This window comes from Rhinolophus sinicus, linkage group LG02, assembly GCF_036562045.2.
Source record: "Rhinolophus sinicus isolate RSC01 linkage group LG02, ASM3656204v1, whole genome shotgun sequence".
Lineage (NCBI taxonomy): Eukaryota > Metazoa > Chordata > Mammalia > Chiroptera > Rhinolophidae > Rhinolophus > Rhinolophus sinicus.
The window spans coordinates 136,696,728-136,840,906 of record NC_133752.1 but is presented as its reverse complement, the minus strand read 5'-3'; the positions used below and the strand labels follow the sequence as shown (position 1 = coordinate 136,840,906).

At 39.1% G+C, this 144,179-nt stretch overlaps 1 long non-coding RNA gene and 1 pseudogene across 1 annotated transcript in view; both read left to right on the top strand.

The window, feature by feature from the left end:
* Positions 1-317, top strand: part of LOC141568584 (uncharacterized) — a 5,324-nt gene extending 5,007 nt beyond the window's left edge. Inside the window, exon 3 of the long non-coding RNA XR_012491742.1 lies at positions 1-317. This exon is cut by the window's left edge and continues 1,490 nt beyond it. This is a non-coding gene — a long non-coding RNA (uncharacterized LOC141568584).
* Positions 318-24,560: 24,243 nt separating this feature from the next.
* Positions 24,561-113,807, top strand: LOC109456555 (transmembrane protein 126A; annotated as a pseudogene).
* Positions 113,808-144,179: the final 30,372 nt, after the last annotated feature.

The window sequence follows — 144,179 nt, the reverse complement described above, 5'->3', positions numbered from 1 at the left end:
TAGCGACAGACAACAAACTGATGGTTGCCAAATGGGAGGGAGGTTGGGGAGCTGGGTGAAAAAGGTGAAGGGATTGGAAAGTGCAAATTGATAATTACAAAATAGCCACAGGGATGTAAATTGTAGCACAGGGAATAGTCAATAATATCGTAATAACTATGTATAGTGACAGGTGGGTACTAGACTAATTAGGAGGGATCACTTCATAAATTATATAAATGTCTAACCACTATGCTGTACACCTGAAACTAATATAAAATAATAGTGAATGTCAACTGTAATTGAAAAATAAAAAATAAATTAAAAAAATAAAATAAAATAAATCAAAAAAAGAAGCTGGGTGATCTTGTGTCAAGGCAAAGGTATATTAGGTCATTATAACCTATCCTAACTCTCTCCAAACTTTAAAGTTATTTTCTACTTCCAATAGCAAAGGTTTATTGATGAGTTACATCTCTTCTACAGGCTCAGTGGCATTAGTTGTCTCTGCAGTGAATGATATTTCTATACAGATATTATTGTGAATACTACATTTTAGTTTTCAGTTTAAAAAATGAATTTATAGACAGTGCATGAAAAAGTAATTGTAGTTACAGAATAAATGTAAAAACAATAGCATACTGGAATGGAGGTTTGGAGAGAGACGTAGAGGTGGAGGCAACAACTGTTCTGCTTTCTGTGAGAATAATTTGCACTTAGAATTTTATAAAGTCTTAGATGAAATTTTACAGTATGTACTTGTTTGTCTGACTTCTTTCATAAGCATAATTAGACTGAGATTCATCCACATTATAGTTTGGATCAATAGTTTATTTCCTGTGTGGATAAACAACAGTGAACAAACTCACCTGTTGATGGAAATTTGTTGATTTCCCCCCCACACCCGGTTTTTGACATTTGCAAATAGAGCTATGTAAACATTTTTGTACAAGTCTTTGTATGGACGTGAGATTACATTTCTCTTGGATAAATGTGTAGAAGTAGAGTGGCTGGATTATATGATAGGCATATGTTTTAATTTTTAAGAAACTGCCAAACTGTTTTCCAAGGGGTTCTACTTCCCACCCGCAGTGTAGTATGAGAGTTCCAGCTGCACCACATTTTGGTCTTAGCAGAATCAGTCTTTCTAAAGACATTCTAATAGGTTTGTAGTGATATCTTATTGTGGTTTGAATTTGCATTTAACCTGGCGACTATTGATATTGAGCATCTTCTCACTTTTTATTTGTTGTCTGCAAATCTTCATTGGAAACGTGCCTGTTCCAATATTTTGGATATACATATTTTTTAATTGGGTTGTTTTCTTATTGAAATTTGAGAATTCTTTATATATTTTGGATACAAAGCCTTTATCAAATATATGATTTACAAATATTTTCTCCCAATCTGTGGCTTCTCTTTTTATTCTCTTCACAGTGTCTTCTGAAGAACAGGCATTTTTAATTTTGATGAAGCTCAATCTTTATGTTTTTTCCTTTTATATGTCATGCTTTTGGTGTTGTGTTTACAAAATCTTTGTATAACCTATAGGATGAAGATTTTCTCGTGTTTTTCAGTTTTATGTTTTATATTTAGGTCTATGATCAATTTTGAGTTTATCCTTATGGTGATATGATGAGATGTGTGGAAGAAAATTATTTTTTTTCATGTGTATATTTAATTTTTCAGCACAATTAGTTGAAAAAAACAACAACCATTCATTCTTCACTGAATTACCTGCCAAATATCAGATGTTGAAATATATGTAGGTATATTTATGGACTCTTTGTTCTGTTCCACTGATCTATTTATTTTATTCTAATAACACACTATCTTGATTAGTCTTACGAGTATAATAAGTCTCGATGTGTTAATCTGCTTGGGCTGCCATAACAAAATGCCATAGTCTGGAAGGCTTACACAACAGAAATTTATTTTCTCACTGTTCTGGAGGCTGAACATTTGAGATCAAGGTGCCAGCATGTTCAGGTTCTGCTCAGAGCTCTCTTCCTGGTTTGTACCCTCACAACATCATCTCAACCTAATTACCTCCCAAAGGCCTCGTCTCCAAATACCATCACATTGGGGGTTAGGGTTTCAACATATAAATTTTGGGGGGATAAAATACAGTCCATAGCACTTGATAACAGTAGGGTTAGTTCTCCAATTTTGTTCTTCTTTTTAAAGTTTTTTTGGGCTATTATAGATCCTATGCATTTCCATGTAAATTTAAGCTTGTCAATTTCTACCCCAAACTCTCTTGGGATTTTGGTTTGGATTGCACTGAATCTGTAGATGAACTGAGAAAGAATTGACATCTTAAAAATATGGAGTCTTCTGACCCATCAACAAGGTACATCTCTCCCATTTATTTAGGTCTTCTTTAATTTTTCTCAGTAGTATGTTATTTTCAGTGAATAAGTCTTATATATATATATTTGCTAGATTTATTCCAAAGTGTTTCATATTTCGATCCTATTGTAAATGTTATTACATTTCTAAATATTTGTCGATAACATATAATAAATAAAATTGATTTGTGAATATTGCTCATGGATTCTGTAACCTTGCTAAACTCATTTATTAGTTCTAGTTTTTTAATAGGTGCCATCAGTTTTTCTAAATAGACAATCATATTGTTGGCATGTAAAGACAATTTTACTTCTTCATTTTGTTTTGTTGTCTGATTGCACTGTCTGGAACCTCTACTATAGTGTTGAATATAAGTGGTTAGAATGGACCTCCCTGTCTTGTTCCTGATTTTAGAAGGAAAGCATTCAGTCTTTCACCATTACACATGGTATTAGCTACAGTTTTTGTTTTGTTTTGTTTTGTTTTTTGTATATACCCTTTATCAGATTGAGGGAGTTCCCGTCTATTCATTTGGTGAGAGTTTTCATAAGGAATGGCTGTTAGATTGTGTCAAATGCTTTTTCCAAATCTACTGATATCATCAGACGGTTTTTCTTTTTACTTTGTTAATATGATGAATTACATTGATTTTTGAACGTTAAGCCAATCTTGCATTCTTCAGATAAACCCTCTTAGTCACTGTGTATTACCCTTTCTATGTATTGTTGGGTTTGATTTCTTAAAACATTGTCTTGAAGTTTTGCATCTATGTTTATATTGATCTGTAGTTTTCTTTTCTTTTCATCTCTTTGTCTAGTTTTGATATGAGCGTAATGTTGGCCACATAGAAGGAGATGGGAAGTATTCCCTTCTCTTCAGTTATCTTGGGAGAGTTTGTGTAAGTTTGATAGAATTCTCCACTGAAGCATCTGAGCCTGGAGTTTTCTTTGAAGAAAGATTTTCATTTAATAATCTAATTTCTTTAATAGATATAGGTCTATTCAGGTCATATCATTTTTTCCCTTTCTTTTCTCAAATTATTATGGTAAGAACACATGACATCTTCCCTTTTAACAAAAGTTTTAAGCGAACAATACAGTATTATTAACTGGGCACAATGTTGTATAGCAAATCTCTAGAACTTATTTGTCTTACATAACTGAAACTTTATACCATTGAGCAGCAACTCCCCATTTTCCATCCCCCAAAGCCCCTGGCAACCACCATCTACTCTGTGTCTGTGAGTCTGACTATCATAGGTACTTTATATATGTAGAATCATGCAGCATTTGTTCTCTTGTGACTGGCTCATTTCATTTAGCATAATGTCTTCCAGGTTCATCCATGTCATTGCATATAGGAGGATTTTCTTTTTCAAGGTTGAATAACATTCCATAGTATGTCTATACATTTTCTTTATCCATTCATTTGTCAATGGACTTTAGATTGTTTCCATATCTTGGCTAATGTGAATAATACTGCAATGAACATAGAAATGAAGCTACCTCTTCTAAATTCTGGTTTCAATTAACTTGAATATGTGCCCAAAAGTGGGATTGCTGAATCATATGGTAGTTCAATTTTCAATTTTTTGAGAAAACTCCATACTGTTTTCCATAGTGGCTGTATCATTTTACACTCCTACCAACAATGTACAAAGGTCTCAATTTCTCCACATCCTCACCAACACGTGTTGTCTTATTTTTTTTTTATAATAGCCTTTCTGACAGGTGTGAAGTAATATTTCACTGTGGATTTGATTTGCATTTCCCTGATGATTGATGATGTTGAGCATCTTTTCATATACCTGTTGACCATTTGTATGCCTTCTTTGGAGAAATGTCTATTCAAGTCCTTTGCCCATTTCCAAATTAGATTGTTTGTGTTTTGCTACTAGATGATAGGATTTCCTTATATACAGAGGGTGCCAAAAAAAAGTGTATACACATTTTAAGAAAGGAAAAAACTCTATTAAAACTGTAATACTCAATATGTACCAATAACAAAAGATGAATACAGTCACGTTTGACTTCTGCAATTACAAGAGGTGCTCAAAGTGGTTACCATCAGCATCCAGACACTTCTGATTACGGCAAACTACTGCTTGAGCATAGCTAACATCTCTTAAAATATGTATACATTTTTTTCCGCACTGCCGGTGTATCTATGATTTACAGTATACATCTTTAACTTATCACACTCTACCCTGCAGAGACATTATTCTACTCTCCATGTAATATTTTTATGTATTTCATTTTGGATAGCTTCTATTGCAATGTTTTCATGTTCACTGATCTTTTCTTCCATGTACTTTTCATCTCAAACATTACTTTTTCATTTCTAGAAGTTTGATTTGTGTTTTTTCATATCTTTCATGTCTTAACTTTTTAAATACAAAAAATATAGCTATAATAGTGGTTTTAATATCCTTGTCTGTTAATTATTGTGCTTTGCTTTGGGATGCAGCTAGGTTACTTGGAAACAGTTTGATTCTTTCAGGACATTTGTTAAGCAGGACCAGAGTAGTATTTAGGGCTAACTTTGCCCTAGTACTGAGGCCAGACCCGTCTGAGCACTCTATCCAATGATCCATGAATTAGGAAATTTTCCAATCTGGCTGGTGGGAATAGGCACTGTGCTCAGCCATGTGTGAGCACTTGCCACTGTTCTCTCCAGTCCTTTAAGATGGTTCTTTCACTGGCCTTGGGTTTTTCTCTTACTTCCATGTTCTTATCAGTAGTTTGATGAATACTTGAGATAAAACCTTTGCAGATCTTGCCACCTTATCTCTGCAGGTACTTGAAGGGAATATTTTAGATTAGCTGAGTGAAAGCTTTTTTCCTTGATTGGAACTTGGCAATCTTGTTTCCTACCTTTCCTTTGTATGGACCATCACCACCAACTTTCAGGGCAGTGTAGGGGTGGGTTGGCAATTCCTGCAGAAAACTTTGAATAACTAATTAGAAAAGTCAGTGGCCCTTTCTTTCTCGGAAATATCACTACTCGGGTGATGATTTTTCTTTTCTCATTGATTTGATCATCTGTCTTTCCTTATTTTTCTGGAATGAATATATTTAATTTACGTGCTAAGAATATTTTTTAAATAATCAGAACAAAATTCCCTCCCTTACCCCAATAATCATTTACATTACTTATTCCATTTTTTCTGGCTGTCTGCCTATGGGTCATGGAAGGGCATGGCCAGAGGTATCATCAGCGGGGCTTCCAAAGGCTTGTACTTTAATGGGCAGTACGAGCTCAGAACCAAGCTCAGACTTATTTTTCTACAGCATCATTATATGCTTCTCTTCCTGAGCTGTGACTGTACCATGTGTCTCCCTTTCTCTCCGATCAATACAAAGCGTCCAACCCCAGTCCTTTGGAACAAGGCGTCCTGATGTTCAGTCTTGTGTCTTGTGTCTCAACTCATATCCAGATTTTCTTCTCAGAATCTCACAGATTTAGCCCTTCCGAGTTTTTTTTTTCCATCTTGTTATTTGTACTGCCTGTTCCTACTTTATGCTGTGCTTTACCCGTATTTGTTGTTACTTTAATTAGTCCTGTAAGACTTCATTTGAACAGCCCCCCTCCACCTGTCTCGGGCTCTATTAGTTTCCCCTCCAGCCTGTCTCGTTTTGTGTCTGGAGTCTGTTATAACTGAATGTTATTCTCATTTTCTTCTCTTTTTACTTTGTTTTCTTTTCTTTTCCTTCTGTGGATGTTTCAAGATGCTCCTGCTCTTTATTTCCCATGCTTACTGACATCAGGCAAAGCTAAAGAATCTGAGACAAGACAGCCTGGTCTTTCCTCTACCAAAGCAATCTTCTGCTGGAATCTCTCCTTCATTTCCAATTCCTTTATTTACTCTCTTTTTGTCTTTTTCACACCCAAACTATAATCCACATTTCCCTTTTTGTATTCTATATCTTAGAATTCCTAGAACAGAGCCTTATATGTAATACATATTTACTAAATATTTGTTGAATAAAATAATAAATAAGTGAATTAATAAATGTTTGGTTATTACCACCTCAGCTGTTGATTCTTAGCTTTTATTTTAGTTCCTGGTAGTGGGTCCAGTAGGTTCGTCATTGTTTACGATGAATATTTTTATGTAGTTGTCTTATCTCAGGCCCAATAAAGGCCTCATGTTTCTCATTCTCTACAGGAAGTGCTGTTGTATCTTGGGCTTTCGCATCCATAATGATTTCCCTTATCATGTATGTTGATGTATTTTTTCAATGTTTGGAAAGCGAGGGTTTTGTGTACAGATTTGAATATAGAAATAATATTTAATTAACTTAAACTACAAATTAAAAACTACAAATTTTCTTAGGTCTTTAAATTCACTTTGCAATTCTGATTTTACTTATAAACCAACTATTTTTTATTAAATTTAAAACCACCCTTCCACTTACTTGATTAATTCAATTTTAGCAGATTAAAATCCTCTATACGATTATTCATATTAATAAACCATCAATTAAGTTTCCCAAAGTGTTTAAAAACATTTATAATTGAATATATCAAGCAACTCAGATGCCTGACGAGGCTGACTTAACCCTCAGCAAGCAAAATCAAATTACTTGTGAATCTAAAAATTCACCCTTAAAAACATAATGAATCAAAACATCCAAAGACTGTTTATAAACATTATGACATTATCAGAACTTTGAAACTTAAGATGAGAATAAAATTAAGTACAAATTTCAAGTTGAAATTATGAAGCTAAACTTTTTGATTTTGTAATACTATGCCAGATTTTCTTAAACGTTGCTCACACTTTAAACACACAAATTGTAACTTTTATGCCTAAACCTATTAATAAACAGTGTTAATACTATGGGTCCAATTTACTTCATGACCATTGTCAGTTGTGCTGAGGTTACTGGGTTGACAGACATGGGGCTGTGATATAGATACTCATTTATCAGATGTTGGAGACCAGGATTTGTAATCATTGGACTACGAACTTCTAGAATGAGTCTATCCATGCCACAGATGAAGACACTGAATATTGTTCCATCTGCCATGTCCATAGGGGAGCCAAGCTCCTGTCCTTTAGTTGAGATTGATTTAGCAGACTGTGTCCCCTGGTCATTTGAATCCCAAATTACACCTCTACTCAAATCTCTTGTAACATCTTCAAACATTTCTTACCTTTTTTGGGGTAAACTGAATTACGTACTTCCATTTAGTTTGCCACAAATTACCTTTACCATTTGGTTAGATTCTTCATTTCTTTTAAACTTTTCTTAATTGACTCTTTTGGTTGTAAATGGGAAAAAAAAAATCCAGTTCAGACTGAAAATAGCAAAAGTAGCAAAAAAGTAACCTATCGGTTCACATCATTGAAAAGTCCTAAGAAGTGGCAGGTTTAGGCATGACTGAATCAAGAGGTGCAAGCAATCAAACAATATCACCAGGAACATCTCTCTCTGTCTCCGTGCCTCTTTCCCTTTCTCCTTCCTCTCTTTTGACTCTTCTTGTATAAGTTTGGGCCTAATTCTTCATCTCATTCCTTATGGTAACAACAAGGCTCCAGGCAGCTACAGGCTTATATGGTGCTGACAAGCCAGCAATCACCAAAGAAGAGACTAACTTTCAGCATCTGTATCAATCCCCTCTGAAAACCTGATTGGCCAGGCTTGAGTCATGTGTCTTCCTCTGGATCAATCACTGTGGCCTAGGAAATACTCACAGAACATTCTGATTGATCACCCTGGAACACATGTCCACCCCTGTGGTAAGGAGCTCAGGGTCCCTGGATTCACAGGCTCAAGAGAATCCCATGGAATTGGGGAGGGGGAGTTCTCTGCAATAAATGATGCCGAACACAAAAAGTGGTAGATGCCCGCTGCAGTGCAGAATATATGCCGATCATTTTATGAGATTTATGTATATCAAATCTTTGGTTGTTCCTGCTGCCTGCTATAAACCTTGTCTGTCCCAAATGAAAAAGCACTTGGCAGCTGATTAACTCAAAACTTTCTTCTTTGGCATAACATTATTTCATTTTTGTATTTCTCAGTTACAAATCTGTCTTCTGCTTTTCCTGGAACTGCTAATACATTACAGGCTTTATCCAAGTCACACAAGGTCTCCTATATTTGTTTTTAATGTAGAAGCATCACCAAGTTTTTCCAGAATTCTAGCTTCTTTCCTATAGATGTATATTCTCCAGGATAAATCCTGTTTCACAGTTGAACCAAATTCCTAGGGACGTGAATTACTGAAAAGATGTCTCTTTAGGCTCATCCCAATTCATGTAAATAAATTGGATCCCCGTGTATAATCATAACACCAGCTGCTTTTAAAATGAATCCTTATGATGAGTTTTCCATACAAAAAGTCTTTCTTGCTTTTATCTTCTAAATTGTCAGAAGATGCAGTTTCTGGTTTCCTGTCCTTCTGGAATGATGATGATGATGATGATGATGATGACAATTATAATAGCAAAGTGACTAATAGTTGTTGAGTAAATTGGTGCTGCCATTGCGCTAGGTATTTAAGTGTAATATCTCTTCTATTCCTGACATCATGCCAGGAGGCAGATATCCATTTTACATAGAGACAATCTCTAAGTGGTGATTTATCCAAAGTCACAGCCACTAAGTGACATAGCTAAGATTTGAAACAAGGTCAGTCCAGCCCCAAAGGCCATGCTCTGTATCTCTATGGGTAGACACGTGGAACAGTTACCTTTACAGCTGTTCCCCCCTTGTCCAAGGTTTCCCTTTCCTCAGTTTTAGTTGCCCACAGTCAACCATGGCAGTCCAAAATATTAAATGGAAAATTCCAGAAATAAACAATTCATAAGTTTTAAATTGTGTGCGGTTCTGAGTAGCATTCTGATGAAATCTCCTGCCATCCTGGTCTGTCCTGCCCAGGACATGAATTACCCCTTTGTCCAGTGTCTGTCTCCACGCTGTATCCACTCCCCTCCTGTTAGTCACTTAATAGCTGTCTCCGGTATCAGATCGACTGTCACGGTATTGCAGTGCTTGTGTTCAAGTCACCTTTATTTTACTTAATAATGGTCCCAAAGTGTAAGAGTGGTGATGCTGGCAATTCAGATATGCCAAAGAGAAGCTGTAAAGCGCATGTATGTATAGGAAAAAACATAGTATATGTAAGGTTTGGTACTATTCGTGAGTTCAGGCATTCACTGGGAGTCTTGTAATATATTCCTTGTGGATAAGAGGGGACCACTATAATGTTTTGTTAAAACACAACCACATCTATTTATTTATACATTGTCTACTGTCTATAGCTGCTTCTCCTGGAATGGCAGAGGTGAGTAGTCAAGATAGAGACAGTACAGCTTGCAAAGCTTAAGATATCAGCTATCTAGTTATTTACAAAAAAAGAAAAAAAAAAAGTTTTTGGACTCCCAATGTAGTAGATGCAAATTTCTGATATAAAGTCTGTATAGTTAGTTGACCCTAAAATAACATGGGTTTGAATGGCACAAGTCCAATTGTAGGCGGATTTTTTTTCAATAAATATTGTAAAGGTATTTTCTCTTATGATTTTCTTAAAAACATTTTCTTTTCTGGGGTTTACTTTACTGTAAGAATATAGTATATCAATGATTTATGTCATTGGTAACATTTCCAGTGAATAGTATGCTATTAGTTAAGTTTTGGGGGAGTCAAAAGTTACCCATGGATTTTCAACTGTGCAGGGGGTCATCACCCCTGACCCCCATGTTGTTTGAGGGCCAACTGTAAAGTTTACTTAAACCAGCCCATTCTCCTAGGATAGCCTGTACATAATAAATTGTTCAAACAGGGCGACATGGTTTTGTGATTATACATTCTAATTTGTACCATTTTCCCAATTATGCTAACTTCTATTCGATTCAAATATTATTCAGTAAATAGAATTATGAAACAGCTTAGACAGCACAGTGTGAGAGCCAATGGCAAGTCAATGCCCACAATGAAACCCAGGAAAAGTGAGGAAGCTAATAACATTGAGGGGAGGGGTTAGAACTGCCTGAATCTCAAGTGCATATATTTCACAGCTGTGGTGCTACGAGACAGATTGCTTGGAATGCCACGGGTTGGCTAAGCCAGACAAAAATGAGAGCATGAGGAAATTTTTCCAGTGAAAAAATATTTTTCCTTACAAATTTGAAATATTTTCCCTTTGATGTTATATTCATTTCTTTCCCTTTAGAAATACGATAATGTCTTCATCCTCTGCCGAATGTGTTTTCCCCCTTTTGATGTCTGCAACAAGTGAAAATTAATTCTTTTACCTGGTGCACACGGACAGTTCCATAGGCTTATAGTGCATGTGAAATTGAAATATATACATTTTTTTCAGTTGGTGAAAATGGTAAAATTGCCAAACTGAAATTTGAAAAAACAAGTTTTGTTTTTGTTGTTGTTGTTGTATTTTCTGGGCAATTGAAAGTGAAGGCACCACTAAACAAAGTAGTTTTAAGGTAATACTAAAGATCTCAGTCCATGGACTGTTTCTTCCCCCCTTCGCAGGAGGTAGGACCCACACTTGGCTATTTAGTAGTTCTGAGACCTGGGACAAGTCACTTCTACTCACGGAGGGGGGCTCATTCACTCCAAATGTCAGACAGGAGTAGTAGTTGCTGTTGACAGGCCTCTTGAGAGGACTGAAGGGGACTAACTTGGAAAGGTTTTGTAAACTGCTGGAAAGCCTGTGTAAGTGGAAGGTGTTGCTATTGTTTCTTTGTCAGTAAAACCTCTTGAGAACCTCCACCAGTGGCTGGAGATGGGGAAGGAAGTGAAAGTAAAATCAAGCATTTTTGTTGCTATTTAAAAGCCTCCCTAGTAACAAGCCTTGCAGGGTAAAGCGTTGAAACTAAATGAAGCTTTCAGTTTTCTGTGGGTTTCAGCAATTCAAATTAGCTCGAGGGTTCCCCTTTTGTCTCTCCCCATGTAGCGGTAGTTACACTCGGGGTTGGCATGAGATAAAATGCTGCTGTGCACACAGAAATCTCTTGTACATTCTCCAGGGTCTCTCTGAAGTCCAATTGCCTGAGTTACTTCCATTTCTTTTCTTTTTTTAATATTCCTGGCATGTTCAGAAGTGAAATGCCAAAACAGAGTTATAAACACTGTGCTACATTTTTTAACATTTATGTCTCAAATCTAGTAATTTTAACACATGCATTGAAATAAGAGCAGTATAATTATCTTGCTTTTCAAAAGATTACAACATGTATAAGCAATGTTTGTGTAAGATGTGCTATAGAGAGTGGGACCCAAATTTAAGGTCCTGTAATGAATGACTCCTTGCAGCCATATGAGTGACTGTTACTGCATGTATAGGCTTATTTAGGAATGATGTCAAAAGTCTTTAGTTGAGATCCTTTCTAAACTAGAAGGCTGAGCTGAAAGGCTCTCCTGCGCTCCGTCCCCCAGCTCCTCAGCCCCCACCCCCCCCACACTGAGACCCCACTATTAGTATATAATTATGACTATGAAGCAGAGGGGAGAAAAATAAGGGATGATGGAGAGATCATTACGGATTCCTTCCACCAGTATTTTTCAAGTGCCTAATGTGCACAGGTAATGACACAGTGTTGTGATCAAGCTCATTCGGGGTTTGAATCCTGGCAGTCCTATTCCCTGCTTGTGTTATTGATCCTCTCCAAACCTGTTTTCTCATCAGTTACCTCATTTGTGAGGTGCGTCATTGGTTGTTGTGAGGGTTGAATGACTTGGGCATGTGAAGTTATCAGAACAGTGTCAGGTACAGTGAATGAGCAGTACAAAAGCTCTGGCCCTCTGGGAGCTTAAATTCCAGCTCCCTCGTTACATTTTGCTCCTCGTTTCCTCCTCTGCAAGCTGGTCTCCCTGAAACAGCTGCCTTGCAATATTTAAAGACATTTGGTAAAACACAGTAACTTACTCCACTAATGAAGGGAGATTTTTAAAAAGCATCAATTGTATTAAGGAAACGCTCTTAAAAATTCCTTAGTCAGCTACTCAATAAGCAGCACTGTGTTAGGCATTGTCTAGGAGCTGCTGATATGGTAGTGAACAAACCAGGTATGGATCCATGCTTGTGAGTAGGAAAGATGTTAGATACCTAAAGTGGTTTGCATAACGTAGATTTTTAAAGTATAAAATGCATACAGAAAGTGCACAAGTAATCAAGGGTGCAACTCAATTTTTACAAAATGAACACACATATATAATTCGTACACAGATCAAGAATTGGAATCTGACCAACACCCCAGATGCCTCTCTGTGCTCCCTTCCACTCACAATTACCCCCACCCAGGTTAAATATTGTTCTCCCTTCTAAAGCCACAGACTACTTTGGCTTGTTTTTAAACTTTATAAAAAAGGAATCACAGCATGTACTCTTTTGGTTTTTTTTTTTGACTGGCTTTTTTTTTTTTAACACAATGTTAGGTTTATGTGAAATTCATCCATTTTTGTGTGCGTAGTTATAGTTTATTTTCATTCCTGCATATTATTTCCTTGTATGAATATACCATGATTTTTGTATCCACTCTACTGTTGATGGACATGTGGGTTGCTTCCAGTTTGGGAATGTTAAAAATGATACTGTGGTTGATGCTCTTATATATACCATTGGTTGGATATATGTGTGCATTTCTATTGAGTATATATTTGGGAATGGAATTGCTGAGTATAAGGTATGGGTATGTTCAATTTTAATAGATATTGTCAAACAGATTTCCAAAGTAGTTGCAACAATTGACACACTAGTCAATTTAGTATGAGTTCTGCTTTGCTCTAAATTGTCTGTCCTTTCTATGTTAGCCATTTTGGAGGGTATCTGTGCTATCTGCATTATGACATTAATCTGCATTTTTCCAAAAACTAATAAAGTTGAATGCCTTTTCATATGTTTATTTTCTGTTTGGATATCGTTTGTTGCAAAGTATCTCTCCTGACATTTGCCCATTTTTCTACTGAGCTCTCTTCCTTTTTCCTTTCAATTGGAAAGAGTGCTTTATATATTCCGGATAAGAGTAGTTTGTCAGCTATCTGTATATGTATTAAAACTTATTCCTATCTGTGGCTTACCTTTTTACTCTCTTAATGGTTTTGAAGAGCTGAAGTTCTTAATTTTAATGTAGTCCAATTGATCAATATTTTTTCCCTTCTTATTATTGCTTCTTGTGTCTTAAGAAATCTTTGCCTGAGGTGGGTCTTGTGGAGATACCTAGGGCAAGACTGGGAAATTGTTATGCGCTGTGTTACGTGGACTAGCAAACAAAACAGTCAGGATAGCTAAAGGTGACCCCAAGAAACCAAAAGGCTAGATGCCTTCTTTGTGAAGACATGTTGGAAGGGACATACAAAGAAATCCAGTGACTCCTGTGAACTCTGCATTTTCCAAGTGCTCTGAGAGGTGAAATACAATGTGTGGGAAAGAGAAATACAAATTTCATGAAATTGCAAAGTGCACTGTGATCACAAATGAAGGATTGGAGACCCGCTAAGGGAAGCCAGAAGATAGATCACACTGCCCCTAAACACCTTCATACCCCATCTGACTCTTTTCTCTTCTGCTTAGAGCTCTGCCCAAGATTGAATCCACAAAGCTAGGCATTTCTATTGTAGATGTAGCCAAAAAGCTGGTGACATGTTATAGTTTGCAGAATTCCTAAAATGCTCCTAAAAAGATAACCCACCCTAATTCCTGGAACCTATAAATATGATTAGTCATCACTCACTCACGTGATTTCATAACATTCTGTGGCAGCGTTGGCCTTAAACTAGGAAATTATCCAGGTGAATACGATTTAATCCATGAAACCTTTCCTAGCAGAGTGCTTTCTCCAGCTGGTGGTAGAAGAGGAAGTCAGAGATTTGAAGAATGAAAGGAATTTGACGTGAAGATGCAGAAGGTCATGTGAGAAGCAATTCAGACAACCTTGTAAAGAACTGAGAGAGGGCCCTGGCCAATGGCCATCAAGGAACTGGGTCCTCAGTCCTACAACCGCAAGGAACTGAATCCTGTCTACAACTTCAATGAGCCTGGAAGTGATGTCTACTTGCAGATGAGGACTCAGCGGCTAATAACTTGATTTCAGCCTTGTGATCCCCTGAGCAGAGAACCCATTCACACTGAGCTGGGTTCTGACCTACAGAACTCTGAGCTAATAAATGGGTGCTGCTTTAAGCTGCTACTGTCATGCAGGGACTCTGGTCCCACTCCCCACACAAGAACACAGGATACGGTGAGGCCAAAAAGGAACAACAACGGAGCCATAGATAGGGGAGTCATGCCACCATATTCTCGATGGCGGCTGGTTGAGACACAAAAGCAAACATCCTCCAATACCCCAATGAGGAGTATTCCTGCATGCCCCTCTCACTGGTGGCTGGACGAGACACAGGAAGTAGGATCAACATGATCTGTAATCTGCAATCCACTTGCTAACCGCACTTGCTAGCCACAATCCACCATCCACTTCTCTGCCAACCAACCCACAACCCCCTTTGCCAGCGTAGCCACAGCAGTTATATTAGTCGCTAATGGCTAACCGGTAACAACTGATGGCCAACCAGCCACAGCTGATGGCCATCTAATAACCAAGCCAGCCCCTTGCCACATGAGGCCGAGAGCCTGGAAACTGCTCTCCTGCCTCTGTCCCCACAGCTACACTTGTAATAATTTGTTACACAGTGATAGAAAAATAAAACACATGGCATAATTTGAGTGATATTAAAAAGCCACCTCATAATAAGGCAATGATTTAAGGAGAGGAATGAGAAGGATATTGCCAACTATACTCTAAAGAAAAGTGATGGGATAAAGGGCCATCTAACCTTCCCAAGGAAAAAAAAGGTGGAGGAGGAAGATGAAGAGTACGAGAAAGGGATAAAGAGGATGAGGAAGAGAATAATTAATAAAAGCGTGTTTTATCTGCCTTCATGTGAATACATGTAGGACAAACGCAGTAACTGATCCACCTCCCATGTGAAAAGTTGTCTGTTGCTTTCACTGAGTTGAATTCCACAACTGGAAAATGATCCCGTTGCAGTTTTGGAAGTGCTCTAGGAATTGCAAGTGGTTTCCATCATGTGTTTGTGAGTGTCACAAGCACCTGGAAATTCTTTCAAAGTCGTTCATATTTCTAAATATTAAAAAAAAATGCTCATTTGTTGTCCTCATTCCATGAACTTAAGGGATTCAATTGAGAGGGCAATCAAAAAACTCATAGACACAGACAATAGTTTAGTGGTTACCAGAGGGTAAGGAGGGAGTGGGGTAGGAGATGAGGGTAAAGGGGATCAAACATATGGTGATGGAAGGAGAACTGACTCTGGGTGGTGAACACACAATGGGATTTATAGATGATGTAATACAGAATTGTACACCTGAAATCTATGTAGAAAATAAATTAAAGAAAAAAGAATCAATTAAAATGTTTATGAAATTTTAAAACTTTATAATTTATTTGTAAAGTAGTGTTATCGATGAGAAATCCTGAGTTATCAACTGTATATATCTATAGTTTGTAAAAAGAACAAAACAAACTAGGCAACCTCTTGTGGTCCATGCTTGGTATTGTAACGTGGAAGGTGGCACCTTTTTAGGGCCCCCAAGGGTGAGGCAAAACCTATAAACTGTACTTCAGGTCGCCTTGTTTTTCCATAGAGGGGCATAACATTCTTAGCTATGGAAAAGGGACATCAGCTGGCATAAGAAGTGTTCTGATTGGTTTTAGTTCAATCTGGTAGTTTTAAAACAAACTAAAACTTTTCATTGTCAGAAAAGTGAATAGCCACCGCTGAGATGAAAGCACCTAAGCCTTTGGACCTGAAACACACAAACTGCAGCTTTCTGTTATCTATTTATTGTTTTGTATGTTTTGAAGCTAAAACTTTCTTTTTGTTGAAGCATCATATAATATAGAAGAGTGCATATATAGCCAGCATGGAGTTCGATGAGGTTACACAAAGTGAACACACCTGGGTGACAACCACTCAGCATGAGAAGCCCCCAGTTCACCGTCTCTTTCCAGTTGAAGCTGCCCTTCTCCCCAAAGATAACCTCCACCCTCATTACTAATGTAAAGGTTTGATTACTTTCAGAATGCCAAAATATTTTGGAAGAAATGTGGATTTATTATATCTTTTTAAAAACGGGAAAAAAGAAATTTTACCTCAAGGTCATGAAGGTCTTTTCCTGCTTTCTTTTAGAAGTGTTATGGTTTTGCCTTTTGGAGGTCTTGATCCATCTCCATTCAGTTTTTGCGTGAGGCCTGGTAAAGATCCATCCTTGGCGCAACTGACAGCCTGGTGTTTGCACCTGGCCCCTCCCCTCACCAGGTCCTGAATTCAGATTTTCCCCTCGCGAGACTGCTGAAAACAGATTTTCAGTGTTTCTGCATCTTTTTTTTTTAACCTCCACTCCTCATACATTTCCCAATTCAGGAAGTGACATGAAGAGAAATCTAGCTATGTGTTTGAGCCCTCCTCTCCGTGTCTCTTTTAGAAATTATCTTGTTTCTCTGTACCCAGGTTCTCAGTTTCTGCCAGGACCCGGAATGGGCTAACATCCTGTGGGGGGTATGGAAGGGAGGTGGGAGCAGCTGCTAGAGTCTGCTGCCTGCTCTGAGGGTCTGCACACTCCAATCTCAGCCACCCCACCCCCCATTCTCGCTGCCTCAATAGCTCTCCACTGCCTTCCAACAGACGATCTCTGCATTTAATTGGACCTTCCTTGCTTTGCTTCACAGACGTGCTGGTCTACTGCAAGTTACTCCTTATCACCTACAACAACAATTACAATTAAATATCACAAATTCAATTGTAATTGTGATAATGTTATGAAGGGAAAAAAGCATAGGGTGCTATTATAAGAGGGAATATTAGGAGTCTCTGGTTCACGAATTCCATTGTCTTCTCTAGAAGCCACTGTAATTTATCATTAGTGGACCCGAGCCTTGAGCACATGGACAGGGTGTTCGAGAAAGAACCAGCAGCTCAACATCTAATCCCGTTTTCCCCACCAGTCCTCCTTATGGAACAAGTTTTAGCCTCTGTAGGTCCCAATTTCTGTGATCCTGGCATTTCTGCTTCACCTTACATACAGGAGCCTATCTTTTAAGTACTTTAAACCCTCAGGACAAAAGGCAGCTATTAAAAAAAAAAAAAAAAGGTGGCACAGAAATTTCCTTATCCTATTTAAAATGCTGTGTGTATCCTTGAAAATCAAGACAATAGTGTTTTTTTGCTTTTTTTTTTTTTTTTTTTTTAAGGTAAGGAGGAAGCAGAATAAATTCCCATAAGGCCACAAACTACCAAAAGCTACTGAGATATAGTCCCTAGAGAAGGATATGTGAGGCAAATATCACTTTGGCTTCACACAATCTCTTCTATGGTCCACTGCAGCATCTTGGGTATGAACACGGGTTTATGGAAGAAGTCATTGGTAGGAAACGAAATTAAATGCCATCGGTTAATACTACCATAGGATTAAGGCTGAGCGTATCTTGATAATCCTTAGTGTCCTGGGATGGAATGGAGTTCAGGGTCATTTTTTCTCTCTCATGCTTGAATTTGCAACTGACGATGCCTAGTGATCAACGAAGGAGTTTTCAAAAACAGAGCCAGGGATGGATGGGGGCGGAGGCAGGCTGGTTAGTCAACACGAGGAGTGGGACAAGCCTTAGGTAAAGAGAAGAACGTGCTTGAGTGCTTTCTGGCAGCTGGCTTCCAGCTGACAAAACAGTGCAGGACAAGCCGGGACCTTAGCAAATCTGAGTGATCACCACTTTGGGAGAAGGAAAAAACCCATATAAAAAATTAATTGAAATTCTCTTAAAAGAGGGTCAGAAGAAAATGAACGTCTAGATGGGAGCCAGCACCCAGAGATAACCTCATCTAATCGAGGATGTGATGGCTCAGAAGGTAAACAAAATACAGTGTAGGAGAACCACAAGTAAAACAAATGAAAGGAAATAGGGAGGGAATAAAACACAGGATGATTTGGGAGGAAGCGACTACTTGGGGACAAGCCAGAGAAAAATATTGAAAAAAAAAGTAAGTTTACTGCTCTGGTGTGGGATGTTGATAGCAGGGGGAAGCTTAGCATAGGTGGGTACTGCAGGTCTGTGGGAAACCTCTATTCATACCTCTCAATTTTGCTGGGGAACTAACACTGCTTTGAAAAAAAATTGTCTTAAAAAAAACACAAAAAAAAACACAAAGAGCCTGGAAGAAGCCAACCAAACTCCTAACACTGTGAGATTGCTGGGGGAGGGGGAGGAGTGTTAGCATTCATTAGAAAAGCATCTTATTCAAAGGCTTGAGTCTTGACCTCTTCTTCGTTTGACATTAGGGACTATCCCTCCTGGGATTTTGGCGCAAGGAAAAAAGCAGAAACAGCCGCACAGAACAGAGAAGAGCCCCAAACAGGAATGGACAAACGACTGAAGGAAGTCTCTCAGGAGGGTCCCTCTCTTTCTTTCTCCATCCTTTGAGTTCTCATCCTCGTCCCTTCACATCCTCTCCTCTGTTTTTTGCCATGCTTCTCCATTCTTTCATGAAACTCTTCTACTGATAACTTCTGATGTTTCATACTCCTCATCCCATTGCCATAAGGAACAGACATAGAAAATAGGTTAAATAGTAATCAAAACAAAGGTTGATAATAATATATATTATTATATATTACATGTATGATTACGTATGATTTATTATACAATACATACCAATATGCATTACATATCCTAATGTATATTGATATTGGCTTAGCAATTGAAAATAAGCGTATGCCATTCTCAAAACTGTCCTTTTATCATAAGCCGTGAATGGACTTGGGATTTGAGCTTTATCTTGGCACTTGAAGGTTCACACTGTTTTTTAAAGACATTCTAACTCTCGCTGGATCTCAGAATACACATTCCTGAAACTGTGTAATTTCTGTGCTGCCATTACTTTGAAATACATATTTCCTATATTACAGCACAGTGAAACTATCAAGCAAGTTGTAATAATAAATATAATGATACTTTGTATTTTCAAAGTGTTGCACTCCTAGAGGCAGAATTTCCCAAGCATTCTTGCAAGCCAGGCAAGCACTATGTACTTAGGATTTTATAGCTGAGACAACTGAAATGTAGAGAAGAATGGGAGCCAGTGCTTACAGCAAGTCAGAAATAAAGAAGGAATTTAAGGGAAGTATCTTACACTCAACACTGGACTTCCTGTACTGAGAAATATGAAATAAGAAGGACAAATTATAAATTATGGTGGCAGAAGTACTTTAATCAAATTTGTATATTTACCAATTAAAAGCTAATAATTCTTAAGTACTGTCATGTAAGAGTAGTACTTATAAAGAACAATATTGTTTTTATTTGAGCAATTTGCTTCTTAATTTCTCGCGATAAAAATTTGTCATAAAATCATAAATTTTCATGGTTTTAGTGCACGAGTGGAGACAATAAAATGAGCTTAGGAACAATTATTAAATTTGATCTTTTTTCAAGTACAAATTTATGCTGGCAAATTCCATACTAGCTGCCATCTACCTTTTTGGAGGAGATGAGAGATCAGTGAAGATGATGTCTGTAATTTTTAAGAGTACTTTAAACTGCTATTAAAGGTAAAGCTGCATGATTTAGATTCAAAAAGACTTTGTGCGGCAAACATTTGCTTTAGATTCCTATGTCTTATAATAAGGTGAACCTGAGCTGTTGAGATCTGATGCTCTTGTTGGAGGGTGGGGAGGTCAGAGAGGGGTGGTGAGCAGCTATCAGGAATAGAGAATTTGGTCTGATGTTGGCTCTGAAGTTGTGTCAGACCCACAGATGCGAAAATAACCAGTCAACGCCTCCTGTCAGTGCCCCACCTGTCACCTTCCAGTTTTCAAGTGAATTGCTGGACTGCACATGTAAAATTTGGTGCCTCTTTGTAACACAGCTCCTAGCACCAGGCTGTGTTGATTTTGTGGAAAGACAATTAGATCTGAGGTCGGATGACCTGCACCTAGTTCCTGTACGGGCTGAGTGGCTTTCAAGGAATCACTTGACCACTTTGGACCTCAGTCTGTCTTCTATACCAAAGGGAAAACATTAATACTTGTATCTCACAGAATTGTTGCTTTGGTGCAGTGAGATACTGGATCTGGTGGAAGTGGTTTGTAAACTATAAAGTGCAGTAGAAATATTGGTTACTGTTTAACCAGCCAGTGATTCTCTGAGTCATTCTATAACCTGTATGTTGACGGCTTCTGGTCCAACCTACCTTTTGCTTCTGGCACTTAACGCTTTAACAAGCTACACAGAGTGTCCTGTCATGAGTGGGTGATGCGACCCATGCAGTCCCATTGACCCAGTCTGAGAAAGGCCTGTGCGTCATGTAACAGTCTGCTGTGGTCCTGAAATTCTTCCCTTTCAAACAAGGGGCTTTCGGGTTCCCTTTACACTGAGCCCGATAAATTATGTAGCCAGTGTTGCCTGTCATGTGTTTCTAACATAAAAAGCCTGACTTTAAAATCCCTTGGAATTTGCTTCATTCTAATCATCTGCTTTTGGTATCTCTATGTAGTTATAAATTAATATTTTTATTAAAATTGTTTATGTCCTATATGCATATATATATGCATATACAGAGGGTGCCAAAAATGTATACACATTTTAAGAAAGGAAAAAACGGTTAAAATTGTAATACTCAGTATATACAGATAACAAAAGGTGAATGCAAGTCATGTTTGTCTTCTGCTATTACAAGAGGTGCTCAAAGTGGTTACCATCAGCATCCAGACATTTCTGATTACGGTGAACGACTGCTTGAGCAACACTGACCAAACTGTTCACTTGTATACATTTTTTTGGCACCCTTGGTATATAAATATATACATTTATAGTGTCTGTGTGTGTTTGTGTGTGTTTTCTAGATAAAGCAGAACGTGAAATTGTGACCGAACAATTGATTCTTTCTAAACTACCTAGATTCTGAATTTCTGGAGGAAATACGTATGTTTTATATCCCTGTCCTTGTGCTGGCACATTGGGGATGGTCCTTAGAAGGTGGTGGATGGAGTGTGTGCTCATCAGGCACACCGTATCAGTCTATTGTGAGAGACACTCTTTTTGGATGACAAAAGTATCCTTGTAGGGTGATTTTACGGTTTTATTTTCTTTATTATGGCTGATAGTAGCTAAAGGTATTTGATTTTCAAAACACAAGTTGCTGCAGCTTTCTTCAAAATTTTTAAATGTATCCCATTATTTTAAATGTATCCCATTTTTTATATGTATCCCATTTTTTACATGTATCTTTGACTGTCTAGAGAAAAATAATGCAAATATATTTTGTTTTGTTCTCAATTAAAATATAGTCAAACTTGATATTCTTAAGGAAAGTTAGGTTGTCTGACTTTGTTGGGTATGTCATTTGGGAGTGAAATGGCAGTCAAATCATTTCAAAGTTCATATCATTTGTTTGATTGTAAGTAAAATTGGTTTACTTCAGATAGGGTTCAGCTCTACATTTGGGAGTAGTGGGCACTTCTGTGGGGGAGAGAGGTTGTGTTGCATATATATATATATATATATATATATATATATATATATATATATGTATCAAATAGGGATAGAGAGTTTATAGTAATTATCTATAGCTGCACAAAAATTTGCTCTAAAACATGTCAGTCTAAGACAACATTTATTTTTCACACAGTTTTGGAGCATTGGGAATCTGGGAGCAACTTAATTAAGTTGTTCTGGCTCAGGGTCTCCCAGGAAGCTGCATTCAAGATGTTGGCTGGGGCTGCAATCATCCAAAGGCTTGACTGGGGCTGAAGGATCTGTTTCCAAGAAGCCTCATTCTCCTGGCTATTGGCTGGAGGCCTCAGTTTCTCTCTATTGGGCCTCTCCACTGGACTGCTTGAGTGTCCTCAAGACACAGCCACTGGTTTTCACCAGAGAAAGTGATCAAAGAGAAAGCAAGACAGAGACCAGAGACCACAGCAACTTTTATAACCCAGCCCCCAGAGTGATACCCTATCACTCCTTTATTCTATTGGTTGCACAAACTGTCTTAGTCCATTTGGGCTGCTAGAAAAAAATTACCACAGGTTGCCTGGCTTATACACAATAGGAAGTTATTTCTCATAGTTCTAGAAGGTGGAAAGCCTAAGATCAAGGTGCCAGCATAGTCAGATCCTGGTGAGGGCTCTCTTCTGGGCTCCTAGATGGCACTTTCTCACTGTGTCCTCACATGGTAGAAGAGGTGAGGAATCTCTATGGGGTCTCTTTCACAAGAACACTAATTCCGTTCATGATGGCTGCATCTTCCTAACCTAAGCATCTTCCAACGACCCCACTCCTCATATTATCACCATGAGTTCTAGGTTTCAACATAGGTTTTTTTTTGGTGGGGGGAGGACACAAACATTCAACTCATAGCACCGACCCTGATACAATATGGGAGGGGATTATACAAGGGTGTGAATATCAGGATGTGGGATAGTTGAGGACTATATTGGATGTTGGCTACCACAGGGTTGGTGGGTGAGAATTAGTCTTTTCCCTGAGTTCCAACTGAATTCTGCTGCAAAATTGGGACACTTCCTAATGTTTGGCTTCCTAGAAGCCCTGCACAGCAGACTGAAGGCATGGGAAATCATATTCAGGTTAATTTTCAAGTCTAGTGAATACATTTTTATTAGCTAATGAATCAGAGTTGTTGTATTGTGTAACTGCAGAAGAAGAAGCATCAATGTAAGGGAAGCCATTTGAAGTTGCCCTCCTTGCTACATTCTTAGCACTGTGTTAAGTGCCGCCAGGTTGGGGGCACAGGTTGTCTTAGAGAAAGATAAGCTGAAAACAATATGATGTGATGTATAATCAAGCAGTAGAAAGTGCAATTCAGACTAACCACTATAAACATTTAGGGCTCCCTGCTGCCCTGCAAGAATGCAAAGCTTCCTGAAGATATAGGTTTGTTGAGAACTGAATAAAGAGATGGTATGGAGAGGTGAAAGGGCCTGAGGATAGGAAAGGTACCCTGAGCAGTGGCAGGAAGAGACAAAAGGCTGATTTAGAAGCCTCATAGGCTTGAGTGGAGCTGACTTCTACTCTTTACATCAGGAAGATGGAAGGAAGCAGAATTATCAATAGAGCAGAGGACAATGCCATGGATGTTTATCAGATACCCACCATATGCAATGTACTTTCCGCGTTATTTTATTTAAACTCCAAATGACTGGGAGAGGCGAGTGTAGTAGTCTCCTTTTTACAGAAGTGGGTTTTGAACTCAGAGTTGTTTGCACCCAAAACACATACTATTTTCACAAGATACTTGCCGTCACTGTAGGGATGGATGAGCTGGAACATGTGAAAAACAAATAGGACTCCCCAGTGACTTGTTGACTCAAGGGAAGGTAATTGGCACGTAGCCATTGAGTAAACGCCCTCCTTTCTGTCCACAATCCTAGAGGACAGACTTTGACTCTTCTAGATATTTCGTGAAAACACAGCTGTCCACAATTTCCACTTTGCCTCCCGTGGTCGGGCACACCCAGTGTGGACTGGACCAGGGGTGCCCTGCAGAGGAAGAGGGAAGAAGGGCTCATCTCACACCCATTTCAAAATGAGCTATTTGAGTTTAGCCACTTTAAGTTTAAATAAAACCAATGTCTCAGATGGAGACGAAAGTGGCCATTTAAAGACAAGAGATAACAATTATACTATCAAATCATAGTGTGGAAAATAAAACAGAAGAAGCGTTTGGTGCTTAGACACTTTGGTATAGAAGAGTCAGGAGGGCCAGTTTCGAATTCTGGCTCCACATCTAAGTGACTTAGAGTAAAGTATGCAAGCTCAAGATCTCACCTGTGAAATGTGGATGATGATGGCTACCTCATTAGAATATTGTTTTAAGGAAGGTTACTTTAAATACTGCAATAGGTAGCTATTGTAGGTGCTATACAAATTGAAGTTACTTCTATTAAAGTGAATTAAATTTTTCCAAAAAGATTTACCATTCCAACTATGATCAGCTTTGGCTAAAAAGATAACTTATCTGCATTCTTAGGTAAATGCCTGTTAATGGTGGGGTGTTTACCTAAGGATGTACAAGTAGACTGAATTCTTTGTCACGCTGCACATCATGGTGGGAGGGGGTGGGGAGCAGCTGTAGAGTAAACAGGCCTCATGAATATTCCCTGGAGTTCGGAACACATGCAGAGAGAACCAAGAGTGGGTACCATTATCTTCAGCATAAAGTGATAGCAAGATGGAGGAAAATGGGGACGACGACGGTATGTGTGGGGTGGTGTGGATGTGGCACAAACCAAAGCTAGGGCAGATGACTGAATGTACTGATGGATTTGAAGATAGTTTGTAAAGAATATGAGCCACGCCCATTATCATCAGGGGCCCACCTCAAGTTATCAGTGTGTTAATGGCAGAAAAAGGGAGAATGGAACACGGGTTTTCTAAAACCCAGCCAAATACTTTTCCCTGTACTGTGCCATCTTGGGAACGTGGACGCAATACCTCTCTTCTGCCATTTAATGGTTATTTAGAGTTTAGCTGTGGCACAGCCTGCATATGTCTAGTGCCTGGTGGGAGAAAGTGAATTAATTAAAGTCTCCTCAAGCTGTTCTTCATTAACTTCTCTACAGTTTTCATCGTAAGGCCAAGTTATCAAAGAGATACCAAGACTTTCCTCAGAGGAGTGCCAGCATGGGGGAAGGAGAGAGACTCAATCCTTAGGAGAAAAGTTCAAGAGGTTAGAGCTTTTGGGGACAGGTACAGCTCAGCCTGAGAGCTTTGAGAACCTTGCCTCTGTGGGACAGGACACGTGTGTGTGTGTGTGTGTGTGTAGGGGGGGATGTTCAGTCAACCAGAAGGAATCCTGAATAGCTTGGCTTTTGCTGTATATGTGGAATGGAATATATATTTTTTCTTCTTTGTTTTAGATAGACAGATGATAGATAGATGGTAGATAGATGATTGATAGATAGATAGATGATAGATAGATAGATAGATAGATAGATAGATAGATAGATAGATAGAGATGGTAAATAAAATTATAAGCTTCCAGAAGAAGAAAGATTGGAAATTAGTCTCAAAACTACTTTGCAGTTATGTCTGTGTACTTTAGATATTTTGGCTTAAACTAAAGGTAGTAAAAATCATAGTTTATACTATAAAGTAGGTTTAGTTTTTAATCAACAAAAAATTGTATACTACGTTACAGAAAGTGGGTTCAGCTATTAACTGTGCATGTATCAGACTTAAGAATATATGACGTAAAGGAACATTGTCAGATGATTAAGGCAAGTACCTAAATCAGTCACTAGTTGCAGTTGCTCTCTTAGTGTCAGACTATGTAGGCCAGGAAAAGATAATCTCCTGCAAAATTCTCCCAAGCTAACACTAAGCATTTTGCAGACATTTTAGAGGAGACGCAGCACAGAGAAAGATCGGTGCTCACCTAGTCTAGAAATATGCACTCGTTTTCTAGTCTACATCACTCGTAGGTTGCGCTCTCTGGGATTATAAATTGCTTAAATTAAAAAAAAAAAATAGGAATGGACGATGGGAAATTAACCCCTTTGTTCATTCACTGTAAATAAACCATCAGATAATTCAAATCACAATTTGTCTCACTAGCCATTTCATTTATCTGAGTAAATGAAATCTTCTCACCTCTTCACCTTACCTTGCCAGAGCAGTATGAATTTAATGGTATCCAAATGTCTTGGATGTATTTGCTGGCTTCACTGTGCCTTACTCTCGGAGTAAAGATAAGGCCTGATAGGTTTGTTTTGTTTTGTTTTTAACCCCAAAGTTGATTATTCTCTAAATGCAAAACACTTCCAAAATATATAGTAAGAAAATGAATGTGTGCTACATTTTGATTAAGCGGGAGACCCCACGGGAATTTTAGAAATATTTTAGAGCTTGGGGAAGTAGAGAAAAGAATGTATATTTATTCATAGGATTCAAGTAACTTACCTAGAAGAAATTTCAAATATTTCCTCCCAAAACAAGAACACATGCTTAATAAGTTCCATCATGATTTATAAATGTGAGGTTTGGGAGGTACAAAGTCACGTGAGTGAGACTCTTCCTGGGGTTCACGGGAGGAAGGTGTTAAACAACAGTCAAATCAGGTGAGAGTTCCCTAGGTCACTGACCTTTGCAAATCGTAGTTCTGGTGGCAATGGCTGCCTCTCCTTATAGCTGATAGTGTCTGGGGTGTACAGGGTTTCTCTTTTTTTCTGACTGAAGTACTTCCCTGAAGATGAGAAGTTCACGCAGCCCGAGAGCGGGAACCCCAGCCTGGTGGATCTCCCGTATTCCAAGCATAATAAAGGGTTGTCATCCCCCAGAAGGCATGATGGTTTCTAGCTTTCCAGTGGCTGGGTATGATCTTGTGATTAAATTCTAACCAACGAGATGTTAGGGGAAAAAAAATGTTTGGCAGCTTCTGATCACGTGCCCTGAGAGATAACTATTGTGCACCCTTGCGTTCTCTGCTCCTTTGTCCCATCCAATATTTGTAGACTGGAAGATGGACCCAGGAGAATGACCCTCACCCTTGTGACGATAGCAGAGAGAGAAACTAGAGGAGTCTGGACTCTTGAGGACCTTGTAAAGCTGCTCTGTCCCATCTTACATCCTCCTGATTTCACTCAGGCAGGAAGAGAATATATTTCTGTCTTGTTTAAACCACTGTCCTTTTGAGTTTTCTGTCACTTGCAGCTAAACTAGGTAAAGGGCAGGATTTAGTTGTTGGGTTTTTGTTGGTTTCTTTTGTTTTTGCCAAAATTTTGAATACCATGACAATACAGAGAGATTGACACCTGACAGGTACATGGAAGAGGACAGATTTTTGTTGCAGGCCAGTTCCTGGGATTCGGAACGAGTCTCCTCATCCATGTCAGTGGCTGACCTGAGATTACTCACACATCTTCTTCAGGGCCAGCCTACTCCTGGTAGCTCTTAAGAATTCATAATAAAGGGTAGCATGTCAGCAGCTCCTTAAATATCTTTCTTTTAAACCAATTAAGGAGAACTTGGTAGAATTCATAATGGGTTCTGCCCTTCAGGATAATTATTTCTGAGGGGAGAAGAGATGAGCTGAGAATTAAACAGATATTCCAAATGGTTACTCCTCAAATGGTGTCGGGCAATGCAGGCCAGAGTCCAATATTCTCTTATGATTAAAGAATTATTATCCTAAATTTATAGAGAGGGGACAGGAAGGGGATAGAACGAATTCAGATGAAATAAACTCAACAAAGATTGTTGCAATTATGGCATAACCCAGCTGATTGAAATTTTTTGCTGCTTCTTGTGCCCTAGAATTTCTTCTGTGCTCACGATTGTATGGAGTTTCAGTGGAAATGGTTCTGTCTCAGTTCTTCCTCTGAGAAGTTTACTTGTCATGGGAACTCTCAACCGTAGTTCACAGCATCTCGTCCTTAGTTAGGATGCTCCCTGACCCTTTGCTCCATCTAGCAAAACACAAGCGGTCAGCAAACCACAGCTCATAGGCCTAATCAATCCACAGGCTAAGAGTGGTTTTTATATTTTTATATAGTTAAAAAAATTAAAAGAAGAATAATGTTCTGTGAAAAGAAAATTATATGAAACCTACATCTCAGTTTCTATAAATAAAGATTTATTTGAATAAACAAATGCTGATTCATTTACACCTTCTTTATGGCTGTTTTTTCACTATAATGGCAGATAAGTAGGTGCAACATAACCCACATGGCCTGCAAAGCCTCAAACATTTAGTATCTGGCTCTTCACAGAGAAAACTTCTTGACCTCAGATCTAGCACAATGTGACACCTAGGTTTTGGATTTCAAAAGTACAATCATAGAGTTTGAGAGTTGAAAGGGTATTTAGAAATCTTCTTGCCAACATCCCTGACACATCCATGACCAAAATCAACAGTCTCATTTTTTGTGCAGTTATGTTATTCTTAGGCATAGCTATTTAAAAGGTGCTTCTCTGATGTGTTTTTTATTTGTCCTAGTTCTACTCTTTGAGCATGGTCAGGAATTGGCACATAATAGGTGCTTTAAAAGGTTTAATTATTTAATACTTACTTGGCACTTTTTATGTGACACGACTGCTCTAAATACTTTACAACTCATACAACACTATGAGATAAGTGCTGTCATTATCTTTACAGAGCAGGCTACTGAGGTCCAGGGAGGTTCATGACATTTCCCAAGGACACAAACTTGCAAGAGGCAAAGTTGGGATTAAAACAGTCTCGTTCAGGAGTCTGGGTTCTCTGCTGCTCCATTTACTGAAGAGCAAATGAATACACATTGGAGAGTTGCATTCTATGTGCCAGTCCTTCAAACAGGTAAACATGGCTACCAAATGCTTAAAAAAAAAATTAAAAAAAAAAAAAAAAATATATATATATATATATAGTGCCTCTAAAATCTCAAGCCATGTAATGCTGTAATATGAGAAGCAAGGGGGAATATACTCATATTCTTGTTGTATTTTCTGTTTTCTCTACCTAATTGATCTCATTTCTAGACACAACCAGGATAGTAAGGGTCTGGAAACCATTTAATATAAAGAGAGGTTGAAGAATCTAGGGACATTTAACCTGGAAGGGGGAAGACGCTTGGGAATTTGACTGGAGCAATTCTATGCTTTCCATGACATTCATGAAATCCAGAGGAAAAAAGCATTATTCCCAGTGCCTTAAAAAGGGCAAAGAGATTTATTTCCTAGAAGCCTCCAGCAAACCTGTGTTAGTCAGGGTTCTCTGAGAGCCAACATCAAGGTAAGGATTACGTGTGCTGAGCTTTTATTAGGGAAAAGGCATGTGTGAAAGGAAATAGACTGGCAGCTGGGCAGGCTGGAAGAGCAGTCAGATCCTCATGGAAGTCTCATGTGGAGTAAAAGAAAGAGGAAGAAATTGTCCTATACTGCTGTGCAGTCTAAGGCAAGCCTCAGGGAATCCTTTAGCCAGAATCAGCTGATAAAGGAATTCAGTGTCTCCTAGGAACCAGTCTGTTTCGGTACTTTTAGGATCCACAAATTTGAGGATGAATTTCAAAGTGCAGCACCTGGGGCCTTTGGTCTTAAACGCCTGTGGTAGGAGGTGTTTGACGTGTATTCCAATGGCTGCTACATTGTTCCTCACATCTCATTGAACCATTATTAAATCAGTCTCTGTGTCCAGGGATTAAATGACTTGATGGACTAAGGCCTGAATTCTTGAACCAATCACTTTGGCAATAGGGATGGGATTTCCCTAGGCCCGTTAATTCCACTGTCTGGGTCAGTTTCCTCTTCAGCATGTGGGTTGTGGGGAAAAGGGCTAATATCTAAATAAAAATACGGCTATGCTTAAGAAGGGAGAAGTAGAATAACATCTATGATTCTGTAATTCTAATCTTGATCTATCTGACACCAAAGCCTGTGCTTTCTTTCTCTGCAGCGCCACATCTCTTAAAATCTATGGTGACCACAAATTTTACAAATTGTAGTGTTTGGAATGGGAAAGTGGGAATCAAATTCTATGCCACTGAAAATCATCTTGTTATCTATGACATAGGTGTTGCCATGACTAGTTTTAGATCATTTCATAAATTATTGATAAGCTGATATTTTGTAATAAGAATACAATAATCATAATAGCTAATATATACAGAGCAATAACTATGTGTTCCACACTGTGCTTTTTATCCATTCTCACACTTCATGCCCTCACCACCCTTGTAGATCAGCATTCTTACTAGCTCCAGATTATGTAGGACACTAAGGGTTTACAGGGTTAAGAAACTATCCCGAGAACACAGCAGGTAGGTGACTGACTTTCTGACTGCAAAGTTAGTTATAACACCTCCTCTTCCACAATGTCTTACTATGACTATCTCTTCTCTAGCTTTCCTCAATAAAGCTTTCCAAAAGTAACTTTGCTTTTCAGGAACTATTCTCGTCTAGGTGTGAGTGGGGGAGCTTTGTGTTAGGCAAGATATGGCTGTTGAGGGCTCTTGAGGCTGGTGTGATGCCACTGGAAGGGCAGGTTGCCCTTACTGTCCAGTAATTGCAGGTAGCCATATACAGTGCAATGCTTTGACATTATAGCATTTGGCTGACTTTTTAAAAAGAAGTGTTTTATGTATCTATTTTGGTTGCTCAGCTATGCGCTGATATACACCAACATTAGGTGGAGTTGGTATTTTAGGGAACTAATCAAAAGACAGACAAAGACCGAAATAACAAGGGCTATAGGGAGAATTCCAGTGGTCATCTCAGTGACAACTCATTTGATTACGGTAAGCTTTACTGTGGCTACATCTTGCTTTAAAGAAAACAAATCTACAACGCAGATAAATGAAAAGGTGATTATCCACTTTGAAAAGGGATAATGAATTTACAGAAGCATTCACTATGTCCTCCTTAAATATCAATGAAATGCAATTTAAAAAGCAATTCATTATATACAATACTTAATTTTTTTTCCAAGAGTACACCACTGGGTTAAGGGCTGTTCACATACATATGTTTTGAAGAAATACATTTCAAATGGTTTCAGCAAGATCAAATTTCAATATGTTTTTATGTATCTATACATTTAAGAAATATTCATTAAGGCCGTACTACGTGCAAGGCACTGTACTGCATTTTGATATAGTGACTTGGTAAGTCTAGAAGGCCTAGACTCTACATTCCTAACAAGTTCCCAGATCACACTTTGGGTAGCAAGGGCTTCCCGAGAATCAGTCTGGAAAATCAGGAAGAAACTAGGAGAGATGTGAGCCATGGGGAGCACCGCAGGATGAGTCTGGGAGGATGCTTGCTGCTGCCAGCTAGTATGTGTGTGCGTGCGTGTGTGTGTGTGTGTGTGTGTGTGTGTGTGAAACGGGGGTGCCTGGTAACACTACTGCCACCGGAACTAGCCACTGCACACCCTCAGCTTCCCCTCCTGCTGCTGGATGCTGAGCATTGTAGTCTCTGTAGCTGAAATGAATTCTTATTTGCAGTAATTGCTCCGATCTCTGAGACCTGAATGAAAGCCCCGGATTGGCCAAGCTAGGGCTAGCACCCCTGTGCTCTACTCTTTGGATGGTGGGAAAAGCTGGTATCTGCTCTTTTCTGATTCTGTGGAGAAAGACAGGCCCTGCTTCCTGCCATGTCTCACAGGATAAGCAATTCCTCAAACTAGAAAAGAGATTCAGATGTTGGGAAGCCAAAAAAATGATAAATGTCCACCACGTGAGTTTATATGTAAAAAAAAAAAGCCTGGTTTAGTTATGTAGCTCGTCTTTACATGATCCGTGGCTCTGAGATGAAATTCCCAGGAGCCACATGGTTTTAGCCTTGGTCTTAGCACTGTGCTTCCAGCCTCAAATGGGAGAAACAGCTCTCCTGTGTCACGTGCCGTGCTCAGAGGGCACTTTTCTTCTTGGGAGTACAGAACGCTCCCAATTCCAAATCTAATTTGCTTTATTTCATCTCCTATTGGACTGAAAATTTTTCTTGTGTCAGTAAGTTTTTTCTGAATTTAGTGTGTGAGGATCGATGAACTCCCAAGGTGTTTAGTTCATCTTCCTGATGAGATTTACAGGGTAATTTCTCGAATATTAAAAAAAATAAAGGTAAATCTTATGCCGTGGCTAAGAAGAATGAGAAATGTCAAAGTGTATGCCTGTTTGTTCCCCTTTTAGGTTCACTACCCCCATCCACACTGTAAGCTGGTTTTCATTAAAATGTGACATTTATCTTCCCAAAGTGAGTTTGTCTTGCTATGATAAGAATAAAAAAAGTCACAATTTACTGCAAAAAAGAGTAAATACAGGAATAAGATAAATGATAATTTTAAATGAAAACCATAATTTTAAAATAATGCTTTCTTAAATATATAATGTTCTAATAGAGGCAAAAAATGGCATGAGAATTCAAGTAAAATAAATTCTAATGTCTGACGAAGAGAATGTATTGAACAAAGATGCCTATTGTCAAAACACTGCCATAGAAACTTTTATCGCCACATATGTTCTTCCATTACTAGTTACTAAAGGGCAGGAATCACAGATAGATCTTTCTTGCCTTGTTTGGTGAGACCGGGAAAAGGGTGCCTGTAACAATCAGCCACTCGATTGAGTTTTCCCACTTTTTAATCAGATGTAGACACAGCCATCAAGAAAAGGGGACATCTGCTGGAGTGGTTATGACCCATTGAGGCTGGGCAGACTGTCCCAGACCAGACATTGCAGCCCACAGGAAAAATAGAGGAGCTCTTTGCTTTTTTCTTTTCTTCCCTAGAGAAATGGAAAATATTGAGCTCACCTGACTTAAAAACTAACTATGGGTAACAAACATTTGCAGCAAATTGGAAAAGGGTTAGTCTGGAGGTCCCAGGACTTGAGTTTAATTCTGGTTCCAACATAGTTTCCTCATCTGAGAAATGAGAAGGTTGGAGTAAATGATCTGAAAGATTTTTCCTCCTTTAATTAAGACTGTGCGATTCTAAAGATGAAAAGATTTTATCTCTACAACATCCTCTATTGGAAGGAAAGAGGCCAGATTAGAAAAGATCTTTAACTAGAAATGGAGGGAAATGAAAAATATTTAAAAAGTCAGAAATCCCTGGAGAAAAAGGGAAACATGGAGAGGTCTTTGGTAAGTAGATAATAAAAAGAGACCTACTCAAAATAAACTGGTCTTGCTTCCCCCAATTCCTGGACAGAGGGAGACACTTTGACACAATCCTTAGCTGATTTGTCATTGTTCTTGGCAGTTTTAATACCTGTTTCTGAATGAAACAGTCACAGTAACTCACCACTAGGTTAAAGATTTTCTGATTATCGGTGGGGACGAGATAAAACCAAGTCTCATATTGTAGTTTCTTTTCTACTGATCTTTAAGACCCTCTTCTTGAAGAAAGGACCAGCAATTACCCTCAGACATGATTTCGAACCAGAGTAGAGATGAGAATCAGGAACCAAACATTAGGCACCACTGTGCAAACACCTAAGTGAAGATGCCTGGCTTTTGTTTCTCTACATGTCATTTTTCAATATAATGAGAAAAGAAAAAAGAGGAGCATGGCTTTTTAGAAAAGAATTCACTTTTAATTCTCTAGTAGTTAAGGGTTACCCAGATGTGGATGGATTTACTTAGCTTTTAGGTTTTCCCTTTTTTGGCAAGAGCCATGAAGGGGAACAAGCAGAAATGTTTTCGTTTTTGTTTTTCCCCCAGATTGGACACTGAATACAGCAGCTCTACATAACACCTTTAAAGGCCTACTGTGTGCCAGAGTCTTTCATACACGTTATTTAACGTTTACAAAAACTCTGTGAGATTCATGTGATAACCTTCATTGTAGATGTGAATGTGGCAGCTCTGAGGTGTATGAAATTCCTCAAGGTTACACGATGGTCAGACTCAGGTTTCCTCACTTCAAATCAGGTGTGTTTAGAGTTGCTTCTTAGCTTCTGGACTTATCTGGGAGGCAGCTTGTCTATGAAAGGGGGATGTACTTGTCTCAACTACAGGTCAAGACACCAGCAAAGGCCTCAGACGTACACTTGCCCAGCCCCGAACCATCAGTGTGTAGTGGGCCATGAATCGCATAGTAGATCACAGCCAACTGGCTGAATAAATTAATGCATGATTAAATGTGTACGCTGAGTATTTTCCAAAAAGAATAAATCTTGCTAAACGTAAGAAGTTGAAATGTTAACATCTTGAGTTGATCTCTTTGTCTTCCTTTCTGGAAATGCATTTAGATCTAACTAGTCAGGTTGTCCCTACAACGTAGGTAAACTTCTCAACCTATTGCAAGTTTTGACTTTTGACGACTGTAATATAATATTGAATGACCAAGTATGCTGATACAGCTTGAGCTCAGTGACTTATGAAAAAGAGAATTTCTAGTTAGATAAGACTGCATACTCTTGTGTAATTTGTCAGAGTTACCAAAACAAAAACTGACAGATTAATCAACAATTTGTATTGGCAAGTAAATCTTGAATTGTTCACTAAACAGGAAAGTAAGTTACAAACAATTCTTCATATTCTAATAAAGATGTTTCATATAGGTAGCTTTACATGTTATTAAGAAACAGCAGACTCACTTTTTATACATATATAAATCAAAGGCATCAAACAGGCATTCAGAATTGAACAGAACCAGCACTGTCAGAATTTGTTTTCTGAACTGTAAGATATTTCAGGCCACAAACATGAGTCAGGCTTAAGATAAAGTGGTATCTACAAACAGGTTTGAAAAATAAAGAAGTTGGGGGGAAAAAGACACAACAAGCTTATAATTGTGAAACATTGGATATAAACATCAATCACGAAGGGGTAAAGTAAAAAAAAAGTTATGGCAGATCAGTACATATGTCATTATGAACTACGATGATAGAGATTAGTGTTTCTCAATCCTTTACCTGTTTCTACATCATCCCACTTATGCATCATACTCTTATCTGGAAGAAGAAGGAGGGTGTATTGAGAATCACAGATGCAGAGCTACATTTATTAACACTGGAACATGTCCAAATATGGCTGACTGGAAAAGCCAAGTTGTAAGACATTATGTAGAATTACATCTACATGTACATATTCAGAGAGATACCTGTAAGGGTATTCAGCAAAATGTAAATGGTGACTATTTTTAAAGAGTGAGGTTTCAAGTGACCTCTGCTATCTTATTTGTGCTTTTCTGCACTGTTTCAATTCTCATAATGAACATATATTTCAAATTTAAAAAAAAAAATACAGGATTGCTTCTGAGGATTTACACTTAGAAGAAAAAATAAAGCAGGAAAGCATTTTTTTAAAAAAAGAATAATAATCATAAGTAATAATCACCAATTGGTTTAAAAAACTTGAAAAATATTTCTCAACAGGATATAACAATTCTACAGAACATAACAGTATGGCATTTTAAAAAATGCCACAATTTGGTGATCTCATGTTTAATCAATCAGTTTTTCTATCACTAGAATGGTGTGTATAAATACATGCTCTAGAAAGAATCCACCAAGACAGATAAAAAGCGAGATCTAAAGATGCGATCTGGGCCAAACATCTGAAGCACTAGTCTGAAATAATACCAAATGTTTAGCTGTTTTCTATCCCTTACAAAAAGTATGTAAATGGTGATGTTTTTATTTGTCACGCAGACATTGTTAGAATTATCAAGATGCAGCACAGAGAGAAGGGGAGGAGGCAAGGGCATTTGGTTTTCTACCTGCCTTTTAGGGGACATTTGTATGCAAGAGAAATAACAGTGTCTGTAACATCTCAAATACAGAGGCCATAGGAAAATACAGGACACATCAGATGTATGTTTCAGACATAGAGACAAATTCCAAATAGCACTCCATTGTTAGAAGATCATGCAATGTTCAAGGACTAGTTTGGTACTCAAGAGACAAGGTTTTTGAATGATTATCTTTCAGTATATGTATTTTACTATATGTATTCAGAAATTTGGTATGTGAGAGTGTAGTGTTATAAAGCTCAGCAGATAGCTGGAATAAAAGAGAGAACTAGATTTTGGATGGAACAGGAATAACTCTCCTCCCTGGAGATTCATAATTCTCTGCAGTGAAGGAGTGTTGGTTGGCATGAGAAAGCTAAACCACATAGCATGTCTAGAATATTAGTATTCAGTAAACAATCATGACTGCAGTCACCCAGTGCCGAAAGTCTGCAGCGTGAGTGTTCCCAGTCTCTTTGAAAAGACATGCAGCTGTTTCATTAATGGATGAGAATCCAAAGTAATATCAAGGAACAAAAATTGTTGAGTTTGGTTAGTTCGAGGGGATGTCATCTTCAAAATGTGACTAATTTGATAATATGAGAGCGTTTCTGAGAGAAGAAAGAAAAGACGGATAGCATTATGCAAATAGATACAATATTATTTTCCTCCCCTTTGACACAAACCATTCTAGAAGCAAAATGACAGCAAGGAGGTGAGAAATGAATGAAGCAGCCTCTTCCATCTCTAGATAATTACACAGGGAGCTGACAGCTCTGGGCCAGAGGATTAAGAGTGGGCCCGAAACAAGCTGGCTCCCCTGTAATAACTGTAATAGTAACTCACATTCATGGAATGTTTAGTATGTTCCAGACCCTTTCTAGCTGCTTCACGTGGATTAGGTTATTTAATCTTCACCACCACCCTGCAGAGTAAGGACTGTTATCACTGTCATTTTGCAGATATGAAAATTGAAGCTTGGAAAAGTTAGGTAACTTCCCAAGGTCACACAGTAAGGCGTGGAGCTGGTATTTGGATTCAGATCGGCTAATGGCTCCCTCCACTATTACATTCGATTGCTTCCCTGTATCTGCTAGGTAAGGAGGGCTTTCATGGGTGTAACCTGCCAGTGCCCCTGTCCTCCAGTTCCACATCAGCTTTCTCTTTGGGATACTAGGAATTATTTTCATTTTGTGCCTTGAAAATATTTTCCATGGAGCCAAGTCAAGACCATGTTTTACGCTGTTATCTTTGAAATGCCCTCTTTCCACCTCCCTACCACGTCCTGCCCCTCCCTACCACCCAGTTCCTGACAATTCTTAAAGGTGATTTACAGAAGAGTTACATACATACCTAATTGGAAAGCAAGAGGAAAAGAATGGGTCTGGACATGAGAACTAAAATTTGAATTTTCAGTCCTCTGGTAGTTTTAGTGACGTGAATATGGTCAGCAGACATGAAATGTTCCTGAAAATTTGAATCACTATTAAAGCTCAACTTCTCCTTGGTTCAAATTCTTTTTTAAAACGAGACCAAAGCTTACAAAGACCAAGGTGGCAAATAAATGGTAATGCATGTTTAGCACTTAAGTGAGGCTTTATTATCTCACCTAACCTAGAAGAGGATTGTTTGGAAATGTGTGTATCCAATTTCCTTGCTCCCCTTTGCCCCTTGGAGGGAACATAAGGTGCTTTCACCTAGACATTTTTACTCTCAACTCTTTCTATTTTTTAAACAAAGGATTTAATTACTTTCATCCTTTGAACGATGAATTCTCCTTGAAACACAATATTGACCACTTTTATTGCTTTTGGTTATGTATCTAGGCTAGAACATTACATTATTCATGAATAGTAACAGTAACCACCAGAAATATTGGGATTTGGTTGTAGAGAAAATGTCAGCTGTCTTCAAGACATCTTCAAAGTGGTCACAATCCTGTTCATAAATTAATAACAAAAAATTCATGCAGATCACTGAGATATTAGATAAGAAATCATTCTGAAAAATTCTCCTACCCAACATGGTATAGTCATTTAAAAAGATAATACCACTAAAAGTTTGTACCTAGAAGTATTATTCCCCTTCACTTTTTTCACTCATCCTGCCTCCCCCTTCTCCTCTGTAACCATCAAAAAGTGAAAGGGAATAAGAAGTACAAACTTTTAGTTATAAAATAGATAAGCCATAGGGTGTAGTGTACAGCCCAGGGAGTGTAGTCAATAACATCATTAATAAGTTTGCACAGTGACAGATGGTTACTAGACTTAGCATGGCGATCACATCGTAAGGTATATAAATGTCAAATCATTATGTTGTACCCCTGAGACTAATATACCATTGTCTGCCAACTTTAACAAAACATTTTTTAAAAAAATACAAATCTAATTATACAGTTGACCCTTGACCAAAACAGGTTTGAACAGCACAATGTCACTTATACATGGATTTTTTTTTTTCAATAAGTACCTGTACTGTTTTTGATCCATGGTTGGGAGGATTTTAGTATCTGCAGGAGGTCCTGGATCCAATTCCCTACAGATTCCCGGGGATAACTTAAGCTATACCCAGATTTTCGACTGCTCAGGGGTCAGTTCCTTAACCCCCGCTCTGCTCAAGTTTCAACTGTATAGGGTTGAGCAATGGAACTTTTAAAACTTTCACATGTAACTTCTAGATTAGACCTAGAATATACTGAAAACTCTGGTTTGAATGGATAAGCGCAATTGTGATTTACATTATTAAAATAGAAAAAGTGATTAAAACATCTTTGCATAGTTGAAGAGGTCTTGCTTCCTTCATCTTATTCAGCTTCCATAATGATACTTGAATTACCATTTTAGTTTTGGTATCTTGTCCAGATTCTTAATCGAAATATTAGCCATCATGTATTATCAGTAGTTCTTGCTATTTCATTAGGTTCAAAATCTAAGCATTTTATTAAGTACAGATGAATTCAAAGGTTGAGAATCACCAATATGTCTATATGAAAGCTGCCTGGGACTTGATGAAAAAGGGGAGATTTCTGTGAATAAGAATTGAATTAGTAAGCCAGATCTCTACTGCTAAGTTAAAAGGCTGCCTGGAAGTTTTGTTTGTTTGTTTGTTTGTTTGTTTGTTTGTTTGTTTTGCTTATATTAAGAGTCACTCAACTAAGCAACAGGTATATTGCAATATACAGTGAAGGGTAACATATACTCTGATTTTAAGGATTTAGACCAGGAGATTAGAAATACACATGGAAAAATATTATTAAAATTATAAGGTAGGTGTACAATGTTAGTATGAGCAATAAGTGCTGAAGATATTCAGAAAGGGAAAGTTTGCTTACTACTAACCAACATTCAGTCACCATTCTTTTCACATTTTTCAGAAGCCCTCCCCACATATATCAGGGAAAGCAAACTGTATCTTAAACTCCAAGGGAGACTCCTGATTAGTCTAATGCTAAATCAATTATGGTAATCCTATCCTCTCGTCTCCGCTCTCCCCCATGATTTGTTCAGGGAACTAGGTTTAACCCAATCAGTAGACAGAATGAAGTCAACACATGGGGCCCTACAGAGTCAAGATAATCTCAAAGTAAATGACATAATTGACCTCTGGATAAAACTCTCCCTAAAGTTTATTTTACTTTGAACATTTAATTTACTAGAGCCAGGAACTTTCCGTTTTTATTTAAGCCACTTTGTTTTGGATTTCCTTTTGCTAGTTACCAAAAGATTTCTAACTGATAGAAATTGATATGAATTTGTTGACAGTAGGGAAAAGCTCATGCTGGATAATACAGAATAGCAGGAGGAAAAAAATCAAGAAGATAAAATAAAAGTAATGTTGAAGAAAAGTTTAGGCTAAAGGAGAATATTTATTAGAGCAGCAGAGGGATGCCAAGTTGCATAGATTGGTTGGTGTAATGCTTTGGGGGTCTGTGAATGGCAAGCTAAATAATTTGAACACTTTTTTTTTTTTTTTAGGCAGATGGCATATAAGATGGTTTTTGAACATGGAAATTGGAGCATTTAACATGGTATTTTAGGTTAATTAGTGGTGAAGTGCCAATCATATTAAAAGGGGACAGATTAGAAGAACAGCTATGGAAATGTAATGGCTTTGTGTGATGTCAGAGGCATAGTGGATGGGGAGAGGGGGGTTCACACAGTGTGAGGGATATAAAAGATAAACGTCTAAGTATTACTTTGTCTTGTGCATCAGAAACTAATAAAAAAAATCTAAGCTGATAATAATAATAAAAAGAACAAATAATCAGAAGGGGCCAGACATCAGATCAAAATTTAGTGCCTTAATGTTTCCCAATTCAATTATGAAGACAGTGATTGCTGCTAATTTCTGCACTGGGATTGGTTCCATGCCCTCTCTGAACTCATTCCATCCCAGTTACCTAACCGAGCCTTCTTCCTGTTCCATAACAGACCACACTCATTCTGCTCTAGGAACTTTGCACTGGCTGTTCCCTCTGCCTGACATGCTTTTTCTTCCTGATCTTTGCATGACGGGCTCCTTCATGTCATTCAATTCTCAGCTCAACTGTTGCCTCTTCAGAGAGGACTTCTCTGACCAGTCAATCTAGAATAGCCACCTGTCCCTTTCTATCATACTGTCCTGTTTTGATTCTCAGTAAGCTTAGCACCATCTGTTATTTCTCTTGTCTATTTATTTGTTTTGGTAGCTCTTCCCTTCCCCGACTACTAAGTGAGCTTCGCAAGTGTAAAGAGCTGGTTGGTCGTTTCATTGCTGTATCTCCAGTACCCAATAGGAGCTCAATAAATACATGTGGAATCAATTGTTAAATAAATAAATTTGGCTATGAAGTTTTAAAATTGCTGAACTATTGAATCACAAATTTAAATACCTTTCAGATGATCAAAATTAAATAGCTTAGCTAATCAGGAGATAAATATTTTAAAAACAAATTTTGCTCAAAAAGCAAGCAAGTGGAAGAACTAAAGTATGTCAGTATTTTTCTCAATGTTCCAAAAAGACAAGGGTAATTTTCAAAACAACGTTCTGTCTCTTATGGCTGTTTCCGTCAGATATGCCTTGGGCATAAAGAAAAGCCCTAGGGAACTTCTAGAGAATATATTTAAGCTTTTCTGTTTCCATTTTCCCTCCTGGCAGTTTTATTTCAAGACCAGCTTTCTATAACTAGCGCCAGGTTTCTAGAGCAATTCACATCGCTGAAATGATCCGGAATGAGGAATGTTCTCTTTTTCTGTTACAACAAGAATTGAGATCCCTGATTTGCTCTCTAGTAAGTGGAAAACTCCGTGCTATTGGCTTTTGACCACAGCGTGAAGTCCTCCCACTGTTAATAATTGTCTTCTTTTTCCTGAAATACGCCTCAGTGCCTTTACCAGTCCATTATGAAAAATCTTTGCCGCGAAAAATGAAGAGAAAACAAGCCTCCGCAAAGCAATGAAGGAGCACCTTCTACAATGCGAAGCACTTTCTAAGCCAGCCCCGTTCCCCATTAATGTCTCAGGGTGCTATTATCGATAATATACTCTTGTGGCTTTTACTGGGATTACAATAAATGAGCTTGTGTACATTACCGATCTGCTTCTTTTGACTGAATTGGCTGGTAAATTATCTGGAGTCATCTATTGAGGCCATGTGAAAAACTCTCAGTGTTAACTTGAAGGAATTGGCTAATCTGGGTGAAATGGTCACTAAATTCCAATCATAAATATAGCAGATCAAAAGAGATACGTATCTTAATTTACCGTCAATCGAGGTTGGGAATATTTTTGATTGACTAAATCAAATATTTTTAGTAAGGGTCTGATAAATATTTTTGATTTACTAAAATTTTTGTAGTGAAAACTATTTGAAATTACTAGGGTATTGGTTGGAATTTGGAAATCTTTGTTACACAGCAATTTTGGTTTTCCTCCCTTTCCCTCTCTTTCCTTTCTTCCCTCCAACCTTCTTAAAAATAAGTAATAGTTTTATTACTTATCACGGCATTTAATCAGGAATGTCTTTTGAATAAGTACCCTTTTAAGAAAGGCTTCTTTTTAAAGTAAGAACCTCAAGGGAATTAATGGAATCCTAGAATAGTAAATTAATTTTTATATTTATTTGCATATTTTAAAATGTTTGACCAGCATCATGCATTTCCAAATTAGGTAGTCTTCTTCCCCCACCCCCACCCCGGAGAATATACAGTCTCTCATAAATAATTTGTAAAAGTTTTAATGAACCATTTTTTTAGTTAATTGAGATGCATGCAGGAAAATTAACATACCAAAAACTAAATATGTATAAGTTTATTATAAGGTGTCCCTGAATTTAAAATTATCTTAGCAAAATTTATACATTTAATTGAGGTTACATTGGAAAGCTCTTCTAAAACTTTTTTGGATTATCTCTTTGGAATTAATTTGAGAACTCATAGCACATTCTTTTGAATATTTTTAACCGTGGAAGATTTTCTTCTATTAGAGACTGATTTGAATTTTGGAAATAATCGAAAGTCATTTGTTTTTAAATCAGTTTCATAAGGTACATGATCAACTTGTGTTATAATCTTTGGGATTATGAAACAGTAATACAAGAAGATGAAATTCTAAAGCAATTTGATTAATTTTCTTGTGTGGTTCAGAGTATTCAAAGTCACATTTTGTTGTGCAGTAAATATTTCTGTTTCCTATTTAGTTACTGTCTCATTTACTTCTACTCTTCAGAGGGAAATGTCTTAGATTCCTAGTAATCATTTGATTTAGTTGCTCTTTTGGAGCTGAGGAAACCCTCCCACTACTGTAGAACAGGGAAGAGGGCATCTACAAGGCATTTCAGGATGTATTTTAAAGGTGTCTCGTCTCTCACCCCTGCATAACCCAGATTTATGCAACAGCAAGTAAGATGAAGAATGCAAAATAAGATAGAGACATAACTATTGAACTCATGTCCCCGAGGTGAAAATCTGTCTTTTAAATATGCATTTCTTAGTGTTCCGCAGTGAACACAGGCAAATTCATAAAATGCAGTACTTTTCAGGTATCTGACCAAATTGCTTCTGTCTCTCCTCCCTCAACTGAGAACTTCTCAAGGGGACACACTTTGCAAAATGCTCCCCACCCAGTTAGAAACAGTCAGGAGAGGGTACTATTCACTTAGAATATAGCATCTGCTAGATCAAGTTCATCCCCTGCAAAGAGAGGGACTCAGAGTGACATAGAAGTCTGAGAAGACAATTAATAGTTATTGAGGATCTACTCCACTGCAGACACCACTAGGGACTTTGACAATATTAATAGTAAAATAATGATCACAAAATATACCTTAACATTTTTATCTAATTGAGTACATATCCCTCCATTAATACCATGAGATTGATACTATTATTTTCATTTTAGAGATGGTGAAACAATGGCTCGGTTGGTTGACTAAGCCAACTACCTAGTAAGTGGCAGGCCCAGAATGTCAGCCCATATCTTCTTTGAAATAAAAATCAGAACAGTTTCCCTTACACTGACTACTAGAGCAATGGTGGCAATCATCACCCAATTTATCTCATATGTAATAGTGAAAATAGGCATAGACACAATTAAGAAAGAAGTCTTAGACAAATAGTGGATGAGGTGTCAGAGAACCAGGGAGGATCATTGGGTATGGTTGTCCAGGTTGCACACTGCACCATTCAAGGGAAGCCACGTGAATGGCACTCCCTGAAATAGTGCAGCGTTCAACATCAGCAGCCATATGTGCCAGCTCTGGAACAGGTAGATGGGGTAATGTAGCCAAGTACCGCAGTACTTTGAGTTTTCAGAGGCAAATAGACTCTTGGGTAAGAATTTAGGGGAAAAAATGGTACCCAGTTTTAGGAAAATAATATGTTATTCATAAAAATGCACTAGAAACAGATATTAGAAGCTTATATACAGTGCAGCATTGGCCAGAGAGAGAACCAATAACCTGGCAGGAAGCCAATTTGTGGATTCTTTTCCATTCCTTGTTTTTCTTTTCATTTTTTTCTTTCTTCTTTTTTTTTCCCCCAGCTTCTGTCTTATCTAAGTGTTTCCATTTAAGCTGCTATGCTCTCCTGGTGGCTGAGCCAATCTTGACTGGGGCAGGAAAGGTTATCGGGAACCTCACACACACCATCTGGTAGTATCTAAAAGTAATGCTTTGGCCTTCCACCCAGCATCCAATGCTGGGGATTAGCCTCTGAATCACAGCCTTTCCTTTCTCCCACCACGTTGGCTCAGCTATACAAGGGGCTTTCCCTGCCCAGCACAAAGTTCTTTTGCAATTAGCGTCCTGCGATGAAACCCAGATTACTTATTAAACTTTATCCTCGGTGAGCTCTTGCCTAAGTTCTGTAGGAAACTGGAGCATGACTGTATATCTTTTATTATTAGCCAAGATTTCCACTCTGCATATTGGAAGACACACATGTGTTAGCGTCAGACCATCCTCATTAAAAATTCCAGCCTAGTCACTTGCTAGCCATGTAACCTAGGGCAAGTTATGAACCATGTTGGGAAATACCCTTTGCATGTATGAAAAGGGCACACTATGGCCTCCCTCCCATGCATGAGATTACCCATACGGGCTCTGATTACTCTTCCCTTCTTTCTCTGAGGAGGACTCATGGGGTGAGTAGTGGTTAGGATGGTTTCAGTTCTAGAGGATGGCTACTCAGCTCAAAGTTATTTAAGCAGTGAGGACACTTACTGGCTCATATAAGATAAAATCTGGAGGTAGGGTGGCCTCTAGGTTTGCTGATCCTACAGTTTTATTGTGTCATCAACAAGCCAGGTTCCTTGTATCTCTCCATACAGCCATCTACAAAGGAGGCTTCATTACAAGGTGACTTCTCTACTTCATAATATGGTGGTATCAAGTAACTCTGTGCTATGTTTTCAAGTAACTTCAAGTAACTATGCATTACATTCAGTGCTATGTTTTCTACGGGGGAGAGAAAAAGAGGGGGAAAGAGGGAAGAAAGAGACGAGGGAGAGACAGCGAAAGAGAGAGAGAGAGAGAGAGATTGAGAAAGAAAGAGAGCGCGCATGTCTCCCTGATCTTTGAAACCCAAGTCTTCTCCTTCATTTGCTTGGACCAATTTCAGTCATATGCTCTTCTTGCATGAATAATTGTTCATAGAGAAATGTTAGATGCTGACTGGTCCAAGTCTAAGTTCCTGCACCATCACTGGTCAGTGAGTTACCAGGATTGACCAGGGCCATTCCTAACTCGAATGCGGGAACCCAGTGGGGAAGTGGTGGGATGAGCGTTGGAGAATCAGACCACACAGGGTGAAGAACCCTGGGCTTTGGTACATATTCCTACTCTGGCAATTACCAGCGTGGTCACCACTTCTGAACTTCTATTTCTCCACCTAAAAATGAGGGATAAAAATAGTACCTGCCTCACCGGTTGGTTTTAAGGATTCATTGAAGTAAAATCTGTGAAGCTCTTAGCACAGAGGCTGACAGTTGTGTTATTGTTACTGACACCTACGAATTCTAGATGTTATTGTTACTCTATGTGCCTACAAACATGGTGCCACTTCATGCAATTTTCGGTTGTTACCTGATTCCTGGATTCCCACCATGCACCTCTCGGCACCAGGATGGCTAAGTCACATCTGAACGCTTCATACCGTCTTTGTACAACCGCCTGTTCAGCTACGCATGAGCAGGTGGCTAGATTTGTCCCTTCTCTCTCCCATCACCTTCCCATCCACTCTTACATGTCCTCCCCAGTAACATAGGGTATTGAGATCACAGCTTGCTTAGTGCTAGAGCAAACTCATGTTTTGATAATTTTCTTGGTAACCAAAAAATGATGAATGACAAGCCTGGGTAACTGGGTGGGCAATGAGGGGTATTCTACCTTATGCCTGTATGAAATTAAAAAGGTCTTTTATGATTCTGGTTGCAAAAATACCTACTATTCAGAATTGAATATTTCTGTTTGATACCTACTTTTAAGCTAGACTTGCTTTCTTAATATCCCAAGCAATCTCACTACTGCATTTCTTAACCTCTCATTTTTTGCTTAGAGATAGTGTTATTAAGTAGTACATATCCTCAGATGTTTTTAAGTTCCCACGGGTTTTACCCTTTCTTAAGTAGAATTCTTCCTCTTCTGGTATGTCATTATTTTCCAGAAATATGTTAAGAATCCTCTTTTATTTTTTCCATTTGCTTTTTTGATAGCATGAACAATTCCCTCCCCCCGCCCAGTCTACCCAGTTGTAGTCTCAAAGTTGTAATGAACTCTGTAGGTTTACAAACTTCTCATATTTTAATCTCTGATCCTTTCTTTCTCTTTCTTCGTCCTCACCATGGAAGCCTAGAAGTAACACACAACATGCAGCCTTTTAGAAAAGTGGGCTATGCTTGTGGTGACAAATAGCTCATGACAAATCGCTCTTGGCTGTTCCAAAGATTCCAAGAGGAAGCTGGTGGCTAGTCTGTCATGAAGTCCAGGGAGATCCAAAGGCTATAGTGGCAGTTTCAAGCTGGCATATGGATAGGAGTAAAGGTTACAAACAGATGGTAACTGGAGTTAGAAGCAAATATTTTCATTTTCAAAAGAGCCAACACAGCGTCAGGCAGGCCCCTAATGGCAGCGTATCACATAACAGTGGGGAAACTGGAGCTTGGTGCAGGCCTTGGCATCTGCTGAGGAGAGGAACAGTGGGCCCCTCTCAGGGAGCATTTGGGAGGGTGTCCGTGCCCTCTGTGGGCCATGAGCACAGATGTGCACTGCTGGCGGAGACCCATGCCTGGGAGGGAAGTGACATCCAAAGGCTGGGTTCTGCCTTTGGCCATAGATTACAGCCAGAAATGGTGCCTGACAAATGTTGGAAACATAGCTCCTCCCTACCCCTCCTCCCCTGCCCCCCAAAAGATGTCTTAAAGGATGATACACCCTACTTGTGTATGTGAAGGAGAAAGACAAAATCTAGGTAACAGATACTGCTGAATTATTACAGGACCAGAAGGGCAGGAGATTTTACTCATCTTAACACATTGGAATTACCTTCCTCAGTTAATACTGTCTTGTGTGCAACTGCCCCCAGGAATGACAATGGTGGCCTGGAGTCCAGCAGTATCTAGGAGAAGCGCAGCTGTGTGCTTTGACAAAGAAAAGCAGGAGGGCGTGGAGTACACTTAAGGTAGTTGTGTGAGCTTGTGCACATGTACGAGCAGGTGTACGGCCACGCTGCTCAAAAGTGTAGACCACGTAGCTGTCTTGGGTGAATAGCCCCACGACCCCTTCACTTAGCTTTCTTTCAGTTTGTGATGTTAGAATGTTTTGCTCTTCTTGCAAGATTAGAATCTATTAACATTCCAGTACCTCAGTCCCTGGAGTTTCTGCCCCAGGGTCTTTGCTGAAAGGATTTTGCTGCCAATGAGTCTCACCCCTGACTGCGCACAGCCCCTCTTCTGCTCACGCATGCACCAGGGTTGAGCTCCTGTGACTCCTGCCCTCCGGCCACTGCAGATGTTGTAAGCACCCAGGAGAGAGTGGAAAAAGATAAAAGGATGTACCAGTATCTCTGAAGTTGTGAGACCCTGGGGCTTATAGAAGCCGAGCTTGACTTACATGGGAGCTTTGCAGGCCTCGTTTCCCACTGACACATTCGGGATGCTGTCGGAGGCATCCCGTGCCCTCTTCATTCGCTGTGGAGGGATTCCAGAAAGTTAATTAACCTGATTATGATACTTTCCTCCTTTGGAACTCAAGATAGGCTGAGGCTTTGCCTTTTAAAAAATGACCCATGTCCTGGGAGGTGGGGAAGATAAATCCTCCTCCATTTTCACTTCAGTAGGCTCACTGTTTCTTCAACTTACTTGGTAATTAGTAATTTACCTCTCCTCTTTTAGATTTGTTAATGTACACATTTTTCAATGGCCTGTTTTGTGCAAATGACTACGTATGTTAGGCACTTTGAAGAACAATACAACGAATTAGAAAATCCAGTCTCTGACCTCAAGGAATTTGCAGCCTTCGCAGAATTATAAAACGTGAAATGAAAATCGATGCAACATTTTAGACTGTTAAGATCCAAGTGACTGGCAGGATGCTCTGAGAATTTCACAGGCACATCTTTCTCTTTCTGACATCTTGGTGTGTGGAGTCAGGGTGGTTCTGAAGCCTGCGTTCACTGACACTCACTGTGGGCCCCGCGATGAGGCCTTGCCCTTCCTAAGCCAGGGTTTCTTTTCTTGCAAAAAGAGGTAACAATAATATAAATCTCTCAGGAGTTGAGAGGACTGAATGATTGCATGTACAAACAGCATTTGGCCCTGTGTCTGCCACACAATGAGTGCTCAACGAAAGCTGTTATAATTGCCTTTCATTTTCTCCTCACTGCTATGAGCAGGCCCATGAGTGAAAGCTGCAGGGCCAACAGATGTCTGGTTTTCAGGCTTTTCCAGGTGCCCTGGCCCAACGATCTCAGACAACGTTTAACCTCTGAGTGGCCCTCATTGCCCACCCCTCCACTATTTAATTTCTAAAATAAATGCAGAGTTAAAGATCAGATAAATGCTTGAACCAAGGCTTTGCCTAGGTAATGAAGTACCCCAGGCCCTGGACAGCTGTTGGCGAGGACAGAGTCGTGGGGACAGTGGAAGGAACACGTTCCTTGAAATCAGCACGAGTTCCTGTTTCCAAGGAAGGGGTTGATCAAGAGAAGGAAGGGACAGGGATTCTACGTCTTCTTTATAACCTGTTGCTACATTTAGTAGAAAGGCCTTGGCTACCATGTTAGTTAGATGCTGATGCCTCAGGAATAGAACATGAGAGGACAGAGATTTCAAATGCTGATTGTTTTTGTATATACCAAAACTTTCCATTCCTGTGTTTTAAAACTGCCCTAAAACTCACCACCAGCGTCTTGTTCAGAGCTGGGCTTGGTGACTAAAGGCTTCATAGGAAGATTTGATTTTGCCGTTAACAAGGTTTCTTCCCATGGGGTGGGGAAGCAGCTCACCACGGGCCAGTGATTCCCTCCATTTACCACAGGACACCACAGCAGCAGGTGGAAGCGAGACAGCTTTGGAAAGCTGATCCTGTTTGAGCTTTCCATATTGCTCCCCTGAAAGCTACTGTGGAAAAGAGCCCAAAGCTGAGGCTCGAACAGCCTTGCAGTTGGTTGCAGAAATGTATCTGCCTGTGAAATTGTTTCCAGGCTGCAGGGTTTTCCCCAGCTCTTTCCAGACGGTGAGACCAAAGTCAGGCAGGAGAAGGACACAGCTTATGCAGGGCTCCCACCCAATTCTGTGGGCGTGCTTGCTCCTGGCAGGCTCAGGACCACAGCTCCCTGGTACTTTTCCTAATTTTCAGGGCTGCTTGAATAGCAATGAGCCCAAGGCCTCTCACCTGAAGGCCAGAAGGCCATTTAGTATTGAGAGAAACCCAAATATGCCACCATAAAATATGCCTCTTGGTAAAGGATTCTGTTGAGCTGTTCGTTTTGAGAAACAGCAGACATACGAGAATCTCTGCAAACAGAAGAAAAGTTACTTTTTTGTAAGGGAAACTTGTATTTCTAAAGGAAATCTCCATTTGTAAGGATGTCTCCCTTTCTTTACCAGGAAGAAAATAACTCTACATCACCAGAGGCTTTATCAGTGTCCAGAAGGCACCGACTTAAATCTGCACAAGGAATCTGACCTGTGTTCTCCATGTTTATGCCCCTGATCACTTTCCATTCCCTGACCTTTCTCACACAGTCCTTTCTTTGATTTAGCTAAAGATTGCCCTGAAGACTAAATCCTGTCACTTCCTGGAGTTCCTTGTTTCCCTGAGTATCTCCCATGTATATATGAGGTATATGTGTTAGTAAACTTGCTTGTTTTTCTCTTGTTAATCTGTCTTCTGTCACAAGGGCCCCAGCCAAGAACATAGAAGGATGGAGGGCAAATTATTTTTTCCTTTCCCACACTATCAACAACAGGAGGCACCTCTCATTTAGATATTTAACGTGATTTCCAAATGAACTTCTAGTTTGAGATAAGGGGTTGCAAGGACAAGATCGAAACCCACACCATGCACAGGCTGAGTGTGTGAGTGTGTGTTTGTGTGTGTGTGTAACGAATTATATTAATTTCTCATGAATAGCACAATTATATTCCATTGTATTGGGGGGAGTTTAAAGTAGGAAATTGTTAAATGCCAAGAATCATACCACAACTTTAGTAACCCTGCCTTGGCTTTGTTTTTTTCTTTGTTATTTTTTTTTTGCTTTTAAATATAGTATGCTTCTAGCCTCAAACATTGTGAGTGACCTAAGACCTCTTTTAAGTTTAAGAGGCCTGGATACGCACCAAAAGTTGCAGTGAGCTTTAATTATGCTGACTATAAACCAAAAATACATGGTACCCAGGATGACAAATACGAGGATATTTATGGCATCAGAGGGCAAATTAATAGGAACTGAAACTGTTTTGGAAAATCTGGGAGGAATGTTGTCATAAGTAGAGATGTTTGGAAATTTCTTCTGGAAAGTACGGCTCATTCTATGACACCCAGGAAGAGTTCGAATCATCCTTTCCTCAGCACTGACAGATAATTTTAATCTCTTAAAAATCATGCGATTTTTACACTTATCCATTCCTCATGTTACATCAGATACAGTGGACATAAAAGCAACTTGTACATTGCTTGGTTCCATTAAATGTTAATTACTATTCATACTGGACTACACCCAATGACGTAACTATGGTATGGAGTGTTAACTTTTATGCATAGCCAAAAATCTCAGAGGCTCATCTCGAAGTAACTAGAAATCTGTCAAGTGTTATTCTCTTATGGAAATACAACCTCCAAACTAATGGGGAGGGCCGTTTAAAAACTGCTCCCCAGGATGAAGACTGGAGTGTTTGCCCCTTAAGTGCATGGAGCTGAACATTTGGCTCTGGGAGGTGTATCGGAAATATTTGAATTGGCCTGAATTCCCAGGTCCGAGGCAGAGCTGTGAGCCCTCGATGTGGACTGTTTGTTGTGGTTGCAGTTGCCAGCACGGCTTCTCAAACTTTAAAAGACACGTCAGTAGATGATGATACTATTCTCATCTTCTGTGTGTGCGAAAGAAAAAGGACACCCCCAGCAGTGAACAGGCTGACAGCAAATGTGTGTGTGTGTGTGTCCGGAGTGAGGGGAGGATGAAAGGAGGGGTGACTACCCCTCTGATGGCCAGCTGTTCGGTACTTTCCAGAGAGGTGAGAAAATGACCCCTAAGAACACAATAGATTGACCTCAACTGTTGGCTCACCAGAGCTGCCTTTCACCAAAGAAGGAACTGCTCTACGATCAGGAAAAACAAAATTTAAAAAAGTTGCTGATTCCATTTGTTGCCCAAGTGAGTCCCTAAGTATGACCTATTGTGAGCAGCCCTCTGTGGGTCTTGTGAAGTGGTCAGTGAACCGAAATCAAACTTTCAGGAAGATTAGAGAGCTGAAGTACGGCCCTAGTGAGTGAACTGTAAGATTGCATGTTCTGGGAAAAGATATATTGAGTCTGTGGATGAGAAATAATAATTACATAACTGAAGAACAAAAAGGAGAAGAAAAAGGAATTGATTAATTTATCTCATTACAGACTTAGTGCCTTCTAGCTAATGTAATTTGTTTTCTTCTCTCATTTGGTCTATTGTGCCCTCTGCAGGGTTATTCACCAAAGAGTGGACTGTGACCTGCATTGGGGTCTCATGAAAATTAGAGACAGAAAATAGCTTTCTGAAAGGCTTCTCAGAAGATGCAGAGCTGTGGTTTTCAGATGATGCTGATGTCTCAACTTCTCCCTCCCACTCTTTAACTTTCAGATTTCTAGAGCAACATTTTCTTAACGGTGATCACATACCGTGTTCCCACGAAAATAAGACCTACCTGGACCATCAGCTCTAATGCATCTTTTGGAACAAAAATTAATATAAGACCCTGTATTATATTATATTATATTATATTATATTATATTATATTATATTATATTATATTAAAGACCTGGTCTTATCTTACAGTAAAATGAGACTGGGTGGGTCTTATATTAATTTTTGCTCCAAAAGATGCTTTAGAGCTGATCATCCAATTAGGTCTTATTTTCGGGGAAACACGATAGTAATAATAACAATGATAATGATAACAGAAGAAATAAACAAAGAATAATGACTTGGAGCTAAAGAAGCCTTAGAACTAAAAAAGAATTTAACCTTCAGAACAACTTCAGAGTTGCCCCCTTATGAGATGCTATCTTGTAGCAGGACTTTTTTTTTTTTTTTTTGCATGATGTAGTGTTACTAATTATGTAACTTGAGAATTAGACACTAGGACATGTATCCAGTCTCTATTACCATCCGACAGAGAAACAGAGAAACAGAACACTGAATTCTAGTACTGAATGTATCATTTAGATGCTATATCAGCTCTTCAAAGGAAAGCGTAATTTCTAGGCCTGAAGAAGAAGTAACTAAAGTCAGTTTTCATGGCACTATTTGATCACTCCCTAGGTTAAAATGAACCATTCGCCTGGTTTTGTTGTTGGTGCTATTTTCCTTATTTTGCCGTGAAGGTGGCTTACTGACTCTGTCTCTGTGTGTGTCAGTCATTTGTACTTTTGTGTCTGTGGAGTGCTTGTCTACTTGGGGTCTCCTCGGGGTCGTCCTCCACAGCTGTATAGATAGATAGTACAATGCACAACCCCACTGGATAGGACAGTGATGTTATAGATAAAAATCAGTATCATTGCTAAGGGTGAAAAACGGGTTCTATGGAAAGTAACCGCACAGGGTTATCTGATCAGAAATTCCTAACTGGGTAGGTCATGGTGGATCGTTATGCCCCAAGCATACAATTTTTTTTAGTAAAATGTTTCTCTTTGCCTTAAGAAAGCCCCGTTCATTGTTTCAGTGCATCTAGGTTAATACACCTTTGAAATGCCTCTTTTTAGACCCCTCAGAAGCAAAAACACCCTCAAGAGAGCACATAATCTTAACTACTTTGTAATCTAATCCCTACCTTGCTTTTTCCTACCTTCACATAATTTTCCTTACTTTCCCTCCTTAATTTCAAATGAATAAAATAAACGGCAAAACTATCATTCTCTGGAGCATTTGAGATCTTGCTTCTCTCCAATTGTCATCAGTTGGGCTCCAACTAAAATCTTATAAAATTTTTCTATAAGTTTGGACATTTTCTACATCGACATTCCCAAGTCTAACATGATCCCCTAACATACTGATGCTGCTTGCAATGACTGACATAATGCTTATGATGACTTATGATGGGATTACATCCTGATAAACCCGTGGAAATGCACATCTTATAAATTGAAAATGCATGTAATACACCTAACCTACTGAACATCATAGCTTAGCCTAGCCTACCTTAAATGTGCTCAGGACACTTTACAGTAGCCTATATTGGGGCAATTATCTTGAGTTTCATTTCAAAAGCAATTGCCTTCCCCTTCTCACCAGAAGAAGGAGACACAGATGAATATTTTGTAGACACAATAGGATGCCAAAACACAAAACATGACATCGAAAACACACTGGCGGCACAGCACATTGTAGAGTCTTGGTTGTTTACTGTGGTGGGCGTATGGAAGTTCACTGCCTCTGCCCAGAATCTCCAGAGTATCACACAGCATATCGCTCGCTAGTCCAGGGAAAACTCAAAATTCCAAGTACAATATCTACTGAATGTGCATTGCTTTCGCACCATCATAAAGACAGAAAATCCTAAGTCATCTTAAGGTGGGAGCATCTATATAAGAAAAAAGAGCTCCCCTCCTTTCTCCCATGATCACGGGAAGTGGGTTAGGCAGGGACCTAGTTCGTAACGTCAAAGGGATTTGGTAGCAGGAGGCAGGAATCTTGTTATCTTTGGCGGTGGCTGTGATCTTAAGAATCAAAGGTGGATGCTTGGGGCTTTAGGTCAGCCAGGTAGTTTCTCTACCCTGGGTGTTGGCTGGGGAATTTGCAAAGACTCCTAGGCAGCTATGGAATCAGGCCCCAGTCTGCCCTCGAGCAGGCAGTGCACTGGGGCCTGAGCAATGGAGCTGGCCTTCCTTCTCCTGTCCTGTGTCATCCGAGCTCCCTACCTCTCTGGCTGTGACCCCCTTGGTTTTGGCAATGCCACCCCTAACCCCTTTGCGAGTGAGAGTATGGCCAGGGGAACCGGAGAAGACACTTACCCTCTGCATTAGCTTTGTATTGTCGGCACTTAGAGTTTTCCCCAATTTTGATAACCTTATACATTCTACTAGACCATTTAGGTGGTGGCAGAGATACTAATTTGGTCCTATTTTAATTGTTCTGGGGGTTTACCTCAGTGTCAATATTTTTTAAAAGCTCTCAGTTGATACTAACATTTATCTAGGGTTGAGAAAGTCTGTGATGGAGAGGAGAGTAAGCTAGAGTTAGAATTCAGATGGCCTGTCTACAGCTCTTTACTTCTACATAATGGTTTGTCATGCAGGGACTCCTGCGGGGTCTCTGGTCCCGCTCCCCACATAAGAACGCAGGATATGGTGAGGCCAAAGAGAAATACCCACGGAGCCATAGATAGGGGAGTCATACCACTATAGTCTCGCTGGCGGCTGGGTTGGAGACACAGGAAGCAGGTGCCACACTATCTGCAACCTGTCGTCCGCTTCTCTCTGCCAACCAACCTCACTTGCCGTGCTAACTGCAATCCGCTCTTGCTAGCTCAGCTACCATCTTCTTGCTCGCTCCTATTTGCTGCTAGCGTAGCCACGGCAGTTATATTAGTGGCCAATGGCTCACTGATTATAGCTGACGGCCAACTAGCCACAGCTGATGGCCATCCAATCACAGTTGATGGCCATTTACTACCTGAGCCAGCACCTTTCCACGTGAGGCTGAGAGCCTGGAAACTGCACTCCTGGCTCTGTCCCCACATGGTTACATACCTGTTCTGTTCCGGTTTCCAGCACTTCCCTCCCACACCTTTATTCATCTCACACTTTTCCCCAACTCCACTGGACATCTTTCATCGGGGCCACTCGTGCAGCTAGAGACCTCTCTCCACAACCAGAAAAATATGTCTGGGAGAAGGCAGCTGATTTGGCTGTGTGACTACCTTCACATGACCTAGTCCTCCTTCTTAAGGAACACGCCTGTCTGTGCTTCCATTTCAGTCTGTGGTATCAGGCGAGTCCCTGCCTTTAAGGATATCGTGAGGTCTGTATCTAGACTTTGGAGGATGCAAATGTTGGCTAGATTGCAGCCAAATGACAGCACCCCCTCTGCACAGAATGTTGGATTCAGGCTGTGTATCAAAGCCGCAGAGGAATTGCTGGCAGTTTGTTTGCTCGGTCTGGACTTACAGAGAAACCTGTTGAAGAATGGAGTTTTGCTAATGAGAGGACAACAGAAATGACACTAAGGGGACAAGTTCCAGGTTGGGGATCTGCGGGTGTTTGTCTTCTGACTGCAATGCTGAGGACTCCATACTAGGTAATACACCGGGAGCCACGATTCCGTGAGAGATCCCAGCAGACCAGAACATCTGGATTCAGTATCAGGCAGCTCCGGGGGCCTTTGCGTCACCCCAGCTTCATGGACGGCCATCCTCGGCTGTCCGTGGCTCTGCTCCATCTGTGTGCTCTGTCAGAGATAATGAAATCAGACAGGCCCCCAGAGACTTCTTTTCTCTCCTCACAAATTTTTAATAAAACTCTTTGAACAACAGAGCTGGGCATCTCTGAAGCCTGAAATTAAAGTGATAAGATGGAAGATTACTCACTTGTCAGTCTGCACCACACTGCATCACCCATACAAATTCCAGGGGAGTTTTTTTTAAATCTGCCGACAATGTGAGGCTCTCCATCTGGAGTGCTTTCTTTCTTATAGGAAGAAAATACAGCACCAAGGAAGAGAAAAGAGACACTTCATTCTCTGCCACGAACAGCATGTGAACCAAGCCCTGAATCGGGTTTTCACAGAAAGTAATTCTTGGAGAGAATCGCTTTTGAATTAGTTAAGTGTCCTTGATGCTGGAGACAAAATGTAATCACAGTTGTTCTTTGGTCACCACCACTCATCTCTATCTGCCTTTCAGGAAGAATGGCCACTGCAGGTTTCCGGGCTTGCTGTCTTCCCACGTGCACATGAGTCTGAATGCCCACCCTCTACCTGTGCTGCCTGAAGAGCACACCTGGCCTCCTGGAGCTCGCATGCCAAAGGGCAAGGCCGACAATAGACAAACACCAAAGTCCTATAATGTAATGTCAGTTTGTGCTCAGTGCCATGAGAAAACAATCAAACAGGTCGTGGGGCAGAGGGGCATGGAGGATGGGCATAAGGTAGGTAGGGTGTTGTGGCATGCAAGGAAGGCCTCTGAGCCTCAGGTTGTAAATTAAGTATCTATGTAGGCTGGCCTCTTTCTCAAAGCAGAAACTGCACACTAATTCTGCGAGTAAAATTATTCTGTTTTCTAAAAAAGAAACTTTATTTAGCCCTGGCTGAAATTTCCCTCCCTCCCTGCTTTCCTCTCCTATCTCTCTCTATTGTCTTTCTCTTAATTTTACCACCTAGTCGTAGCCAGGAAGAAAAACAAATGTTTCTATACTTTTATAAATTCCTCAATTTATATTACTAGAGTCATAAGCTCTCTTAACACCAACAGGAAAGCTCGCTGCAGCTGACTTCTGCTATCCTGTACCTTCTTGTGGAGTCCCGCACAATGTAATGTAAATCTTACAGTGGATATCTGGGGGCTGTGGCTCAGATCTCCCATAATGTATGTATAAATAAAATGGGCCTCCTGCTGAAAATGCCTAAAGAAAACAATGAGCGGTTAATCTATCTGGGTCCTGTGCTAATTTCACATTATTTTCCACATTAAGGCATTGACTCTAAATGAGGTACCAACAGTATCCTGCAATCCTTTGCCTTAGAATAGAGTGATAGTCTTTTTTTGTGAAAATGTATTCAGGACTGTAGGGGCCAGTGTCCCTGGCAGGTAATACAGGCCACTCAAGTGTTTTAAGTGAAGAGAAGGCAATGAATGGCCGATTGTGAGAGGTGTGGATGAGGGAAGGGAGCAAACAGCATGGTGAAGCATTTAGAGACTAGAGAGAGCAGAAAGCCACCTCCAGGGCTGAAAGGCAAGGGGCAGGGGATTTGTTCCCAGAGCCCCCTGAGAACTGGAGTCCTGGAGTCAGAGATAAGAAGAGGAAGAGGGGCAGAGCAGAGAAATCCCCGAGCAGTCACTTTTCTCACTCTTTTGTCTCAAACCCACCTGGAAGCCAGCTGCCCATGACCATGGACAGTTTGCTCCTGGGGTACAGAACAGGACAGAGAAAGGAAACTGAGGAAGGCAAATGCAGAATCTAGAGCACAAACGCCATATCTAACACGTACCTGTTCATTAGATGCTTTGTCTATATATGACTCTACAGTGGTTACTACAATCCAGTCTTCTTTCCTTCAGTTCTAACAGCCAAATATCGAGCGTCACACTTGGTAAATGGTCTCCCTGATCAAAGTGCTAAAGTGACCTAATTCAATACTATTTTTTAATTTAATCTATTTTCAGCAACTGGTCTGTGGAGACTTGATCTGACCATGTGCATCCTGACTCCAGTTGCTTCCCTCCCCAAGTCCCTCTTTTGTACTTTAAGATAAAAGATCATTTCAAAAGAATTTAATTATTTCCTTTCTAAGTAAACTCAGAAGAATTTCCTCTTCTCTTCAGTTTTTAGAGCCTGTCTATAATTCTCTTATTCCGTCCTAATATTTTTTCTTTCATAAAGAAATTTAGGACTTGAAAGTCATCTTAAGGTCATTTTCCTATAGTAGAAACCATAAAGATGAAAGCACAACTATCTGGGGGGCCCACTGTCACAGCCCAGTTCTTCCTGAAGCCTCCAATGACTGCACTTTCTCGCTCTGGCTACAGTTATTTCATGGGTTACATTACAAGCCACAGCACTTTCTTTCTTAGCTGAAATAGTTTCCTTGGCCTTGGCTAAGAGTGCCCCCCCCCCCATAAAAAAAAGACAACCCTGGAGAACTTTCCCAAAGACACACATTCACACAATCCTACCCAATACATCTGTGTTTAAACATGTAATGGCTCAGCTAATATTTATTGTGAAAAATAGTCGTTGCCTGAATCTGCGCCCACTTTGAAGAAACAGATCTCTCTGCTGCTTCCCAGTCAGAACCCCTTCCTTTGTTGTGTTCCACGTGTGAACAGAGAGAAACCCCCTTTAAACTGATATTGATCCATAGGCTTTACCAACCCAAAGCCCTACAGAGGGCATGTCAACTCATCTTAAGCTGAGGAGCATGACTAATTAGAACTGGGATTTAGGCTTCTGTTCATGGATAGCCCTTCATAAGCACCCTGAACTAACCCTCTTCAAAGCCTGAGACTAAGGAAGGCATGTGTGAAAGAAACCTCATCAATATTAAGTTATGTCTTATTGAGACTCTGGAGATCTTACTACTATGACATGGGAATCACGTCACCTCAATTTGTAGCCCTAGAAAGTTTAGCTGGTCAGCCTTGGAGAGAGGATCTCCACCCACAAAAATACATCTTCTGCCCATATATTAAATACAACTGGTCTCTTTTCCTTTCACTCCCCCCCTCACCCAAGTCATCAGAAGTTAACTTGGATTGGGGCAGGTAAGACTCCAGTGTAGATATTTTCACCTAAGTGCTAATAAGCTTAAACGCTAATAAGCTAAACTGTAAAAAAAAGAAGCCATCAACATGGTAGTCAAAAGCAAAGGGAAGAGAGTCCACCCAGAGCACAGCTGCTAAAGTCACTGTATTCCTTATATGCTGTTTTATTAACAGCCTGTTTCCAGGTCTGATATGACACAGGACATCATACTTGTCTTCCCCCATCTGGCTTTCTTTGTGCAAACCTAGAATGTGGAATGTCGTACCAAGGTCAGGGTCAGAATCCTCTACAACTCGGTGGGTAATTCATCATCTAGGTTGGTGGCAGGAGCTGCTCACTTTCTTGGATATAGTCAGAGAGGAAGCTTCTGCTGGTTCCTGACCCAGAGGGAAAAGAAAAGAGCATTCCTACCTGGCATATTCTGGGATGTGGATCAACTCCTGAAATGACTCTGGTTCTTGATGAGGCAGAATTTTCAGAGCTCAAGAGGCTGACACTGCGAGAGCCTCTTGAGTTGTTAAGATGATGTGTAGACACCCAGCAGGTATCTGGGGAACTGCATTGTCATCTCGTGGATGATAAAGCTGTAGTTATTAATTGCTAGAGCACTATTTAGAAATTGTTGACTTTTAACTTGGAAATCAGATCACATTCTTTCCCTGCTAAAATCCCTGGTGTGCTTTCCGATTGAAATTACCATAAAAATCTCAACTTCTTCGTGGTTTATTCTGATCCCTCCCTACTGGCCAATCTCACTTCTCTCCCTCTCCCCTGTTTTACTAGGCTCAAGCTATGCACTAGTTTGTTTCTGTGCCTCAAACGTCTTAAACTGGTTCTTCTATCAGCACCTTTGCACTTCAGGCCTGTCTTAATTCAGAATGTCCTCTTCTCAGAGAGATCTTTCTCCGAAGGACACGTTTTCTAAAATAGTGTCCTTCCTGTAGGGACTCCCTCACTCACCATATCACCCTATTCATTTCTTTCATAGGAATGATGACAATGAGTTTCTTGTTTTATTTTGTTTGGGGATTTTTTTGGTCTATTTTCTCCACTGAAATCTCCAAAGGGTAGAAACTTTGTGTTGGTCACTGCAGTATCTCCTTCAGCAAGAACAGAGACTGTCACGTAGCAGAGCTCAAAATATAATTGTTGAGTGAATAAGTGAATCCTACTGCTTAAGATTAATTTCCAATGTAAATCATTTGTGAATATGAGAATATTAGGTTCACAGTCCATATTTTCTTAGGGCCTAAGATTACTGAAATGCAAAGCAGCAAAGCTGTAACAACCTTTGCTATAATGCGTCTCCCCCAAGCCTGGGTTGGGTGGGACAGGTGGGCTGCAGGTAAGTGTAGCTTTGGGTTTACGAATTAATGAAGTTAACTGTGACCCCTGAAAGAAAAACTCTAGAGAATTGTCCACCTTTCTCTTTTTTAAAAATTTTTTATTTGGGTTGCAAATGTGGGTGGTGATACAAGTTTTAACAAACAATTTTTAATTCATGTTTTATTAAAAATAAAGTAATGCTTTTGCAACTTGCTGTCCATGTTCCTTTTCTGCCAATTGGATATCATTTATTCCTTTTGCAATAGACTCTGTAGATATTTCAGCTGGTGCAAGATAAGATCTTATATATTAATTTTTATGTTTTTCTCCATTTCCTGACACTTTTCATAGTAGCTAGAAGACCCACATTGATACAAGGAGAATTAGGATTATTGTATCCAAAAAACATAGGGAAAGAAATAGTTAATTGAAGGTCTATTTGTTTCTACCCCTCAAGCAGCCTAAGCCGGTTCTTATGTCTGGAAACAGTTATTAATGGGGTTTCATCTGAATCAAAAACAAAGGTTTTCAGGGGAAAGTGAGCAGCCCACTTATGAATTTATGCAACAACAAAGCTTGAAAAGAAAACCAATGTGAGGGGGCTGATGGTGAAGGGAACAGCAGAGGATCTTGCCTAACCAACCTGTTCTTTTAGCAAAGAGATATAGGCAGGATGTGACCTAAAAGGGCCAGACTTAGGGCCTCAGGGGGCTAAGGATAGAGTGCAGAGGTGACACAGGAGAGCCAGTGGCTTGAGAGCTGAGTGGAAGCTAAGCTAAAGCTATGGGTGGCCGTCTTTCTTTATTCATTACCCAGGCAAAAAGCCAGTGACGAGGGTCGTGCCAGTGTTAGGAGGGAGACTTTCCCTGAAGCTGCCTGGAGGTTGGCCCTCAGCAAAAGGACACCAGTCTGCAACCCCTTTCTAGAGCCCCTATCCAGCTATTCCACTTGGAAGCCACCCTGGACATATAGGAGGGTCCTTGGCCCCTCAGAGAGGCAGGGATAGGTGGAATAGACACATATCTGGGTGGGGCTGGACAGTGGGGAAATTCACTTCATGTACAATCATGTTTCCTAGGAGGAAGATGATATCTAGCAGAGTTTTGTTCATGGCTTTGTCACAAGTAAGCTCAACCAATATCTCGCTTCTGGTTTAGAGATCTCTTCTACCATACTACTCAGGGGATGCAGGGATTGACTAAATAAAATGTAGAAAGCAGGTTTTATAATGTAGGGTCCAAAAGATGAATCAGCATGCACTGTTTGCCAGCTACTGCCCCTGTCATCACTGCAGACCAGGGAGGAAGGGAGCCAGCCCACATCCAAGAGTTCCCACATTTGACCCGTAAGGGAATAAATACTTTATACTGTTGAAAAAGTGTCCTTACCCTCCCTTGCCTCCTGTAGGCTCATAACCCGCCTACCAAATTATGGAAGCCAGTGGCACACTGAGCAGCACTCGTACCAGTCAGTAGGATGAAGACGTCTTGAAGCTTAACTTTGTTTAATGATACATCACCCCTCGCTCAAAAAGGAGCTCACCAGTCCCAGCAGCCCGCTTTGTGGGAAGCTGCTGCAGTGGTTTTCCTTTATTTCCCAAGGAAGAGGAGGATGAAACTTTTAGTATTTCACCCTAACATTGCAGAAAGTTATTAGGGGCATTCATTCTAACCACTGGCTGGCTCTTGCTTATGATTCCACCAGGGCCATAGTCCTTTGGCTCTTGGTGAGGATCCCAAAGCTATAAATGGCCCAGTTCTGGGGATGGTGGGGTCGCCAGCAGGCTGGGCAGAATATCGAGTGGCCCCGGGAGCCGCTCTCTGCAGTCCCTGCTCGCTGCTTGGGTCTGTTGTAAAAAGCCAGAGTAGACACCTGTTTGCCTCTTTGCTTGGGCTGCAGCTGCTGTGACAGAGCAGACATACGGTCTGTGGGGAGGGGGTGGCACACACTTGTCAGTCCCTCTGCCGTCCTCTTTTCTACCGCCTTTCCCACCCTTCTGAGAATGTTTTTTTTTTCTTTCTTTTTCCTGCTTCACGTCCATGACCCTGCCTCCTTGATCGAAAGCTTATTGTCCACAACACTGCTGTTTGGGAGGGGCACTGGGCCCTGGCTTCCAGATCATATTGACTTGAGTTGTAGTTGTTAGTCACCAGAAGACCTGCAGCGACCAGTGGTCAATCTAGCTTCCCTTCTGCCTTCCATGAAAGGGTTAACCTTAAGGGGTCTGTAGAGGCAGCACTGGCCTCCCTTCGGGGTCACAGGCTGACAGGCTGCAGGGTTGACCATATTAGGCGTGTGTGAAGTGGAGATTCAGCTCCTAGTGTACAGAGCAGGAGCTCTCCTTTCAGTCTGAAATGCAGGGGCTATATTTAGTAACAGGCACTTGGGAATAGCAGCTTCACGTGGGAGTGGGTTGCCGGAGTACGGATCTGTAGGGAGTTTCCACTCCAATCCCCATGGTGGCTTTAAGCTGGAGACCTAGGCAAGAGCTGGGCTCTTCCTCCCTCCTCCTCCTCCGGAGTGTCTGCAAGGCAGCTTTTTCCAGTTAGGGATGAATAATTCAGTCCGTTTCATCTCTGCTGCTTTTCTAACATGGAGGATTGTTGAATGACCCATCACTCAAAATGCTGTAAACAGTGATTTTTTTTCTCCCTCCAGCCCTCACCTCTTCTCCTATATCAGGTTAACTAACCGCACAACATGATGAGTGGAATAGTTTTATTGCCTTGTGATTTCTTTACCTAGGAAATAAATAAAAGGAATCACTTCCCTTTGGTTTTGCAGGAAATGTATCTTTGGTACTTAAAGGATTTTATTTCACATTACAGAAGCCCTTGGGTCTAAAAATATGTCTTCCTTTATAAAATATAATTGTATAAATAGAACATAATCATTCTGTATGAATTGATTTCTTATAAGTCCATACAGATTTATACAATGTACTTGCATTCTATGAGAGTAAAAATTATTGAAAAATAGTCTTGTAAATAAAGTTGTTAACTCATTTGATTACATGGAAGTGCCTTATTTAATCAACTTATGGTAGATAGCTCTGTTTTTTTAGGTTTTTCCCCTCTTCTTCTGCCTCCTCCCTACCCCCCACTCCGGTTCAAGCTGTTGTTTCTCAGCCTAGTTGTGTAGGACACAGCTCCCTGGCCCATGCTGGTATTATGAGCCTTGCGCTCCCTCCCGCCACCACTGAGGCAATTGGTTGCCGGTGGTTGGTCAGCTGCTCACAGCTGGTGGCTCATGTTGGCTGCCGGCCATTCACTCTGGCCACCGGCCGCTCATGGTGGCACACGGTAGCCCACAGCAGCACACAGCAGCCCACGCCAACCTCCGGCTGCTCAAGGTAGCCCAGCTCCAGGGAGAGCTGTTGTTCACAATCTTAGCTGTAGAGAGGGTGAAGCTCACTGGCCCATGTGGGAATCGAACTAGTGACCTTGGCATTAGGACACCTGAGCCACCAGGCCGGCCCAGATTGCTCTGTTTTAAGGGTAATTTGTTTACCCAGGAAAGATCAGTTCCAGGGGAAGCCTTTGTGCGCTCTCTCTCTCTCTCTCTCTCTCTCTCTCTCTCCCCCTCCCTCTCCCCCTTCCCCCTCTCTCTCTCTCCTTCCCCCCTCTCTCCCTCTCTCTCTCTCTCCCTCTCTCTCTCCTAAATTTGCCTTTTCAATTCACCAAGACTTTAGGTTAAACAAATTGGCCGTTTCTAATTGTGAGGCTTGGGAAACATTTAGAATATGAGACTCTTCTTATTTCCACATATTTATATCTATTACAAACCCACTAATTTCCTCAGATTATTTGGTATTTGGGTGGAGAGTTATAGTCAAAATATTGCATAGGCCTGAAGTTTCTGGTTGGCCAATTTATTTGAATTAAAAGCCAAAGTCATAGCATGTTTAACCACCATCCACAACAGCTGGAACGCTTTCTCTCCCTTTCTCTCCAGAGCTCCAGCTACGATGAAATGTTTGGGCCATTTAGATGCCTTTGGTTAAAACTAACAAATTGTCGTATAATCTAATATGTGCGATTTGGTTAGAACTGCCAACAGTTTGGTAAATGGAAGACCTTTGAGATCCTGCAGAAGGATATCTGGGGATCCTTGTAGTGAAAGACTTTAACTGGGTCAGCACACTCTTTTGTGTACATTCATAAGACTGGTCATCACTGCTCAGCAAACGTGTGCACAGCAAATACAAAATGTACTTTATGGCTGGATATGGGAAAAAAAGGTTAATCGTGATACTTCCGTGAAGACTAGGGCGTCTGGAAAAGTGCTGGTGCACTGATACTGTGGGTATTGGCAGAGTCAGTGGAGGGAGGAAGGAAGGCTGTACTGACAGCTAGGGTCAGGAAGAGGATGAGATTAGGAGGGGAACTTGCCAGAGACGAAGGTGCCTACAGAGGCACGCAGGTGGAGGGGAACCTCAGGCAGGCTGTGTTTAGAGGTGGGCTAACCAGGTACCAGGGTCCTGCCTCTAGAAGACCAAGCCTCTTGGGGTGAGGTGGTAGGTTGAAGGGGTGAGAGGGGGGTAGAGAGGGAGGGCAATGCAAGGCATTGAATGAGGAAATAATATACTTAAGGTTTCAAGACAAGGGTTCAGGCATAGGAAAATCAGCAAAAATCGAGCTTTGGGATAATTACACTTCAGAATAACGATTATGATAACTAATGTTTATCACCCAGATGGGCCAAGCACTGAATACATTGATCTAAGAACATTGCAAGCACTGCTTGTCAAATTGTGATAGTAACCCAGTGAAGGTGATTCTCTGATTTTCATCATTAAACATATGAGGAAACTGAGGCAAAAAGAGGTACTTGGTTAGTAAGTGGTGGAGCTGATATTCAAATCCAGATCTCTGACTAGAACCCCAAAACTTAATTACTTCACCACACTGACTCCCCAAATGCTACAGATCTTAAAACCAATTCAGTGCTTGATCTTAGGAAAAAGGTAGGAGCTCTGTTTCTAGAAATGTTATTATTTCACAGTTACATATGATACTGTTATTTATTAAAGCGCTTAGCATATGTAAAGCATTGGCCTAAGTACAGATCTAAGTTTGACACAGCCCCTCAAGGCATATTGTGATAGACAAATACATAAACCACAGCACAATGTGATATGTGCTTAAAACCTGATATTAAGTGCTGATGAGGAATCGAAACATGAAGACAACCAGAGAAGAGATGGCATTTGAGGAGCCTTGAGGGAAGAATAACATGTCCTCAGGTGGACAAAGCAAGGATGAATGTTCTAGGTGGAACGGGGGAATTTCTTAGAAGTCTGAATCATCAAGGATCTACAAGAAGCCTGGTACAGGTGGTGGTGGGAAAAACCATATTCTAGGCTATATTATACAAGGTCTTACATGCCTGAGTAAGGAGGTTAGGGTCCATTGAGTTCTGAAAATGTCCAACTAATGTCAGGACTGATATTAGGGATGATTCTGCAGGCCAGTGCTAGAAATGATAACTTGGGGTAAAGAAAAAATCCTGAGATAAACAACTAGCATAAGATCCAGATAAATAGGGTCCGAGCCAAAGACTTTGTCCTGCAAAGTCACAACTGTCTTTTGAAATAAATAGCTAAGCCATTCTCCTTTGCCCAACAACACCCTTAACCTATTAGTATGAGCTTCTAATGAAAACTTGTCTCAATACTCACAAAGATTCCAATTTCCTTTTACTCTACAAGACGCTGATTAAATCAAGCACTGCGGACATCCAGGCTCTTAAAATAGAAACACATTTAAAGGGATCAACAGTCAGAATGACACATATAGTATCACCTTTCTGTCACTCTCCCTTGGTTCTAGAGCTGGGATAGTTTTCATGGAGGAAGTCCTGTAGACTTGAAAGTTTCCCTGGTGAACCCAACTCTCCCTCTTCTCACGGCTACTTGTGGAAAAAATATTCATAGAACCAGACTGACTCTTTCATCTTTAGTTTTAAATCAGCTCTTTTAACTTTAAATTCTGGATAAAAACTTCAAATGGGCACTTGACAATGGCACGGGATCCCACGGTGCTGCCACAGGAAGCATATTTACTGATTCTTTAAGACATTATTCCGTATCTTCTCCTCTCTCCTTCAACTTCCCATGCCTGCCCTTTTCTCAACGAATGACCTCATCTTATTATCATTAAGCATAGAAACCCTTAGAGTGGAACACCTGATCTTCCTGTCAACCTTCCTTACCCATCTGCTCACCTCTGTGCCCATCCGGGGTCAGTTCCTGCCTTGGATCTCTCTGTGTTATCTTTCTAAGGACTTCACTCCTTCCACGATCCCCTCTCTCTTCTGCAGCAGCAAATTCTTCTCTACTTAGTCGGTCTGCTAATGTACAAACATGCTTGAGTGTCTCCCACCTTTAAAAAAAGATCTTACATTTGCCAATCCCACGTTCCCCTCCAGAGAGTGCATCATTTCTGAGACCGTGTTTTATACTAAGACTTCTTGAACAAGTTGTCTAAATCTGGGATCTCCACTTTCTCACCTCCTATTTCCTTTCCAAATCATCACAATTTGGCTTCTTTCCCCATCACTCCACTAAAACCGGTCTTAGGTCTATGCCGCACCTCTCCTGGTGCAGCTAAAAGAGTTTGGAGAAAAATGCACAGCCACGCTGACTGACTGCACTGTAAATTTGTGATCACTCACAATTGTGGGTCCTTCATACTGCCCTGAAGTTATACTGTATTCCTCTAGTTTATCTACCCACCCAGGCTCCTGGGATTTTTATCATTTCTTTTCTCTCCTTGCGCCTCTAACACCGTCTCATTCTCATTCTAGTAGAGGACCCTGCTTCCTACTTCCCAGCTTTACAGAAAACTGTGACAGTCCGAAGAGAACTTCCAAACTGCACATAGCTGAACTGACCCATTACTTGGGCCTGAGTCCAACCTTCTGTCCTGTTAAGTCAGGGATCCATTGTCAGCCCCTCCATTTGTGTGCTTGATCCCATTTTCTCTCACCTACTCATTGTCTCGCAATTCTGCCCTGTTCTCTTACATCATCGTTTCCCTCTCTACCAGATTGCTCCCAGCAGCCTACAAATATGCGTCACTTTGGTGAGAAACAACAGCAACACAGCAACAACTAAAACTTTTCTTGGTCTCAGTTATTCTCCAGTTACCACTTCATTTCTTTTCTTCCTTTTATAGTAGATTTCTCTGAAAGAGTATGTTACACTTGACCTCTACTGTTTCACTTGTCTCACTCTCTCTTGAATCCACTCCAGTCAGGCTTTTCCTCCACCACGCCTAGAAAACTCTTCGAAATGAGATCAGCCAGTGCCTCTACATTGTTAAATCTAGAGGTCAATCCTCTTGATTGACCTATGGGGAGCTTTCGGTCATGCTCTGCTTCTTGGGACCCTTCCTTCACCTGGCAGCCAGGAGGTCACATTTGCCGAGGTTTTCACTTACCTCTCTGGCAGCTCCTGCCAGATTCCTTTTCTGGTTCTTCTTCATTGTCCCAACCTTAGATGTTGGAGAGGACCAGAAATCAGTGTGTGAACCTGTACTTTTTCTTTCTACACTTGCTCTCTTGGTGGTCTCATCAGTCTCATGGTTTTAAATTCCACGTATAGATTTCTGATTTCATTTCCTACCCTGGTCCTCTTCTCTGAACTTTGATTTATGTATGTGTTCAAATGCCTATTCAACTTCTCCGTGGTAATATTTAATAAGCACTTCAAAACTAAAAAGTCCAAAACCGAATCCTTCATTTTCTCCCCCCAAACCTGCGTCTCCTACAGTCTTTCTCATCTCAATCAATGACAACTCAATTTTCCAAATTTTTCAGACCAAAAACCTAAAGTCACCCTTGACTTCTTTTTATCTCTCACATCCCACATGCAATTCATCTGCAAATCCTTTTGGCTTTAGCTTCAAAACATTTCCAGGACCCAACAATTTCTTACCACCTCCACTGCTAATAATCTGGCCACGCCATCATCATTGATTGCCTAGATTATGCAATAGCGTCCTAACTGGCCCCTACTTCTTTTTTGTTTGTTTGTTTGTTTTTGTTTGTTGCCCTTCATCTCCATCCTTGCTTCCCTATAATCTACTGTTAACACAGCAGCCAGAGTGATCTACTTAAAACCCAAGTCAGGTCATGTAACTCCTCTGCTTAAAACCTTCCAACCTCTTTCCGGCTCACTCAGAATAAAAGTCAGAGTTCACACTGTATCTGCCAGAACCTACGTGCTCTGACCCCATTCGTCTCTGCCCTCCCCTGATACTCTTCTTGCTTCCTCCACTTGGACCGTTCTGGCCTCCTTGCTAATCTTTCACATGCCAGGCACATTCTTGCCTCAGGGCCTTTTAAATTACCTTTTCTTCGACCTGCTTTTCCCCAGATCTATGCATAGCTCAGCCCTCACTTAAGGGTCTTACTGAAATGTCACCTTTCTGTATAAACCTTCCCTGACTAGCCTGTCTAAAAATTGCCACCCCCCATCCCCTAGCACTTTCTCCTTTCCCAGTTTCCTCATTCACCTTAGCAATTACTACTATTTTATATACCATGTATCTTACTTATCTATCTTATGATCTACCTCTCCCACTGAAAGGGAAGATCCAGAGAGCAGGGAATTTTAAAATACTTCATTCATCAACACATCCGCAGTGTCTAGAATCGTGTCTAGCACCAAATAAATATATGCCCAACTGTTAATAGGTTAATGACTAGGATAAGAACAGAGAAGATTTAAAACCTTTCCATTGCCTGGGTGCAGGCACTGAATACACAGAGAGTTGGATTTAATCAGGGTTTTGTTGAATCTGGCAACCACTGTATTCTTCCACCTTCCCACTTAATTATCAGTAAGATTTGGGAAACATTAACATTTTTGTGTCTCAATTTTTCTAACTACAAATAGGGAGTCATAAAGTGTCTAGCCTCTATTATTAAGACCAAAGGTTAATACATATGAAATACTTAAAACAATGCCCAGGACAACTCTGCTCCATAAATACTGTCAGTCATTACCCGCATTGGACCAATTCTGACCAGCATCGAAGGACTCTCCCCTCTGCTTTCATGGTACCACACCTTTCTGGTTCCCTCTGACCTTGCTGGTTATTCCTTTGCTCTCTCTGCCACTGGCTCTTTCCCTTTTCCCCGGCCACTGAAGGTTAGAATGGACCCCCGAGCTTAGGGCTGGACCTTCTTTCCTCCGCTGCACTTTCTTCCTAAATGATTTCATCCAGTCCTCCAATCTGTAATACTACTTGTGTTGGTGACTTTCAACTTTGTTTCTCCCCCACGTATGCTGATGACTGTGTCTCCAGCCCAGGCCTGTTTCTTCTCAATTTCGATGAGTATTTGCCACTGCTTCCTTAGTCTTCCCACTTGGGTATCTCACAAGCATGTATTTAAATGAGCATGTCTGTAGTGGTTTTAAAAAATGGGCACAAGTTCTTTGATAGTCCTCCGTTCCCTCCCGTTCAATGTAGGTTGGACTTCGTGACTCACTTCTAATGAATGTAATGGAAGTGATGGTGTGTGGCTTCTGAGACTGGATGGAAAAGTCACTGTGGCTTCCTCTTTTAGATTCTTTGTTTTTGGAGATAAGTTTCATGTCCTAAAGCCACTCAAGAAGCCCTGTGGAAAAGTTCATGTGGTGAGCAACTGTGGCCGCTAGCTTATAGCCATGAGGAACTGAGGCCACGAGAGACCACGCGGACCCTCCCACCCCAGTCCAGCCTCCAGATGATGGCAATCCCAGTTGACATCTTGCCGACAACACGTGAGAGTCCCTGAGCTAGAGCTACCTACCCAAGATGCTTCAGAAAACCCTGCCTTACAGAAACTGAGACAGACTACATGCTTGCTGTTTTAAGTTGCTGCTTTATGGTAATTCATGCTTAAAAAATCCTACTATGATTGTGGATTTGTCTATTTTTCCTTTTCGTTTTGTTGATTATTTTGCTCCATGTATCTTGAAGTCTTTACTTCATCTCTTTCCTCCTAATAGTTTCTAAAGCATGCCATGGTATATCCTGCCTGAGGACCTTTGCTCTTGCCAGGCCTAGATCAGAATGCTCCATTCCTGGTTGTTCACATAGCTGGCTTTTTCTTCTCCATCAGGATCAGTTCAATTGTCATCTTCCCAGAGAAGCCTTTCCTGACCATTGCATCTAGAATAGACACTGTCCTGTACACAACCATTTGCTATCACATTGCACTGTCTCCATTCTTCATGGAAACGATCACAAAAGTATTGTTTGCTCAAATACTTGCTTGTCGCATTCACTCACTAGAATGTAAGCTCCGTAAGAGCAGGACTCTAATGTTTTATCTACTTACTTCCCCATCTCCAGTACGGTAAAAGCCCTGACACATAAAAGAAGCTTCGTATATCTTTGTTGAGTGAGAGAATGACACAGAACAAAGTGGATGAGATGGAATTCTTTCTTCTTGGACCAAGTCCTGGAAGCTGGTATGACTCTAACTGGATGGCTTAGCATTGGAGTGTTTGCCCTTTGATATACTTTATATATCCGTAGTATGTAAAGGAATTCTGTGAAAATCTTCTAAATTTAGTATGTTTCCTAAAGTAGATTACACATCTTCATTCAGCTATAGAACAAGGCCAAGCAGAAGCATTGGCATAACTATAATTTCAATTCAGAGGCATATAAAGAAGAATGAGTCCCCACTTAGAGGAAAATCTACTGATTTTGTATAACCAGGTCTTATTGAGCAACTCCTGAACTGCTTGCCTAGGAAACCAGATTTCAAACATTTGATCTTGTCTCCTGGCCCCTCATACATATACATAGAGGTTTCCTATATGAACGCTATGCAGGTAGGGGATGCCGGCATACCATAGATTGCCAAAAGGCACTTCTTTGATTTCCAGTGGTATCAAAGTATAAACTTGACCCAAGATCCCAGAATTTACTCAATAGGAAAAAATAGAGACTGGCCTTTGGTAAATTCTTTTGCTCAGACATAGATCAACAATCCCTGGGGAAAAGAGTCATATTTAAAAAAAAAAGAAAGAATTAACCAATTGTCCTTCACTAAAAGATATTGATCTAATGATAAAGAAATTAAAATGGACCCTGATCCCAACTTTGCTGTGCATGAATCTTTTAACAACCATGAAAATAAAAAATAAATTTATGTATGAGAAAAATGATTTAAAAATTAGCATTAGTGAAAGATGAAAAATAGAATTCTACCAAGCAAGTTGCATTTGGGGACATTTCTTCAGAGTCTATGGTTTAACAAAGTTTTAAAGCTCCTCTGCTTAGAGGGAAAAGAAGAAGTTTTCAGCTTCCTGTCTGTACTATACAAAAGGATGTCCTAGATCCTCTGATCTTCCCCAGGACACGACCCCACCCAAGTCTCCAGGGAAAGGCCTTTTGTCTTAGATTCCAGGCCTTCCCTTCTGCAGTTTCCCTTGGACTTCACCTTGAGACAACTCCTTCCTCTCCTTCAGGCCTTCTGTGGGCTCTTCCTTCCTCTCCTTTCCCAGATCCCCCTTCCCAGTCAGACCTACCCTTAAATAAACATATGCATCCTGAAGTACTATTGATTGATTATACTTATTGTTTTTAGATCTTGTGTATTTTATCAGAGCATAAGTCAAACTTGTGGTTAAAGCCATCAAAATAAAATTCAACTTATGAAATTTTAACGATTGGCTGTCTCATGGGCAAGTGCTTCTCTGGGTGGGAAAGTCTCACAGAAAGTACCCAGCTCTGGAGTAAGCAGGCTGGGGTTGGCACTTCGTTTCTCCAAGTGAAGTGACCCAATATAGATTACTAAACTTCACTTAACCTCAGCTTCTTCACCTGTAATATGAAAATTGAAATGTCTATTTCACAGGGCTGCTGAGAGGATTAGGTCACATTATATGTGGGTAGCTTCTAGCACAGATCCTGACACACAGTTGGTATTCAGATGACAGTCTTTCTCCCTCCACTTTTCTTTATACCATCAGACATGGATCCATGGCATTTTTTGGGACTCTTGCCAAGCCTTCAATAATTACTTAGCGCTCACTGGAAAGGAGCTGAATTGAAACTAGACTGATTTCTTCAGTAAGCAAGTGTCTGGGTGAGCTACTGGAGCTGTAGTTGCTTATTTTGAGAGGCAAAGGTGATCCTCTCAGCAGCTATCAGCAGTTGAGAATAAAAGATAAAATTAGGGAAGGTCCCATTGGGTGCCTATGAAACAGTAATGAATAACTATATAGAAAGAAAGCTAGGTATTCCATCAAAAATATTCATTGAAAATCTTATGTGTGCTAGGCACGGGGCAAACAAAGAAGAATAAAACATACTATTCATTATAGCACTGTGGAAATACTGTAACTGAGGGAAGCTATGGAAGATATAGAGAAATTTGCGGGAGGAACAAACTTTCCTCTACCCTCAAGATTCTTCTGGCTGGTCTAATAATCAAATAGACATGAGACAGATTAGCAAGAGAAAATAACCAAATTTAATACATACATACGTATGAGTGGGAACTCCACATACATGAGAGAGTCATAGACTCCACATGCGGCAGAGGTTCTGAGATAGAAAGGGAATATGGACATGTAAGCATCCTGAGCTAGGGAGACATAAGGTACTTTTGGGGTTTAAAAGGTCATTGCAGAATGATAAGAAGAGCAGACCTTTAGTAAATAGAACTTTGCTCTGCCACGTAGGTAGGTCGAAAAGAAATTATCACTGATAATCTCTTACTATGGGCAAGGTCCATAATTCACATTCTTCTAGGAAGTTAAAGGGAGGGGAAGAATTTTCCCTTGAGCCTGAAGCTAAAATTGCTCTTAGCTCAAAATGATATGCATACCACAAAAGCCCATCTTGAGATAACTAGCTCTAAATCCCCACCGTTGCATCCTAGAATTGAATACTCCAGATAATTAAATGATATTACAGTAGGGTGTTCCTGTTACCTATTGCTGTGTAACAAGTTACCCCTAATTAGTGTTATGAAACAATACTCATGATTATGCTCATTGATTCTGTGGGTCAGGAATTCAGAGAGGGTATAGGAGGAAAGATTTGTCTCTGCCATGATGTCTGGGGCCTCAGCTGGGATGATAGGGTGACTTAGACAGCTGGGTCCAGAAACATCTGGAGGCTTCTTCATTAATATGTTTGGCTTCTGGGCTGGGCTCAGCTGGGACCGCAACATCTATATGTGACCTCTTCAGGTGACTTGAATTTCTCAAAACATGGGCTTCAAGAGGAAGCAAATGAAGAGTTTACATTGCAAAAGAACACAGCAGAAGCCGCATGGCATTTTATGACCTGCACAGAAGGATAATATTGTGTGGCCCATTGAGAAAAAGAAGAGCCATTCAGTGTGGTCAGCCTTCCATACATGGCTGGTAAAGTGCTGGAACAAAGGTCTAGGGAATGTGGCCAGGCCAGATCAAGAGTGACTTCATGTAAATTGGTAGTCACAAAATAGTCAGGGGGATGTGAAATACAGCGTGGGGACTATAATCAATAATGTTGTAAAGATTCTGTAGGGTGCCAGATGGGCATTGGACTTACCGGGGAGATTACTTCATAGATTGTGTAAATGCCTGACCACTGTGTCGTACACCTGAAGCTTAGGCAGAATAATATTGAATGTCAACTATAATTAAATATGTATATATTAGTCATGGGATGTAAAGTACATCATAGGGGATATAGAATGGGATTGTAACAGCTATTTATGATGTCAGAGGAGTAGTGGACTGGGGGAGGGAGGTTATCACTTTGAGAGGGGTGTTAATGTCTAATCATTATGTTGTTTTGTACACCTGAAAGTAATACAAAAGTAAAAAAGAGTGACTTCACATGCCTTACTGAGCAGTTTGTACATCATTTTGTAAATAATAGAGAGTCATTAGAGCATTTTGAATTTGAGAGTATTTTAGGAATACTATGATGGAAGTATGAAGGAAGGTTATTGGAAGGAAGTGGGACTGGATGAAGAAAAATCATTTAAGATACCATTGCAATAGTTACAGAAAGGAGAAAGAGCTTAACTGAGGCACGGGCAGTGAGAATTGATTGGTAGGGACAGCGTCAAGAATAATTGGTATGTGAAACTAATAGGTCATAATAACTTCTGAAATGTGGTGTCAGGGAGTGAAAGGAGATAGGGTGGTTTCTGTTTTAGGTGTTAGGGTGGATTGTAATGCTATTTGAAAAACATGAGACTATCAGAAAAATAACAGTTTTGTGGAAAAAAATGAGTTCAGTTTGGGATACTTTGAGTTTGATGCACTTACTGAGTCACCCAGTGGAAGGTGTTCAGTAGAGAGTTGAATTTATGAATCTGGGGTTCAAGAAACACCTTGTCTGGAAAAGTAAAATTGACAGTTATCAGTGTCCTGGCAGTGGTTAATACCATGAGATTCCATTAAATTGTCTAGGAAGAATAGCGGAGACAAGGAAATAGAGTCTCCAAGTCGGTGGCGAAGATAAGGACTGTCTCAGAGGCCAGGTGAGAGCAAATTTTTCAAACATATGCTCAAAGGTGAAGGTGAGTGAAGAGTAATGGTGAATTGATACCAGGACTCAGAATTGCTTACATGTCTTCTGTCCTGGGAACCAGACAAGGCCAAAATCTACAGTTAGACTCAAATGACAAACTTTTGGGTAGTTAATCTTTTCTACTTAAACCATTTCTTTGCATCTTGGATTAGTCAGTTCAATTTTGTGGAAAGTACCCTAAACTCAATTTAAACTAACTAAAAATATGAGAAGAATATTTGTATCTCTCATAAGTAAAAGTTCGAGGAAACAAATGACAGGAAACACTGTTATGCAGCAGAGAGAACTAAAACTTGGAGTCAAGCATGACTGGAATTCTTTCTCGGTTGCTCCTCTCTGCTGACTTCATTCTCTCTCTATAGACCACTTCCTCACCAACAGCACTCAAGTTTTATATCTTGTAGTTCTCACTGCTAGAAAGGGCCAGTTCTAAAAATACCCCAGCCACAGCCTCTGATTGGATCCAGTGCCCACTTGCGGATGAATCAAGAGTGACTAAGAATCACATTTCTGGAATGGACAAAGTGGGGAGAAGCTGGGTTGACAAACCAAGTGACACCCAGTCCACATAGACAACTACAAAGAGGATTTATTGTTTTCTGAAGGCCTGGGCTTTCCTCTGCTCTAGAGGCTTATTAATAGGTTGACCCATTGCCCAGTGTGTCTGGACAGTCCCTTTCACACCAGCTGTCTTGATGCAATTATTAATAGCACCCTTTCACTTTCAAAAAATGTCCCAATTTGGAAGATAGATTATATGGTCGTCTTATAGATTGGTGTTGTGACTCTGAACTGACCAAAGAACTGGAGGAAGCAGGCTTGAAAGGATGGTGAAAATGATAGATTGTGATCTCCCTTAGGGCAGGTTATTTCTTATGGAGCACCTCAGTACACAGCACCTAACTGGCACTTAGTAAATGCTGAATCAAGGATCCAACGTTATAAAGAGCTTTTCTCCACCAGAGTATTTAAAGTCACATCTGACACAGTCTCCCAGTTCTATGTGATACTATGTATAATAGAGTGTGTTAAACCTCAGGACTAAAAGGAAATTCAAAGACTATTTAGTCCAACCCCTTTCCATTTAGATGATAAACTCTGTAAGTACAGCACTTGTCTCTGTCTTGTTCAGCGAAGGCTGGCAAGTAGTAGGCATTCAATAAACATTTGATTGTGGGTTTCCAGCGCTAGCTTTCCTTCAATCACATTTCCAGCATGAGTACACCTCACAGGACTTGAGCACTGCTGACATTGGGAGACTCTTCATGCTTGTTAAAACAGCCCTCCAGTCTCTGAGCAGCTTCTGTATTAGAAAGTCCTTTCTTTCAGTGAGCTGAAATGTGATGCCCTGAGTTTTCGTCTGTGTCCGGGGTTTGCTGCCCCTGAGGCCAACTGTCCTTCCACAACACAATCTCTGGTCATCCCTCTCCAGGTTAAACCACTGCAGCTCCCTTTTCACATCTGAAATGGTTTCCAGACCCTTTGCCTTCCTGATCGCTGTCTTCTGGACTCATCCAGTTTGTCCAAAGACCGTTAATGCAGAGTTTAAGGATGTGTTTCGACCATGATTAAAAGAAAAAGTGATAATCTCACTTTCCTCCTTTAGGTAAATTATGTTTCTATTAATATCAAGCTACTGTGTTTTAATATAAAACCAGGTATAATATAATATAATATAATATAATATAATATAATATAATATAATATAATATAATATAATATAATATAATATAATGTAATACTGGGTCTTATATTAATGTTTGCTCCAAAAGGTGCATTAGAGCTGATGGTCCAGCGAGGTCTTATTTTCAGGAAAACACAGTAAGATTTTTCAGACTTTTTTAGCCATATCACACTACTGACTCACATGTAGCATCTTATTATTTTTAATTAGGTGCAGCCTCAATATTTGAAGTCTGAACAAAAAGAAAAGCAGTCTTTTTAAATATGTCTTTGCTAAGTCGAGTCTCTTCTATCATTTCTTATGCGATTGGCTAACTGAATTGTGTTACAGCCTTACATTTATCCCCGTTAAATGTCAAAGTGTTAGAAGCAACATGTGTTATAAGACGGAAATATTTTGGGATGATAATTTTAATGTCCAGGATTTTCATTGACGGTCCCATCTTGTCGTCCTCATACCTAACGCATGGAGAACACTTGAAAGAAAGTGGCCGTCACTAGACATGAGCCTGGCTCCCTTAACTAATACTTTCACTGCTCTCGTAGCCTGAAAGCCAACCAAGAAATTACAAGAATGCACATCCCACCAGAAAGAAAGAGTTCTGAGAAAAACAGATACATCCGCAGTGAATGAGTTGCCTTCTAAGGTGTTTCCTGGTTGCTGGTAGGTTTAGACAGACAAGATACCCATCTGTCCAGGATGTTTCACTGGGAATTTTTGCACTGGGTGGGACGTTAGCCTAGACTATCTGTAAAGATATTTGCAGCTCATAGATTCCATGGACAAGACACACGTACTATTAATAGCTTGCATGGGATTTACTTTTCTCATCCCATAGCTGAAGGACATCACATTTTCATTCACCAAAGACAGAACAATTTAAAAAATATGGACTAGTTATAATAATAAAGTCATCCATACTGTAGTGTTTGGGGGATATATTTCTGGAAAATTTGAACCACTTTATGTTTCAAATATGTTTCTTTTAAAGTGGGGACTCAATTTTATCTGAATAAGAGACAGTGAAGTCTTAGTGTTTATTTGTTGCCGAATACATATTAACAGTCACTATCATTAGTATGTACAGCATCAATTTACGCGTGTTCATTTGCTGGTAAGTGCACAAACTATCATGCTGCTCATAGGATGTACTCATCTATCTCTATGTGTATCCATCAATTTGTCTATCCATCCATCCTGGCAAATGTAAATTAGGACACTGTTATATATTGAAGCGAATAACTTAACCTTCTCAAATAGCTAGTAATTGTGCAATTGGCCTGAATAATTGTAGCCCCAAACCTTAATAGGCATCCTGAAGTCAAAGAAACTGCTTTGAGGCTACAAGGAAAAAGGAAATTACAGTATCAAAGTCCCGCTAAGGAAAGTGCCAAATTCTAGCCTGTTATTTATTATGTGCTCTAATGCAGAACACAAAACTTTTCCAGATGAGGTTACATTTGATTAAATATAACTTTGAGTCCCCTAGAAGATTATTAGGGTGGTCCAGCTGTCTTTGAGACATACAAATGGATTCCTATGTTATTGCTTAGAGAAAGCATTCAAGAAATTTCAGACAGGTGCTAAATGAAGCAAGAGTGTTATTTGAATTGGGAGAAAGCATAATGGGTCTTTCCAAATCTTATTACTGAGAGCACTATGATAAAAGCATTTAGACGTTTATATATTTTTTTCTCACTTAAAAAAAATTAAGCATATACCTTTCCTGTCCAGAGAAAGCTAATTAGCTAAACATCAAAGATGACAGTGATTTTGGATTAAATAATTCTCCATGCTGCCATTTTTTTCTAATTATAGAGTTCCATTTTACACAAACAATTTGAAGCATGTCTAATTCAGCTCTGAACCCTAGTTGGTGCTGTTTTCCATTTTCCCTGATGCAGTCTTACTAGCTCACTCAGGTTTGACCTTGAGTAATGGTGTCAGTCCATCAGTACACTTCTACTCTTACAGACGCCTCTGATGACTTCCAGAGTGCTTTTCACTGGGAGGTGTGATGGTGGCGAATCTTAGTAGAACTGCTCTGTGGAAAAGTTTATTTATTTAATACCTGTGTTATGATGTTGACCGAGGATTTATTAATATTTCACTTTTCCTAGGAAATATTTTCTTTTCACGGTAGGCCTTGAAAATTCAAGGATTCATTCTAGAATAATTTGGAGTTTCCTGTCCATCTGTTAACATTTTTGTTTACTGAAGCCAGAGAAAATTAGTAGCCTGAAGCTCTCAGAAGAGGAATTTCTTTCCTTACTAGCAACCAAAAGAATTTCATAGCCTGTAAAACAGCCTTCGCCTTGGTGATAGTCTGTATACTAATTGTGCTTATGAGGTTTGTAGGTTCTGGTTGGAATTAAAGGACAATGGATACAATGCATTTCATACATAAGTAGCCATGCAATCCAGCAGCCACAAGTGACACTGATTTCTTGCTGTGTCCTAACACCCAATAGTATATTAGTACAACATAATTACTCTAATGGTGTGATGCTCTCTGCCATAAAATGGCGTCTTCACCTATATGCTCTCTCTCTGTCGCCAGGATTCATTTCTAGCATTTCTTCTCATATCTCACGGTAACAAAATAAAGGTGTTTAGCAGTGCTTCCTCTGGGTTTGGATGAAATATTTTGTACAGTGATGTTTATTCACATACACCTTGGGGCTAAACCAGGTCTATGGGGGACTTGACATTCCACTGGAGAATACCCAAGCCCAGTATAAGGAATGAGGATTAATGTGTCTACAGTCTTTGCTCTAGAAAGTAAAGGGGAAATTTGTAGACAGCAGGGATGATTTAAGCTTGGCAGTGCCTTCTGTTCAGAGTGTGGCTAATTTGGAAGTAACAGGATAGAGGATTTCAGCCTTATGTGTTCTCTTAAAGGAAGTCCTCTTTCTCAAATAGAAAATATTAGTTTGTGTATATAATCTTCCAAAAGGTATGAACCGTGACTGTTTAACTTGGTGTAAAGGATGAGACTTTTATACTTTGTTTAGAATCAGCAAACTTGCCAAAAACAAGCAATCTTGGCCTTTTTATAGACTAGTTCTCTAGCTGGAATTCCTGTAGAATGTTTGAAGGAGCGATTGCTCTTGTGTAGATGAGAATTTGCCCTCGCACAGCCTGATTTAGCCCCCACAGCTCATTCATAACACCTATCTGCTCTTGTGAGATTAGGCTACCTCCCAAGTATGGTTCCAAATCTGCCCCTCTTCTAGCTTCTCACCTGCCACTCTCCTTCCCTTCATCCTCACCCCTCCTCTGGTACCATGTGGACACTGTCCGACCTCAGGGTTTTGGATTCCCAGAGGATTTGTTCATGTTTCCAGTGTGACAAGTACAGCATTACAGCAGGGCTCCACTAGTTTTTGACCTTACACTACTGTCAGTAAATATTTTTGAGCAATTACCCCTAATATATGCATACTTATTTATAAGTGATGTAAACACACTACTAGAGTAATACATTTTCATACATATAAAACATGTGCAAATTAAAAGTGATAAAATTAAGAATAAATATAATTTGAGAATCTGTTATTTTTTTCTGTACCCCAACAGACCATTTTGTACATTCCCTGGAGGGTTTGTACCCATGTTGGAGATCACTGCTTTCTGGTACTTGTATTTGTAATTGTGCCCCTAAGCTAGACTGCGTACTCTATATGGGTACAGTGTGTGGTCACTTCAGTTTTGTATCCATGGGAGTGAGCAGAGCATCTTGGACATAAAAGTGACTTTAATGACACTTACTTTGAATGCATCAATTAATTTCTACCTCTGCATCTTTTCTCTCATTAGTGTTCCTCTCAAAAATGTTTCTCCTTCCCTTCCTTTTGACCTGACAATCTACCTGTCACTGAAGACCAACTTTAAGTCGCTTAGCCCCCATGAATCCTTTCTTGTCACTCTGTATGTCACGATATCTTTCTTTTCACCTATAGAAATGATTGACTTTGCTTGTCACTTGACATCTTAGTCATTGTCTGATGACATCTCTCAGATGACATATTTTCATGCATGTATGTTTCCAGATAGATTGCAAACTCTTCTTTCTGTCTTTGCCGCTAAACAACACCTCACTCTTGCTATATTTACACAAAAGTCACTATAAATATTCATAGACTAGATGACAAAGGTATCAATTCACACAGTTACACTTTTGACTCAAATTGTCATAAGTGTGTTCGGCATTTTGTTTTCTTACAGACATTTTAAAGCAGCTATTTCTCCTCCAGAGCTTTCCAACTGGCTCATGTTCTCATAGGGACCCAATTTGCAAAACCCCTTGGCCATAAACTTAGGAAAAAATCGGAAAACGCAACACATCTCTTAAGCATGCGCATAAAATCATGGTTCTGTAGTTATGGGATTAATGGGCATTAGGTTCCTCAAAACACAATCATGCATATTTTAGACCATCCTGATGGATCAAATCAACGCTTTGGAGCCTGACCAAAGAGTCAATGTACCTGGTTTGTTTTAAAACAATTGCTCATGCCTTTCAACATTGCTATGTTCTGTTTAAGATCTAAATTCTTGAGTTCTGAGAACTCCCTTCATTCAGAAGATTCTGATGTTTTCTTTGGGCAGTTTCTTGGATTTGAGCTCTCAACATATGTGATCTATAGATTAGGAATTCAAGAGCTTTAGATATTGGCAGCCAAACCAAAGGAGGCAGAGTTCATATAAATAAGACCAGCGAAATTTCTAACAAAAGTGATCACTGCCTGATTACATGGCCATGGTAATGAGTTCTGGATTTAACTCAGCCACACTTTCTGCAACCCTGGTGCATGCCCATATAGAGAAATGAGGAAAACATTTTCCAGCTTAACAAAAATATTTCTAGTTGCCTAGAGCCCAGAAATGATTACAATATTACCTTCATGTCGTACAATTGCATGATTTCTTTCTATTGGAAACCTAGTAGCACTTTTTGTTCTATATGGGGAGTGCTTAGTAAATGCTTACTGGATGACGCAGAATAGAAAATAAATGTGTTTATTGGTGAGAGGGTGAGACTCATGTTCTACTGAATATCCCATTTCCCCCTCAGTATATATCTTGGCAGAGTTTATTAATATATCCCATCTGTTTCTAAAAACAATTGAAGATTTATTATTTTATTTTACCCTCACAATAACCCTGAGAGGTAGTTAGTTGGGGCATGTCTTATGCATCAGTAAGTAGATGATTGTACTGGGCCCAGATAGACTTGCAGACTTTTAGTCCTAACCTTGGAGACTCTCTGAAAGCTACATATGTGTGTGTTGTGGCAGCAAAAGAGAAGAAAATAAATGAGGCTGGTGTGCTGATGAAAGTGAAGGCAGGGTTTCTCAGCATTGGCACTATTGACATTTCAGGCTAGAGAATTCTCTGCTGGGGGAATCTGTTCTCTACATTGTGAGATGTTCAGCATCATCCCTGGTCTCTTCCCACTCAATGCCTCCCTCCAGTCGTGACATTTAAAAAAGTCTCCAGGCATGACCAAATGTCCCCTGTGGAGCAAAACTGGCTCCTCGTTGAGAACCTCTGAGCTAAAGGGAGATAGAAATGGCTTAGAATAGTAAACACAAAATAAGCCAGAATCTGTCCTCATAATTTGGTTTCTCATTTTGTTCACTAATATTTACTGAGCTCTTATTGTGTGCAAACGCTATCATAAGGCATGAAGGGAGGTGCCAAGATAAGCAGGCCATAACTCATCCCAGAAGCAATTTACAATCTAGTGGAAACCGATAAGGTCAGGTTGACAACTGAAACAGGTGGTTAGTGAATGTCTACTCCGTGCAAGGCGTGGCTGGTTATGCTTCATATTGTGGTGAGACCCAAGTGGCGATAAGGCCCACAGGAAAGAAAAACAAACTACAAGGATATTTTCTATACACAAAAGCTTTTCAAACTAGCTGAAGAATAAGGGGTGGAGGGAAGGAAAGAACTAGAAAAGAAAGACTAACATTAAGTACAAAGTTAAATGTGACCACTTTTAAACAGGTATAATAAAATGTTTAATGTGATTTTGAAAATTAATGTAAAATGAATTTTCAAAAGCAGGGCTAGAGAAATAAGACAAAGCTTTTCATATACGAAAGTAGGAGTGGGCTATGGGGAAGAAATTCTAGAATAGAGGAACAAAGACAGGGTTTACTCAGATTAAAAACTTTGGATTTTCTCAAACTCACTACACATTTATTTCAACAAACTTCTATTCTAGTTGATTTGAATTTTTGATGACCTTAAATCTATCTGTTGTTCAGCATCATGATTTCCCTTCTCTGCTGGCCATGACATTTATTTATTTTTTTTAATCTTTCACTTCATGTTTTCCTTATTAGAAAAGCACATAAAAAAGTTAGAAATTATAACCAAATGAAAATGATAAAATACACACAATCCTACTGTCTAGCGACAACCCCTCTTTAGGGTTTACCCTCATCATTAAACTACTTCGTAACCTGTTATTTTTCATTTAGCAATATATTATGAGCACTTTTTCCCTTTCAATGTATTCATATCAGCAGCATCTTTAAATGATGGCTTAGCATTTCTGCTATACAGGTATATCATAGTTTATTAACAAATCTTCTGTTAGTGGTCTTTCATGTTGCTTTAAACTTCTCTTAGCACAGGCAGGGCTGGGATAAATATTTTTGTGGCTTCATTTTCCTTAATTATTTCTTCAGAATAATTTCTCAATGGTTTCCAGTATTTCACCCTCAAGGACTCCTTTTGCTATGGTCCCCTCCTGGGTCCCATATTTGGAAACATACAATCCACCAAACTACATTTGATATGAAAAAAAAAATTGTATCACTTTTTACTAATTGAAGAGTTAGGTAACTGCTAATCAAAATTTTAGATCAGAGTGAGGTTGTAAAAAGTATTTACTCCATTACGATGCTATAACTCCAGCCTAAAGCAAAGATCTTGGATGTGTTGGGGAGTGTCTGCAGTCGTATCTTGGGGAACCATACTCTTTCTATGAGCTTTTCTGAAATCTTGGAATCTGCTTGTAGACGTTCTTTCCCCACATTTGCAGCTACCTAATGTTGGAGCTGAAGGAGACAAATACTTGAAATCACTGTGTTGCTTTAGGCTAACAAAAGAGAAATACAGACATGATCGTTTAAATACATCAAATGTTTACTTTTTTCTGTGGTCTGATGGTAGATTTCAAGTACTTGCTTTTTACTTGGAAATACCTTGTGCTGGAAACAAATTGCTGAAGAATAAGGTTTTAATCTGATGTGGTTAAATTAAAAAAAAATAAAAAGTGGCCAAAGTAGCCATTTCTGATCGTCTGTGACCAAGAGTAGCTAAATATGGAGAGTCTTGAAGTCATCCCGAAAATGTGTGATGACTGCTACAGCTTGGCTGTGTCGCTTGCCAGTGAAGGGACAGCTGCAGGGCTAATCTACCGAGAAGCTGAGAGCATCGCTCATTTCCCAAACTGCATTCACTTTGGCCATTGCTGCTTGTCAGTTGCGTTGCTTTGTTAATGGTGTGGTGTCCAGAATAGCTCTTTGGACCCAAACAGTAAGGAAAGAACTTCAGTGTTTACTTGGACGTTCTAAACTTAGTTCATTTTCTGAACTGTTTGATGCCAGTGGGTTAAATAGTTTGGCTCCCAGACTGAGGTTTGGGTTACAGAATTCTTAGGCGGGTTGTTCCTTGCAGCATGCTGAATTCAGATGAGGCTTCACAGAGGCTGTGCATATGCACGATGGTGGTGGTGGAAGGGTTCCCAGGACTGTTCCAGCAAAATTTCAGGCCAGGTCCTTCAGTGGGGGTTTTCTACAAGGTGGTGAGTCAGGCTGTGCTGTGGTAGAGAGCCAGTGTGAAGCCGTCTGAACCTGAGCTGTGATTGGAGTCTTGCCACTATGTCTGATGACACAGAGTATCTCTCATGCTGGGGGCATCTTACATCTAGGATACAGATATTAATTCATTAACGTTTATGGGAACATTTGAAATTGCACTGTAATCTTGCTATTTCTTAGACAGTAAAATTCAGTATAGAGTGGGCTGATTCCTGTTGAAGAGATCTCAATTCTCGAGGCACCCACAGGATGTCACTTAGGCAGGCTTACTGTGTGGGCTCTGTGAAGGGCATCAAACCGAGATTTCCGTGACAGATTCAGTAAGGGACAGGAACAAGGGCAGTAGAATCAAGTTAGAGAGGGCTTCGATACTAACATTCAGATTTCTGCCAGTGCTTTCTGGAATCCCTTGCAGCAGTAGCTGTTTAGGGCACCGTAAGCTTTGGACACATCATGAGAAGGCAGGGGTCTTTGGAAAAGACAATAATGCTGGGAAAAATAGAAGGCAGCAGAAAAAGAGAAAGATCAAATATGAAATGGATTGACTCCATAAAAGAAGCCATGGGCATGAGTCTACAGGAGCTGAGCAGGGCTGTTGGACAGGAAATTGTGGACATCACACATTCATAATGTTGCCAGGAGTCAGAGCTCACTTTATGGCAGCAACACACACATGCAGAAAAAGAAACTGAGGCCCAACGAGTGTCCAAAATTCACACTTAAGTTCAAAGACTATAAGTTGAAGGGCCACAAAGACCTAGAACTCAGACCCTATCTAATTCTTATCCATAGCCCTTTTTACCACCTGACCTTCACCCTGTTCCCTCCCTACTTTCCCTCTTCTCTAGTATGTATCCCCCTCCTTCTCTCTCCTCTCTTTTTCCTCTGCCTCCTTCTCTCCATCACTTCCTCTTCTTCTTCTTTTTCTTATTTATTTTCCTCTCCATCCCTCTCCTTTCCCTCCTCCTCCGGCTCCTCTTCTTCATCCTTCTCCCTCTCCCATTGCTCTTGTGTTTTCTCCTTCTTTGTCTTTTATATATTTTTTATTGTTGGTAAAGTAGAAACAATTAAGTAAATTGTTGTGTGATATTTATGTGAACAAAAATTTGGTCATTTTCCCATCTTAGTTTGAGCCAGGGTTTGAATAGATGGATATTTTCAACCATTTTCATATCGGCTTTCATATTGACTCATTTTAGGTGACGGGTTTGAGGATTTTTCTTTTAATAAGACTTGACTGATTTTCAAGACCTGTTACTTGTACACACACACTCACACACCCTTCGTTAGTTTTGTCAGAGTTAGCAGGTTGGTAGTTCAGAGTCACTACCTTCTCCCTGTTTTAATTTCATCTAAAGTACACTACCTACAGATTTTTACAACTCTGAAAGAATGCCCTTCCTACTGAGGAGTGGTCAAGAGAAAATGACAAGGAGGTGAGGGGCTGTTGGAGGATGCGGTGAACACTTGGCTTGTCCTAAGGCAAGCAGGGCTGTTAAGAAATAGTTCCCATGGCATTTCTAGTCTGACCAGCAACAGTTATACAAGGCAGGAGAAAACCCCTCTTCTCATGAAATGCTCCAGCTTAGTTCATATTATCTGAAGCTGTGATTCTCAAACAGGACACCCAGGGCTTTCCCAGCATAGCCACTGTGACACTGTCAACAGCAACCCTGCTTTTCTCTGAACTATGTGTTCTGGTAGATGAAGGACTCCGTCACATGACTTCTTTTTGTCCCCCTTCTCCTCTCTTTTCAATAGTGGAAAAATCTCATTCTCTGATTTTTTTTTCTCTCTCCTTGAGAGTTCCTGTACTCCTTTCTACCAAGGACTACTGTTACGGATTTATGGACTGTTAAGGACTACTGTTATGGAATTATGTCTCCCCAAAATTTATAGGTTGAAGCTCTAATCCTCAATGTGACTTTGTTTGGAGATAAGGCCTTTAAGGAGTTAATTAAGGTTAAATGAGGTTATAAGGGTGGGGTCCTCACCCAATAGGACTGGTGTCCTTATAAGAGAAGAAAGACACTCCTGGGATCTCCCTCTCTGCATGCACATAGAGAAGAGGCCATATGAGGATACTTCCCATCTACAAGTCAAGAAGAGAGGTCTCACCAGAAGCAATTGAATGGCACCTTGGTCTTGGACTTCTAGCCTTTGGAACTGTGAGCAAATAAATTTCTGTTGTTTAAGCCACTCAGTCTGGGATATTCTGTTATGGCAGCCCAAGGTGACTAATAGAACTCCTTCGCAAAAATTTCATTAGAATCTTCTGAAGACTCTAGGATGTCATGAAAACACCATTTCTTCACACGTCCCACTAGCTTTGGATCAATGAAGAGCTGTTAATGTTTCTTCATGAGGCATGCCTGCATGGATGTGTGTGTGTGCGTGTGTGTGTGTGTGTGTGTGTCCAGAAATAGTCAACCTATATACAAACTCAAATACATTTGTTTTCACAACAATATCTAACATTAATTGAGCACTTAGTACATAGGACATCTGCTAAGTACTTCACATGCATTAACTCGTAATCCTCACAACAGGCCTCTGTGGAAAGTGTTCTTACTGCCTTTATTTAATTGATGAGAAAAATCAATGTGTAAAGAGATCAAGGACTGTTCCCTCTTTCAGGTCCCCAGAAAACTCAGGGCTGCCTGATTCTAGAGCTCATGTTCTTAACACCTCACTACAGTGCTTCCCATTTTTCTTTATAACCCGTGTTCCTCTATATCCTCTAATGTTCCAGGAAGGAAACATCTGAGGTAGTTTTCAAAGATACTTGTATAAAATGCAAAATAGCATACAGATAAGAAGAAAGGAAAAATAAGGATAAGACTGGAATTTGGATCTAGAAATGAAAAGAATGTACACTTGTGTTTAGCTTGATGATTTCTGGCAGCCAACATAAAAATGGGAAACTGGTCATCCTCACAATGTACTGTGTCCTTAAGTTAAACACCTACCAACTGCTCAGCAAAAGCATAATGCCTCTTTTCATTAAGCCCAGATAAGAATTTCTTCTAAACATGCCTGTCTGATATCACAAACAAAATCATCAACATGACAAAATAATGAGCTCCCTGGGACAGTGACAAAGACACATGTACGTACATACATGAACACAGAACTCTATCCTTATATAGCTACTTACCTCACCAGTTCTTCGTCCTCCCCCTTTCACCTAGTGACTCTGGGTCAAAAATAAGCAAAACTCAACAACAACACCTAGGGCATTGGGAGAGCCCAAGGATGCAAGAATGTCAAAACAGAGAACTATAAAATTGGTGGAAGAATCAGGATTTAGAGAAGTTTTCCAACTTGGAGGTTGGATCCCAAGAGTGGATTCTGAAATCAAGTTAGTGGATATCAATGAGATTTTAAAATTCTAAGCAAAATAGAACAGAAAATTTTAGAGTGGACTGCAAGTAGAAAAAGTAAGCATTGATTTATGAGCTGTTTCAATACATGTATATATGTACACATATGTACGTTTGTAAATAAAACAATGTCTCTTACGCCAAAAGGTAGCCCTGTTTGGTTACATTTATGAAACTGGATATTTTTGTTCTACATGTTCAGATTTAGCCATTTTAATTAGAAGATGGATAAAGGTGAGATCCTACAGCATAATCAGATCCAGGCTTAGAGGATATAGGAATAAGAATCTAGGAAAGTTTCTCTGGCAATTGGTGAAGAAGAAAGGACTCTGGATCAAGAAGAATTTCTTTCTTGAATTGGATGTGGGTGAGAGGGGTATGAACCTAGGCAATATTGCTAGGGCATGGAATAGCATAAATAGTGATAGCAAGCCTCCGCAGTTAGTTACCATGACGACTTCACTTAAATGTGTGCAATATAAAGTCCTAGCACTTTAGGGTGAAAAAACATGTTTTTTGAGAACATAAGTATATCACTTTGTTCATTTAGCATCCATCCTCTTGTAAGGCATTAAAACATCTTCATCAGATTTGGGAAATGAAAAAACGATATATGTACTTACAAAAGACATTTCTTTTTATTATTGTAATTTTTTAATGTTGTATTGACATTTGCATCTGATCTGAGCAATAAAAAACCAGCTGGGAGGTTCATTGCACAAATTTGTTCATTTGTCCATATTTTTAGGGTCCCTAAAGAGTCTCCATAAGATTTTTATCTGGGACGTTGAAAGCATTTCTCATTCCCAGGGGTCATCATTCACAGCGTTAATTAACACCTATATAGAAGCAACTCTCAAATGCAAATTCAAGTCTAGAGCTCTACTCAGAGTTATTAGACTTGTGTATTTATATGTCTTCTTGGATAGCTTAAAGACAACTAAAAATGAGCATGCCCAAAATCAAAGTACAGAGCGTTATCCTAGACATCAGGTCTTCCAATACTGCGTTTCTTATCCAGTCCTGCATGGTCAAAACCCCTAAACAAGACTTTACTTTTGACATCTCAATCTCTCCCCTACCTCCCTCTCTCCTTAGTGATTCCATCACTAGGTTCTGTTGATTTCATATTCAAACATCTCTTGAATCCTTCATCTTCACCTTTACCAACACCATCACCCAAGCCCATCATTTCTTCTCTGGACCACTCTAATAAACCCCTAACTGCTCTATCCACATGTACACTCTTCTTTTTCCAATCTATTTCCAAAACCAGAATTATGTTTTTAAAATTCAAATCTAATTATGACTTTACTCCCACATTCCTCCCCTGATCCTTAAAACATTTCAATGGTTTCCTGATATACTTAGGATAAAAGGGAAACTCTTCAACATGATGTTTCAGTCGGAAGAGCTTAACTGAAAGTAATTTATTGAAGAGACTATTGCATTGGTAGAGGATTTTAAGGGAATCAACAAGGAATGGTGGTGGGGGCAGCCAAGGACAACTAACTGTGGGATTCCACTACCACCCATAGGCCAAAAGAGGGAAGGAGAAGGGAGCTGAGCTATAGAAAGAGCTGTAGTCATAGCAGCCTGAGGCTACTGCCAAAGTCACAATCCAGCAGAAAGGGCCAAGAAGAAAGGCCCTGATGGCTTTCGTCTCCCGTCTTTTGATCTCCTGCCAGTGCCTTTTACTGGCTAAAGGAGACTGAAAGCCAGAGGGCACAGGAGTCCAGGTGGGGCAGTCACAGAGGTGAGCTTTCCAGAACACAGAACAGGGAGGAGCAGAAAATTGATCTGGGTACAGGATAGAACTGTTTCTTGGGCAACACTAAGAAAATAAAATTAGAGTTAGTCTAAGTCATTTGGAATTGATTGTAAAATATTTGAAAGACTTTAATTAGTGAGAGTTCACAGTCCTTCACCTAGTTCTTTAGTCAACAAAATTACTAAGTTGCTTTGTTGGACCTGGAAATGATTGGTCTTTTTCTGTTTATCTTAGCCAGAAGCCTAGAGAATGGGCACTGCTAAAAAGAAGCAAGAGACAGGGATAATCATTTTGCAAAGAAATACATAGCTTTCAGGCTGATAGCATTGTAAGAGGGCTTATTAATCAGCTGAATGGCAAGATACTTAGTTTAGTGATCTCCACCCTCTTCCATATGGCTATCTTCCCTTGCTTGGTCCTGCGGGCCCAACAGTGGACTAACGAAGTGGGAAGCCCTGATCTTTTCAGTGCTCCCTCTATTGACGGGAAGCCAGGGCTAGTTCCCTCTGTAAGACAACCTTGCAAGATACCTGATTTATGTCTGTGCTGTATGTACCTCTTGGAATCTTTTAATCTGATACATTTTATAGAAGTTCATTCATCACACATTGTTGAGTACTTACCATGTTCCATGCACTATAATATTAAAAGGTTAAAAATAATTGCAAAAACTGCAATTACTTTTGCACCAGCCTAATAGATGCTGAACAGGTAAAGTTGAATGAACCCAAACTTTTTGATTTCCCATTTTTATATGAACTTTAAAATACATGTTCACATTTTTCATTATTTGATTGGAAAGGATCACATGTTTATTTTTTGCTTGCTTCCTTAGGCTGTTTTTTCTGCAACAGTAAAATGCTCCTGTCTGTGGATGGGATCTGTGGAAAGTAACAACACAGGCAGCTGGCATGACTGTGACAAGTTTCCAGGGCAAACTTGTGGTTTGGGAGGCAACTGTGTTTTATGTGGGCTGGAGATGGGCTGTTTATTTCCCGTCTCTGGAGGCAGACAGTGGCAGCAATGGAAATTATTGACTCGAGGAATCTTGATTACTCATTAAGTCACTTTCATAGTATTGAATGCATTTTAGTCAGGGTGGGTGGGTTCTGGCCAGACCATCTTCTCTTGGGCTGTGTCTTTTATTTTCTGTATAGCTTCCCACAAAAGGAGGTAAAACACCTTTCACATAATTGAATCATAATAAATATTTCTTTGTACATTCCTTATAGTCTTTTCACCCATGCTCATGTTTGATACCATGAAAATAAGTTTCAATGGTATGTTCCTTAACCAGAAGAGAGTGGCCACCGAAATTAAAGAAAGTGTGCATATTAGTAGTGGCTACATACACTGCTCTTAAGCATTCTCTACCAAGGAAGGGTGGTTAAGAAGGGATTTAAAAACCTGAAACTAAGTCTACTGGAATGGGTATGAAGCAATTGCCTCATGGAACCATAGCTTTTATATATATATATATATATATATATATATATATATATATATATATATATATATATATATATATATGGATAACTTACCCACCTTCTTTAGTAGGAGAGGGCAGAGCTGAAAAACAAATATAACTACACAAGAGCAAGACACTAAAAACAAAACCTTGTAATTTTGGAATTCTGAGCAAACTAGAATTCGCAACTAGAATTCTAGACTAGAATTCGCAACTAAAACTCTGCAACTAGAGTTCGCTTTTCATAAAGAACTGGAGACTTTCTCTTTGGGGCAGACCATCCCTGTGGGTTTCTGTTAGATATGCAAATAGAGAGAAAAGACTCTGGAAAGAATTTAAGCTCTAACAAGCTAAAAGTTTTGAAAAAATCATGCAGAATGTAATTTTAACAATGGACGGAGGTACATCTTTACAGATTATGTTTACTGAATTAGGAGGTAGAGAGGAAATACAGAGTAGTGCTAAAAAGGTCCCAGTGCTTTCAACCAGACTACCTGGCCCCAAATCTCACCTCTACTTCTTACTCTGTGAAGACTTCTTCCTCTATGACTAGATAATCTCACATTTTTTTCTTTTACTTTCTCTGTATCATGGTTTGTCCCTCTATAAATTTGTGTTAATAAGAGTATATGACTCATAGAGTTATAGTAAGAACGAAGTAAGTTAAATCACATAGTACAGGGCTCATAAGAAGCACTGTAAATATTGGCTCCTTTGTTACTATGTGTAGACATATCTCTTCTCCATCTGGATTTAGACTGTCCTTCACATGGATTATAAATTACTGTTTCTCCTGGGGATGATTTTTGGTTTTGGTTTTGTTCAAGCAATTGCTAATAGAACATTGGAAGGCGGGACCACAGAGCCCACTAGGCAGGAAGAGATGAGCTGCTAAATGAGCTATGTACCTACAAGGAGAAAAGTCAGTGGCCCAGAGTGAGTTGCGGCTGACATACTAGCCACATGGTGACCTCACTTTGCTCCAGATCATCTGTGGAGAAAAATATGTCACTGGGCCTCTGAGGGAAAGGTATGCTTTGGTCCCTACTTAGAGTATGCAGGAAAGAATGTTCCACAGCATGACTGCCATCTTTCCTCTGCTTCCAAAAAGATTAAGACAGAAGTAAGTCAGGCCAGAAATCAAATTATGCTCTTTAATTCTGTCAATGGAGTTTAAGCAGATGATGACTGATCATCTGCCTTCCTCCCTGTTTCCAACCCAAAGGAAAAGCTTTTGAAATTACCCACGAGAGCTTTGGGGATCCGTACTCAGGTAATGATGTATATATCTAGACTTTGCCACTTGGACCAGAAATGATGAGCTTGTCTGGTGTTTGAAAACATATTTGAGGACTCCTGAGGGAATGTTTGAGGTCAACTAGGTTCTCAGCTTATCACCTAATTCTTTTGATTGAAAATCTACACCACATCCTTTTATGTGACTAAGCTTCCATGTCTCTGAGTGTATATTACACTTATGACTTTATTCACTTTTTCCCCATTAAGTATGGTCAATGGACCAGTGTATGACTATAACAAAGAGAAAGAAAAAAAAAAAAAAACAAGGCAGATTTCTAGAGGCTTTAAAAACAATCCTTAAAAGTTCTGCCATCTGTTTCTGAATCACTCAGAAAACTTAAGTGAAAAAAAATGCAAACTTTTCTCATAAAACTGAAAACATACCAGCAGCTGTACTTCCAGAGGTGATGTGGCCTGTTTTATCACATGGATGTCTCAAGTAGTTTATAGAACTCTGGGCTTCCAATCTCAGCTCAGATTCTGAGTCTTAGGTTAATAATGAACAAATGATGTGATTTTGTGCCATTTTGTCATCGGCGCTTTTTGATGAGTTCAGTCTTCATTAGGTATGCCTCAAGGTCATTTAGAAATATGCTGACATTGCCAGAGAGCTATGGTCTGGTGTAAGCGTGTTTTCAAAGAATGTAATCCGTGAAACATTTTCTTCTGTTTTTCCCTATTTTGTGTCATCTTGTAGTGTCCCCCCCCCCCCCGTTATCTAAGATCTTTTCTGTTTTATTAGCAACTCAACATTTGAAGGTAAAAATCTCTGTAAGATCCAGACAGAAAATTCGTTGCTTTAGGTAACCTTACTCTCTGACCTTTCTCACTGGGTGCCTATGTAGGATAAGTCCCCTTTTCATAATTTCTGAGTACTTTCTCTTTGTATGTGAGATTTTGTAAGTGATGTTCGACAAATCCTTTTCCATAACTCCTAACTATTAAAATGTTCTTTCAGTAAGTCATGCTTGGGTTGTTTTTCGACTTTACTTTGTGAGTTTTAAATGTATGTTCAATACCCTAGAAAAATAAAGATTTTCACCATTTAAAAATAAAGCCTAATTCATGTAGAGGTCAAAACTGAATATCACAGAGATGCCATCAGAGGCTTGACACATAAATGTCCTGAAAAGGGTCTGGATGAAGTTTGCAGCACCACAGAAGCCTTAGGAAAAATCTGATTTGTGCCTCATCATCGTCATTCAGATTGTCTAGTTGCAAGTAACAGAAATCAAATCTGACTAGCTTAAGCAAAAGGAAAAAGAGGAAATTCCGTGGAAGGAAACTGAAGAATTACAAAAATATAAAAGAATAGTTAAAAACAAAAATATGGGAAAAGAAGATATGAAGTCAGCTTCAGGGTCTCAACATTTGAGCCCATAGCTTTTTTCTCCAAGGAGCTCTTGAATATGCCCATGCTCCATGGACCACCAATCTTCACACCTCTGACCCCTACACCCCAAGTTCCTGGGATTAAGCATCCCATGGTCCCACTTTGGTCAGTTGTCTAATCCTATGGCAGTTGGGACAGGATCCTGAACACAGATTTAGTGTTTGGAACCCCACCTATAAATGGGATCTTGCAATAGTTTGGTCCTCCTAAGACTCAGATTCCAAGATAGGATTACACACACTTCCCCATTTACTAGGGAAAGCACCTGTAAAGGATAAAGGGAAGGCACAGAGGACACAATGATGCAGAGGTAATCCCTGTGAGGGAGAGAAGGAAGCAAGGTTGGACTGACACAATCTGAGATTGCAGCATTAAGAAAGTTTTGGCCAAACCAAAGGGAGTCCTGGAGCCAAAGTCAAGAATCAGAACATTCTCACAACCTTGTAAGAAGTAGGTTGCCTTAGTATCCCCACCCTACTTGCTCATTGATGAAAACTGCTCATGGGAAAGATGGCCTTGGGTATGAATGTTGTGGTGGACTCAGAGTGGGGCAGCTGGAGCCGTCCATTAGTTACATTCCTCACAGCAGGAGACCTGAGTTGTACATTTTCATGGCTGCCATAGAGCTGTTCCTCAATAAGAGAAAATCACAGAGAATGGATAGGTCACCTCAAGAGATGTGCTCTGCATTAACCTTTGAGATAAACTCTTGAAAACTGAGTGATGTCTCTGTTTGGGGCTCTATGAGTGCTAAGCCCTGAGTCTGATCATACCTGGCAATTCCTAAGTTCCTACAATAGTCATTCATCTTTGCATTACCTTGTTTTGCAACATTCTAAGGTCCTATTCAAGTGACATAGAGTTGAATCCAATGTTCTCTACATATCATAGGAAAGTCACCCCTATAGTGACCAGCCTTAGGGTGTTTTGAGTATATAACTGCACTCACTTCATGGTTTTCTCCACTGTGTTGTTTGCCAGAAACCACATCTCTACAGTTACACTCTGGTTGCTACTTCAGTAGGACAGAGCATGACTTTAGTGGCAGAAACACCATCACTTGCAGGGAGGAAAACAGGAGTTGGAAGTAGGAAGGATCAGAAAAGGGGCATGTTGATGGGAAGAAAAGCCCACGTTGGGCAATATTCTGGGGAATCCCCCTCCCCTGCCACACATACTTTATCCTGCCTTTCCCACTCACAAGAGCCTCAGAATTCATTTAAATTACAGTCTTAACTTTGTTTTATTCCTAGCTGTTCACTGAAAGAGCCAAACAAGCTGCAGTTCTGCTCGTTCTGTAGATACACGAGCCCTAAGGGTAAGGTAAAGAGTCTTGCTAAAACCACCGTGAGGAGACCTCTGATACCACACACACGCTTCATCAGGGCCCCTCTGAGTATGCACTCCATCTGCTCTATTCTGAAATGTTTTTCTTTGCAACTTGCAATTTCTCTTCTATGAACATGTTACAGTGAGAAGATTTAATAAGTGCTACTTAACTGAATGATTTTCCCTTAAGGTCTTAAAAGCTTCATTTTCAGATGTCTGTGGAATCTTGTATAATCTTGCAACATGGGTGCAAATAGAATTCGTATTTGATTACATTAGTCATGATAAATGACATAAGCTTCTGTAATAAATACCCCCCAAATCTCAGTGATTTAACATACAGTGTGGATGTTTCTAAGTGGGTGCCTCTGCAGCAGCTCTTCCCCAAGCAGTGACTCAGTGATCTAGGCTACTTCCATTTTGTGGCTTCACTGTACTGAGGTTTGAAAGTCGCCCTAGCCTCACCCAACAGCAGATAATAGGGAAATAATATGAGTGGAAGATTACACATGGGAGATATTTTTTAGCCAAGCTCAAAAGTGGCTTAACTCTTTTCTGCATATATATCATTCACCATAACTCATCACGTGGCCAACCAAACTGCAAGTGAGACTGGCAACCATAATCTGGGGAATACTGCAGTCTCCACCAGATTGACTAATAGAAACTTGAAAATAGATTATCACATCTCCTAGAAAAACAGGCCTTCCCCCCAAGCAAAAAAACAAGTAGTTGATTTTCTCCTTATATTCTTAATACCCATATGTCATGTTGTAACAGAACTGATACTCATGAATTCCAAAAATAATTATTAAGCTCCCATTATATTCCAGACAGACTCCTGGGTGATATAGTTATAACATAAAATGTGATCTGTGTCTTTAAAGAGCTTATGGGCAGGTAGAAAAGGGTGAAAATGCAATCATAATTACAATGAAAAAGATGCTGTGATGAATCCAGGGTTCTATTCTAAGCAAGAACGAAGAATCTTTAACTAGACTCAGGTGGTCAGAACAGAGTCGCAAGAAGAGCTAGAGCTTTCAATTTGTGTTAAGGAAGAGTAAAGGGCAGTTCAGGGAGAAAGAATACTGTATATAAAGAGACAGAAGATGTAAAACTTCGTGACATGTGAATGCTTTAACGGCGTGACCGAGGTGAAGCTACTCTGATGAATGAATGTAGACATGGGGTTAAAGGTAAAGACATTGATCAGATCATGAAGAACATTTACGGCTGAGCTGTGGACTTTCGTATGCATGACAACCCATGGAAGAATTTTAAGCATGGAGTAAGGTGGTTAAAATTTCAACTGATGACACTTTTTGCCATGAAAAAAAGTATAGATTAATTGCCGTATGGGTTTTAGTATTGCATTGTGTGTACTGAAAATGATACTCCTGCTATCTCTTCACTTGAAGGCATGTTTATCTGGCCACAACGCCCTGTGCATTATAGACATGTAAATACTTTGTTTATTTTCAAACATGAATGGCTTTTAAAAAATTCTGTCACGGTAATTCAGACTTGCTCTCAGCTTCAGGGTCTAAAAAATAACCTCCCTATTTTAGGCTGCTATATGGCAAGTTGGCACGTCTCCCATTTATGAAGGCTGTACAAATGTTTACTAAGAATTTATTTGGGGGTAGGCATTTCCAGGAACTGAGTGGGTAGGAGGTGGTGTTATAAAGAGAATCAGCATGGTGGGGTGGGGAAACTTCAGGCTTTGAAACCCAATTCCATCATTGAAAATGGGGGTGGGGTGGGATTCTGAGAACCTCATGCAATTTGCAAAATGGAGAAAATAATATCTACTTAACAGTATTGTTGTGAGGATTCAGTGAGCTAATATTTACACAACATTTAACAGTGCTTGGAAAATCGGGGGTGGCACATGGCATAGTCTCCTTGGCTGTGGCAGATATCACTAATTGATCACGGTACAATTTCCTGCTGAGATAAAACACAGCTTGGGATGATACTTCTAGGAATGTAATTGTATTATAAGACAGTATCAGAGGCATGCTGCATGAAGGATCAGAAATACTAGCAAGGATTTCAGAGGTGATAAATTACTCTGTATGCAGTAATCAAGAAAAGAAAGACTTTATGCAGCAGAAAGGACATGAGCAAGCCCCTGAGATGTTGTTAGGGTTTATCTGAATTCCACATTTAGAGCACATTTCCAAAGGTTGGCTTCAATGCAAACTTAGAGTGTTTTGTTCTACACCAGTTTGTCATACAGAAGTTGCTAGCCATTCTCCATTTTGAGCTACTAGCACTACAATAGAACCAGCTAGCACTACAGAAACCATCAGTTGAGGGATGATTCTGAGATCCTACTCAGACTGGTTATACAGACTTACTTATTTTCTAGAGGAAAAAAAAATTCTCACAACTTACAATTCAGTAGTTGGTCCTGCTTTCCTGGAATGCTGTGCAGACTGGGATTCTGGGCTCCTCAGGAGTTTGGTCGTGATAAATTAGTCACATTTCACGTGAGCAAGAAATAGAGTAGAAGGGCATATGAGATAGTTATTTGTCTGTAAGGACACTAGAGGCCATCTAAACAAGCCCCTCATTTTCTTTCTTTCTTTTTTTTTTTAATGAAGAAACTGAGATCCAGAGAAATTGCCACTTGATAGATAAAATTTCTAGAGACAGGACTGGATTAGAATTCCAAAGCCCTGGTTCCAGTGATCTGAGTCAAATCCTGTTACCTTTGGTATCTTTTTGCACAAGGATACCCTACAGACATATTTCATGACTAGGTCCTGGAGTTCATCCTATATTTTCTATTTTTTAATTTGTATTTTATACCCCGGCTTTATTGAGGTATCATTTACTTTTATGAAAATTCACCCATTTAAAGTATATAGTTTGATGAGTTTGGCAATTGTATACAGTCATGTAACCACAATCACAGACAGGACATAGAACATTTCCATCACTCCAGAAAATATCCACATTCTTTTTGCAGTTGATTCCTTTCTTTGAGCCTTATCACCAAGGCAACCACTGTTCTTCTCTTTGTCATTGTAGTTTTGCCTTTTATAGAATTCGTATAAATGGAATCACAAAGTATGCAGTTAAATTCTTTCATTCAGCAAAAGGCTCTTAAGATTCACCCATTGTTGTTGCATGTCAACATTTCATTCTTCTCACAGCTGAGTAGTATTTCATATATGAGGTGTGATCAAACAATATGGTGAATGTTTAAATTAAAAAAACAAAACATTTATTACAGTAAAAGACACATTGCCAGTAATCCACCCTCAAAATATACCTCCTCACTTCAAACACACTTATCCCATCATTCTTGCCACTTTCTGAAGCAGTTGTGGAAGTCCTCTTTTGTGTTTTACTGTTTATCTCCTTATTGAATCATAAGATTTCCTTATGTAGTGGATACAAACCCCCAAATTTGCAAATCTTTTCTCCTAGTCTGTGACTTGCTTTCTATTATAGTTACTTTAAGTGTATTTTTCAGTAGTAAACATTTAAAAAAATTGTTGAAGTCCATTTCATCTAATTTGTTTTCTATTTTCTTACTTTTCTGTTGTAGCTTAAGCTATCTTTGCCTAATCCAGTTTCACACAAAAAATTTTTGATTTTTAGAAATTTCATAACTTTAGTACTTACATTATGTCTATGACTCACTTTGAAATAATTTTGTGTCTGTTGTGAGGTAAGGGTTGAGGTTCTGTTTTGTGCAAACAGACATTCATTTGCTTCAGCATTGCTACTTGAAACAACTATCGTTTTTTCCCATTAAATTACCCTGACATCTTGGTAAAAAAAAATCAATCGACCCTTAGAAGTACAGATCAATTTCTCTCTCTGCTCTTCCACTGATACTATATGTCTACCTTTATGCCAATATCACACTATATAGACGACTGCAGCTTTATAGTTAAGTCTTGAAATCATATGGGATAAGTCCTTCAACCATTCTAAGTCCTCAAAATTGTTTTAGGTATTGTTTTTCCATATAACATTAAAAGTGGCTTGTCAATATCTTTAAAGAAAAAGTCTGATAGGATTTTCAAAGGGATCGCATTGAATCTATAGTTAATTTGGGGGAGCATTAAAATCTTGACACTAGTAAATATTCTAATTCTTGAATATGGAATAGGATTTCATTTATTTTGATCTTCTTTAATTTCCTTAAAGATGTTTCATAAGCTGCCGACACCAGAGGTAGTCAACTATCCCAAGACATCGACAAGTCTTTATACCTATGGATTGAACTCAGAACCCATTTTGTTTGTTTTTGCTACTTGCTAATGATATAAATCATAATAGCTATACCTGTTCTTGGGGGTTTTTCCATATAGTGCAATGGTTTATGATTACTGGACATGTAAGATAACGGCTAATACTCTTTTCATGGCTTACGGAAATGTTATACTAGATGCCAAATACAGAAAAATGAGACAGAAGGCAAAACACGTATCATGACAGTTCATAGGTTGGAAATGACCCATAGTGTTTTTCACAATGAGAAACCATAAGACCTGACTGCCTTCCATTTACCTACCCTTCCTTCTCTGGGAAAAATTTGGCCTCAACTCCAATTCCCTGGTTACAGTATTGCCCCATCCCCTGTGGTCAGCAAGATGACGTCAATACTGAGACTTCTAGGACTAAACTCTCCTAGCACTGTGAGATGACAGTATCCGACCAAAAGGTTGCTCATCGGTGCGTCCTTGGGATTGATCTGTGAGTAAAATGGGGAACTGTGGACAAAAAAGTGGGGTTCTATGGAAAGTAACCTCACAGGGTAACCTGATCATAAATTCCTAATTGGGCAGGTCATGGTGGATTGTCATGCCCCAGGCCTACAACTTCTTTAGTGAAAAGTTTAAGTCAGCTCTGTCTTTTGTTCTTGTGCACCTAGGTTAACACATCTTTGAAAAACCAAAAGTAATACTCCTCGAAGGGGAGTATTGACCCTCAAGAGAACACATAATCTTGTTAGCTATCCTGTAATCCAACCCCTGCCTTGCTTTCTCTAGTCTTTCTAATGTCTCCTCCTTAATTTTAAATGCATAAAAGAAGCTGTAAAACTTTTATTCTCTGGAGCATTTGATATCTTGCTTCCTGACATATGTTGTCAGCTTGGCTCACATAAACTCTTATAAAAATTCTCTATAGGTTTGAACATTTTTTATTTCTACAGGTCTCTTGGCCTGTCTGGAGCAGAGTTGGGATATGCTGTGAGTATGAAAAATGTGTTAATTTTACCTAGAGTTGCCAAAAAAAAACCAAGAAAAAAACACTTCAGATTTAGAGTTTGCTATCTGATTTCTGGAATTTAAGCTGGTGGGCTGGACATATCAATCTCATCTGGGGCAAAAAGAATAAGAAACTAGGTCCCTAGAATGAGCATAAGAAGTTCTTTCTTTTCCAGAATTGGAAGACATGCTATTCTGCTGAGGAAGTTTCTAAATGATCAATCTGAACTTGTCATCAGAAGTGTGGAGCTTTTAGAAGGTGGATACTATTTTCATCAGATACAAAATGGAGATAGTAACAGTACCTTCTGCATAGGGCTGTTGTGAAGAATAAACACAATAATACATGTCAAGTTCTTAGTACTTGGTAAGTGCTCAGTAGGTGTTCATTTATAAACAAATACAAAAAACAAACAAACAAAAAAGAAGTTTTGTAATGGAAGTAAAAGCTAAAATAAACGAATGGGACTATATGAAACTTAAAAGCTTCTGCACAGCAAAAGAAACCATCGACAAAATAAAGAGGCAACCAACTGAATGGGAGAAGATTTTTGCAAACAGTGCCTCCGATAAGGGGCTAATACCCAAAATATACAAGGAACTATGCAACTCAACAACAAAAAAACAAACAACCCAATTGAAAAATGGGCAGAGGACCTGGAGAGACATTTCTCCAAAGACGACATACAAATGGCAAATAGACATATGAAAAAATGCTCAACATCACTAATCATCAGAGAAATGCAAATAAAAACCACAATGAGATATCACCTCACCCCAGTCAGAATGGCTATCATCAACAAGACAAATAGTAACAAGTGTTGGAGAGGCTGTGGAGAAAAAGGAACCCTCATACACTGTTGGTGGGAATGCAGACTGGTGCAGCCATTATGGAAGGCAGTGTGGAGGTTCCTCAAAAATTACGAATAGAATTGCCATATGACCCAGCAATCCCTCTCCTGGGTATCTACCCAAAAAATCTGAAAACATTTATACATAAAGACACGTGTGCTCCAATGTTCATTGCAGCTTTGTTTATGGTGGCCAAGACATGGAAACAACCAAAATGTCCTACGATAGATGAATGGATAAAGAAGTTGTGGTATATATACACAATGGAATACTATTCGGCGGTAAGAAAAGATGATATAGGAACACTTGTGACAATATGGATGGATCTTGAGAGAGTAATGCTGAGCGAAATAAGTCAGACAGAAAAAGCAGAGAACCACGTGATTTCACTGATATGTGGTATATAAACCAAAAACAACAAAAGAACAAGACAAACAAATGACAAACAGAAACTCATAGACACAGACAATAGTTTAGTGGTTACCAGAGGGTAAGCGGGATCAAATATATGGTGATGGAAGGAGAACTGACTCTGGGTGGTGAACACACAATGGGATTTATAGATGATGTAATACAGAATTGTACACCTGAAATCTATGTAATTTTACTAACAATTGTCACCCCAATAAATTAAAAAAAAAAAGTTTTGTAACTTTCAGTGTATAGGTCTTACACACATCTTTTGTTGAATTTATTCCCAACTATTTTAATTCTTTGATGCTCTTAAAAATGGGGTCTTATTCTTCTTTATTGTATTTTTTGTTTTTGGATTATTTGAACTTTTTTAGAACTTTTTTTTAAATTCATACTGACTTTTTAACTATACTTCTTTGCATTTTTCAGCTGTTCTTTGGATTATAATATATGTCTTTAATTTTTCACAGGCCAAGTTATAATTAACATTATACCACTTTATATAAAATATAGAGCCCTTCCAACCCATAGATATATATCTCCTCCTTGTCTTTATGCTACATCTACATTCGTTATCAACACCACAAGAGAATGTTATAATTTTGGCTTTAAACACTGTGAAGAATTGATCTCGCTTAAAGTGAGGCCTAGCCTTGCCCTTTGCTCCTGTAAGGTGATCTCTAAGTCCTTGGAATGTCCTCTCTGATATGAGTGTCTATTTACCCAAGGGCTTCCAGCCACACCAGACAGAAACAATATAATTCATGGTGAGAACTTTGGGTTACATGGTTATCAGCTCAACCTCTGGAAGGGCTGGAAAGTAAGGTTAACAGCGTAAGTGGTCTACCATGTCTATGCAACAGAGTCATAACAACATTTTTGGACATCAAGGCTCAGGTGACCTTTCCTAGTTGGCAATATTCCATGTGTACTGTCACACAGCATTTCTGGGATGAGTTAGCACTTTCTATAACTCCACTGGGAAAGGACAATTGGAAGCTCTACCTATGGAACTCTCCTGGATTCTGCCATGTGTCTCTTTCCTTGACTGATTTTAATCTGTATTCTTTCACTGAAATAAACCATAACCCTGAGTATAATAGCTTTTGGTGAGTTCTGTGAGTCCTTCATATGAATTATGGAATTGCAGGATAGTCTTAGGGATTCCAAAATGCCAGTTGGTGTCAGAGGGAAGGTGGTCTTGTGGACTGCCCTCCAAACTCTTAAACACTCAGATGTTTTGTAAAGAAATTCTGAAGAGAAGAAGTAAAAAATATAGTATTTGTTTTTACTCAGATATTTTCATTTCTGACATTCTTCTTTGAGGATTTGTACACCTATATTTCCATTTGCAATCATTTCCCTTCAGCCTGAATATAAGAAACAAAACATTTTTTTTGTAGTGCAGAACTATTGGTGATGTATTTTTTAGTTTCCTTTATGCAATAATATTTTCATTTCACCTTCATTCTTGAAGAATATTTTTTTCACCAGATATAGGACTCTAAGTTGGCAGTGGTATTTTTTTTTCCTTTCAGCAATTTTAAGATATTTTTTGATTCTTTTCTGGTCTCCATAGTTTCTGATGAGAAGCAACTTGCTAATCAAATGATTGTTACCTTGTATGCAATCTGTCACTTTTCTCTTGATGTTTTCAACTTTTGCTCTTTATATTCAGGTTTCAGCAGTTTAAGATGTTTCAAAGCAAAACCTTCTTACGTTTGTTTTACCCGGTGTTTCTCCAACACATTGAATTGTAAATTTGTATGTTTTATCACATTTGGGAAAATTTGGCCATTATTTTTCCAATTTTTTTCTGGCCCAGTTCTCTCTCTTCCTTCCTTAGGGGATTCCAATTAAACTGTTTGATATTACCTACCAGGTCCTTGAAATTCTGCTCATTTTAAAATCTTTTTTGTGTCTGAGATTCACTTTGAATAATTTATGTTGATCTACCTTCAGATTCACTTACTCTTTTCTCTGTCATTGCCACCCTGCTCTAAAGTCCATCTGATAATTTTTATTTTATTTTATATTAGATGTTATATTTTTTCAGCTTTAGAATGTCCATTTGGTTCTTTTTTTTTTTTTTAATTGATTAAACTTCTCTCTGAAAATTCCTGTCCTTTCATCTATTAGGAACAGTTCTTTAAACTTCATCACAAAGTCAAAATAAGCTGCTTTAAAATCCTTCTCTGCTAAGTCCAACATTTTGATTATTTTAGGGCTAGTTTTATTTTATTTTCTTAAGAGTATGTTCTCTTAAGAATATGGGTGATTTTTTTAAATTTTTTTTTAGTGTAAATGAATGGAAAAAAAATACTATTGTACCACTAATGCTCTACATGTGAAAAAATAAAAACAAAAACTCTTGCTCTAAAAAAAAGGAGGTATGTTCCATTTTCCCGGTTCTTCATTTGTCAGGTAATGTTGATTATATCCTGGACATTATGAAATGTTGAGCTGTGATACTTTTCACCAATGAAAGTTATTTTGTTTTAGCAAGCAATTTTCTTGATTTATATTAACTGAAAACTCAATTTTTTGTGTAGCAGGTCGAAACGCAGTTCATGTCTTTTGTCTTGGCAGAGCCATTTCAAGTTTGTTCTGCATATGAGTGGTTCAAGAATTATCGAGAGTAAGAGCAGAAGAATTTGGAGAACCCTTATCTGACTATTTTTCTTACAAGTCCCCAACCCCACTTTGATGACTGGTTTCCTCAGATTTGGTCTTTTAGTTCCTCAGGACAAAAAGACAGCAATTTTTCCACCAGTGCCCTCACTGTCACTGCCCTACTAACTATACCTGGTTCCAAGCTAAAAGTACAGTAATGGAAACTCAATCTAATACAGCTCCTTTCCTATGAGCATGAAGTCCCCATATGAATTTGCATCACTCACTCTCTAGTAACTTCAACTCGTGACTTTTTACATTATGTCCAGGGTATAGCTACCATCTGTAGGAATATCTGTATCGTACTCAGCAATAACCAGTTGTAAATCAGTAAATCTGGATTTTACCTGTGTGGGTGGCATCCCATCGCTGTCCACAGGGGTCGCTCAGTTTCACAGATATTGATTACCCTTAACTAAGTGACAAGGATGATTACCATGTAAATTCTTACTAAATCCAGTGCAAATAGATACAAAGTACATTCCCATATGTAAGATAATGGTATAGTAGTTATGACTTATATTTAGGATGGAACTTAATTAATTTATAGCTTTTGAAATGAAATGAGCCTAAGGTATAATTCCATTTGGTGTTGATATTAATTCTTAAGAGAGTAGTATTTATATATAAACAATACCTGAAAATTACTTCACTTTCATAAGATTCTAAGAGTAAAATATTATCACTACGTATATCAGTGCCTTGGGCCTATCTTATCCCTTTTGTTTTCCTTTTCCTCATTTTAATACATTAAATTGTGGGATGATTTGTTACAAAGCAATAGATACCTGAAGTAATTATTTTCCAGGATGTTCTTCAGTGCTGGCCAAACAAATGGCTTGGAAATCTCTTCATACTGATTTCTCCTTTCAACATGATCCTCCATTTCTATTTCTCCTATTTCATGGTACAGACTCATCTATCCAGTGATTCTTTTGTCACTCCCTTTCACCTTTCAGCCAAAGGGCACAGCATGGAAATGTGGCTTTCCATTCATTCCCTTTATAATTTATTAAATAGTGAACACTAAATAAGTATAATTTGTTACTAAATAATACATCCCCCCAAGATACTAATAGTCCCAAGACTATCTTTTTATTTCTCAAGATATTATTTTGATATTCAAAACATTTGATTCTTTGTTACATTTTTACTTTTACATAAATCTTCCCCCCTAGTTTTATTGAGAAATTACTGACATGCATTGCTGAATCAGTTTAGTATGATGGTTTAATTTACATATATTGCAACCCGATTATTTTTAACAGGAGCAGGGATAGAAATTGTACAATGATTATCTGTTGCAGTTATTAACTAAGCCATCTAGGACAGAAATTCTAATGCTATAGAAAATCTGGTAATAGAGATGTTCCAAGACTTAGCTGCACATATTACCACTTAAAAATAAATCTCATCTGAGCTTGGCCAAGTTGCTCAAGAGGAATTCTTTTCCTCAGTTTCCTCACCTGTGATAGACAGGTAGACTTGTGGGGTTGCGGTGAACATAGATGAAATAAGAATGTAAAGCTGTTGGCACAGTGCTGAACACATTATTTCAGTTTAGCAAATATCTATAGTCATAACAGTTTGGTGGTTGTGTGATGTGTCAACAATTGGCTAGGCTGAGATACATATCCCCAAATTCCCTTTTCTGCGCAATTCCATTTGAAGCAGGTCACAAAAGAGAGTTTAGTGGAATATTTGGAGGACAAGGTGAAACAACAATCATTTTGTAGGTTATAGACATTGTTTTGCTGGCTCACCTCGCTGGTGTGAGGCAGCAGATGGGCTACAACTGCGCACCTTCTCTTGGAGGCGTCTTTAGCTTATGTGACTCTTGGACCATTTGTATTTATTTAGTTCCTCAACTAAGGAGCCTACTTCTGGAGGGTAGCCATATAATCAAGGTCAGAGGAAATGAGAACTGAAATAAGTCAGTCCGTTCTTATGGGCTTCAACTCATATTTGTGGGTTCCAGTCGGTCCTCACTCTCCTTGACTCTACATCCATCTTCTTTTCCTAGTGGTCTGCTCTTAGGCCCTCAAACTCCAGGGTCAGAAAGGTAGAAAACAGACTTACAGTGACTGCTGAGCCAGATCCCACAGTTGCATGAAGTCAAACTTTTATGACAAAATCTCAATCTCTCTCTCTCTCTCTCTCTCTCGCTCTCTCTCTCTCTCTCTCCCCACACACACACAGACACACACACACACACACACACACACACACACACACACACACACACACACACACACTACTTTTCCTTCTCTGATTGAATGCTGCCTGATACAAATAATAGCTGACAGTAATTCAACTAGCAACATTCTAATTAAATTTCTCATTAATGGCTTGTGACCATGATTAATTGCTTAATTAGGAAAGACGAGGACATGGGTGGGAGGTGGTTCCTTGAGACTAAGATTGACCAGACTGTGTGGATGACTTTACAGCCTTCTCACTTAAAAGATTATGTTCTTTCCTCAACAGTTTTTGGGTGTGCTGCCTCCCACCCACTCACCCCTATCCTACGTTCATTATTTTTTTCTTTTTCCACTGTTGCCCTCCACTCCCAGCTTTCTTCTTTTATGATTTTTTTTTCTTGCCAGCACTCCAGACTGGAAATATTTTAGGAGGAGCAGCTTGCTACATGATATTTCACTAAAAATAATACAAGTCAAATTATTGGCAAAAGAGTTAGCCTTGGAGGAACACCAATTGCGCAGAGCCTGGAAAGTGGCATGGCAGCTCTGTCCTGGTTTTTCAAGCAGGATAAATCTCTAAGACTTTGCAGCTGGTGGTGAGGGTGCCCAGACTAAAGGAGATGACCATAATTTGACTCCCCTATGATTTCTGCTGACTTCAAAGTGTGAGGCCTTTTTGGACAAACACGTTGGGACAAATGGGTCTTACGGATTTGTAGAAGTGATCTGTCTCCTTTCCAATTCACTCTCCTCTCCTGACCTTTAACAGTCTGAGGACTTCCTTAGGGCTCTGTTCTCTCTTATTATTCTATAGGCTCACCTACAGCCATTCTTTTCTCGTGCTCAGTCTGGAAGCCTTGGGGTTTGGAGTGTGAGCTCAGGAGTCAGAGGCCAGGGTTTGAATCCTGGCTCTGCATGTCCTAGCTGGGCGATTTTAATAATTTTGGGCCCCAGTTTCCTCAAAAGTAAAATAGGATTAACATCTGTACTTGCATCAGACATTGTTAGGTAGATTAAGCAATGTAGTGTTTATAAAGTGCTTAGATATTGACTGGTAAATAGTAAGCACTTGCAAGTGTTTATTAAATAAATTTGCAAATATATCTTGTTTAGACTTTTCTGCCCTGTTCCAGGCTCAAATAATGAACTGTAAATTCCTTACCTCCACTTGGGTATGATATAAACAACATTTCCAGAACTGAAATCAAGTTCTTCTAAAACATCCTCTGCCTTTGGAGGCCCCAATGTCAGTGGTCACTCTCCCTGCATCCATTCAATCTAGAAACATGGGAGTCACTTTCACTCACTTTTCCCATTATATGATTGATTCTGCCTCCTAAATATCTTTCAGATCCTTCTATTTCCATCAACTTTGATACCACTGGTGGGCAAAGGCAAAGTCACCATCACCTTCTTTCTGGATCATCATGATAAACACCAATGGTCTCCCTATTTCTGTGTATATACTTCTGCAATTAATTCCCCAAAATGGAAAAGGTGATCTTTCCAAAAAAAAACAACAAAACACACACACACACACACACACACACAAAATTGGCAGGCACTGAAAAAATATCTTCCTCATGTATTTCCATTGTTATTGGTTTATAGAGCTTCAGATCCTTATGCCTTCAAGATTCTTATGAGTTCTGCTCTGCTTATCTTTCCAGTTTCGTCTCACACTCTCACGCTGTCTTTTTCCTATTGGTCTTCTTGTAGCTCATTGACCATCTCATGTTTCTTCCCATCTCAGAACCTTCACAGATGTAGTACCCTCTGCTTAAAATATCACTCCTTTCCCTTCTTGCCATTAGACCTTTCCCCTCATCACCCCCACCTATCTAACTCTTCCTTCAAGATACACCCCAGATAGTACTCCTTTCATCTCAAACCATTTTGGTACTCTACTTGGACACTCATACCTTTGCTTATCTTTTGTATCACTTACTACATTTATAATTTAGCATTTTTAAAATTTAATTTCTCTCTTCCCACTAGTCTTCCTACTAGGCAAATACTTTATCTTGTTCAGTATTATATTTCTGGCACATAGAGTGAGTCCAATAAATAGTTGTTTAATGAGTGAACATATATGTGTATGGCTTTACTTATATCATGATGCCTTTGAGCATATCAATGGGCATAGGTAAGGAATAAATTAAGCAACTGCCCCACTCTGACCCAAAATCCATTTTTAAAAAATCCTGGGTTCTAGAATGTAATATCCATATATATATTTTTAAAGGTTTTATTTCAGGAGCAGATCCAAGATGGTGGAGTAGATAAATGCTGTGCTTGCCACTTCCTGTGGCCACATTAAAATTACAATTAAATTATAGAACAATCAATCTGGACAACCATCTGAAGTCTAGCTGAACAAAAGTTTTATAACTAAGGATATAAAGAAGAAGCCACATCAAGGTTGGTAGGATGAGTATAGACGTAGAATGGGTTGGCCCCACACTTGCATGTGGCAGTTGAGAATCAGAAGAGATACCTCAGCCACAGAGGTTTCCCCTTGGAGGAGTGAGGGACCCCAGCACAACATCATGTTCCCAAGCCTGGACTACCAGTGCCAGGAAGAAGAGCCCCCCACAACATCTGGCTGTGAAAAACAGTGGGGATTATGACTGACCAGGTAGGATGGAATGGTGTGGGAAACCCAGACAACTTCTTAAAGGACCCATGCATAGACTCACTTGCTCACTGGCACTCACCCTGGGCTCTGGCAGAGGGACATTGACTAAGGAGGTGTCAGAGACATAGGAAAAGACTGAGTTGTATGGGTCCAGGGTGAGGACTGGAAGGACAGTCGCCATCTTCCCTGTGTTTTGCCCTCCCTCACATGGCCAAATATGAATCTGCATTGGCCTAGTGAACTCCACTTGCTTCACCTTGGTGACTCCCTGGGACTCTGCCCCACCCAACACGTACAATGCCAGTGGGTTTCAGGGAAGTAGCACCAGGCCTTGGTGTGCTCTCAGACTTTTGCTTAGTAGCTCTAGGCTCTGCACTGGCACCAAATCAGAATCTATACATTAACCTGGTGAACATCACTCATCCCACTCTGGTGATTCCCTGAGACCTCACCCAACTCATGTTCAACATGAAGCTCTATCAGCAGCTGAGACTGGAGACAGCAGGACACCCAGTGTGTCCTGGACCTTTTGTGGAGCTACCCCCAGGCTCGGTACTGGTGGCAGCCATCTTAAATTCCCAGTGTGGCCTCTCCCATGCACCTCTAGGCCTAGAACAGGCAAAGACCAATCACAGATCAGTTTGTAGCTTCTTCCAGGTGGTCCTGGGCCGTCACAGGCAGTGGGTGACCTAGACCTGCACCAGAGCCCCTCCCAAGAGATTCCAGAACCAACATACCTGGACGTCAGCTTCAGACCACAGCAGAGTACTACCGAATTAGCCCCACAAGTGGCACACCCAAAGCACAGTCTCAACAGGCATCAGAGCCCACTGGGGCAATCCCGCTCTGTGGGGTAAACCCATGCACATCATAAGCTGTGGAGGTGGCCAAACTCCACAGCCAGTCAGCCTGAGAGTCAATCCCACCCACTGATGTGCCAAGAGCAATCAAGGCTCTACTATAACAGGAGGTCACACACAACCCACACAAGAGACACTCCTGGAGCAGCCAGCACAGGTGACCCGAGAAACTGTGCCACTGGGCCCCGCAGGGTACCTAAGCCTTAAGGCTACTTGGAAAAGACTGGGAGATATAGCAGATCTACCTAATACATAGAAACAAATACAGAGAGGCAGCCAAAATGAGGAAACAAAGAAATGTGTCCCAAATGAAAAAACAGGAGAAAACTTCACAAAAAGAGCTAAATGAAATGGAGGAAAGCAATCTACCAGATACAGAGTTTAGAACAATGCTTATAAGGATGCTCAAGGAACTTCAATAAAGCGATAGCAAGCATAAAAAAGCACATAGGAACCATAATAAAGAACCAGTCAGAAGTGAAAAATACAATAATTGAAATGAAGAATGCACTAGAAGGAATCATCATCAGACTACATGAAGCAGAGGATTGAATCAGCAATTTGGAAGACAAGGTAGCAGAAAATGCCCAATTGAAAAAGCAAAAAAGGAAAAGAATCCTCCCCCCAAAAAAATGAGGATACTTTAAGAGATCTCTGGGAAAAAATCAAGAGTAACAACATTTGTATTATAGGAGCACCAGAAGGAGAAGAGAGAAAGCAATGGATTGAGAATGTATTTGAAGAAATAATGACTGAAAACTTCCCTAACCTGGCAAAGGAAATAGACATACAAGTCCAGGAACTTCAGAGAGTCCGAAACAAGATAAACCCAAATAGGCCCACACCAAAACACATCATAATTAAAATGAGAAAGATTAAAGACAGAAAATCCTAAAAGAATGAGAAATGCAACTATTTATTTACAAGGAAGCTCCCATAAGATTGTCAACTTTGCAGAAAAGAAGGGATTGGCATGAAATATTCCAAGTGATGAAAAGCTATGACCTACAACCAAGATTACTCTATCCAGCAAGGCCAACATTTACAATTGAAGGAAAGATAAAGAGCTTCCAAGACAAGAAAAAGCTAAAAGAGTTAATCACCACCAAACAAGTAATACAAAAATGTTAAAGGGACTTCATTAAGAAGAAGGTCAGGGGGAGAACATAAAGATAAATAACAAAATGGCAATAACTATGTATCTATGAATAATCACTTTAAATATAAATTGATTAAATACTCTAATCAAAAGATATAGGGTAGCTGAATGGATAAGAAAACAAGAGCCATACATATACTGTCTACAAGAGACTCACTGTTTGTAAGAGATCAAAAGACAAACACAGACTGAAAGTAAAAGGATGGAAAAAGATACTCCATGCAAATGGAAACAAAAAAGCTGGGGTAGTAAATACTTATATCAGACAATACACTAAAAGAAAGGCTGTAATAAGACACAAAGAGGGATATTACATAATGATAAAGGAATTGTTCCAATAAGAGGATAAACATTTATACAGCCAATGTAGGAGTACCTAAATATATAAAGCAAATATTGACAGACATCAACAGTAATGCGCTCCTAGTGGGGACTTTAGCACCCCATTGACACTAACGAACAGATTTTCTAGACAGAAAATAAACAAGGAAACAGCAGCTTTAAAGGATACACCAGACTAGATAAATTTAATTGATGTTTTTAGAGTATTTCACTTCAAAGCAGCAGAATTATACATTCTTTTCAAGTACACATGGGACATTTTCTTAGATAGACCATGTTAGGCCACAAAACAAATCTCAATAAATTTAAGATTGAAATAATATCAAGCATCTTCTCTGACCACAGTGGTATGAAAGTAGAAATCAATTACAATAAAAAAAACTGAAAAACACACAAACACATGGAAGCTACTTAACATGCTACTAAATAATGAATGGGTCAACAATGAGATCAAGGAACAAATCAAAAGATACCTTGAGACAAATGAAAATGAAAACACAACAACCCCAAATCTATGGGATATAGTGAAAGCATTCCTTAAAGGAAAATTCATAGCAATACAGGTCTACCTCAAGAAATAAGGAAAATCTCAAATAAACAATCTAACTTTACACTTAATGGAATTATAAAAAGAATAGCTCACAAAGCCCCAAGTGCGTAGAAGGAAGGAAGTAATAAAGATCAGAGCAGAAATATATAAAACACAGTCTTAAAAAAAAAAAAAAAAACGATCAATGAAATCAAGAGCTGGTTCTTTGAAAAAATAAACTAAGTTGATAAACCTTTAACCAGACTCATCAAGAAAAAAAGAGAGCACCCAAATAAAACCAGAAATGAAAGAGAATTGACAACTGACACCACAGAAACACAAAGGATTATGAGAAAATATTATGAACTATTATATACCAACAAATTGGACAATCTAGAAGAAATGGATAAATTCCTAGAAACATACAATCTCCCAAGACTGAATCAAGAAGAAACAGAAAATCTGAACTGAGTACTATTAACAAAATCAAATCAATAATCAAAAAATTCCCAACAGACAAATGTCCAGGACCAGATGGCTTCACAGGTGAATTTTTCCAAACCTTCAAAGAAGAATTAACGCCTATCCTTCTCAAACTATTCCAAAAAATTCAAGAGAGGGAAAGCTCCTAAGCTCGTTCTAAGAGGCCACCATTACCCTGATTCCAAAACCAGACAAAGACATTACAAAAAACAAAATTATAGGCTAATATCCCTGATGAACATAGATGCAGAAATCATCAACATAATATTAGCAAACTGAATTCAGTAGTACATTAAAAAGATCATACACCATGATCAAATGGGATTTATTACTGGGATGCAAGCTTGATTCAATACCCGCAAATCAATTAATGTGATACACCACATAAACAAAATAGATAAAAATCTTATGACCATATTAATAGATGTAGAAGAAGCATTTGACATGACACGAAGAACAATCAAATCTCATTGTGACTTTTTATTTCAACTTTGTCCCTCAGTGCCCATAATGAGCCACAAATCATTGAAATAGATAATTTTTTTTTTATCATTCCTCAGTGTCCAAATCACCAGGAAAGCGCAATAATACCCCAGAAAAAAAGAAAAGGGAATGAAAGCCTGCTGAAAAGACACATTTACATCTTAAGGATTTCTAGCTTTTTGATGAAATAAGCTACAATGAATGAATCAGAATCTTCATCAGACACTTATTTCAGGAGAGCAAGATGAAAAGAAAGCAAAAATGCCCTTACTTACTGAATAGTTAATTATCAACTATGAGACTATGTATAATAACAATGTATAACATTTTATATTATTTAATATATTACATATAACCATATAATTTAATATATTTATTTTATATGTGTATAATGAGAAAAAATTTAAAAATAAAACACAAAAAATTTGTATATAAATGTTTAGCTCTAATGCACAATCATTTGTTTTGCTTGTTCTTGGTCCCAAGCAAAATTTCCTCAAATTTTACAGCATGTTTTTCTTTCTTCCTGCTGATTTACTTATGCGGATTACGGCTGTTTTTTTCTCTCTGTTGGATGTGGAAAAGCACAGAAAACATTTTCTTTGTAGTCTGGTTGCATCTTTCTGCTTAATCCCTAAAGTTTTTCAGGGATTTAACATTGCATGTAAAACCATTTTCATCATGCTTGTTGAGTTGAACAGGATTATTGATGTCAGTGGACTATCTAGACCTTGGAGAATATACAGATTGCTTTAGAGGGTCTTTTAGCTCTGAAGGGAGTAGTGGGAATTTGGGCTGTTTTATCTCTTCTGCACATTACGAATTTAGGCTTTTCCCCCCAAAATCTTTTGAATTAATTATATTTTTCAGAAGTACCTTCTCTTGGTGATAGATTCCACAAAGATATTGCCTTCTACATGAAGTAGCACTGCAATTCTCACTACTACTAAAATAACTTTCAAAATTTCAAAAATGGTATTTCTACTATAATAATGAAGAATTTGATGTCCGCTGAGTCATGTGTCAGCCAAAGATGGCTGCGCCCGGGCGAGTTGTGCAAAGCTTGCAGTGAACCTTAGTAGCTGAGGAAGAGGAGAGGCAGTACCGACTGCTGGGAGGGCAACATAAGGCTCAGTTGGAAAACCATGAACCAGATTATGCTGTCAAGGAAAAGCAAATTTTGATATTATAACAAGAAAAATTAACCAACTTCCAGAAGCAGAAAGGGATCTACTTGAACATGGACGACCATATATTGCACTTAATGCTGCTCTAATGGCCAACAGTCTTGTTCCGCGCATCTTAAATGTGACAGACTTGTATAGCTGCAGGCTTACCAATGGCATAAGTAATCCCATTTTTACAGCAAACGTATCTTACAGAGGTTTTGTAAGTTTACCATTGAATACAGGTGATTTGAACTGTGAAACCTGTACCGTAACACAGGGTGGATTGGTTGGTCTTGTTATTGGTGGTCTGTACCCTGTTTTCTTGGCTATCCCTACAGGAATGGTGGTCTAGCAGCCAGGTATGCCTCAGCCCTGCTACCAGAGAAAGGAAACATCTTAACCTACTGGATCAGAATTTCTAAACCTCTCTTTAAAAAGATATTATTTCTCATTTTGCTCCAGACTGAGTTGGCAGCATACCTTGGTTCTAGACAATATAAACTACTTATCAAGGCTCTTCAGTTGCCTGAACCTGGCCTAGAAATTTAGTGATTGTTAAGCAAATATGTACACAAAAATAAAACTGTAAAAAAAAAATTTGATGTCCATTCATACAAAATGTTTATAGCTTGAAAGATTTCCTTTAGTGGTTTCTCAGCTTCCATCTTTCCCAACTACAGAGTCCCCATCTTGTTATTCTACCATCCCATAGCTTATCAGCCTTCCCTAGAGGAGTACACATTTGTTAGTATTTGGCCAATCAGAATCCAGCCCACCCTAATTGTTGACTGGGGAGCCATCCGTTGTTACTCTCACTATATATGCTCCTGGTGGCACTGCTTTCAACCCTGGCCTAGAGATGGTGTCTAAGCCAAGCTTGGCTACACAAAACCTCAGATTCTCCTGTGCATAGTGGTGGGTCTGGAGATAGAGATGTGACCAAATCAATGCCATTGAGATTCCATCAAAATATTTCATAGAACTTTTGGAAAAGACTGGCATGCTTTTTGTGTTTGTATTTAAACACAAATAAGATGCATGTTCTGAAACTGTTGCAGCCATCCTTGTATCACAAAGGAGACATCTTTCCGAGAATGGAACAATTGTAATTCAACTACATACTGTTGAATTTCACAAACTTTTGCAATCTTAGGATAAAGTGGAGCCCTGGGCCTAAAATGTCATTAATGTCCTATATTATTCAATTCTCAATCTCTGAGGAGGTAATGTAAATTGGTTTATAAAATGTGTGAGTGCTCCAAAGATGAAATATATGAGGCTGTGGAGCCAAATCTCATCATTGCTCATACTCGTAGAAAAGAGTTACAGTTTTGGAAAGAAAAGTAGATGCATAAATTAGTTCATTTAACAATTAATCGAATTAATTTTACCCACACTGAATTGACAAAATCAATACATGGTTTTGACATATATACTAAAGACAACCTCAGCCAAGTAGAACATGACAGGATTTTCATGGCCTGAGGAACTCACTGTTGGACTACAGCAAAATATATCAATTTCTCTAGCTGATTTAGAGCCAGGCTTGGTTAATCAGCCCCTGGACTTTGTTTTTGTAGAGTTGTAAAGAGTGGTATAGCAGAGAAAGAATGAAACCTAGCCTGAGTTCCATACCTCCTCATCTGTTGACACCAGATAAGTCATTATTTCAATACGTTCTTCAAAATGACTGGGGTAAACAAACATCCTCTAGAATCCTTTCTGGGTTTTCTGTTGTTTTCTTTTTTCTATTTTAGCAATTTAAATAATTTCTCAAATATTTTATACTTAGCTAAAATTCTTAAAAATAAACTTTAGTTATTAATCTTATAAATAAGTAAATGATCCTCAAAATGGATGGGAGAACATTATCATAACCAAAGAGAGATATTTTTCAAATTCTCTTGCTTACTTCCACCACTTCTCCAGGAAGTATCAAGGTCTCAGGAAAAAGAATCATCTATATTCTGTGAAAGCCCCAACTGATCCCCAATATATATACCCTATCTTCATTTATAATTATTATACTAAATTATTATTTCTTTCACTTCAAGATTTTAGATTCATTTGACTCTCAAATTTAACCATCAAATACAATGTTAATGAACAAGAATTATCGTTCATACTACCATGCTACCTGAAATATTCAGAGGTAGTATGTTGGAAAGTGTTTTATTGAGTATTTGTCTTGATATCTAACTTATTTACCATTTTTCCCTGAAAAGAAAGTACAGACAAAATTAATTAACTATTACGATTAACGATGATGGCAACAATAATAGTAGACATTTATTGAATATATACCAAGCAACACATATTGTGCTAGATTCTTTAAATGGATTATCTCACTCAATCCTCTCAAAAAAGGCTTTGAGATAGATGTCCTAAGTATCCAGGTTTTGTAAATGGAAAAACTGAGGCTTACGGAGATTAAAAAATTTGCCCCAAATTTCATAGCTGTAAAGTAGATTAGCTGGGATTTGAACTCAGGCCTGCCTGATAGATGAACCTGATCTCTTTACTGCTGTAGCTCCTATAATCACTTATAACATTATTTTGGCACCTACTACCTTCTATGTCCCAGACATATGTTCAATGACTTCTATTCATTATCTTCTCTGCATTGCAACCCCATAATGTAGCCATTAGCATTCTTACTGAGTTACAAGACAGAAGACATTGATGTATTTGGATTATGCCTTAAATAAAAGCATACATTTATGAAATGTATCCTTCATACATTTATGAAATGTTTCCATTGCTGCACGTATATTAATGAATGTCAGCCATCAAAGAAAATGGCAACTCCTGAGCAAATGCAGCAGAATGGTCCATCTACTGAAGACAAAAGCTTATGGGAATGAATCTATTCTACAGAGACAAATAGATTTTTTAAATAAATCTTCTTACTGAGAATTTTTAATTAGAGCCAGGAAAGAGACAGTGGTTTATGATCCAAAACTAATGGTCTTTGAAATATGTTTTCAATAGCTTTTTAAAAAAAATAATAAAGTGACATTCTTTGCTTTAAAAGGGCAATATGCTTAAGAAAATAGTAGGACCACTTTAAAAATTATACTATTAATATTATTAGGTTTCAACTTTTATATTCTCTGGTTTTCTATTTAAAAGCATTCCTGTATAGTCTTATAGTTTTTATGGAGGTGACAAAATTATTTCAATTCTGCTTCACTGAGACTTCTGGCTAGTATTGGGTGCCAGACATGACCCTGGTCCCTGAGAATCAGCAAGGACTGATCGAGCAGTCCCTGATCGAGCAGATTTTACTCCATTTTTAAACACTTCCCATTAGAGGCAAAGATGCCTCTATCTCCAATCACCTTGTAAGTTGATTAGCTGTGTAACAACTATTTGAAACTTAAAAGTCTTTGGAGAGAGTTTAACCTTCATTCTGTAGAAGGAGATAATACATTTTCTTTTCCTCTGGCTTTGATATATATCTTCTATAGTTAGAATTCCAATTAGTGTTTTCGGTTTTCCTTTGCCAGAGTGAAAACAAGGCCCTGTCTTCAGGCAGGTTAAGACCCAGTGATATACTAACTGTTTAAAAGAATTCTTCAAAAACCTCTGATGAACAAGGCAAAGTGGGGGTTGGGTTTTACAACAGGCACACAAGGGACTTGGCAAAGATCTTCAAGTTTATGAAGAGTTATTGTACAAATAGGGATTTGGCAGTAGTGATATTTTTCAACTGATATCCAACAAAAGTAAGTAAAACATTTTTTAAAAAGTGAGTAAAGGCCAGAATTACAAAACTTGTAGAATTAAAAGATTAGAAATTTGTAAGATGCTGATCAATCTTAAGGGAAATTGAGGCCTACCTTTTAAAAAAATATTTAATTATGTGCATTTCGCTTTACAGTACGTATTTTATAGAAGAGGAAACAGAAGCTCAAAGATATTAAGTTGTCCAAGGTCACGTAAACTATAAGCAGCGGAACAGGAATTCAAATCCAGCTCTGACTCCAAAGCCTGCACTCTCTCCATGATGTCATCCCACAGCCTTTTATGGGATGACTTAGTTGCCAACTGGAGATAAAATAAATGGCCTTTTGAAATTCTTTCCATTGCTTTGATTCTAGTCTCCCTTACTTGATCTCAATATCCGCCATACCACTGTTGAACAACTTCTATATACAGAGAGGATAGGATAGAAGACAATGCAACTTGATGAGTTTAATGGACTTTTTCAAATTTAAGTTCTTTTCACTCTAACTGGTTCATAACATCTCAGTAAAAAGGGACCTTAGAATTCATCTAGTACAAGCCAAGTCCAATGTTTAACTCAATCTCCCCTTCTCTCTTCCTTTCAGCAAATATTTATTTAGCACCACTTTGTGTTAGGTAATGGAGATAGAGCAGTGAAGAAGTCAGAAGCCCCTGCGATCATGAAGCTTTTTCCTTATTGCTGCTGCTCTCTTCTGCATTTTGTAGCTGCTCGTTCCAGCAGAGTAGGCTAGACACTGGCTAATAAAGGAAGGAGGAAAGGCCAAACCATTTCAAAGACTCTCTCCCTTACATAACTCATTAAGGACCCCCTGGTGCAAAGCTGACATCTAAGGCAGTTATTGGGTACATAAAAGTCGATCTTAGCGCTTTGCCCTTAGTCTTATTAACTAGTTTAAATGCATTTCCCCCATGTGGCTTAAGGATTATTAAAGTCCTACTAATACTTTTGGACTCTTCTGAGCAGCCAAGGAGACAGATGGACTTAAAGAGTAATGGCTGGCAAGAACATTGTTAGGAGTTTGATTTTAAGATGGTTCTGAGAGGGAGCTCAGTAATTTCAGTGGGTGTCTGAAAAGAGATTCGGACACGGAAGAAGACTATAAGGGAGCCCAAGAAGAATGAAATAACTGAAGGCACAGAGTGAGAAAGCCAAGAGGAATGATGTGAAATAGCACCTACTCCAAACATACATCTACTTAAACAGGATTGATGGAGAAGATGGGGAAAACCCCCAGGCAAGAATGCCACTTGATGCCTAAAGCCCCCTGTACATTTTGTTACTTTGCCTCCTTTTGGCTCTGTTTTATTCAGTCTTGTGTGCGATCAGTTACATACCGATCTGTCTCCCTCCGTGAGGGTGAAACTAAGTGAACCACAGCTTAGTTGTCTTTGAAGCCCACAGTCCCTTGCACTGTGCCTCTTGTGGGTGTTCCCAACAGGATTGGGGATGGAGCACTTTCTCATTTGGTAAAGGGCCTGCACTTGGCAATAGTTCTTGAATAATAATTGAGGTTAGGGAGAAAAGGAGGCAGAAATTGTCCTGTTGCTAAGCAAGCTCAGAGGGAAGAAAACAGAGCAATCGGAGTTGTTTTCACTCTCCCAGAAGTCACGCACTGAAATTAAAGGGCATCAAAAGATAAAAACAAGGGTCCATTTTCCTTGTTTCAATACCAGACAAATCCCGATTTAGAGGTTTCTTTGCATAACCTGTTTCCCTAGGCCTAAATAGGCTGAGGTTAAAAATAGGGTCATAAAAACAGCAAAAAAGGTGAAGGAATTAAGAAGTAAAGATTGGCAGCTACAAAATAGTCACAGGGATATCAAGTACAGCTTAGGGAATATAGTCCATAATATTGCAATAACTGTGTATGGTGTTGCAGCGGGGACTAGACTTACTGGGGGGGGGGTCACTTCATAAGTTATATAAATGTCTACCCATTATGCTGTATACTGAAACTAATATAATATTGGATGTCAGCTGTAATTGAAAAATAAAAAAAATACATCGTAAAAAAAAAAAGAACAGTAACAAAACAGAATTCATTTTATTCTGTCCCCAATTTAGCAGAAATTCAATTGCCTTTGAATCCTTCCCTAATTATTCTGGGAAATGCAGGAGTTATTTCACTTGTATTCTCAACGTGGTCATCTAGCCTATCATCTGCCAGGAGCCACTTTCTCCCACTCTTATTCAGCAGTGAAGAGGTTGCCAAAAAGCCAACAAGAGGCTTTTGATAAGGGTGCAAATGTATCAGCTACCCATACCGACAGTGCATTAGTGTCCATTATTCTCTCAGCTTACACTGTGGATGTAGGCCGACACGAATGACTTCTCAGCCTACTGTTTCTACTCTGGACTCCCGTGTAATCCAGTTGGCCCTGGGGGGAGACAGTACTGCAATGTGATTAAAAGTATAGATTTTAATATCAGGGAGATTTGAATTAAAGTCTGGACCTACCACTTTTTAGCTTCATGTCCACAGGCAAGATGTATACCCCTTCTAAGCCTCAGTTTCCTCATGTAAAAAATATAAGGCCACTGTGATGTGATGATTATGACAATATCTGTTAAATGTTTAGAAATTAGGGAAAGCTCAATAAATGTTAATTATTATCATCTGTTACTTAGGTTACCAAAAATGTTTCTTTGTGCTCTCAATGTCTAAAGATAGTTTTGGTAAAACAGCTTTTAAGGTTTTTATTCATTGTCCCCACTCCAAAAGGGGACAGAATGGGGAATAAATGATACGACTGATGACGTTTTGCCCAAATGACACTCCAACCCTATCCCATTATTTTGAAACAAATGTATTTCCCTCAACCCTCTCCTGTCTTATAGGGAGAGCTTCAAGGCTTGATGCAAATAGAGCTCTGAGGGGGTCACCACAACAAACATGCAGGCAGGGCCAGGCACGTCTGAATCCTGGTATAAACGTAGCTAAGGTCTCTAGTACATAAGGAAGGGTTTCACAATGGCTAGATGTTAGCTGAGAATGTAAAGGAGACAATATACAAAGAGAAAAAAGGAAGAGAGAATTCAAGTCCTTAAGGAATAATGAAAGCTAAGAATTCAACAAGAGAATACTTTTGGACAGTCAAAGTCTATATTTTAATTCACATTTTCCTGCAGAAAATTAGTATATGTAAGCAAAAAAAAAATAAAATGTTTTTATTGCATTCTGAGTAAAGCCTTCAAAAAAGATTAAATGTTTGGAAAACACTGACAGAAAATCTGGGACCTGTTATATGCCTAGGTTGGAAATGTATATCATGATTCACCAGGCACAATTCAGTTTGAAATTATCCCCTCTTTATGCTATTCAATGGAAGAAAAAAATTAATCTCCTCAGTAATGAATGCATGGTCCATTATAGTTATTGTGTTCTTTTGAAAAAAAAATAATAACATGACAGCTTTATTCACTCCATGTGGCCAACCAAATTGCTTCAAGTGAAATGCAAATAAGACAAACACTAACATTGAATCTTTCTTTCCTCATGTAGCCAGAGGCATATGCGATGGCTGTAGTGTGTAACTTAAAATGACAATAATAATAACGGTGGAAAACCAAATGGAAATATTAAACTCGGTTAGACAACCGATTCCAAGGAGCAGCAAGTTTCGTGTTCCATCTGCTTGGAGAAAATATCTTGTTAGTCAGCTTTATAAAAGGGTGTTGGTGCTGGATTCTATTTTCTGTTAAGAACGTAAAAGTTTCTGAACAGTGATGTGTCACTTACCACTCACTGGTTGAATCTGGTTTGTTAATTTTTAATTTCCAAAGACCACCCCCTCCCCAGGTAGTTTGCTAACTGAAGCCCCAAGGGAAACTGGCCAAATGAATGCATGTTACTGGGTACAATAACAAACACCAACAAAGAGATAAATTAGCATTAAATATTCAAATTAGAAATTTTGACTTTTTAATTTAATTATCAGCTGGGGACTATCCCTTATCACTATGCTGGAGCAGCCCAGCGAATACATTCATGGAAGATTTAAATAGAACCAGCCCACCAAATTTCAATAATTTGCTTTACGTGTCCTCCAAAAGCTTCTGTACATGTTTAGAGAATAGAAAATTCTCATGGGACTTTCTTTTCCTTACTCTTATAAACGGTTCTACTAACACCAGTTCTATTTTGTTGCCATTGCCTTCATTTTACAAAGGCTTAATGGAACATGCGACTTAGATTAACACGCCATTTGTTGGAAAACAAAAGAGTACCAAAGCTAAGTTTCTCATTAGGTCCCATTGCTATTATTATTATTTTAAAATAGTGGTGGAGAGCATGGGCTTTGGATTCAGGTGGACACACCACTATTTACAGCTCTGTTATTTGCTGGCTTTGTGACCTTGGACAAGTTTAATCCCTCTAAACTTCAGTAATCTGTTCTGTAACATGGGTATCAGAATTCCTTTCTCGCAAGACTGTAAAGATAAATCAACCTTAGCACAGTACTTGGCTCATAGTGAATAGTTTACAAACAGTAGCTATTAGTATTATTATTAAGCACACTAATTTAAGATTTTGTGTTCATTTCCTTCTGGAAAAAAAATGACTGATTTAAACTTGGGTATAATCCACTAGATATAGATTTAATAGAGCAGTCATTGTTTGCTAAGGAAAAAAACCCTCTGCTAAGAGTGGATCTCTCAGCGCATTGTTCATGACTTGTGCATAATCAGGCAATGGGACCCACCCTGGGACAAGGGGCCTCAAGCAGAGGGTTTCACACAGAGCCATTGAATTAGGTTTATGCCACCAGAGGTTAGAATGCACCTACAATGTCATCACTTCTCTTAACTCACAGCCAGAATCCCCAAAGAAGAAAGTGGACAGAACAATCCAGATAAGTCCAGAGTCTGGAGCTGAAAAGAGGGCATCTGTGCCCATCCTTTGAGCTTGAGAAACAAGCAAGAGTTGAGATACCTGCCTAGGTGGCCAGGTCATCTGTAGAACAATTTCCCCTGAACTCACTATGGAGCCGGTGATAGTAAGGGCCAACGTCAACCCCAGAAGATTCTCCAAAGCGCTAGAGTGGCACGTAAGTAACTGTAAAATAGCTAGGTCTGAATGGCTTTTAGTTTGGGTGTCAGGGAGATGTGGCAGCTAAATTCATTGAAGATGAGCTTAGAGGAGCTGAAGTACATCACAGTGGGGGAACCAAGTACAAGAGGCCACCTCCTTCCACTCCCAGACAACAGAGACGTGGTGTGTAATCCCCTCGAAGGATACTTGCCACCTGGGGAGTGGAAGCTGGACTTTAAATTCACTGCATTGCTATCACCACTCAGAATGGGTGCTTCAAATAGAATGCAAGTGGAGTCTAAATCAAGAGAATTATGTTAACTGCTCACTTGAGTGAAGTATTACCCAAGGCAATAGCAGCTTCGTACTGATGGGAGATGGTGCATTTTGCATGTGTGCCCTGGCTGGTCTCAGTGGCATGACACATGAGATTTCATTTGGTTTTTGTTAGTATACTGAAGTATACTGAATGCTAACTACATGCTAGGCACTGCGATAAGTTCTTCAACAGGATTATCTCATTTCATCATCACAAAGCACTGTGGGATAAATGTTATTGTGTTTCCCTGAAAATAAGACCTAGCTGGACAATCAGCTCTCATGCATCTTTTAGAGCAAAAATTAATATAAGACCTGATATTATATATTAATTATATTATATTATATTATATTATATTATATTATATTATATTATATTATATTATATTATATATTATGTAAGACCCGGTCTTATATCATAGTAAAATAAGACTGGGTCTTATATTATTTTTTGCTCCAAAAAACACATCAGAGCTGATTGTCAGGCTAGGTCTTATTTTCAAAGAAGCACAGTTATTGTCCCTAATTTACAGATGTTAAATTTGAGGACTTGAGAGGTCAAGGTTATTATACTTTTAGTATGGGATTGGATTGGGACTCAAGTCCAGGCAGTCTGTTGATGTAGTCTGTGCAGTTAAGTACTGTGACAGCCTCTCTGGCTCGGGCAATTATCAGTGGCAGACCTTCTGGCAGACACTGGCATTGACAGTAACAAGAGACCTCACCAAAGGGTCATCTGCAGGAGAAATGGAATGTGTGGTCACCTCTTGGAGCCAAAATGACCGATATGCAAGTCATGATGGGGAAATCCTAAAATATTTGGGAAGGATTTGAAGGCTAGCTGGAGATCTTGCTGAAGAGGGCCAAACCAGAAGAAAAACTATTATTTTGGGATTGCTCTTATGATCTTTTCTTTTTGTCCGGGTTGGGGTGGCTAAGGAAACAAAGGCCATACAATCAGTACCCCCACATGTTACAAACAAAGATAAATGGATGGTACTTGGGATGCATCACTGCATTGTCAATTAGCATCTCATGTGGCTGATTCCAACCCAGGTCTCACTGCTTTGTTGTTAACATAATTATTCTCCCTGGGTTTTTATTTTAGGATATTCTCTTAGGACTTAGTATCCTGAAACTCTGTAAGGATGTGAGCACTAAGGACTTCATTCCCCCGGTTTGGCATTCACAGACCATTTCAATATGAATCATTAAATCCTTCCTCAGCCCCCGACATGTCTTTTGATCTAATTCCTGGTAACACATGTATCGTCTATTTTGACTTCCTTTTTTGTCCTATAACCTGTTAGTTTTATGTGCAACCATTATAAATTAGCCCTCTAAGGCTTTTCTTTTCATTTTCTGTCTTGTTGTCTTCATGCTAATTTATATGCTGGGGAATCTTGATTTTTAATCTAGCATTCTTTTGACTTTAATTTTCAGAGATCATGTTTTTAACCTCCAAGAGCTCTCCTTTTTGTTGTTCTTGGTTTCTTTTATGAATATATATGGTTGCAAAATCTTCTCAACTCTCTCTGAGAATTCTAATTGGAGTATGTTGTTGTTTTAAAACTTCTCTTCTGCTCCCTGAATTAGCTCCAATTCCTTTGGGATCAGCTTTTGCTATTTGTAACTAAGTGTCACGATGAATATATTAACTTTATTGTGATAATCATTTTGTAATATATATGTATATCAAATCACCACACTGTACACTGTAAACTTACAGAATGTTGTAAGTCAATTATATCGCAATCAAACTGGAAAAAATAAAAATGAAACAAAATAATTATTTTGGTTACTAAGAAAGTAAAACATAAAAAAGTGAAGATGCTGGTGAAGTCTGCTTAGTGACCCTTGGTTTTTTATCCATATTTAGAACAAATGACAGACTAGTTGGGGTGGGTATACTTTATTCTTTATTAGTAGGTCTACTTCCTGATATATACCTTTTTTCCTTTAGTGGAAAGTCTGACTGAAGCCCTATGTAGTTGGGGGGGGCGGGGGGGGGCGGGGAGGAATTCTCTGACAGGATTATTTTAGCTAAATGGGCAAAGAGCCAGCAGTCAGGTACTAGTCCTCCAAACTCCAGATAGAGGAGGGCTTCACTTTCAGACTCCAATTCCCATACTATACACCACAGCTGTTCTCCTGTGGTTTATTCAAGAGGTTTGTTCTAGAGGTAATGATGGTGATGATGATGACAAACACAATAGCTGATACTCGTGTAGCACCATGTACCAGGCACTGGCTTAAGAACACCGCATATATAAATTCATTTACTACTCACAACAATCCTTTCAGTTACATGCCATTACTATGCCCCTTTCATGCACAATGAAGTGGAGGTATAAGCTGCCCAAAGTCACACAGCTAGTAAATGGAAGAATCAGGCTTTCAATCCAGGTAACCTTGTTCCACAGTCCATTCTTTCAATCTCTAGGTAATATTTCTAGGCTAATTGTCCTCTGTGAGGAGAGGTGGAGATTGAGGGTTAAATGTATGGAAATAGTTTTTCATATCTAGATCTTAGTTTCGACATATGGACTTAAAGAACAGGTAATCAGCCCCATGTTTCCTTCATCCCTATGAACTCTGAGCTTGGGGTCGTCCCAAAGTTGTTATTGGTAGAAAAGCTCCCACCTCACCTTGCTGCAGACCCTCTGTGGGGAATTCTGTGCTGTTTCATCTGCTTAGAGGTGTCCATCTGCTTCCTGTCTTCCAGATATTTGTAAAAATTTCTCATTCACTAATGACCATTGTTCTCACCCTCATCTAAAGTACTTTGTTGTTATTATTTATTCTTTTTTGTGCTTCTATATTTCTATTTCAGTGGACCCTCAGAGGCCTGGGTTATAAATTTGTGCTCAGGCTGCCATATTGAAATGACTTCAAAAGTAAGTATATTTCTATGGGGATTTTGGCCATTTTGCTATACTTTTAATATTGGCGTTGTGCAAAGATGTGTAGAGTCAAGCCATGCTATGAATTTCCACTCATTTATTTTACTTTTATATATAACTTATAAAGATATACATTATCACCTGGACATAGAATTTAGTAAGTACGGATCCCAAACGTATTATACTGTATCATTTTCACTAGGGCTCCAAGCAGATATTTAATGGGCTGGATAAAGAGCTTATTTAAGCTAAAATCAGTTTGCATATTCTGGGTAACTCAGTAAAGCAATTCTTCAGAGGAATATGAAGGATGATAGTTTCTACTTCAAAACTGAGTAAGTGTCTGAGAAATCATCTGAAGTGGCTTATGAGCTGCTTATTCTATGTCGGCAAAATATTCACTATCAAACGAAAAGAGCTTTTTTTTTTCCTCACAAAATGTTCACTACTTTTCTTCTATGGTTATTGTAGGGATTAACCCTCCCAATAAATATATATAAAGGTACAAGGGCTGTCATGTTTTAGATGTTTGATAAATACTAGTTTCCTCTGAAGTTGTGAAATCTCAAAGCAAACTGAAACATTCATGTTAGAAACTGAAAATTTGATTTGATATGCAGAAGAGAAGGCAGTATAGAACTGCAGTTAATTAAGCTCACAGGCTGTGGAGTCATGCAAACAGAGGTTCAGGTCATAGTTCCACCTCTTAATTGCCTGTCTTCTTATGACTCAGTTTCCTCCCAGTAAAATGGAGATTACAATAATAATATCTGCTTTGTGAAATTATTAGGAAAATTAAATAGGATAATGTGTGTGAAGTACTTAGTGTATTATAACATGGATATAAAGTACTTAGTGCATTATGTGGCACATAGTAAATGTTCAATAAATGTTATCAGCTATTAACGTTATTACTGTAACTCCCATGTGTTAGGGATATACTATTTTATATTGATAAATATTTTCGAAAAGCATGGAGCATAAATATGGCATCCTGAGCATAAATTTACAACCTGGGCCAAGTCATAAAAGCACTGGGTGGTAATAACATTCCTCACAACAAATGTTTTAGAGAATCATTTCCCATAGAGTATTTGGTGGAACTTTAGTTCCTGGGGATTTTTTGGGACAAAAAGTTTCACGTTCAAATAAGTTATGGAAACAAAACCAATTCAGTCCCATTTTGCATGTTAAAGATCAAACACATTTCATCTTAAAAAAAACAAAACACAACAACTCATTAACGTGGTTTAACCTAGCATATCCTCCAAACTCCTTGCTGACATAATATAATAGCATCTATAACTTGTATCACCAATATATATGAAACATTCTTTGGGAAACTCTGATTTAAGTCTTTAGGTTTAAGAAGGTATAGTTCTATTTTATCAGGGTTGTCACTATTACCAGTTGTTGGGAAAGCTTTAATGTCAGGCCTCTAATATCTAAACCATCTAAAATAGTGAATATTCATGTTTTTATAGGAAAGTTTAATTTATCAAACAATTAAAAATCGATTTAATTATTTCAGGGGAAAAAAATGTAATGATGCCAAAACAATAGTGCTGGATACGTTAGGAAAGTTTTCAACTGAAAAAACAGATCAGGTTAAACCAATAATCTAGATCTAAGAAAAACGCTTACTACGGTATTAGGACAGTGAATTGTTTGAATGAATTGTTGTGTGTGGTGGAGTACATCTCCAAAGCTGCTTTGCAGTGAGCCAGACCTTCTGGTATTCACTCCCTTCCATATGAAGTCTGGGCTGGCCCTGTTTAGTGTTTTAACCAATAGAATGTGGAATTTCTATAGCTAAGTCCATAGAAGGCTTGGCAGCTTCTGCTTTTATTTGTGGGAGCCCTAAGTCTCCATGGAAGCTCTGCTGGAGAAGCCGTGTGAAGAGTAGAAGAGACCATAAAACCAAGTAGAGAGAAAAAGAAAGTGAGGGGACTCCCAGCTGTCTGAGCATCCCATTTCAGATAAAAGATAGATGGCATCAGCCTTCAAGCTATGCCATCAGATGTATAAACCAACTCAGATTAGACATTGCAGACGGGTCGAGTCCTCAGATAATTGCAGCCTCAACCAAAATCACATGGAGCAAAGGAACTGCCCAGCTGAGCCCAGTCAACCCTCAAAATCACGAGAGATAATAAAATGGCTGTTATTTTAAGCCAATAAATTTTGCAGTTTTTTTTTGTTTGTTTGTTTTTTTGTTTTGTTTTTTTACGTAGTAGTACATGATCATAGCAAGTGGATGGGCAGCATAGAGGAGTTCACAGAAAAGTATGCAGATGGGATGCTCCTCACTTCATTTTGTTTTTCTAAACACTAGTTGAGTGCAGTGTTTAAAATTTGCTCTCAGGTTCCGTCTGACAATTCTATGCTGATTGAGTTCACAAGAGCTTAAAAGGGCAAAATATCACAAAAATAGCTTGTCAAGATACTGCAGAAAAATATTGTTTGTAGCCACTCATATTTTGTGTTAGAACTTTTCTTCTTTGGAGAACAGTGCTAACGAGATCTAAAAATAAAATTTTCACTTTCAAGTTTGCTTTTAAGTTTGGAAAATAATAATCAGAAAAACAAAAGCAAAGACACTGTCTAACAAGGAAAAATTCTTACTGTATCATTTTTATAGACTAATTCCAAGTCAGCATCTGAACTATCCTTTTTTCTCCCAGATGATAAGGTTAATTATAAAATTGAACCAAATAATGAGAGATCCAAGACAGCAGAGTACACACTGTGCCTGCTTCCTTCCATGAACACATTAAAATGACAACTAAATTATAGAACAATCAACCTGGAAAACCATCTGAAGTCTGGCTGAACAGAATTTTTATATATAAGGATATAAAGAAGAAGTCATGTTGAGACTGGTAGGAGGGATGAAGACGCGAAACAGGCCCCAAACCTCTATGTGGTGGTTGAGAAGCAGGAAGGCTATCTCAGTTGCAGAGGTTCCCCGTGGAGGAACGAGGGACCCTAGCCCCACACCAAATTCCCCAGCCTGGAGTACAGGGGCCAGGAGAGGAACCCCAACAGTATCTGGCTGTGAAAAACAGTGGGGATTCTGACCATCTGAGTGGGACAGAAGGCTGCAGGACTCCACGTGTCCTATTAAATGGTGCACAGGCTCACTCACTCATAGGAACTCACCTGGGGCTCCAGTGGAGGGATGGTGACTCAGAGGCATTGGAGGTATACGGGGGGCAGACTGAGGTGTGTGGCTCTCAGGTGAGGGCTGGAGGACAGTCTCCATTTTCACTGTGTGGTCCTCTCCAGAGCAGCTGGCAGGCAGGTGCCATCTTTCCTGTATTGAGCCCACTTCCACAGGCCAAATCTGAATATGATTGGCCTGGTGAGCTCCACTGTTCTACCCTGCTGACTCACTGGGACCCTGACCCACCCAATCGCCCCAATGCCAGAGGCACTTTCTCCCTGAGCAGCCAGCCCTGTCCCCACTGCACTCTTTCTTGGAAAACTATTAGAGTCCATGGGCTCCAGGTGGGTGACAACTGGCCTTGGTGTGCTCTGAGACTTTTCCTGAGTAGTCACAGGCTCACCACTGGCACCAAACCAGTGTCTACATTAACCTGGTGGCAACAACTCTTCCCATTCTAATGACTCCTTGAGACCCTTCCTCACCCAACTTGCATGTCACATGAGGCTTTATCAGTGACTGAACCTTAAGGAAGCTGGCAGGTGGAAGCAGGCCACCTAGTGGCTTTTTGCAGAGCTACTCCAGGGTGGTACTGGTGGCAGCCATCCTGGGTTTGCAAGGTGGCCTCTTCCATGTGCCTCTAACTTTGGCACAGGCAGCAAAGAACTACGGATTGCTTTGTAGCTCCTACCAAGTAGTCCCTGGCCAGTTACAGGCAGTAGGTGACCTGGGCCTGCACTGCAGCTCCTCCCTAGAGGCTCCAGAACCAACATACTTGAAGGTTGACTTCAGACCCCAGAGAGCACCACCCAACTAGCCCCACAAGCCCCACACAAGGGGCGGCCTCAACAGGCACCAGAGCCTGCTGGGACAAATCCCACTCCATGTGGTAAGCCTCCTGCACAGCAGCCCATAAGCTGTGAATGTAGCCAAACCCCACACCCAGTCAGCCTGAGGGGCATTCCCACCCACTGATGCGCCAATAGCAATCAAGGCTCAACTATAACAGGAGGGCACACATAAGCTACACAAGGGACACTCCTGGAGCACAAAAGCAGATGACCAGGGAGACTATGCCAAGGCCCTATTACATAAGGCCTATTACATAAGGCCACCACGCCAAGACTGGGAGATATATCACCCTACCTAATACATAGAAATAAATACAAAGAGCAGCAAAAATGAGTAAATGAAATATGTCCCAAATAAAAGTACAGAAGAAAACTTCAAAAAAGAATAAAATGGAGGCAAGCAATGTACCAGAGACAGAGTTCAAAACAATGGTTATAAGGATGGTCAACAAAATTAGTGAGAACTTCAACAAAGAGATAGCAAGCACAAAAAAGGACATAGAAACCATAAAAAAGAACCAGTCAGAAGTGAAGAATACAATAACTGAAATGAATGCACTAGAAGGAATCACCAGTAAACTAGATGAGGCAGATAATTAAATCAGTGATTTGGAAGACATGATAGCATAAAACACCCAATCAAAACAGCAAAAGAAAAAAAAAGGTCCAAAAAAATGAGGATAGTTTAAGAGCCCTCTGGGACATCAAGTATAACAACATTGCATCATAGGATACCAGAAGGAGAAGACAGAAAGCAAGGGATTGAGAACCTATTTGAAGAAATAATGACTGAAAACTTTTCTGACCTGGTAAAGTAAACAGACATACAAGTTCAGGAGCTTCAGAGAGTCCCAAACAAGATGAACCCAGACAGGCCCACACCAAGACACATCATAATAAAAATGGCAAAGTTTAAAGACAAAGAGAGAATTCTAAAAAAAGCAAGAGAAAAGCAACTAATAACATATAAGGGAGCTCCCATAAGACTGTCAGCTGATTTCTCAACAGATACTTTGCAGACCAGAAGGGATTAGCACAAAACATTCAACGTAATGACAAGAAAGGACATACAACCAAGTGTACTCTATCTAGTAAGGCTATCATTTAAAATTGAAGGACAGGTAAAACGCTTCCCAGACAAAAAAAAGCTAAAGGATTTCATCATTTCCAAACCAGTATTCCAAGGAATGTTAGAAGGACATCTTTAAGATGGAAAAAAACCCAAAAGATCTAAATTATGAATAAAATGGCAGTAATTACATATCTATCAACAATGTAAATGTAAATGGATGAAATGCTGCAATCAAAAGACATAGGAGGTTTATCATTTATATCCCTCACACTGTGTGGACCCCCCTCCCCCCATCCACTATCCCTCTGTACATCAAGGATGACTGGATAAAGATGTGCTGCACACGTGTATATATATAGAATGCTACTTTGCTGTTTATATATCTTTTTGAGAGAAGTGTCTGTTCAGATCTTCTGCCCATTTAAATCGGATTATTTGTTTTTCAAAAAAAAAAAAAGACATAGGAGGGTTGAAGGGACAAGAAAACAAAATCCTTACATATGCTGCATACAAGAGATTCACTTCAGATTGAAAGACACAAACAGATGGAAAGTAAAGGGATGGAAAACATTATTTCATGAAAATGTAAACAAAGCAAAACCAAAAGCTGGGCTAGCAATACTTATACCAGACAAAATAGATGTTAAAGCAAAAGGCTATAACAAAAGACAAAGAAGGACACAGTAATCCCACTGCTGGACATTTATCAGAAGAAACCCAAAATGTTATTTCAAGGGAACAAGTGCATCCATATATTCAGTGCAGCATTGTTTACAATGGTCAAAATGTGGAGGCAGCCTGGGTGTTTGTCAATGGAAGAATGGATAAAGAGGAGGTGGTACATATATACGACGGAATATTGCTCGGCCATGGAAAGGAATGGTTCTTGCCATCTCTGGCCACGTGGATGAACGTGGAGGGTATTTTGCTGAGTGGAGCTTCAGACAGAGAGAGATGGAATGTGATTTTGATTATATGTGGAAACTAAAGAACAAAATATACAGCAACAACAACAAAAAACCCAGAAATAATCTCATAGATACAGAGAACATTTTGATGGTTTCTAGATGAGAGGAGTGTTGGGGTGGTGGCTGAAAAAGGAGAAGGGATTAAGAAGTACAAATTGGTAGTTACAAAATAGTCATGGGGATGTGAAGTAAAGCATAGGGAACATTGTCAATAATATGGTAATCACTATGTATAATGCCATGTGGGTACTAGACTAGTCAGGGGGATCACTTCTTATATTATTAATATATAAATGTCTAACCACTATGCTGTACACCTGAAATTAATATAAAATAATATTGAAAAAAAAGTGACCCAAATGAGAAATGAAGCTACACTTCACAGATGGCTTTTCACAGTGAGAAATTGGAGGAACGGGAACAGAGAATGGGGTGTCATAAGTTGGGAGTGTGGTACCCAAGGGCTAGATGGGAGAAGAAGTAAGAGAGGAGAGGTGTATTTTTGTTGTTGTTGTTGTTTGTTTTGCATGCTTATTTGATTTTGTAATTGTTATGGGTGTGGAACTTTGATGAGAAGGAATAACTAAGACACAGATTGTTGCAAATTTATGGACAGCAAATGCAAGACACAAAACTCCAATACTTTACCAAAAATGAAGATACAATTTTTTTCTCAAGTTATGAAGGCTGACTCGTGTTTTCTTGTGACTCTGGGAAGAGATTGTCACATCCCTTGGGACTTACTAGGATTACACATGAAAGGTCATTATCAATTCAATTAAATAACATTATGTAAGACCCTATTTTAGGTAGTATGTGGGGAAAGAGAGAGTATAAAGTTTACAAGTTCTTAAGTTCTTGGTAATCTAGTAGGAAAGCTAAGAAATGTATTTAAGTATGCTAATAGAATATAGCAAAATGTCATAGCTAAATCAAGAGCTCAGCTATTCATGAAACTAGTAGCTTTACTACCTCTCTGACAATCATTTTTCATGAATACTTGTGCACAGACTTGCACTTTCTAGGAAAGAAGTAAGGAAAATATATGTTTGTTGTTTTGTTTTTCTGTTAGTCTGATTGAAGGACTCCTGATAGAGAAGAACAGGATGAGGTCTGTGGATGGGGTGGAATGCTTTTCTCCACTGCTTTGGCTACTGGACTGGTTTTGAATCTCTGCTCAGTGAGTGATAAGTTCAAATTAAAGAAAATGTCTTATTAGGAAGACTACTTCATGGACAGTGTAGATGTCTGACCACTGCACGGTACACCTGAACTGAAGCTGAATAATATTGAATATCAAATATATATATATATAGTCATAGGATATGGAGTACAGCATAGGGAATAGAGTCAATGGAATTGTAACAGCTATATATACGATGCCAGAGGGGTAGTAGATTGGGGGAGGGCGGTCATGACTTTGTGAGGGGTATAAATGTCTATTACATTGTTTTGTATACCTGAAACTAATTTAAAAAAAAAAAAAAAAAAACAAACCTAAAGAAAATGGTTTCATAAAGACATTTCTAAAATACTCACCCCAAGTAATGCCACTTAGGGGTCCACGTGGCAGTATATGGCATAGGGATGGGAAGGGTACCATAGTGCCCACACAGTGTCCGGAAAACATGAGCACTCAGTAAATAGCTGATGAAAAAAACAAAACCCTGGAATGTTTGGATTGTTGGCTTTGGGAGCTGTCCTGGACGTTTCTCGTCATGGTGGGCACCTTTAACATTAGGGGGAAAAAAGGAAGTTCTTAAGTAGTTTTATGGGAAGAGGGACAAGAGGGATCTGAAAAAGAAAAAGAAGAAAAGCCATGTCACATAGGGACCTGAGGTACCAACTTGTTCATAGCATATGACATACTTGAGAACTCAAAGAATCCATGGTGATGGGTGCGAGGGAGAATAGCGGAGGGGGAGTTGATTTGCATATTCCAGCAGCTGTGGGCAAGAAGAGGAAATTTATTTCATGAATATGAAATGATTTCATTTGTATCCACTTTTGGGGGGAGCCTGAGAACATTTGGGTTACATAAGGTACAATGTCATAAGAATAAACCTAAATGTTTTCTGTGCTATGTGAAAGCAAAGAGCAAAGGTAGGCTAATCCAGACAGGAACAAACGTTCTACCTGGTTGTAGTACAGTTATGATTTATAATGTTGTACAGGTTGGGCTGTGCAAAAGTTAATGCCAAAGGGAATGGGCCTGTTTTCGTGTTGTTGCCTTCCGGTTTCAATAGATGACCTCTTTTAGCAGTGAGCATCATGTGTTTGGAAAAATGCTCACTCTGGGGGAGGGTAGGAGAGACTGTCTCCACCGTGCTGAATAGCTCCTCTAGTAATGCAAGCTTCTGATTTATTGTCTAGCCTTAAACACTTGTCAGTGCACCTTATGAAAACCTAAGCCAATTTAGTTTGAAGCAGAGCCCAGAAAAGTTCTTACACAATATACATTAAGAGGGTTTCTTTGGACAAAAATAGTAGTTACACAGTGAATTCTGTTCTCAAAGACATCCTTTTCTTCCAAGGTTATGTGGCAGTGACTCTACTTGGCAGTCTACCCTCTGGAACAAAACTTGAAGTGATAGAGAAGCCCAGACAAAAAAGTCAAATCGCCTTCGGGAAATTAGATGCACAAATATCCTTAGGGCATCAATTAGAGAGCAACTATGCCTTGAAAAGTGTAGAAATATCTAAACCAAAGTTCTTTTGGCAATGTAAACTTATTTCTCTTTGACTTACCATATTAAAAATTATATAATAACATACATTAAAATAGCTATAACATAAAACCACGTGACATATTAATGATGCTTCAAATGGTTTCATGAGAACCTTATTTGGCTTGCTTCTCTTTTCACAGATCTGTCAGTTTTCTTTGACATCTCACAGTCTTCATTTCACTTTATTTTCCTTCTCATCTTTTCCCTGGATCCATCTCAGTTATCTGACAGGTGGTTCTTTGTCTCACAGGGCCACATAACCAAAAAGCCACTGTAAATGTCCTCTGCATTAGGACACCCAGGTATTAATAATATCTCCAGCTGTTGGCTGCTTTAGCATATCCTGTTCCCTCAGAGACCTCCTGCTACCTTTGTTTCTACACCATCATACTCTTTTGATATAACTCTCAAAACTGCCTTTATTTTTCCATTTTTGGTTGTGAAAGTTCCCAGTCTGATAAAGACAGCTTCACTTCCAGAATTCTCAAGATTTGGTGTGGTTTATTGTTAGTTGCAACCTAGATGGTAGACAGCCCTTCCTTGATTCTTATGCTCAGTAAGTGTTTAAATGGCTGTCTTTAAAAATGGTTAGCTGGGAAAAGAACTGGAATACAACTTAACGTATCACATCTGTGCCTTTGTAGACATATATTTTATCCTAGGCTACTCTTCCTTTTCCTATTACATCCTCCTGGCTGACAGTGAAGAAATGATATCATGGATTGAAATGCCATTTCTGGAAATATATTTCTGACTGACATTAAACAAGCCAAGAAAATGGCATCTTAAAAGATTGTTAATGAGTCATATATACTGTATTTATGTTGCCAGTGATACAGCAATTGGTCTGTATTATTCAACAATCAGCACATTAGTGGATTGTGTTGATTAATTGTTTGGAAGGAGACTTCCTGAATCTTAATGATTATTTTAAATATCATATACAATGAGAGTTTTATTTTATTGATGACCCTAGTGTCTTACTAGCAGACAACAAAAGACCCTAAGCCTAAATCTAGCAAAGGAGGGTAGGCAGCAGGGGAGAAGGCAGTGGAATGGAGTGGTTAGGCATGAGCTCTGTGGTCATACTGATCTGGTTTAAAAACTCAGCTGTGGAATGTACTGCCTATAGGACCATGGGAAAGTTATTTAACCTAAGTCTCAGTTTCATTATCGGTAAAAATGGAGTGAGTTTGTTATGAAAATTATTTGAAATGATGCATCTAAAGTTCTAAGCAAAGTGCTTGGTGGAGAGTCCACTTTCAATAAACAGCAGTGAAGCAGGCATTTGCCACTATTTTTGGCTGTCCATTAACCTTATTGTGTTTGCCAGATCCTTCCTTTCCCAGCCTCCCTTGAGGCGAGGGTGGCCACATGACCCAGGCCCAGCCAAGCAGACACTTACACACAGGCTCTGAGTCAGCAGTTGGTGTCCCAGAGGGGCTTGGTGGGAGAATGTATCCTGGTGGAAGAGGGGGGTAGCTGTAATGGTTCATGCAGTCTATGGCCGTAACAGGGGTAGCAGTACTCTTGAGGGCTCCAGAGTTATGTCTCTGGTGGGGGGAGGACTGGACCTGGTCTCCCTTGTTCCTACCATTCTAACTCTGGTTCTCCAGCCATCCCAGTCCTTCTGTGAGCTACCTAATATCATTTCAAAAAATTCCTTTTCTCTTTCAATCAGGAAGAACTGGTTTCTATTGCTTAACTTTAAGAACTCTAATTAGGGAGGCTATTTCTATGTCAATTTTTAAGCTACATACTTTTAGTGAATTGATCTGGAAACATATTCTGGAAGGACTATTATTTTATTTTAGTTAATACACGCCATGAGGACAGGAAGTGTGTCTGCCTTGTTCACCCTGTATCCTGAATGCCTAGGAAATTATCTGGTTATATAGTAAATGCTTAATAAATATTGACTAAATATGTGATGAATTATGGGTACAGAAAGAGCAATTATAATGATGTGTTATAGTCTCTTCCCCAAATGGGTAACAAGCTACATACAAAGTAAGTAGAAGGTGGTATCTCTGCTGTAAAAGAAGATGAAGGGTGGGAGAATACACTCTTTGACACCTTTTCAGTCACAAGAATGAGCATTTTCTAGAGAAGGGAAGAATATCGCAAACAGAAATTTCTATATTTAAAATTTTGGTAATGCCAAATTAGGAAAATCAAAATAACCTTCCTCTCATGATAACTGATTAAATTTATATATATATATATATATATATATATATATATATATATATATATATATCTTATATACATAATTTTATATATAATAAAAAATGTGTAACATTTTAAGAAAAGAAAACTGTATTAAAATTGTAATACTCAATATATGCCGATAACAAAAGATGAATACAAGTCACATTTGACTTCTACAATTACAAGAGGTGCTCAAAGAGGTTACCATCAGCGTCCAGACACTTCTGAATACAGCGAACTACTGCTTGAGCATTGCTGACTAAAGTGTCCACTTGTATACATTTTTTGGCACCCCTGGTATATACAGATCATGCCAAAAAAATGTATACACATTTTAAGAAAGAAAAAAACTTTATTAAAATTACACTGATGGTAACCACTTTGAGCACCTCTTGTAATTGCAGAAGTCAAACGTGACTTGTATTCATCTTTTGTTATTGGTATATATTGAGTATTATAATTTCGATACAGTTTTTTCCTTTTTAAAAAGTGTATACATTATTGTGGTGGCACCCTGTGTGTGTGTGTGTGTGTGTGTGTGTTTATATAAAAATTTTTAAGCATCAAAAGACAAATAAGATAGTTAGGAATTATCAGGTTGCGATCCAGAAGAAGAGAGGAACCCAGAGAGAAGAGCACAGCACGCAGGGCTATTTTTGTCCTGATGACTTTTACTGATCCACTATATCAACTGAGACACTGAACTGTACCGGTGACCTCTCAGTGCTGAGGCAAAAACAAATGAACTATAAGGCCCACCAAAGGTGGGAGCCATGTAATCCACACTTTGGTTTTGGACTGAGACCTAAAAGCAGTGCCCTAGGAGTCAACGTTATTTGAAAGTAAGTCCTCACAGTGACCGTATCCTAGCTCTTCATCACTGAACATCCAAGGAAACTTCAAGCTTTGAAATTGGATTAAAGCTGGACTGGACTGCCAGCATTCCCAGATGCCTGGCCTAAGCAAATAAAAACCTCTCTAGAAGAAGATAACTTTACTTTATGTCTCAAATTATTTTTACAAGTAATTTTTCAAATACATAGGAAGGAACATTGGTAGAAAAGATAGTACAAGAGATAGCCAATCAAAAATAACAGAAACACTCTCAAGGAGTCCAGATATTAGAATTATCAGACATAGATTATAAAACAATGTTTGGTCTATTCAAGGAGATAAAGAATGGGCATGATGTTTGGAAGAGAAAATACAAATTTAAATAAAACAAAAATAGAGAACCATATGATTTCATTGATATGTGGTATATAAAACTGAAAACAGCAAAAGAACAACAAGACAAACAAATGAAGAAATAAAAAACTCATAGACACAGACAATAGTTTAGTGGTTACCAGAAGGTAAGGGGGGAGGGAGTGGTAGATGAGGATAAAGGGGGTCAAATATATGGTGATGGAAAGAGAATTGACTCTGGGTAGTAAGCACACTATGTGATATATAGATGATGTATTACAGAATTGTACACCTGAAATCTATGTAACTTTACTAACAATTGTCACCCCAATAAACTTTAATTAAAATAAATAAATAAATAAAATAAAAATAAAATAAATAGAAATTCTAGAATTAAAAAAATACAATAATGAAAATTTAAAATTTACTAGACAAGTTTAGAAGCAAATTAAAACAGCTGAAGAGAAGAAGATGGGTTAGAAGAAATTATCCAGGAAGAAGCATGAAGTGACAAAAAAAAAAAAGGAAAATGTAGACTAGGAAGTAAGAAACATAGGACATATGAGAAGGTTTAACATATTTGTTATTGGAAGAGAGAAGATAGAAACCTGGCTGAGGCAATTTAGAGATAATGACTCAGAACTGTCCAGAACTGATGGAAGATAGCAATTTAATAAGAAGTCTAATGAATCCCAAGTACAATAAATTAAAAGAAACCCAAATCTAGATAGTGAAATTGCAGAAAACCAAAGCTAAAAAGCAACCAGAGAAAGAAAGTCAGATTCCCCTCAGAGGAGCAACAACTAGACTAACAGCTGATGTACTAAGAGCAAACATGGAAGCTGGAAGAAAGTAAAATAACTTTAGTGCACTGAAAGAAAATAATGACCAACTTAGAACGTTTACCCCTTGAAATATCCTACAGAAAGAAGATGAAATAAAGGTATTTTCAGATAAATGGAAACTCAGAGAATGTGCCACAAGTCAATCTAAACTAAAGGACATTTTTAAAGTATTTTGGGAAACAGAGGAAAATGATCCAACTAGAATGTCAGAGACGCAGGAAGGAATAAAGGGCAAGGAAAGTTGTAAATATGTGTATAAATGTAAATGACAGGTGACTGTGTAAAGCAAAAGTATGTCTTGTGGAGATTATAAAACAACATAAATAGAGAGAGTAGTACATTTTCCCAGAAATGGAGAGGGAGTGAATTAGGTTGAAGAGTTCTAACTTGGCATTGTAAAGAGGAGGGTAAATGAACATGAAACTTTGACATTAGACTTTGGCAGGTCAAAGAAGCATGCTGCAACTTCTGTAATTACTAAAAATGGTAAAAGAGTGTGTAACTCTCAGACACATAGACGGGAAAAAAATAGAACCACAAAAACTAATTATACCCAAACAATGGCAAGAAAGGAGAGGAAAAAGAAGATAGAACAGTTGACAAAATTTAAAATTGCATGATTTCAAATCCAACAATTGCATTAAACATGAATAGACTAAACACTCCAGTCAAAAGAAAAAATATTTTCAGAATGGATTGTAAATAACATAATACTAGAATATAGGCAGCATACAATAAGCATATCTCAAATATTAGGGTAGTGAAAAGCTGAAAGTAACAGAACAAAAAAGATCTACCATGCAAGTAAAAGAAAGCTGGTATAACCACATTAATAAAGGACCGATTATTGAAGAAAAGATAGTCACTATAAAATGATCAAAAGTTCAATTCACCAAAAAGATGAGAATTCCTATTTGTATGCATTTAAGAAACGAACACGAGTATCAGAAAAATAAATAGACACAATCATAGTAAGAGTTTTTTTAAAAAAGAAAAATATGTATTCTCTATAATTCATGTAATAAGCAGCCAACAATTACTGAAACATAGAAAATTCTAAAATATGACAGGCATATCGAACCTCTAGGTATTTTACCTCACCTCAGTGAGTCATAATCAAAAAGAGCTTGGAAGCCCCTAATTATCCTACACAATGTGAGAGCTCCTCCTGTTTTACTGTCCTGGTAATGACTTTGTCATCTGCCAGCGGTGCAGGAGAGAAGCCGGGGAATCGTCCAGACTCCTCTCTCTCTCTGACTCCCATGCTTCCTCACATTCCCTAACGCGCACACCGCTTCCTTGTCCCAGAAGAGACAACTTTTTCACCTTTGCCTGAGCACTTCCTATCTCAGACTTCGAATGGCCATATTAACTACTACTCAGCTCATACATCACCCCCACTAGGACACTAGGAAGCAGTGGCTCACCAGCCTGCACCTCCACCGATTGGCCCAGACAGGATGATTCCACAGCCTATGCTCTCAGCCCTAGTTTTTCTTATACTGATTCAAAAAACTATGCATTCATTTTAGGGTTTGGATACAGGCCTTCCAGGAAAGAAAAACCGACATTCACTTCCTCCACGAGTTTGTGAGAAGGTCCAATTTCCCAAACCATTGACAACACTGGCTGTTCTTATTAAACACAATAACAACACAGCAATTTCATGAAAGTAATTAATAAGTTGTGTTTTAATCTCCAGATCTTAGGCAACTAGTGTCACTGAACCTATTTTTCTCTCAAGTTTTTATTAAAAACAGGTTTTCTTGGATGCTTAGCATTTTCTTACTGATTTTTATACAGCTCCTCATAGAGTAAGGTCATTAAAATGATATTTGTAGTATAGACTGTAAATACTTTTCCCTAGTTTGACACATTACTTTATCTGTGTGATGGTATCTGGTTTATTCATTGGTTTGTTTGTTTATTGTCTGTCCCCCATTAGAATGTAAGTTCCATGATAGTGAAAATCTTCATTTGTCTTGGTTACTGCTACATCCCTAGCATCTATTACAAGGCATGACACATAGTAGGTGATCAATAAGTATTTGTTGAATGAATGAAATACATGAACACCCACTATGGGCCAGGCCCATGATGGTGCTGAGGATATAGAAGTAAAAGAAACAGATTCCGACTACAGGACACTCACAGTTCAGGGCCTAACTCTAAGCATATACTTAGAGCCATGAAGTCATAGGCTTCCAGAGCTGGTAGGATTCTTCCACAAAGGGGATTGAGACAGAACAAAGCAACTTCTAAGATGTTCCCCACCCACCCCCACTCCCCACCCCCCTACCATGACCCCTACTCCCTGCTATGCATGCTTTTGTGAAATTCCCTGACTTTGAGTGTAAGCTAGTGCTCATGACTGGCTTCTAACTAGAGAACACCGCCAAAACAATGGGATGCCACCTCCACAATTAGATTACAGAAAGATTGCGACTTCTATCTCGCCCACTCTTTCTCATTCTGTCTCTAAGTCTTTGCTCCTGAAGGAAGCAAGCAGCCATGTTGTAAACTTCCCTAATGGAGAGGGCCACCAAGCAAGGAACTGAGGGAGCAAAGCCAAAGAAGGCCAGAGACCATCAGTCTAACATGCTGCAGGCACTGAATCCTGCCATCAACCACATGAGTGAGTGTGGAAGCAGATCACCCCCCAGTCAAGCCTTCAAATGAGACCAGAACTCTGGCCTGACTATAATCTCAAACCTAAAGATCTTGAGCCAGAGGTACTCAGCTAGGCCTTACCCTGATTCTTGAGCCACTGAAACTGTGACACAGTAAATATTTGTTGTTTTAAGCCACTAAGTTTGGGGGATAATTTTGTTAATCAGCAATCGATAACCAATACAGAGACCTAGCAAGTTTAAGCATAACTTTTCCTACTTCATACCCACAGTAAGGTAATGGTGAGCTATATCTAGAATTCACATTTCTCACTTCCATGATTCCCCATGTAATTATCTCCTCTTGTGAAGGGAATGGAAAAAGCAGCACAGCAGTAAAAATAGGAAGGACACTTAGCAATGGAAGCACATCAAAGAGAAAGCATCAGTCCCACTAAACATTGATGCTACCTTGCTAGGACTTCAAAACAGAGAAATAACTGCAATATCTTTAGAGATTTTCAGCAGTAATTGAAGAAGGAAACACCAATATCTTCCCACTGCTACCCCCTTTATCCTTCCCCATCTTGCACCTCTGACATGTTCCCTAAGTTGTCATCCCAGAAATGGAGGGCTTAGGAGACATACATGAGTGGTAAAATGAGAACAGGAGGATGATGGAAAAAAGTGCTGTCTTCTAATTGTTTTCTTTTTTTTTTTAAACCTCAATATGTTCTTAGCACAGCACCAACTAGCTAGGCACCTTATAAATGATCACAAGTTAATTATTTGGGCTGACAGATGCACACAAAAGGACTCTCTCAGAATCTACTTTTAGAATTACCAGGGAAACAAAATGAAAATTGCATCTCTGTTAAGTTTTGGCCTTCAACGTTACAGGAAGTCACATTGTTAGAAGGGACCAGAGGTACATTTTGTCAATGAGACAAAAAAACACTATATAAGCGAGTGAGAATAACTCATTAGGACCAGGTGAGAGGATGCTGGCTGAGGAACTTAGCAAATTCTCGGGTATAATGAATACCTGACTGTTAGTGTGACTATTGAAGAAAGGTCTGAGCAGTCACCACGTTTCATCACACGACAATGGGACTTTCTACCACATACCGTGTTTCCCTGAAAATAAGACCTACCCCAAAAATAAGCCCCAGTTAAGATCGTCAGCCAGACGGACGCATTTAGTACGTTATGACGATGTTCCAGAAGAAGATGACATGACTGCATTTGAATAAATGTAGATTGTTGTACATGAAAAACTAAGACATCCCCTGAAAATATGCCATAATGCGTCTTTTGGAGCAAAAATTAATATAAGACCCAGTCTTATTTTGGGGGAAATACAATATAAGACCCCGTCTTATTTTCAGGGAAACATGGTATTTTTTGGTGGCAGCAATGTCTCCAGCTTTAAAGGGAAAAGAAAAAGCAAAAAGAAAAAAAACACACACACCTCCTTGATTTTATTTATTTTCTTTAGGTTATCTTCTGGACAGTGGTAGCTATCCAACAAAGCACTGACCAATGAGATGAAAGATGAAATCTATGATAGGGCTTTCAAGAAAAGTATGAATTTCATGATAAGAAAGGAATAAGCTTAAATGCATATGCCTTTGATCCCACCCTTTGCTCTTTCCCCGTTTGCTTGCCTGGAATACAGTTACAATATCTGTATATGCAGCAGCCATCTTTTGACCATAGGAAAAAAATCTACTTGTCAGTGGTGGTGGAGTCTGACAAACCAGATTCCCTGATGAAATCCTTACACCGCTACACTGGTATGGAGTTGCTACCTCCAGACTTTTTGCTTTGTGAGCAAAAATCATCATTTTACTTAACTAATCCTTGATTGTAAAGGTTTTCTCTACTCCTAACTAAATGCAACCATAGCTGATTTATCTACCCCTACAAAAAACATAATCAACTATACATAAAATTAATAATAAAAAAGAGTCTGTGTTGAGTTGTAAGGTCCCTGGTGGTGGCCCAGTCTCACCCTCCAGTTAAGCGATCTGCTCATACCTGCAGCCTCACAGCACACCAGGTTCAAATTTGTGTTACAGCAAAATGGTAAATTGACCTTTGTGGTCTTTGTTGCATGATAAATATTCTAATACTAAGAGTCTAGATTTTACTTGAATAAAGGTACTATGTCCCACAACTCAGAGAACATAGGAGGAATTTTAACTCCCTGGTCAGAATTTCTCTAAATGGTATATAAATAATTCTTCAGTAACTATAACAGTAAGCTCTAGAATACATGTAGTTTACAAAATAAGTCATCTAATTCAGGATACATAGTATCCTTTTATAGATTGAGTTAATTACCCCATTCATTATATTCATAAAGGAAAAAAAATGGGCAAAATATCATTTGAAAGGGATGTTGACCAAGGGCTACTCGAGTATCCTTCTGAACCATGGGAATTCCTCATACGGCTCTTAGCCTATATTTTGGCTGTGGAACCTCCTGGAAACTGAAATCTTGATATTGTATAGCCTTCTGGGTAAGAGATTTCAGTTTCTCAAAGCTTTATCTGTAGTATACCAGACCTGAGGAATTATTTCGAACAAAAGGGTGCAGTTCAAAAATACCTCCTTGACTATCCTTCTTTAAGTATTCACAGTAAATGTTAGCTTATTAGAAGCATGGAGAAGTCTCATAGCAAAAATATCTGTTAATATAAGTTTTTTTAGCTCAGCATAGCTCATGGATCCCTTTTCTTTTGAAATGCTTACTTTCACAGACCATTTTTGAAATGCTGGCTTAGAATACCATTGGAATCTAGGATGACATGGTTTTCAAAATTCAAATTTTCTTTCTTGATTTATTTTTCAGATTTTCTTTAGCTGGAAGTTGTTTTTCTCACTGTTAGGAGAATTTATAGACAATGTTAGTCAAAATAGCACTAACTTGCTTTGCAAATTTAGCCACATAAAATAACTTCATTTCCTCTCCCTTAATTGAGATTGTTAGCTTAGAATTTGCAAGACTCCTCATATTGCAGAAAATCCTTTGACTCTTTTCTGTTTTGAGTAGAGGGGTTTTGCCTATTTAATGATATCTCTCTGAGTGCTATCTTTCAATTAGCTGGACAAACACCACTGTCGTCTATCTCTATCCCAAAGTGGGAATGCCCTAGGATAATAAATCACCACTCCATTTCTGCAGAAGTATTTGACGCTCCTTATTTCTAGAGCTGATGAAAGCTATAATGAACATACACATGTGAGCTCTTTATTAGCATGGTCTATAGGAC